The 101,133-nt window shown below is 32.0% G+C and overlaps 1 protein-coding gene across 3 annotated transcripts; it reads left to right on the forward strand.

The window, feature by feature from the left end:
• The first annotated feature begins 20,000 nt into the window (after positions 1–20,000).
• On the forward strand, positions 20,001–78,363 carry LOC143252176 (uncharacterized). 3 transcript variants are annotated; one of them, XM_076503915.1, is made up of 23 exons: positions 20,001–20,121; positions 24,951–25,243; positions 35,125–35,208; positions 36,338–36,388; positions 38,535–38,581; positions 39,424–39,496; positions 40,223–40,304; positions 45,299–45,437; positions 47,563–47,617; positions 48,734–48,863; positions 50,761–50,819; positions 52,487–52,584; positions 52,889–52,941; positions 54,420–54,494; positions 56,628–56,668; positions 61,319–61,470; positions 64,936–65,044; positions 67,891–67,972; positions 70,814–70,848; positions 72,611–73,022; positions 74,595–74,635; positions 75,196–75,376; positions 75,936–78,363. In XM_076503915.1, the coding sequence occupies exons 2-23, from the start codon at positions 24,974–24,976 to the stop codon at positions 76,073–76,075; spliced, it is 2,409 nt and encodes an 802-aa protein (XP_076360030.1). In that variant the 5' UTR covers positions 20,001–20,121; positions 24,951–24,973; the 3' UTR covers positions 76,076–78,363. The 3 variants fall into 3 exon arrangements, with proteins under 3 accessions (XP_076360030.1, XP_076360032.1, XP_076360031.1); XM_076503917.1 differs by lacking the exon at positions 20,001–20,121 and adding an exon at positions 23,278–23,364; XM_076503916.1 differs by lacking the exon at positions 20,001–20,121 and adding an exon at positions 24,537–24,605.
• The last annotated feature ends 22,770 nt before the right edge of the window (positions 78,364–101,133 follow it).

The following is a 101,133-nucleotide window of genomic DNA, read 5'->3' on the forward strand; positions in this document are numbered from 1 at the left end:
TATTTTATTTATTTAACTTTATCGTGAATTCGAAGTTCTTCTATTTTTTTTATTTTTTTTTCCTTAAAAGTGCGAATCCATGTATTTCTTTAAGCCTGAATGTGCCGCTAAAATAAGATTCAATATGCACTTTTTTTCAGCGCCATGGTGCTTAGCTGCTAACAATTAGAGCTATTATTATATGTATTTATTCATTGCAGTTTATGTTAAACGCTACACAGTAAAGCAATAATCAATACCAGTTGCATATTAACACTAACTCTTCTACAGTTTAAATGGAAGTATTTACTTCTGTCAAATAGAATTTTTGTTTCAGTAGAGATGTAGCAGTAGTAGAGACGTCGTCATCACGACAGACGTCTTCGAGTTTCGAAACTAACCAATTCATTTCTCCTATTCTTTATCAAGTATTAAATGAATAGCAAAGTTTTCAGGCAATCATAGTCGAAATTCATCACTGCTTTTATCAGTGTTTTATCAAAGATGTACAGGGCTCTGGTTTGTATTTATTCATATTCAGGGTTAGACTGTTGTTTGAAGTTATCTGCGCTCTGCCCAACACGGGTTTCGAAACCCTGATTTTAGCGTTGTAAGTCCGCAGACATTCCGCTGTGCCACTGGGAAGGAAGGATTTGACAACAGGCCATTGTACAGCTTTAATATGCATTGTTGTAGAATGTAAACATAAACGTATTGCATCGGCTTAAGTTTGTTTGTGCGTTTATTTTTCTTTTAGCAAAGCCACATCGGGCTTTGTATGCTGAGTCCACCAATGGGAATCGAACCCTGATTTCAGCGTTGTAAACCCGTACACTTACCGCTGAACCAGCGGGAGACTACATCAGCTTAACACTTGTAAAATTCTTCTCAACTGATCCAATTAGTGTTGCGAAGTAAACATTAAAAAACAGTAACATAGAAAATGAACACAATGAAACAATTTAACTTACTAAATCTATAACGTCAGAAAATGAGGGTTTTATGTTAATTATTTTCAAATAACTGATTTAATTGTACACTTCAGTTAAACTGTTACACTTCAGAGTTTGTGTTTGTGCGTGTTTTCTTATAGCAAAGCCACATCGAGCTCTCTGCTGAGCCCACCGAGGGGAATCGAACCCCTGATTTTAGCGTTGTAAATCCGTAGACATATCGCTGTACTAGGGATAAGAAATCGTAACTATAAAAAAGTATTTGAAAAATAAATTACGAGTTTTGACAAATACCAATAATTAGTGGGACAACTTCAACTACATTTCTACAACTACACCTCTGCTTTTTTAGTGTTAGTGTGAAACTCGTTTCAATAAATTTAGTTATAGTTCGTGAATAAAGAAGAACATGAATGTTTGACTGTACCCAGAGTTTGGCTCAATAAAAGTATTTTATTAACTTGAGTATTTGTCTAGTAAGTTTGGTGTTACATAATAGCTCTAAATAAATATAATATAACGATAATATTAATTTTATTTGTATAATGTCACTTCATATTTTGGTTATCAGATAACCAAAGATTTTCTCCAAATCCATTTTTCGTTGTTCGTCGTGTACGTCATTCTTTCTTATGTTGTGGAGTGACTACTACGTTTTCATTGGCTGTTCAAAAATCTGTTGACCAGTAAACTAAAGTTTCATTGTTTTTAATGAACTAATGGTTGAGCATTGGCTGCTTTGCATATAAAAACATATCTTGATTCATTCTTGACAAGATCGTTGTAGCTACGTTCTTATTTTTTTTTGAGTGATGGCTAAACTGATGCTTAGCAAAAAGTAAAAGTAAATCATTTTCTTGTGAAAACTAAATTTCATGTTTTACTTATTTTGTATGATTTGAATTTCACGTAAAGCTACACGAGGACTGTCTGCGCTAGCCATCCCTAATTTAGCAGTGTAAGACTAGAGAGAAGGCAGCTAGTTATCACGACCCGCCACCAACTCTTGGATTACTCTTTTACCGACGAATAGTGGGATTGATAGTCACATTATAATGCCCCCACGGTTGAAAGGGCGAGCATGTTAGTTGCGACGGGGATTTGAACCCGCGACCCTCAGATTACGAATCGAGTGCCTTGACCACTTGGCCATGCCAGATAGTCTCACAGATTGATGTACTCTAATTTTTCCTAAAATAATTTTAGTGCCGTGGCTATTGAGGGTTACCTCTTGTTTCTATTTATTTTCATTATGAATCCAATTTAGTGGACAAAGCTAGATAACAAATAACACTATGTAACATAAATTTTGTTTCTGGATAGTATGTGTTATTTTTTAATTGCTTATGTTGTACAAGTAATAATGGTCATTATTCTCTTCAAGGTGAATTTTACAGAAAAAGTTTGCAGTCAAAAGAACTACTCATGCTGATTAATTTTGCAGGTTCACATTTTTTATAAAAATATGTGCTAATAAATGAAACATAAAACTTGGTGCAGAAAGAGCCCTTTCCGAGCGGCAATCTAAACGTTTTAGTTTTTTACTGTGACGTAATAGTTGCCGAACAAACCGCCAACGCCAGCGCGTTGAATATAAATAAACATGGCCAATGCATACAGAAAAACAGAGGCGGAGTCTGTTTTGACTTTGTGTTCTGAACAGTGTTGAGTAGCGCCATATCAATTCGAACCTACTCTGAACGAACCTAGAACAGTTACTTTTGACACAGATCTGACAAGTTCTAGTCAGGATCAGCACCTTCATCATCACTCATATGAACATCATCAGTATCATCTGCATCTGTCACTTGTGATACAGAGGACTTCTTAGCAGCAGGTGATGATTCTGCAAAAATCAGTTTGGAAGGGTCCACCATGCAGAAGTAGCAATTACTTGAGTGGTCAGCGGGTTCACGCCAAATTCTTGGAATAGCGAACTTCACGGCTCTCTTTTCCCCTCTGTACTATCCTGCAAAAGAGCAAAATAAAATTGTTATTATGAAGAATAACTTTATTTCATCCACAACTAATGTGTATGAGGTTCATGCAAAATATTTTATATGTAATATTTTTTCTATACTATTAGAAATTAAAAAAATATTAAAAGATATTTAAATTTCAAAAGCTCTAAAATTTATATAATATAAAATCTTACTATTCAAGCAAGCAAAAATTGTCCGTCCTACTTTCTATAGTTTTTTTGCAGTGCTCACAGGTAAAATGAGATGTTCAGGGTTTGTTTTGATCCCTGACAGACATACCGAAATATACCTTGTAGGCTTCCCACATTTTAGCAGATGCTGTCACAGAGTACTTTTTCGCTTTAGTCTTGATAAATTGGCCACATACATAGCAGAATGCATCTGGAGAATGCTTGCAGCTTCTTGATGCCATCTATGATCAAATCAGATAGGTCTATGTGTTCATAGGAGGGGTGAGCTCCTGTATATATATTACTATGGAAAGTTGTAGAAAATTCTCGTCAGTTCTACGAGAATATTGATAGTGTGAATGTTTTAATTTAAAATATTTTTATATGGCTTACTGTATGAGTAATGGGTACTTTATTGGGAAACCTGAGCAACGTGACTCCTCAAGGCTTACTGTATGAGTTATGGGTACTTTATTGGGAAACCTGAGCAACATGACTCCTCAAGGCTTACTGTATGAGTAATTGGTACTTTATTGGGAAGCCTATGGAACATGACTCCTAAAAACTTACTGGGTATTTTCACTTAAAAACTTGAGTTTGTAACATACTCTTAAAATGAAATCGAACATGTAATGAAATTACATCTTGCTTAAGATTAACAATTTCAGAAAAAAGTGTATGTGTGTGTTATTATAGGAAAGCCTCATCGGGCTATCTGCTGAGTCCACTGAGGGGAATCGAGCCCTTGATTTTAGCGTTGTAATTTCGTAGACTTACCGCTGTACCAGCGGGAGGCCAGAAAAAAATATTTATATTGCAGATATGAAACTTTTCCTTTTTTTTCTCTCACACAGATATTGACAATTGTAAAGATAATTTTATCCCATCAATCAATATCTATTAAGAGAAAAACACAAATGTTTATTCGTACTATATATTTTCAAATCTAGTGACACTACTCTGGCAAAAATTAGTATATCCGTACTATATATTTTCAAATCTAGTGACACTACTCTAACAAGTTAATATATCCGTACTATATATTTTCAAATCTAGTGACACTACTCTAACAAGTTAATATATCCGTACTATATATTTTCAAATCTAGTGACACTACTCTAACAAATTAGTATATCCGTACTACATATTTTCAAATCTAGTGACACTACTCTAACAAGTTAATATATCCGTACTATATATTTTCAAATCTAGTGACACTACTCTAACAAATTAGTATATCCGTACTATATATTTTCAAATCTAGTGACACTACTCTAACAAATTAGTATATCCGTACTACATATTTTCAAATCTAGTGACACTACTCTAACAAATTAGTATATCCGTACTATATATTTTCAAATCTAGTGACACTACTCTAACAAATTGGTATATCCGTACTACATATTTTCAAATCTAGTGACACTACTCTAACAAATTAGTATATCCATACTACATATTTTCAAATCTAGTGACACTACTCTAACAAATTAGTATATCCGTACTACATATTTTCAAATCTAGTGACACTACTCTAACAAATTAGTATATCCGTACTACATATTTTCAAATCTAGTGACACTACTCTAACAAATTAGTATATCCGTACTACATATTTTCAAATCTAGTGACACTATTCTAACAAATTAGTATATCCGTACTACATATTTTCAAATCTAGTGACACTACTCTAACAAATTAGTATATCCGTACTACATATTTTCAAATCTAGTGACACTACTCTAACAAATTAGTAAATACTCATTTAAAAATTTTCTCAAACAAACTGTAAATGTTCCCGCAAATACTTAATATTCTTATTATCGTCCTCTCCATGAAACATTTGAACAAAATCAAATAAATATAAAAGAAGAACAAGTGTGACCTACTTTTTAATGTCCTACCCATTTTTTTTTGGTGGCTTAAAGGCTTATAACGCTAAAATCTGTTTTTGATATCTGGGGTTGGCAGAAGACAGATAACGCATAGCGTAGCCTTGAGAGATGTGTTGACCTTCAAAGCTTTTGCGCCTTTGTATATTTTTGAGCTGATTGAACAATTATGTGGGGTCCCAGTAAAGGATAATTTTAGCATTGCACATATATTTGGGTACAGGAAAAGCTGTTACACCTACTTATTTGCACTTTGTATCTCAGTTTTACATTACCAAGGTGGATTCGGTAATTAAAGTGAACCATTATTAAAACTTTTAGACATTACCTTTTTTTCTCTTTTTTTTTTTAATAAACAGGATTTAGAATAAATAAACTTGTTAAGAATAGTAAGTACACGAAACGTTTTTATCCTTGGCCTAATTCAAGCAACTTAGACATAACAAATGATAAATGTATTTTATTGCTCATGTAACTACAGATAATTTATTTAGTCAGTATAATTGAAACATGGATGGTTGATTTTCAGTTTCAAGAAATAATCATGTTGTGGATGCCTGCTGCAGTTGTTTTAAGGACCACGTATTATATGTCGTAGAATAAGGACAACATTGAAAAAATTTAACGTTTAGATAAACGAGTTCTTTTACACTTCGGTGCGCTTTTTATGGGTGAGCGAAAGAAAAAACAAAGGACGACTAGCTTTCTTGAACACACAAAAAAAAAAAACTCGGGGTTCCTATTATGTGCCTAATGAAATTTAATTCCACTAAGACAAGTAACAGAACTGGTGGTTTGGGTGCTCGACTCACAATCTGCGGTTTGAGAGTTTGAATCCTCGTTACTAAACATGCTCACCCTTTCAACCATGGGGCGTTATAATTTACGACCAATCCCATTATTATATGGTAAAAATAGCCTATGAATTGCCAGAGGGTGGTGTTTACTAGCTGCTTTCCACTGCTAAATTACTGACGGCTACCTGAAGAAGAGATGAGTATTACTGACTAAGTCTGAAGAAATTAGTGATAAACTTTGCAGTGAGACTAAGATTTCAGCTGTTAGTGAAGCCATATTTATAGATGTTTTTAATATCAGACATATTGATTTGGAAATGCTAGAGTCAAATCAAGAGGGTTTTGTTTGTTTTGAATTTCGCGCAAAGCTACTCGAGGGCTATCTGCGCTAGTCGTCCCTAATTTAGCAGTGTAAGACTAGAGGGAAGACAGCTAGTCATCACCACCCATCGCCAACTCTTGGACTACTCTTTTACCAAGAAATAGTGGGATTGACCGTAACATTATAACGCTTCCACGGCTGAAAGGGCGAGCATGTTTGGTGTGACCGAGATTCGAACCCGCGACCCTTGGATTACGAGTCGAACGCCTTAACACACTTGGCCATGTCGGGCCATAAATCAAGAGAGAGAAAGATTTCTTGAAACTGTTCAAGATCGATTTCTGCTCAATTAGTCAAGAAACTTATTAAAATAATGCTATTTTAGATTTATTGTTAATTTCTAATATAAAAATGGCTGATAAGGTTGAAATTGAGAAACTCCTAGGTACAAGTGACCATTTCTGTATCACGTTTGATGTTTTGCTGCATATAGAAGTCAGGAATAGTGATATTTTGATTCCAAATTTTTTTAAAAAAGCAACTTTTGAAAGGATGTGATAAGATCTATCTGTAGTGAATTTGACAGCTGAGTTACTTGGAGAAACTGAGAAAATGTTGAAAAAAATTAAAGAAACAATTGTCAATATTCAAAACAAATATATTCCTTATAAAAAGAAAATGGTAGCTGCAAGTAAAAAAACAACAACCAGGAGGCTCTCAAGGGGTATATTACAGAAGATTTAGAAGATTATAAAATATCAAGAAAGTTGGTAAAAAATTAGGACATCGAAAAGGATGTCTGAAGAACTTTGGCTGAAAACAGAAATTAAGAGTAAGCAACTTGTAAGTACATTAAGGGTAATCCAATTCTTACGATGAGAATAGGACTCTTGAAGGATGGCAAAGAAAGGCTTGTATTTGACGATTATGAAATGGCTAGGTTATTAAATTGTGCTTTACATTCAGTTTTTATTGATGAAGACTTAAGCAGTATTCACTATCTTGAGCAATTGCTAAATAAAATGAAGCTAAACAAAACAGTTGAATAAATTCTGAGCTTATCAAAATAAAATTCGGAAGTTTAAAGATTAATAATACATCTCCTTGGCTAGTTAAAGGTGGTCAATAAATGAATATGTGAGTCCTTGAATAGTTGACAAATACTGACATAATGGAAATTATTTAATGTTATTTCTATCTTTAGTGTAGTAATTCATATAAGTTATTTCACTAATTACAGGTCTATTAGTTTTAGATCAGTTGTGGGAAAAGTTTTGGAAAGTCTGGTAATGAGTATTTTGTAAAGTCATTTAACAAAGTTTAGAAATTTATCAGACAGTCAACAGAGTTTCACTAAGGGAAAATCTTGCCTTACAAATCTTTTGACATACTCTGAAAATGTTATTTCATATGTAGATTATGGTAAAGGAGGGTAGATTTGGTATACGTGGATTTTCACAAAGAATTTGACAAAGTGCCATATAAAAGGCTTGTAAAGAAACTTATCTCTCTTAACAGGCATGGTGGATAAGTTAATTAATTGGATATAATAATGGTTTGATGGAAGAAAGCAAAGGATTGTTATAAATGGAGTTCAGTCAAACTGGATTAATGTTGCAAATGGTATATTTCAGGGGGGGGGGGGGTCCGTTTTAGAACCAGTGCTTTGTTGATTTACATGAATGACTCAGACAAAGGAATGGTCAATAATGTACTTGTATTTGATGATAAATCAAGACCTTCGGTGTTGCTGGCTGGACAGAAGATTCCGCTGCTTTACAAATGATTTAGATCATTTAGTGAGTTTGGCAAATAAATAGCAGATGAGTTTTAATTATGATAAATTTAGTATATTGCATGTGGGTTATCGTAATTTGTATTATAAGTATAATCTGGATAGGAATAACCTTAAAAGAGTGTAATGAAAAATAAGGGTCTTGGTGTAATGGTTGATCAGTCTCTTAAGCCATCCAAGCAATGTGCTGTTGCTAATGGTAGAGCAAACAGGAGTTTAGTTTGTATCTATAGAAATGCTGAATACAAGTCTAAATAGGTTATAATTTCATTGGCTACTGGTTAGGCCACATTTGGAGTATTGTGTTCAGCCTAGGGATCATTACCTTAGGAAAAACATTAAATTGTTGGAAAAGGTTCAGAGAAGGGTTACTAAAATATTACGTTGGATCAGAGGCGTCGAAAAGCACGTTGCGCTCCTGGAACAATTATGTCATCGGGCCCATTTTTGAAGTCTTCATAAATTCGTGGGCGTATGAAGAATTTTTCTGGTGGGCGGAAGCCAAATGTGTTAAGAATTTACAATTTTTTTATAAAAAGATATATTTTGAGGCAAAGCTATTTCCCGCAGTACTACGATTTTTCCTTAAGCATATTATGAAAATAAGAATGCGTTATTCTTTAACCCATAATTCCCGGGGCCCCCTAATTGATCCCGGCCCGGGATTGTAGCCCCTGAACCGCCTCTCGTCAGGTCTGCGTTGGATAAAGGGGTTGTCAGTTGTGAAAGCGAGAATTATAGAACCAGATGACACAAATACAGATTTAGGCAAAAAAGAAGCCATCTTAAGCAAATATAATTTTATTTTTCAAATAGGGTGGTTGGACTGTGGAATGGATTGTCTTCGGATATTATGGATACAGTAAATTTGAGTGAGTTTAAAAGTTTGGGTGAGAGGATGGGACAGCTGAGATAGACCAGTAGGTCCCTTGATGTTCATAAACATAATGTTATGTTAGATCGAAAACGTCTGACATCTTTAGTATAATGTTCCAACATATATTAAAAGAGGACTATTTTATTCAGGAATATGAAAATTATTGTTTGCAATCTCGCAAATGGTTTTGAGTGGCCTATTTTATGACACATCTTCAGTTGGCGGCCTAAGAAATCAGTGTTTTACTCATTCAGCTTCTTCATAAAAACATGAACATATTTGTTTTATTTTCTATTAGTAATATACTTCAGCATACAAACTAGATTTTTGTCGATAGTTTGGACCTAGCTCTTTAAAAACCATAAAATTACAACTCAGTAATATTTATTTTATTCATTATATAATAGCTCCGGCAAGGCCAGATGGATGAGGTACTCGACTCATAATCTTAGGGTCGCAGATTCGAATCCCCGTCACACCAAACATGCTCACCCTTTCAGCCGTGGGGCATTATACTGTGACGGTCAATCCCACTATTCGTTGGTAAAAGAGTAGCCCAAGAGTTGGCGGTAGGTGGTGATGACTAGCTGCCTTCCCTCTAGTCTTACAATACTAATTTAGGGACGGCTAGCACAGATAGCCCTCGAGTAGTTTTGCGCGAAATTCAAACCAATTCATTATATTATTTATTTTGTTTCATCCAACATATATAGGATAGGAACTCTACATTGCCTGTAAATATTAACTTTGCGCCATGAAATCATTTTGTATATTAACAACTGAATAAAATCGTTGAAACCCGTGATTCCTATATTATAAAAAAATACTTAAAATGTGTCAAAGAACTACACTCCACATTTCAGAATAGACCTGAACGAGTTTCTTTTATTTCTGAACTTGTGTGCAATAATCTAGTTGCATTATTTTCAGTAAACAAATTCAACTGGGATATCAGTTCGTTTGTCTTTGTCAAACTTCAGAAGGTTCTTTGTGCACATGCATTGCTTCGTTCTATATTGGAGACGTGCACCAGTGCGATCACATATGATCAACTGCATCTAACCGGTTGGTACAACAGAGTTTTCTAGGATTATAGGTTATCTCACGACATTAACATTTTGCCAACCTGTCAGAAAAAGAGTCTGGGTGACTTGCTGGTACTATGAGGGCATTTTGCCAGTTACAGGCTTGATAATGTGCCATTATGATATGGAATATAAGATCACCTTTTGTTAGATATAAATTTTCAAGGCTTTACTTGGAATATCTGAATAATTCAGTATGAAGCACATGGATATAAGTTGTGTCACTTTTGGAGCTGTATAGCTTGCACACAAAAACCTCTACATTTTAAACACTTTAGGCATTCAATATGTGGTAATCCTTTCCAATGTTCTTCAGTAAGTCAGAGTCTGTACCAACACAAAATACCTCCCAAGCGGTTTTCTTCAAAATTCTAGCAAACTGCGATGTTGTGTCGTAGTCAGTAATAATATGGAATTGCGTTACGTTATTCCTTGTGTGTGTGTGTGGAATAGAACGCAACAAAACTTGTTGATTGCCTATTATAGTTTTCATTCGGACTTCTTCAAACAGATGCCGCTGGAAGAATACGAGCAACACTAAGACATCCGTGTCCTACCCTACGAGCGTAATATTATCTGTTCATGTCCACGCGTGATGCTGCACGCGTAAAAAGCAACAAGACGCAGGTAAAAGCGACGCGCATGCACAAAGAGCCTTTTTAAGTGTACCGTAACTTGTTTCTGTTCTGGTGACTGGTGGAAAACACCCACAAAAGCCAATGTACTGAGATAAGAGATACTACAAGCAGACATTCAACGTTATTATAATTACCCTTGTTTAACTCAGTCTATTGTATTATTTACGTTAAGTACATTATGATGCTATACATAGTGTTGGTGTGAACGTGCTTTGTATTCACTATGAGAAAAATCTACACACTTAATAGGTGAACAGAAGAAAATGTGTCATTGGCCACTAATCAGTCATTCACGTTCTATAGCCACACAATAGCAGGTATAACAAATAAACTTAATATAACGAAAACTGTTTAATTTCGAACTGTAAATTAATAAAAGTTTACACCAAACTGGACTTCCCTCAAACGAAAGACGAGAGAACAGAATTACTTATGGGTTTTTATATAACTCGATTTCATTTGTATTAATATTGAATGCAAAATACCCACTGCAATTTCTGCATGAGTATAATAATGAAACATAGTTTATCTTTAAATCAATTGGATTAAATTGCAATTTTGTCAACAACAAGAAAAACTGAACCTGATATCCTACCTGGATTTAATTTCTGAAAATAATACAATTAGATTATTGCACACAATTTCGGATATATAAGAAACACATATGCTGATATACACAGCATAATTTTTTGACAAATTTAAAAGTAGTTTTTTATAATACAGAAATCGCGCATACTTATGTTTCAGCAATTTTTTTCAGTTAAGATGTTTTTTTATTTGCACAAAGCTACCCTAGAGTTATCTGCGCTAGCCGTCCCTCATTTAGCGGTGTAAGACTAGATGGATGGTAGATAATCATCACCACCCACCGCCAACACTTGAGCTACTTTTTTACCAACGAATAATGGGATTGACAGCTACATTATAACGCCCCCACGGCTAAAAGGGCGAACATCTTAGGTATGACGGGGATTCGAACCCGCGACCGTCAGATTACGACTCGAACGCCTTAACTCACCTGGCCATGCCGGGCTAGTCATTGAAATACTAAAATGATTTCGTAGCACAAAGTTAATATTTGCAGAAAATGTTTAGTTCCTGTACATGTTGAATAAAACAAAACAAATAATCTAATGAATGAAATAGATATTCTTCAGCTGTTTTTTAATAGTTTAAAAGGGCTAGGCCCAAAATATCGTAAAAAATATAATTTTTTTGCAGAAATATATTAGTCGACATAATACAAAATAAAAGAAATATGTTCATATTTTTCGAAAAGAAATCGAATGAATAAAGTGTGTTTGTGTGTTTTTCTTTCAGCAAAGCCACAAAGGTTATCTGCTCAGCCCACCGAGAGGAATCGAACCCCTGATTTTAGCGTTGTAAATCCGGAGACACACCGCTGTACTAGCGTGGACCTGAATGAATAAAAGTTGAAAGAATAAAACATTGATTTCCTGGGTTAAAAAGCCCAGAAAGAGGGCAGGTTATAAAATAGGCCTCTCAGAACCATTTGTGAAATTGCTGACGATAATTTTCGAATTCATGAATAAAATAACCTTCTTTTGATTTATGCTGGAACATTGTACTAAAATGTCAGACACTTTGCATATTTCTCGGTTCTGTCTTCAAACTATACACTGATGTAATGTATCCATGTGTATCTATTACTCTGCAGTTACTAGAATCTTGATGCCATCGTAAGATTTCTTTCTAGTTATTTATTCTTCGACAACCTTTATGAACTTGGTTTATCTTTACGTCACGCGCCCTCTATCAAATATTTACTACACTAAATTAATATTGGAATGACTACATAACCTGATATGGAGAGAAAGTAAAGGTGAAACACGTAAAAATTTAATTGGATGAATGCAACTCATATGTTTTTAATTGACCCTTAGGGTTGTCAAAAGTTTACGAATAAGCCCTAAGTGTGAATGACCACATGGTCTTGTGTATTGTTAACCTACATATTCCTGTATTACTTAAAGCTAAGCTTGAAAAAAAGATGTTAGTAAAAATTTAGATTTTATCTTTAACTGTATATTTATATAAAACAGAAAGCGCTGTGGAAAATCAGTGTAAATTGGATATTAGACAAAAAGAACGTTTTAGTCCCTTTATGCATTTGAACATTTCATAAAAGAATTTGAAAGTATCTTTTCAAAAGGAAATAAAAGTTAAATCAACTTGAAATCAAAGAAGATATTTAAGTACCCAATTAAGATCGTTAATAAATAAAATATCATTGGTTAACTTTACTTATATTAATTTAGTTTAATAACACGATTACACCACCTTAGTGAATATGTTGTGCTGTGTCGATTTGTTTGTTTCTTTCTTGAATTTCTCATAAAGCTACGCTAGGGACAACTGCGCTAGCTATCCCTAATTTAATAGTGTAAGACTAGAGTTAGTCATCACCACCTACCACCAACTCTTAGGCTACTCTTTTACCAACAAGTAGTGAGATTGACCGTCACATTAGAACGTCCTTACAGCTTAAAAGGCATAAATGTTTGATATTAGGGAATTTGAATCCGCGACCTTCAGATTACGAGTCAAAAGCCCTAACCACCTGACCATGCCGAGCCTTCTATATTGACGATGTATTTTATGACTTAATGATCGTAAGGTAAAGAACATATACTAGTAGGATGAGATAGTTGAGTAGTTTCTCTTGAACTCTCGAAGCAGGACCTTCAAATCTGATATCTAAACTGTTAGATGTTGGAATCGAAAGAAAATTAATATGCAAGTTTTACTGTTTTAATGGAGAAGTAAGAGCTGGAGAGTACAACGTTAAATCTGTCTTTTGTGTTACCTTGTTGATGTCCTAGTGTTTCTCAGTTAGTGTTCTCTGAAAAGAGAATGGATAATATAATTCTAATAAATTCTCCAACCTGGAATTTAATAGTTTTCGCATGATCGTATGGTTAAAACATCATGGTCTTTAAATTTTATAAATAATTTAAAATAAACTGTTATTAGGAATTGAACAGAATAATGGAAATATACTGACGCAGTTCTAAATTTACAAGCAATGCTAGAAATAGTGTGAATGTTGTTACAATGCATAAGAAATTACAGAGGCGGATTCTGGAGTAACGTCGACACTGAAATTATTTATATAGTAACTAAGACTTAAGATCAATACACATGCGAATGAAGTGAATTCGTGACTTGTAGGAGCACATTGACAAAAAATGCACGACCTTCTTGCAAAGCGACGTTTCGACATTTTACGTCTTATTCTGAGATTAGCACTTCCCAAATCCCAGTTTAAATTGGAGTCACTGTATTACAATTTAAACAAAACAACTGACGGGCGACATAATGACTGACTTATTAAATTTATTAGCGAAGGATTGAGTGATGGTTTTATGGAATAAACAAACTTTCAACATTAACAATAACAAGAAAAAATACTAGTCAGTGAAGACGGGTAAAATTTATGTTAATCTATTGTTTTAACTTATTTCATGGACTTCAAAAAGGTTAATTATGTTGCACTCTTGGTTTCTCTGTGCTACTTATACGACACACTGTGATAAATAATTGTTAAGTATTTTATATATGTTTAATTGATTAATAACAATAATTAGTGTGATAATGTGATTATTTCCTAATAGCTTAGTGTAAAATATCTTATTTGCGAAATAAATTTTAACATCAACATTATTCATACCAGTTTGATTGCTTGTTTGTAATTTAGCACAAAGCTACACAATAGATTTATTTCTGTTTTGGCCACCACTGGTACTGAAATTCGGTTTCTCACGTTGTAAATCCACAGACATACCCTCTGTGCCACAGAGAAGATAATAATGGCGGTCCTCCTGTTATTTCAAAAGTGAAAGTTGAGTTTTTGTATGCGTACGAGCATTTTAAACATTTTATTTTGGATTTAGAGCAAAGCTACATGAGGGCTATCAGCGTTAGCCGACCCTAATTTAGCAGTAAAAGACTAGAGGAAAAACAGCTACTTATCACCACCTGCCGCCAACTCTTGGACTACTCTTTTACCAAAGGATGGTGGGATTGATCATCATCTTATAACGCCTTCACAGCTGAAAGGAGGGCAAGCATGTTTGATGAGATGGGGTACAAACCCACCGACATAAAACTGAGAGTCAATTTTCCAATTTAAGGCAGAAGCGCTCGCTGTTAATGGGAAACAGAACAATGTCCAGACAGAGCAATATATACACATCGACGATCTATAAAAATTTCTTTATAAATCAACATTTCTTAGTGAAATGATACCAAATAAACCCAGCAAAAAAGTAAGTAACCACAAAATAGTTCTTTCACCTAAGAATTTAGCTGATCATAGACATTTGACATATACGAGTATGTAGTGAAATATGCTGAAATCCTTTTCATACTAAATGATATTTTTATTTCAATATTCGTGTTACTTTTTCTTTGTTGTCTTAGATAATTTTTCGGTTTCCCTATTTTGAAAAGTGTGATAAAACAATGTACATTTTGTTATATTGAAACACACGACAATGTACTTTTTTTTAAATTTTGTTCCCCCCCCCCAAAGCACAGCAGCATGTCTGTCTGTGGACTGAAACTGCGAGAAACCGGGTTTCGATAATCGTGGTGGGTAGAGCACAGATAGGTCTTTGCGTAGCTTCGTGCTTAATTACAAACAACAACTCAAATTTTGAGCCCCTAGGTGGCACAGTAGTATGTTTTCAGATTTACAACTCTATGAACTGCGTTTCAAAACCCGAAGTGGGTATAACGTGGCATTGTGCTTAACTATAAATAAACAAACTTAAATATTGACATTAGATATTTCAATGTAAATACTGAAATGTGATAACGCTGTCCACATATGTATGACCCGTGTTGTGATGGGTTTACCATTACATATATATTTTAATATCAACGTTTCTTTAAATTAAATGTATGTTTAGAAATGTACATAACTTATACTGTTAAACGTGTATTGCAAGATTCCCACCTATTCACTAAAGCTTTAGAAGATTATCTAGTGCAATAATCAACAATATATGTGTTTACGTAAATACTAGTCTATCGTCAGTATTGTTGTGCACGCTGAAATTTCTAAACATTCTCCTCACACCTATAAATGTAACCAACAGGACGCACCAAAAGACAATATGTGTTACTGATTTGCTCTGGAGCTACACCTGTGATTAACACTTATTACTCGGCAACTTCAGACAGTTGACCAGGAAGACGTATAAATTCAGAACATTACAAACTATTTAACTTCAGCAGAATCACATCAGACACTGATATTTTTATGAAAACACCACATAACTTCATCAGTGTAAAAATTCGAAGTATGACCGGTAAAGTAAAAAACACAGAACTAGCTAGCTTCTGCTTAAGTGAACTGTATATATATTTATAGCGAACTCTATATAAGATATTATCAAGAAAGTTTAAGATTAAATATAAGACTCGTTATTATTCCTCAGCTTGTAAAACTTTTGTAGTTAGATCATTATTTGTGGTAAATGTTATTGTAAATTGTGTTATTGTTTGTATATTTAATGATATTTGTGCTAAAATCTTTTGTGTGTATCAATCTTGTTGGAAAATATCATAAATTGGATACATATCGACATTTATTTAACTTCTAAATATAAATTTAACCGAGATTTAGGCTATTTGAAATTGTAATACATAACACACTAATTTGACAAACGATTTGCGAAATTGTTGTCTTTGTTATAAAATTGTGTAGTCTTCCCTTGACTTTTATTTTCAAAGCACAGATCTTCCTATATTCTGTGGCCCAGGATGGCCAGGTGATTATGGTGTTCGACTCGTAATCTGAGGGTTGCTAGTTCGCGTTCCTGTCACACTAACCATGTTCGCCCTTTCAGCCGTTGGAGCCTTACACTGTGACGGACAATTCCGCCATTCATTGGTAAAAGAGTAGCTCAAGAGTTGGTGTTGGTTGATGATGACTAGCTGCCTTCCCTCAAGTCTTACACTGCTAAATTAGGGCTGATTAACACAGGTAGCCCTCATGTAGCTTTGTGCAAAATTTTAAAACAAATAAACAAATCGTGGGAAATATTGAATACGTCTGATAGACAGTGGTTTGGTTTGAATTTCGCGCAAAGCTACACGAGGACTATCTGCGCTAGTCATACCTAATATACCAGTGTAAGGCAGTGAAAACAATTTTTATTAAAAATAACACACACAAACAGTGTGCGTACCTGGGTAGACATGTGGACCATTGTTTCTACTGGATAAGGGAAAAGCTCGTCAGTTTTCTGTTCCACAAAATGAATCTCTTGTCAATTGGTCACGAAAAAAATCATTAAGAACTAAATCAACAAAACGTGTCTGATCCCCAAAGATAAACTCGGTTTTTTTGTACAGCATTCTCTCGAGACCTTTATTCTCTTGCATAACATTGGTAGTTTGCAGCATTCAGACATTGCTGGATGTTAATACCTTCACTCCAAATAGCATATTGTAACCTATTTACCGTTGAACATTTATTTTAGTGCCTACGTTATTTCTGTATAGTTTGTTCTATTCCCAATGACGTATATACTTAACTGTGTATTGCGCAAGTCCCGCCTGTCCTCAAATTTGCAGAACGTCTTTCAATATAAAAATTCAACCATACTTTTTTGACGAAAGTGCGTCAGAATATTGTCGAAATTTCTACAACCTAACGTGATTCTTACAAAGAGCAGCTAATCGAGAGACAGAGGAAGAAAATATTATTGACCAGATACAGTCAGTATGCGATAGGCCTAGAAAGCTATAATTGTGATTTACATCTATTAATCGGAAAACTACCGAATTTGACAAAGAACTTTATAGATTTTGAGCATTTAAAACCGTTCAACTTCAGCGAATTACTTAGGACGTTAGTATTTCTGTGAGAGCATTAAATATATTTATTGATAAGAAGTGAACTTTTAAACAGTGAGAGACTAATCTAGCCTAGCTTGCTTAAGCGAGATGCAAGAGTATCAACATGGAATTAATTTTATCGTTGTGCACCATCGATAAAATATTCAGCTCTAGTTCGGATATACAACTTAGTATTGTTTGTAAGTTTGTAAATTCTTGTATATAAACCATCATTTGTAATAATTATTAGTAATAACCGTCATATAACAGTATTGTTTTTATGTTTGTGTATTAAAATATATTTGTGCTAAAGAAAGGAAATTGCGTGTATTAATCTTGTTGGTAAGTAACAGAAATATAATACGTATTAACATTTAATTAACAACTGAGCTCAAATTAAAATTAAAATTCCGGTTATTTGAGATAGTGATACGTAACAAAACCACTCGGAAGCAATTATAATCCATATTTTAAATATCTTTAATCGCATGACTCAAATTTCAAAGTCAAAGGTAACTACTTTAAAGTTACTATGATGTTACTACGATGCTAACAATAAAATATGCCAGTGTAACTGTTGAAACAGAAAGACTGGACTTAAACATATTGAAAGTTTGTTACTCTTATTGCAAAGCAACATGGGACTATCTACTGTATCTATTCACCGCAGGAAAGAGAGCCCAGATTTTTAGCGTTGTAAGTTCCTAAAAGTACCTCTCTCCCACAGAGAGACTCTACTGTAAGTAACAGTATTTTTAACTCGAAACAAGTAAACAAAATTACTAAATTAAGTTAGTAAATTAAAAAGTAAACTAAGTTACTATGTTAACCAAAAAGTATCAGTAATATTACTTTAAATATATCGTTTAATTAACGAGAGTAATTAGGAGAAAGACTGAATTACGCCAAACACTTGTTTACATAATAGGTGTGCGTACTGGGATATGGAGAATGTCTCACCCAAATATTCTTACATAATCTTCCATTTATTTATTTTTTATTACATCTTGAAAGTTTGTTTGTTCCCAAGTGAAAATATAAATAGATAGGTAATTATAGCTTGTATTTTTAAGGATGATTGTTTGTTCTTTTTAATTTCGCGCAAAGCTACACGAGGGCTATCTGCTCTAGCCGTTCCTAATTTAGCAGTGTAAGTCTAGAGGGAAGGTAGGTAGCTAGTCATAACCAGCCACCGCCAACTCTTGGGCTACTCTTTTACCAACGAATTGTAGGATTGACCGTAACATTGTAATGCCCCTACGACTGAAAGGGCCAGTCTGTTTGGTGCGACGGGAATTCGAATCCACGACCCTAAGATTACGAATCAGGCGCCTCAACCACCTGGCCATGCCGGGCCTTTTCAAGATGAGAAATTATACATAGTTGCAAATAATTCGGCATTTTAATGCATAAAACTGGAGTCTCATTAGGTGGAAATGGTTCTATTTTAATTAAAAAATTGTCAAACCCATTTTACAATCGAATATAAGAGACGTAACCTTTTCTAAAAAAAATAATTATAAAATACAGAAAGACATATTTATACAAAAACATTCGTTTGAACACAAAACAAAAACTACGAAGATTCAATTCATGTAAAAAAGAACTTAAAGCAATTGCCCACAATTGAAAGAATGTTCAAACACTTCTTGAGTAGGCCCGGCATGCCCAAGCGTGTTAAGGCGTGCGACTCGTAATCTGAGGGTCGCGGGTTCGCATCCCGGTCGCGCAAAACATGCTCGCCCTTTCAGCCGTGGTGGCGTTATAATATGACGGTCAATCCCACTATTCGTTGGTAAAAGAGTAGCCCAAGAGTTGGCGGTGGGTGGTGATGACTAGTTGCCTTCCCTCTAGTCTTACACTGCTAAATTAGGGACAGCTAGCACAGATAGCCCTCGAGTAGCTTTGTACGAAATTCAAAAACAAACTTCTTGAGTATTTATAAACAGTAGAAAAATTTTGATGGTTGACTTCATTTGACTATCGCATTTAAGTCTTACAATTACAATTGTTCACAAAGGATGCATCTTATAATTTATCAAAGTAACGCCAAATTTTCGAAAAAATACCAAAGTTTACTGAAATCTGTATTTATGAATGGGAATGTGGTTTGTTTTAAAGCTAAGGTCGGTAATCATGGAGGTGAGAAATTATCCAGTAAGTTTTATCCTGGATCCGTGCGTTTTTGTGTCAAAAAATTTTTACTTGTGTGTAAAAACTCATTATTCTAATACAATAATAAATTGACATGCAACAATTTATAAGCGTGTAGCATGATCTCCAAAATAAAGCCACTTCATTGTGCTTATAAACCTTTGTTTATTAATTTAGTATTGGCAATGAATTGTTTCAGTTAAATGTGGAAAGTAATTTCGTAAATAATATAATATTTATTTAATTTTTGTTTGTAAACAGCTTGAAATGTTTAGTTATATCCAGCTTTCGTGACAGAATATGTTTTAGTAGATAAAGAATAACTGTAGCTCAACAATTTTATTGGAAAGACTGGAAAATATAACATTTACAAAGTTTACCAGGACTATTTTTCAGCGTGATAATACATCTTTTTCGTCAGAGGTGAATCATCAAAACTCGTTAAATCAACGAAAAATGTATATTCATAATCTTGCATCCTAAAGTGTTTTTTCGAGATTAGATGGAAATTTCAATCAAAACTAAAGGCTTTGTATGGAAGAAAGACAAGCTGTCGAAATGATATTAACTCTAACCTAAACCCTAAAAAATGGGAAGATAGAAAGAGGTAAGGTGCTGAAAATATTTTTGTACAGATCTTGTGAAATATTAAAAAAAGATTTAACTGTTTGAAATTTGAATAAGGAAAGCTGTTAAAGGATTTGCTATTTGCATGAAGACTCTCAAAATATTTCACTTTATCTCGTTTTGTATAAGTGAGCACTCAAGACTCCTATCTGTGAGGTAACTAAAAATCAACATAGAATAACCACAATTGAAGAAAAAAAACTGGTACGATAATACAGTTTTATGCAAACAGTTTAGCTTAAATTATGTAATAATTTAAAACAAACAGCCTCAGAACATGTAGAACAGTTAAAAAAAAAGAGTTATGCGTGGCCTAGTGACTTGTGTGCCTTGTCTGTGAATACGAAATTTCGCGATTCACGTCTCGTTGCCATGAAAACGTGCTATGTACTTCGGGCCTATGGATACACTAAAGGGTGAAAGTCAATCCCCACTAATCAAGAAGACCAGTATTTGGCGATAGATATTTTGGACCAACTGTCTTCACCTTATCTACATTAAACTGCAAATTGTTGTTATAACCAGATTTTCACTGGTTCCACTGGGCCCAGTGCCATGCCTTTAGGGATTACAAAAAATCTAATCGTGATTTTAATTCACATTCTTAAATGAGTGTCTTCATTTCACACTTTCACTAGAAAGGCCTTTAATTATGTCTTATAATTTAATCGAGTTTGACAATAAATATTTAAAACAGAATATAACATTTATAATTTCGCAGTTTAATAATTTTAAGAAAAATAATTTTGGCAACAATTTTAATTACACCCCTTCCACTAATGCGTTGGCTTAGTGTGATAATTTTTTTAGCCTCGGTATAGCGACTATTAGAATAAATTTGGTATTTTTTCTCTTTTTTTTCAGCACAAACTTTTAGCTCACAACTCCATAATACCTTAACCAATTTAAGATCTAATAACGGTTTTGAATCAAACCCTTTCGATTAGCCTATTCGACCACGCTCAAAATCTCATAGATTTATTTGCTCTAAACCTGCCTAAAAGAATTTCAGTTTGAGGGTAAGCAAGTAAAGATGCTGTTGATTATTGAAATCGAATCGGGTGTACTCGCACCTCAAGCTTGATATTGCTGACACACAAAAATATAGCTCATAAAAAGGGGGAATCTCATAGATTAATTTACATTAATCAGGTTCTCACGATTATTGAGGATTCCCCCATCTTTTTCTATATATATTATTTTTTGCTGCTTTTATTTAATCATTTCCATTATATTAATTCTACATACTTAAATTTTGATATAAATTATATCATTGATAAAGTTTTAATTAAAAAAATATATATATATATATATATATATATATGCATGGTAGGGTTAGGGGCCCAGTCTTTGATAATCGTGCATTGTTCTTGCCAAACAACAACAGAAAGTATCAGCATGTATTCCCGAAACATGTCGGTGATAATAACCAGCCAATTAAACATTGGAGACCCTTTACCCGTTGTTAATGAGCCTCAATTTTTCAATCAACAGATAACCGTTGTGTAGGAAAATATGAAACAAACTGAAAAGAGTAAAAATTACAAGCTTTCCAGTTTGTTTCATATTTTCGCGCACAATACACAATGATTTATCTGTGGAGGCTTAGCTATATGTGCCAATTTCGCAACGAGGGATTGCAAGTATAAAGAGCTGTCAAAAGCAGCTCGATCTGGAGGGTTATGGGGGCATGTCCCCCTGAAAATTAATATTAAAATAATATAATTTATCGTTGCTATATAATTGTACCAAAATTCCCTGTTCCGACACCTCTGCATGTAGTAAAACTATAGAATTAAAAAAAATTTCGAATATATTAGTATTTTCAAAACAACAAAAATTCTCATAGCTATTCGTTGAATCTTTTAACACCCTCACGATCAACAGGTTAAGATTACTGTTTTAAATCATTGTATAATTAGAAACCAGAATATTAAGTATAAAGTTTGTTTGTTTCGAAATTCGCATAAAAATACACGTGGGTTTATTTGTTTCGAATTTTCGTTCAAAGGTACGTGAGAACTATTTGCACTAGCCGTCCCTAATTTATTAGGTTATCCAGAAATAAATGTCATCTTTGAGCTGCGAAGTTTGGAAAAATTTGAACCAGTGTTGTAAAACATGCTTTGATTAAAGTAAGCTCCATTTACTTCAACACACTTTTGTCAACGTATAACGATGTTGTTTATGCCTCTGCTGTAGAAATCAGAGTTTCTGTGGTCAGTGAAAGCTTCTTCTGTAGCTTCCTGGGTTTTGAAAGTGTTTATTGTTCAAAATGTTGTCAAAGTGATTTAAATAATGAAAATATGTAGGAGAAAGATCTGGGGAATAAGGTGGATGAGATAGAATCTCGATTCCAAATTCATTCAATTTTTGGAGCGTCACCTTGACAGGTCTCATAACGCCGATTTTGTTTATCTTCAGTCAGCTTATGCGGAACCCACTTATCCAAGTTTTTCGTTGAATCCATTTGTGGTTCGATACAAAGAAATTATATATACTATTAGTAGCTTACATATACTTCTCTGCTACCTTTGTGTTGGTTAAAATTTTTTACGTTCGCCAAATGTAGCTTCAATTTATATATTAACTATTTCGTGTTTTCTTCATTTCTTTATACAGAAAAGTTATAAAGTTATTAGTCAGATTATAAATGTCACTAATTATTTATAAATCTAAAATATTGTTTGTTTGTTTTGAATTTTCGCGCAAAGCTACTTGAGGGTTATCTGCGCTAGCTGTCCCTAATTTTGCAGTGTAAAACAGCTAGTCATTACCAGCCACCGCCAACTCTTGGACTACTCTTTTACTAATGATTAGTGAAACTGATCGTCACATTATAACGCCCCCACGGCTGAAAGAGTGAGCATGTTTGGTGTGACATGGATTCGAACCCGCGACCCACGGATTTCGAGTGGAGTGCCTTTACCATCTGGCCATGCCAGACAAAATCAAAAAGTTCGCTTAGGTATATACTTGTTTCATTAATGTGCAATAATGTATATATATTCTGCCCCTTCTATTCACTAAATCCCTTCGTTGTTTGAAACATTGTCATGCAAATTTCCAAATCGGAATATACGTGTATTTTATTATAATGAACTACATATTTGTAAACTATTGTGCAGATTAAGAAAAAATTACATTCAAATATAATGAAAACACTGTTTAAGAAATTCAAATTCTAGAGCCACGCACGACACTTCAATTAAGCACGTGCCAAGTAAGTTTAGTCCATATGTTTGAATAGGTTATACCGGAAAAGCATTACATTGTTAAAAGACCGGTAATAAAGAAATACCGACAGAAATAGTTTTGCCCTATACAAGTTTTAAATTTTATAAAAGGAATCGTTCATACACATTGTTTCTCTTAAGGAATGTAGGTTTCACAAATTTTATTTTACCTGATTCATAGTAGTACGTGTTTCAATATAACTTACCCCTTCGTAATTTAAAATGTTGAATACATGTTGGGAAACATCTTCGAATATTTTACCTTATTTTGTTGTATAGCCGATTCGAACATAATATTTCTACTTCAGTTTATTAACAATATTTTGACAGACCAACGAAATGCATAAGTTATCAAAACGTGCTGAGGACGTATTAACCAGTACAATTAACTTAAAAGGCTTAGCACCAAGACATAATAAAGTGATTTATAAATCCCTGAAATTCAAACACGATAAATTGGTGATTTAAAAATTGCTTTCGACTGAAATGAAATGAATAAATTATTGGAATATTTAGCTAACTGTAAAGCTATTAAATTGTTGTATATTAAGGCGACCGTTTATGAACATTGTATGAGTTGTTTGATTTAAGCACTTACTAGTGATAGCCCTAGCGAAAGAAATAAATTTTGCATAAAAACTATAATATGCCAATCTGCAAAAGTGATACTTCCATTTCTTTCTTTCTTTTTTTGTTTCGCAAAGCTCGACAGGCAGCGTTTACTGTTAACTTGGTACACACAAGTCAGGTAGAGGTTGAAAGTTATTACGTCATAACATTCCCAGTTCAACGGTACCTATAACTTCTGTCTAGTTAAATTCTCATTTAAGTATTTGAACTATTAATAATTATGTTGAACAGTAGTTGTTCAAAGTCGATTTCAACTAGTTTCTACAAAAGGCATTACGTAATGTTACGATTCCGGGCCTATTATTATCTTTTTTACGTTCTGAACAACGTAAGGTAAACCAAAGCAAGAGTTACAAATCGTACATTAATTTCTAAAAAGTCTTTCATATCGATAAATTACACATATATATATATATATATACATATGTATATTTCATGTAAACTAATTAACTAACGAAAATTCAGCATGCAAATTTTTTAGGTGCGGTATCATGCAACAACGTTAAAAATAAACATTCTACTGTTTAGTTTTTGAGATAAACTGTCACAACAGTTACGTTTTGAACATCAGACCTTCGATACTTCAAACGATTTTTGGGTAAATAATAAACTAAAACTTCTGTCATTGCGGTTTTGCAAGTTAATTTATGGTATATTTAAATAAGAACGCAGTAAGTCAACAGCATGCATAAAACTATTTGTTACAATATTAAAATATTGCTAGTTTTTCATTAACTAATCAATCCTGGTTTTAAGTTTTGAAAATAAATAAACTTGCTTTTACAGTTTATGTTCATTTCGTAAGTAACCATACACAATAAACAAAATAAACTCGATGTGTTAATCATAAGTTTCTCGAACATTTAGTTAAGCCAAATTATCGAGGATTTTCAATTACCAGTGGTGCAAATTAGCATGTTTAACCATACCTTTTTTGTTTCAGGGAAGGTTACATGCAAAGTAAAGATGTTCAGTGAAGAGTTTTATATCAATATTCAATGTCAAAGCACCAATGAGAATCGAGTTAATTCGTATGGATGGGGTATGACACAATTGCTTGGAGATGAGTGCCTGTACAATCAACGGCCTAACGTTTATCGAGATATTGGTGGGTTAGATTATTTGCGTCGAAGACGGTGGAGATCAAGGATGGACGAATTTCTAGATTCTCAAGGACTATTTCGAAAACATATTGCAAGGGATGGATCCTGCTTGTTTAGAGCAGTATCTGAACAGGTAAAAATGACTGAAATACAAAATGTGATTAGAAAGAGAAAGAACGTTATTAAAGTCTGTTTAGCCTATTCTGTAGGACTAAAATAACTAAAAACAAAAATAGTGAAATAGACAAACTAGGGTGTCTAGACGCTGACGTATAAAGTATTAAGAGTTTAAAAATAAGATTAAATAACTTTGAAATATTAAATATTTTTGCAAATAATATAAAAATATATATTTGTTTACGAGAAGTTTTTGTGACTTTTTATTTAACTATAGGATCTTTGTTATTAATACGATGTACGTTGATTTCTGCTGTATTTTTAAAGTAGTGCCATAAAGACGATCTATACTGTTAACAATAGTACTACTACTATTAATAATATACATAAAGAGATTTTCATTGTTGTGTATAAATTTATAAGTTTCGTATGATGAACTTACATTGGTCATATGCAACAAAATAGTGATCGCACGCAGCACATTTATGTTTTTATTTACAAGTATTTTGATAACTTATCGGAGAGGACAGTATTTTTATCGAAGCAAATTATTCATACTTTAAAATATATACACATTCTGACTAGTGTAATATTGTTGACATGTCGAACTGTATTATATAGATTTTGGTTTTTCAATTTTTTAAAAAATAAACAATTCTATTGTTAACAGATACAGAAAATTAATGCCACAAAACAAAAACACTATGGACCAATAAATATTTTTCAGGCTCACAAAATAATTATAAATATGAGAGATAAAAATGTATTGGTATAGTAACTCAGAATCGATTTTATCTTATTAATAAATTGCATTGTTCCCTTAACAAATAGTGTTCGAAGGTGTCACAAAATCAGTAGTGCAATCTCAGACAAGATAATAAAAAAGAGAGTAGAACGGTGAAATTCAAGGTAGATCTTAACCCTTTTTTATTCCTGTTGATATTTCGCCCTGTCGGTTTTGTTGTGCAATACTATGAAATAAAAGTTTACTTTTTGAATTTTTGAAAATTATATTTTGAGTAGGGCTGTGTTTAGAAAGTAAATTGTTTAAATTCACACTCGCAACAAACGAAAATAGTTATATTACTATGGTATTAACAATATTTAGTGTAAAGACGGAGAATGAACAGTCAACACTTACCTGATGTTGTGCTAAAGAATGATCAAACTGAGTATTGATTGGGCTTTTAAATGTTTCCTTTGTCGATAAGTTCTTCAATAGGCTTAAATTATAACAATTTTATAATAACGACATTTTTGTAATGCTGAAAGAAAATAAAGGAAAACGCCTAAAAACAACAACCAAAAGTTTTTGGTTTCGGTTTTATTTCTCAGATTTTGATTGTTATCTATATTATAGATTCCAGATAACTGTGGCTGTTTGATTGAAAGTGGATATATTATGTGTAATAAGTATTATTTAAAATAGTAAACTATGTAGAAAGAAATGTATAAATATTCAAAGCAAAGCAATATTTCACACAGAATAGTAGGATCTTCGGCATAAACGTTACTTTCAGTAATTGAAATTATAAATTTACCAGTGTATTCTGTTCTTAGGCGTTTTCCCTTTTTATTTCCCTTTCTTCTTGACCTTGTTTTAAAAAGTTCATTATGTGAACTAACACTTTGATTATCTACTCGATCTAGTGGTCGTCATTTTAAAAGAGCTGAAGTTTTATATCAAAGTATATATAAAGTTTTAGTACATTCCTGCAAAACCAATTCTATTCCTGACACCAGTGTTGCAACGTTTTTTTGTTGCGCGGGTAATTTTAAATTATTAGGTGAAAATAAAGTCCAGTTCAGCCTACGTAATTATAATAAACTAGTTTATTTCTTCCTTGACGTCTTTTGCAAACTGCCTTCACTTGTGCACTGTTGTAATCTACAAATTGTAAGCCTAAGTAAACTTTAAAACTGACACTCAAAAGGATATGACACGACTGTCATAAAAGATAGTTGTTTTTACAATCTCGCGGTTAAATGGCCGTGCACCTGTAAACACACAATAATAATACTAATCCCAATACTTCATTAAAACTAAATACTTCGCAGGATTAAACTAACACTACTATCACACATTAATCATTCGCTAATTCTCCGCTTGCTACACCAACTTAAAAAACTTTTTGCTCCATAAAAAATGTCAAAGCTTTAGAACTTTCTTGGCCTACATTATTAAACCTTTAAATAGCAAAACAACCGTTGCGACCCAAAGACTCTTCTGGATAACAAAAAAGTTACAATATTAAAACACATTAAAACAATATATATAAGAGTAACACTTAACTAAAACGTAAAATGTTTCTTTTTATTAAGTGAGGGAGCGAAGAGGGTCTCAAAATGCAACAACAGAAAAACGTTGCAACACTGGTGTCAGGAGTAGAATTGTTTTGTAGGAATGTATTAAAACTTTAAATATACTTGAAATAAAACTTCAGCTGTTTTAAAATGACGACCACTAGAGTAGATAATCAAAGTGTTAGTTCACATAATGAACTTTTTAAAACAAGGTCAAGAAGAAAGGGAAATAAAATTAAAAAAAACTTAGAAGGAAAGATAAAAAACAGTTAAAAGAAAACCAAGAGGAAAGAGACAGAAAAATAAAAGAAAGAGAGAAATTTAAGAAACAAATCTAAGAATAAATTTACAGAAAATTAAAAGAAGATTGTGAAGAAATGGGAAAATAAAGTATCCAAAGGTAAGAGGCAGGAATAGAAGAGAGGAGATAAAAAAGACATTATCAAAAATAATTAAAATATGATTGGAACTATTAGAAAACCAATTTAGAAAAGAAGTTTGGAAGCAGCATAAATCATCTGGTAAACGAATTAATAAATGCAAACAGTAACCCATCCACACTTCTTTCTGTATTGGTTCAGGAGTTGCAACCAAAAATAAAGTCTACTACTAAATATATAACTTAATTGGCTTATTTCAGCAAGACTGTAATGATAAAATTAATTGAACCAAAAGTAAAATAAAAGGAAGATATTAACCAGGTAAAAAGACTTTCCTTGAGAGAATAAATCATCTGGAAAACGAATTAATGCAAAGAGTAACCTAGCCATACCTCTTTCTGCATTGGTTCAAGATTGTAAGTGAAAATACCATCTACTATTAAATGTGTAAATAAAACTTGTTTGGTTTACTCCTATTACCATTACTGATGCGTCATTTTGAGGGCTGTAATGGATTACTCCAACAATTACACAATCCAGAGAAACTAATGTAATATGATGGTAAGGTACCACAGGAAATATAAGAAGCTGGGTTTGAAATCATTTCCAAAATAAGTAGTTAGAATAGTGAACAATAGTGAACAGTCCATTTTTTGTGCCTGTTTTAAAGGATCAACTTTGTTAATGTTAAATAAATTATAGCTTAGAGCTTTAACAACTGTCAGTAACTAGTAGCCATCTTATCCAACATGTTTGGAGTGTCACAAAAGACAGAAGTATCCAGAGTAAAATTGTGGAATAGGGTGTGGTGGAAAGACGGAGTCCTTAGTCAGACGTACAGGAAAGTTTGAAGGTGCATTCCTGTTGTGTCAACAAGATACTACTAGTGAAATGATATATTTGTTGGCACAAGACCACTTTATATATGCTATAACAGGTTAAGGTATTAGAATTAGACGGTAGCAAAGTAGTGGTGTATCTTTAAAGGAGGCATTGCAATAGGTGAAATAATTTGATTTCATTAAGATCGAGATAAACTACTGGAAAATAAGGGAATATCAGTTTCTATGGTATTGACACATCAACTCCCCTAACAGTGATTTAGAAAAAGAAATGGAATTAATCAGACACATAGTTACATAATGGAAGGAACAAATCGCAATAAATGGGTGTTTGAAGTGTAACTTGAAAATATGTACCTCAAGGAAGTGTTAATTAAAGTCAGTATGGAAAAATAGCTCTTCCCAGAGATTATTAAAATAGAAAAGTTTTATAAGGGTGGAAAACATGGCCATTAAAGCTGAAACTGTAAGGAACCAAACAGTTTTTACTAATCGAAGGAAACTATCCTGAGATATTGGTAACTGGCAGAATTTCCGTGGATGTGAAGAATAAAGATGCTCAGTATGATTTTACCCAGGGACGATGTAGGTCGGAAAGATCACTCTGATATTAGTGCTAATAAAGATGTATTTCATCATAGTTACATTGTATGACAGAACATTTCTCATCGAAAGAATGGACAAATTCTAAAATTATGTAAGTGTTTGAAAGGTCCGTACGTTATATTGAAAAAATAATCGATGTTTAATAAAGAAACCAGAAGGTTAGACTATTCAAGCCATACGTCATCCACCACGGTAATCTTTGAAAGTACGATGGTGAGAGAAAGGCCAACTAAGTAACTCCAGAGAATAACTTGTTAACGGAAATTCAACCTGCTGAGGAGCCTGGATAGATATTACTTCCAGACTGTTATCAAGGATGGAACTGCCAATAGATTCATACAAACACCAACTTATGACAAACTTACCCCAATGAAAGGACAGCCAGTGACAAAGACAAATGAACTACGTCATCCGTATACAGTTGGTTTCAGGGGAGAAACGCCAAAAAAAAAAAAAAAGTGAAGGAGTTTAAAAAGTGTCTTATTTTTGTATTGTGTTTGTTCAAGGGTCTTCACAATCCATGAAAGGGAGGTTTTGTAAGCTATAACCTTAATATTGTAATTTGTTAAAGGGGCTTCGTATTGAAATGATGACGTTACGATTGAAAGATTTAATAATATAGGCCTAGAAAGTTTAAAGATTTGACGTCAAGTTTTCTAGTAAATTTGAAGTTGGATTACAAATATGAGAGATGGAGAAAATATATAAGTAAATCGATAACTGATTCTGCGAGAAGTGAATAGTGAATTAACGTTCATTATAATTTAAGTTTGTGTAGCGAGTGAGTATTACTTAGTGAACTATTACTGAACCGACGGATGAAGGTAATTTGTAGAAATGCGAATTCTTTGTGTGCTTGTTAAGCACAAAGCTACACAATGTAAGAAATTCTAAGGAAGAAGTGACACTTATAATTTTGTTATTGTTAAAGAAACTAGACTTTCCCTTGTTTTAACACAATTTAAAATAACTCGCACAACAAAATAACGTTATAACAATAGTGGTAGTTGCCTACCAGGCTTAATTATGGATTTGTTTTAGGGCAAGACATTAAGTTCTATTTATTTGTTTGATAACAATCATATTTTGAATTTCCATGATCCTGCTGTAATTTAACTTATGAAAAATCACAATGTAGTAAAATTCCAAGTTAATACTATGAGCTTCATCCTAAAGAGCACACCGTATGCACATAATTGTATAATAAAAAGTGTAGCGTCTTTTGGCCTTGTTATCTGTAGTATTTATAGCTTGTATTCTACTGGAAACATTTACTTGGTTTATCTTATTTGTTTTGTATGGTTTGTATGTTTTTTATTGTAAACAAACCTTTCAGTAATAAAAACATACAAATTGGAAAGACGTGGGTGACAATTCATCTGCGTGCCACACTGATCTCCAACTGCTATATCGTTTATGTTTTTGTGGTTAGCCATTTCTTCATATTACGTTTAAATGTAATTAAATTTAAATGTGTATGTTTATTAATCAACTTTTTACAGTTAACACCAATATTACTTCTTGTAATGTGTTAAATATACTTTTGTAATATAGAATGTCTCAAAGTGAATTTAAAATAAGTTGTTTACTCCAATATTATTGATTCGGAACTTTCTAATCTTGCCTAAAATCATTTTAATTTGAGGGTAGGCTGGTAGAGGTCCTGATGAGTAATAAAATTCAATCGGGTTTAAGTGAGTCCCACGCTTTGTATTGCTGGCTCACAAAAATACAGCCATTAAAAAACAACAAAAAACTCGTAGATCAACTTGCTCTAATCCTGTCTAATAAAAGTACTTCAGGTGCTGTGGCTTTTCAGTATTTCCTTTCGTTGAGTTAAATATAATTTGGTATTTTAGCAATAAACAAGTTTTTAAAAGTTAGTAATTGCCTTTTGATATAGAATATTGTAAATAAAGGTGGTATAAATATTTGTAAAAATGTAGCTGAAAAATAGAATCCTTTAAAACGTGTATAATTAATATTATTTTTTTAAATCTAAACTACATTCTCAGTGATGTTTCAATGAATTATTTAAAATTAAATTTTACCTCAAGCAGCTTTCGATAACAGTTTAAAAGATGGCGAAACGTTAGAAATCAGTAACTCTAAAATTGGTGATAAAAACAGGTTAATTGTAGATTTTTTAAAAATCCATTCGTTCCTCCTAATTTGTACATTGCGGATTCAGTTGTTTATATCCTACAATCACTACGAAAGACGTCTTTCGTCAGTACCAGAACACAGTGTAGTGTTTCCTTATGGGCTAGAGGGGGCTCAACCCCAAGGCCTATAGTCTAAATGGGTTTCATTGATAATTTAATAATATGTAAAATTACGTGGGATGTAGAGGCCGCACAACCTTAACTCCGCCATTGCAAGAACACGTTAGTTGAACTGGAAGATAATATAAAAATTATTCGAAATGCTGTTTATATATGCAGTACAATACTTTAAAATTTACCGGTTAACACCGGAAGGTGGCGCAACATTCGAAACCCAATTAGAAGTAATTGGAAAAACCTATGCAGTTGATGTAATTTTAGCCTATTATTATTATTTTTTTAAATTTCATTATTAAATTTCGGTGTTTAAATCATAACTTTTAATATTTTGTCTCTGATTGCTCAGCGCAACTGACAACATTAGGTGTTGACGAAAGGAAGTTTAGGCAGTGACTTGTATGAGACGAAAAATCCGGAATGTCGTTTTTACATACCTGTGATTTTGAATTTTTAATGTACACTTCAAATAAAAGTTGCAGTTAACGTAGATCACAAATTATAGGCATGATGTTAGATCATTGAGCAACAATAATAATAATTCCACTAGGCCTAACGTGTGTATACATACCATGTAAGAGTGCAATTTATTATTGTTTTTTTTATATTCCCTTTTCTCTCCGGCCCGGCATGGCCAAGCGTTTTAAGGCGTTTGCCTCGTTATCCGGGGGTCACGAGTTCGAATCCCGGTCGCAACAAACATGCTCACCCCCCCAGCCGTGGGGGCGTTATAATATGACGGTCAATCCCACTATTCGTTGGTAAAAGAGTAGCCCAAGAGTTGGCGGTGGGTGGTGATGACTAGTTGCCTTCCCTCTAGTCTTACACTGCTAAATTAGGGACAGCTAACACAGATAGCCCTTGTGTAGCTTTGCGCGAAATTCAAAAACAAACAAACAAACTCTTCTCCTTAGTGGCACAAAGATGTCTTCGAATTTACAACACTATAAACCGGGTTTCGATACCCGTGAAAGGCATAACACAGATAGACAATTGTGCAATTTTGTGCTTAATTAGAAACAAACATTATTTTTAATTAATTATTTATGGATATCAAATCGTGTCATTCATTCAATAGTGAAATCTCTTACTTGATGTTACTATAGCAGAAATGGTTTCAATTTCCACAAAATCTCTGGAATAAGGGCATTCCATGAATAGACGAGATTTTGCAGTGCATTGAGATTCTACCGATTTTTATGTGTTACACTCTTTATGGAATAATTGCAGTTTGTAACATAAAATTACAATTGTTTGTCCGAAATAACTTAAATCTTAAAACAATATACATTTGCACCTCACATTACGGTGTCGAATAACGTGAGGCACAAACTACTTATGAGCATACTTCATAAAAATGATAATATTCATTTTACTCAATCTAATTTTAAAATTTTCAATTTTTACATTTTATTTATTTTTATAATAAAATGCAGATGAAAAACAAGAAATAAGGTACTTTTTTCATTTGAAGAAGGAAACAATGTTGCGTTGTCATCACAGTTTTTCAGGCTTTCTAACTGTACGGAAAAAACCATTAAAAGTTCAACTAAATTCGTTGAAGATAAAACTGGAAGGAAAATAGACAACTCTCTGTACAGACAACAAAACAAAAATATAACGTATTATTTTATACAGAAAAACTTTGGCTTTCTGTTGGTTGTAAATAATGTAGTCTTAAATGTCAGAACTATAGGCAAATTCCAAAAGAGAGGTTGTGGGCGTGGCAAGAGGGGATGATTTTCGGTTTTATTGCTGTGTAAGTAAAGGTTGAAGACTATAAAAAAATGCTTTGCCTGAGCGATAAGAATGTTATAATGAGTAATTTACATTAAATTTTGTACTTCTCTAATTTCTACAACCTCTTTGAGAAGAGGAAAGGCATAGATTAATGTTGCAGTTCTCATTCTATATTGAGAATTTAAAAAAAATATTTCCTTATGAAACTAAAGCTGACAGAAATAATACTAATCTTTGATTTTTTTTATCTATGTCCTGATGCAGAGTTTATTCATATATAGGAAAGCTAAGGAATAATCTGTGTTTAAAATCTGAATTTTCTTGTGTGTGAAAAGTAAAAATATTGTATAAATTTGAAAAAAATAAATGTACGTAATCCTTATTAAAGTAAAATAAAAATTGAAAATTTAACTTGTATACTTGTCCCAACAAATGGACAATCACTTCTACATAATCATTCAGTAGATTGTCAGCATTCCATCTTTCGAAGGGCCAGCATGGCCAGGTGGATAAGGCACTCCACTTGTAATCCGAGGGTTGCAAGTTCGAATCACTGTCACGCCAAACATGCTCACCCTTTCAACTTTGAGGGTGTTACAACATGATGGTCAATCCCACTATTCATTGGTAAAAGAGTAGCCCAAGAGTTGGTGGTGGGTGGTGATGACTAGTTGCCTTCCCTCTAGTATTACACTGTAAAATTAGGGATGGCTAGTGCAGATATCCCTTGTGTAGTGTAGCTTTGTGCAAAATTCAAAACAAACCAAACCATCTTTTGAGATGAATCTGTGGCAAAATAATTTCAGTGAAAAACAAGGTAGAACTAAAAACAGGTAATTACTTTGATTTTAGAAGAAAACTTGCATTATTATTCTTCATGAAAGCACCACCACATCACTTTTGTCCTCTCACAACTTCCAGTAACTATAAATCACACACTTCATTCACTCAATCAGAAAATAACATTGCAGTCATTGACCTTTTTGTCACTTTAGCAAAATATACTGCAACATCACCTTAAACATAAGTGGTGCTATCTGCTATAAAGAAGTAATGAAGCAACTAGAACAAAGCAAAAATTCAGTGTTTTTTTTTGAGCCATGTATTGATACTAACACTGCAGAGAACTAGATATAATAAAAAATTTAAATTTCTGAATTATTAAAACTAGGTAGAAAATATATCTCTGTGCTGTAAAAGTTAAAAGGATTTTCTTTGGTAATGCATGTGAATGTAATTTCAGATTCCACATATCCAAACCAGCAAATGAGTTCTGCTACAACATGCAGTATGGGTCCCTTGAGCATTTGTTTGTCACATAAAAGAATATAGACTTTAAATGCTTTACATAATCTCATCTGATTCATCTGATGATGCTAAGTAGCATGCCTAATGTGTGTATTTTGTTTACAGGATGCTTCTTTTGCTGTAGTTTTGTTTTCAGTTGAATCTTCATATCTCTATGGACATACCTGTACTATAAATTCATAAAAGAAATTCAGATTTTACAAAGTTGTTGTACTATTCCTTTTATCTTTTTTTTAGAAAACAACAAGTGTTAAATCTCTGTCAATAAAAATTAAATCAAGGTTAATACAATTTAACAAACACGTAACTGACTTTGAATTATTTAAAAAAAATTGGAATGTGTAAGTGAAATCATTCTCTTTCAAAATTTCTTGGGTATTTAGCCTGGTTAGGGTTATAGTTGATGAGTAAAATGTGATGCTATTTTCTTTGCAGATTTTTTACACACAAGTTCATCACCTTGCTGTGAGATTAGCATGTGTTCGATTCTTGGAAAGGAACAGATCAGTTTTTGTTGAGGTTTGTACTTTTAACATTATCTTCTACATAAAAAGTACTTTGTATGAAACTTGTTTTTTAAGTTGTAAAAAAATGTTTTGTTAGAATCCTCTTTTTGCTGTATATTCAGTTTGGCCAGATTTTATAACCCATTTGGCAGCTGAATAGTTATAAATTAGTATGCCATTTACTGTAAATCCTGCTTATAAATATTATTTTATAACCCATTTGGCAGCTGAATAGTTATAAATTAGTATGCCATTTACTGTAAATCCTGCTTATAAATATTAGGAAGTAGGAAGCTGCAAATAACAGGCTAAAATACGGGCCAGTTATTTTATAATGTTAGTAATTAATGCACATTAGTAAGATAATAAATTTTGCTTGTTTTACAAAATTCCAAAAATTATTAAACAAACATGGTTATCAGTAAATAATACGTTTTATGTTTATGTGCATATTATTAAAAACATAAAGGCAAATAGTTTTAGTACAGTTTTTTATGGGAACCAAACGTCATTTAAATTATTAATATAAGACAGTTTTCTTATCAATGAACATTTAATAGACAGTTGCCAGTGAGATTTTTAGTTGGTCTAGGTTTTGTGCTTGTACGGTAACTATGGTTACTCTTTGTGATAACACTAAGAAGTTTCACTACACTACCTCGTTAGGAGTTTTTAACATGCAGTATAAGTGTACTGCATTAATTTAACTTGAGATCATCATTTACATTTTTGGACAACATTGTTAACATTTTATTTTGTTACAAACTTAATCCTAACTAGTTTGGGATCATGGTATTTTTGTAAACCAAGAATGTTTATTTCCAAATGGCTGGCTAACCCAATAAGCAACAATATGAGATGAGCATGTTTGGTGATGGGTATTTGAACTCAAAACCCTCAGATTGTCAGTTTAGTGCCCTAATTATAGACCATGGCAGGTCTATTATTGTTAACTACCAAGTATAAAATTGTACACTCTTATTAGAAAAATAGTTTACAAACCTAATAGTATTTTGTTTTTCTGCTGTTTTCTTTAGTAGACTATAGAAATCTTTCAGTAATTATGAAATAATGTGTGTTGGATGATAAAGAACTACCACATTCATTTAATTTGTAAATACTTTGTTTCTGTCACCATTTAGTTTGTTGAAAGTGAGTTTGATGAATATTTGGAAAACATGAGAAATCCAAATGTAAGTAATGATAAGTTCTTCCTGTCTGCCTTGTTTAAGTAAACCTATTTAAAAGTTTTTGGTAAGAAGGTAATACTTCTGAAGTATGTTTACATAATATTTTTATACTTTCCTGTTCAAAAGGTTTAAGAAAAATTTGTTATACCATAGCAAAAAACAACATCCTACAAATATAACCTGCTGTTTGTATCCTCCTTGAATAAACTAATACTGAAAACTTGTGTCAGTAAGCAAACTAGAGCAATGAAAACAATTGGACACAATCTCATCTGTCTTAAGAGTGAAAAAAACAAAATCAATTTTTTTTGCACAGTAAAAGGTAGTCTTTATTCTTAGTTACAGCTTAGTAGTTTCAAGAAAGCATTTCTTGTCAGAACTGATGATATAAAATTAGTTGTAACTGGTAATAAAGATTTTACCTTTTACTGTGCCAAAAAATGTTGGATTTTGTTTTTTTACTATTGACATAGTAGCACAGTGTGCCTAAAAAGAAATTGCAACTTCATCTAGCTGCTTCTAAAATAGGGAGAATAAAGAATATTTAATCTAAGTTACAGGTCCTTTATCACCATAATCTATAAATGTATTTACTTGTAAATATTTTGTAGTTCATTGTTGGTATCAATAGTGTGAGCCTTCAGCATGTGATGAGATGCATGCAAAGAAGGCTTTCATTCAATTTGATATCATATTTTATGTTTAACTTTATAAATATTAACAGTTAGACCAGATAATTTTAACAATGTTTGGGAGAAACATTGGACCTATTATTCTATCTTGGCTGTTCTATCCTCAAAACTAAACTAAAACTATTAATATATAAATATAAGAAAACGTTTTATCATTCATGTACTTGTTAAACTTTCCTTTGAACTTGCATAAGTTTAATGTTTCCACAACATCCAAAGGGGAATCAATTCCAAAGACCAACCACCCTATTAGAACAATAAACTGTCTTAGCTGAAGATGACTCTTACCCTGTAAAAAATATATGTGTGTTCCCTAGTCCTACTATTTTTACTGCTAAGTTTGAAAAACAGATGATGCATCAACACTGTTAATTTACTTTAAAAGCTTAACTCTCTCAGTTAATCCCCTCAACTTTTCTTTTTTTGAAGAATACAATTTGAGAGATTTCAACCTCTCCTCATATGACAATCCCTCAATTCCAGGCACCATTCTAGTGACCCTTCTCTGAACCTTTTCTAACAATTCAATGTCTTTTTTAAGGTAAAGAGCCAAAAACTGAACATATTATTCCAAATGTGGCCTAACCAGTCACCAATGCAATGAAATTATAACCTTGTTAGTCTTTTTAATCAGTATTTCCATAGATAAAACCTAAAATCCAGTTTGATCTACCACTAGCAATAGCACACCGCTTGGATGATTTTAGAGACTTGTCAATAATTATATCAAGGTCCCTTTCTTATATAACTCTGTTAAAGTTATTCCCATCCAAATTATATTTATAATTCAAGTTAAGATAACTCGCATGCATTAATTTGTACTTATTATATTTATTTGACCAATGAAATATTTTTATGTTTTGTAATTGTATTATGTTGAAGAATGGTTTATAATTATTGTTTTGATTGTTACTACATGCAAAAAGTACTGAGCTATGCAGTTTAATATACTTAAAGCAGTTATTTTGGGGGTTTCGATTTTCATAATTGGCTTCGTTAAGAATATTCAACTATTTCACTGCTACATTTACAGACAAATAACTTTTCAAGTGGTAGGTGTATATTTAGGTTCTCAGACAACAAAAAGATGCATTTTGTTATTTCTTTATACTTAAACTAAAACTTGAAATGGGGAAACTTTGGTAAATTTGGAATAAATAACCTTTATACATAACTGTAAATGATTCCAAATTCATTTGATCGTGTTTTAGAGGAGGAATGATATATTTGGATCTATGGCAGTGGATGAGTTAAAATTAAATAGCAAGTCATTTTCTGAGGTGGATAACTGAAATTCAGATGTCAATTTACTTGCATTAAGTATCATACTCACGTGTGACAATATAACTTGAAATGGTATATTAGTTTTTCATAAATATATTTACTAAATAGCTTTAATTACTTTCTAGTAATGCAAAGAGTAAATATTGGACTTTTTTCTCTCCTTTCTTTCTTAGGAGTGGGCAGGTCATATTGAAATGGGTGCTATGGCTATTATGTACAGGTTTGTATTATGTTTCTAATAATAAAAATAAAGTTTGATAAAATGAATCTTCCAATAACTTTAATTTTGTTGTCTTTTTAGGTATCTCATTAAATATTTCTGCAGAAGAGTGTGTGTGTGTGTGTTAAATTGTAAATCCTTGAGTTTTACATTGGTGTTAACTAGATTACACTGTTTCAGTTGTTAATACCCAAACAGCCCTTGAATTAACAGATGTTTGCAAGTCAATGTTACTTTTCGTGTATGAATTTTTTTATTATATGAAAACTGCACTTTCATGCTACTTTTAAAATTGAATTTTTTTAGTTTATGTATTTACCAGTTTATTTTTGAAATTTAAGATATGTGTAATTGCACATTCAGTTTAGAACTTACCAAAATATCTTTAGGTAAAATATACCAAAGCTATCAAGCATAAGAGTTTTATAATGTATTATTATATTACTTTGGGTTTATTGTCCATTATGTATTTCAAAGAATAGTCCAGATATAAATGGTTTGGCATATTTTTTTTTAAATTTACCATTTAGTAGAGAAACTTTGTAATAGACAAAATAGGATTTCTCTCCCCTCTACGTCCAAATGACTCAATGGTAAGTCTGAAGGCCTATGCTAGTAAAAATTGGGTTCTGATACTTCTAGTAGGTACAGCACAGGCAGAGCATTGTATAGCTTTATGTGTAACAACAAACACAGAAAAATAAGTATGAATAGCTAATTCATAGCTATTTAAATATAGTTAATTAAAAGCTATTAAAACAAATACCTAATTAAAATGTAATTTTGTTCGAAATTTTCTGTTCAGCTGACTTATAAAAAAAAAAAAATGTTTACTGAAACAGGCGAGACTTCATTGTGTTTCAAGATGTTGGATGTTCTCCATTTAAGGTGACAAACTACGATTTTGAGAAGAAGGTAACGTAAAAATATATTATATAACTTATGAAGTCAGTAGTGCAGTATAATTGATATATATTAAACTACGATTTTGAGAAGAAGGTAATGTAAAAATATATTATATAACTTATGAAGTCAGTAGTGCAGTATAATTGATATCTATTAAACTACGATTTTGAGAAGAAGGTAATGTAAAAATATATTATATAACTTATGAAGTCAGTAGTGCAGTATAATTGATATCTATTAAACTTGTGGATTTCTCCAGACAACATTAAAATACAAAGTACTGGCTAAGGTGAAGAAAACTACTAGGTAGTAAAGAATAACATAAAGTGTATCAAGTTGTAGTTAGTGCAAAATGAAATGTATATAAAGTTGTTGCTAAGGTGAAGCAGAACACATCATGTTGGTGTGAAGAAAAGTAGAAAGTAATAGTTTGGGAAAAGAAGTGTAGGAAGGGGTAATGGAATGAATAATATAAAACTTCATTTAAGTGGTAAAGCATAAACATTTTTCCTGTTTTTTCTTAAGAATAGGGAATATATTATGATATTGAGTGTTATAAAACTAAAGAAACCATGTCTTGCATTGCTACTGATGTCTTGGATAGGAGGAATTTCAAATGTTAAGAAAAAACAATGTTTGAAGATAATTTGACAATTAACACAGATGTTGTGAGTGATAAACCTGAAACTTCTGAATACTCTTATTAGATGTTATACTTTTATTTTCATATTGTAGGTCATGCTTTGTTACACTCAAGGAAATCATTATGACAGTGTCTACCCCAAGTCTTTCCTAGTATCTATAGCTATAAACCAGTGTGAGTATTAAACTGATATACAAAAACATTCTCTTAATCCCATGCAGTACTATGATGTAGTCTACTAGAAAACATCCTAACAGTGCTCAGGTTGTAATGAATATGTAAAATTTTAGCAGTAAGGACATGATGAAATAAATAGAACAATCTTTGTTTTGTCACAAATACAGTTATTAATTCTTACAAAATATCGGCTTGTTGAATACAATTAAGGATAATGTGATAAGCTGTAGATGTTAGTTAAACTTTGCTAAACAGAATTAAGTTTGTTTAATAGGATATGCAAAGATAGGCATCGACAGGTAGGGAAGCATAAAAACTATCATATGGATTAATTCTGTTAACACTAAAAACACCGAAAAAATATTAAGAAGAGTCGCACATGCATGTCATTAAAGATGTGTTTCAAAGTCCTTATTTTAGCGTGTTTACTGTATAATATAACAGTGGAAGTTTCTCAGGCAGTGATAATTTCAGCAAAATGTTATTCTATTGGTTAGTGGTATTTTTATTGTTTGATACACAACTGTTTTATTGAAATTGTGTGAAAGTGAAACTTGTTGTGGTAGTAACAGGTTTGAAAATACAGTATAATAAAATGTGTCTTTGTTTTGTGATATTTGATGATTTATCAATGTTCAAGCTGTATGATATCTTGTGTGGTGAGCTAATTGATTGTAGATATCTAGCAGACTGTGCAAGAAGTCTTGTAACTTGACTTGATAACATGTAAGAAATCTTACAGCTTTTTTCATTTTTCTTACACTGAAGTCTAATATACAAAGAAATCAATGTACATTTTACCTAATATAATGATTTCTGAATCTAAGTGAAAATAAGTCAGATATATATTTCTAAAAATTAAAGCTATATTTATACATAACTAAAATGTTAAGCTTACAGCTCTGTCATAATTAGTGGGTCTGTATTTCTCCTATTGTTGATTTAACATCAAATACTAGAACATTGTTTTCATCAGTACGTAGATGTGGATAATTCTTTTCTTTTTTAAATGTATTGAATTTTTTTGTGTTTCTTGCTTATTATTATTATTGTTTGTCTTGATAATTTGACTTGGAATAATTAAAAAGAAAAAATATTTTAACTTGTATTTTTCATGATATATTTATTGTTGTAATGTTTTCTTTGTAGCTTTTCCATGGTTATTGGGAAAGCAAAATAATGTCCAATTTGTATGATTGTGTGATATTTTTCATACTCTGTGGAAGAGAAGATTGCTTGTATGACTTGTTCGTTGGTCATGCATAAATCATACGTGAAGAAATATACATTCAAAAATATGATGTTGTTTTCTTTCTGAATCTACTATACAAGTGTGTGACATTGCATTTTATTATTAACAAACTGTGTTGCTTGCCTATTTTAATGTGTGGATTAAAATGACTTTGTTACAAAAATACAGAAAGATTCACAGTTGTAATTGTAGTTATAAAGTGTTGTAGTATTAGTGTTACACCACTTTTCAGTATGTTCAAGAATGATTTTATGAACCTATTGGTTTTCTATGACACAGTAACATTTTACCAGAAACATATAATTTAAAAGGACAACAAGGGACTTTTTATTGCATCTGTGGTATTTTGTATGCTGACTTAAAACACTAAAAATCAAGAGATCCAAAGCCATTGCATGTCATTCAAATATATATCAATATTTTCCTTAAATTAACTGTATCTACCACATCTTTAGGCAACTTGTTCTAAATGTTAACCCACTTATTGAAAAATATGATGCTATCTTAACTGAAGAGTAACTCCTACTTTGCCAAAATTTATACTTGCATTTTTAGTCTTACCAACCTCACTATTAAATATGAAAAAAATATGGTGCATCAACATTAGCAATTCTATTATCATTCTTAAATACCCACTCATATCCACTATAACTCTTTTTAAAGTTAAACAAGCTCGGAGGTTTAACCCTATCCTCTTATGATAGCCTTTCAATCCCAGGTATAAACTTAGTAGCATCTCTCTAAGCCTTTTAGGACAATTTATCCTTTTTGGAGTGAGGTCTGAATACTATACTTCAAATACGTCCTATCCTGTAATTTATACAATGTAACCTCTTTAGACTTGTATTCAGCATTACTGTAAATTCAAGCTAAGATCCTGCTTTCCTTGCCACTAAAATAGCGCATTATGTATATGGATTGATAGACTGTTCAACCAGAACAAACACACACACACACACACACATTTATTTCCAGAACACTATTAAGGTTATTCATATCAAAATTGTAGTCATAATTTGAAATTGTGATATTCTACATGAATTACCTTGCATTTATCATAACTCAAAGATATCTTCTATTTATTTGTCCAATTAACCAACTAATCCAAATCTTAAGTAGCATTTAACATCTAGCAACAACCAAACATCAATGTCATGAGAAAAATTAAAAAATCTGTTGACCATTCTTTTAACTGTCATGATACCAAGTTCTGAAGAACTCTACTCCTGAAATTAATCCAGTTTGTTTGAAATCTGTTTATGACAGTTCTTTGTTTTCTTTCATTTAAACTGTTTTCTTGTTCAATGAGCCAACCAATTCCCCCACACCTAGAAAGGTAACTTTTATAGCAAGCCTTTTATGTAACACTTTGTCAGATGCTTTCTGAAAAGGTAAAAATCCAGATACACCATATCTACATCTGTACTTTCATTTAAAGCAGTAACCTCTTCAAAGTGTGTCAAAAGATTAATAAAGCAATATTTCCCCTAGTGAAACCATGCTAACTGTCCAAAGAAATTTTAACCTTTGTTAATTGATCTTGCAATTGATCCAGTAATGATGTAAAACTAACAGTTCTGTAATTATTGGAATAATTTTACCATCTTCTTTAACAAAATGTTGTATCATTAAACAGTTTCTAATCTCATGGCATCTCCCCCCATTAAGGAAAAAAATGATAGCAAATGGCTTGCATATCTAATCCTTAACTTCTTTCAGAACCATTATATTTGTGCTTTTCTTTAAATTTATTCTGTGTTTTTTATCTTGGTGTTTACTTCCAGCCACATTTTTTTTTCTTTTGTCTATAAAGAACCATACCTATCTTGGATATTTAATAATTTATTTTTATCATTTTTCACGTGATCAACATCTCCAACTAATTCAGTTACCCAATTCACAGTATGTAATTCATGTCTCATCTTTTTCAAAATTTGTTTTTCACGAAACTTTGAAACAAAACCTCATTACTTGTTCTCTTCATATGCAGCAAAATATCTAATTGACCAGTGACCATTTGCACCAAGATATTTTCCAGTTTCTACCCTATTATTTTGTTTTTATTAGAAGTTAACAATAAATCTAAAATAGCATTGATTGAACTGAGTTTCTTGAGCAATTGTTTAAGAAAATCATTTTGAGTACTTACTATAAACCTGTTTCCCTTATGATTTGATTCTAATATTTTCCAACCTATGTGCCTAAAATTAAAACTTCCAATAATTATAACTTCATTAAATGCTGAATTTTGTATATCAGTGTAAAGTTTCTCATCAGTTTCATCTGGTGGTCTGTAACAAATTCAAACTTAAGCCTTCTTCATTATAACCAAACTCAAATAGGCTCAGTCTTATTATTATTATTAACTTTGATATCTACAGGGTGGTCTGTAAGTCCCTACCCATCCATATGTTATTATATACAATGTTATAATACTAATGATGAGTTGAAGGCAGCTGTTACTGCAGCATTTGGAACAATTACCCCTGCTATGTTGAGGAAAATGTCTCGCTTAACATGGCATTGCATAATATTATGCAGCGAGAATGAGGGACAGCACACAGATACACTGGATACATAAGATATATGGATGGGTAGGGACTTATGGGCTACCCTGTACAGTTAGAACTGGCTGTATCTCACGTTATACATATAAAGCCACTCATCCCCATCTTTATAGTACTCTAACCCTATTAAATACCCTATAACCCTGTGTCTTAAAGAACTTTTTATCATCATCATTATCCATGTTTAACCAAATGTAATTTCTTCCAGTTATATCAAATCTTTTATTCTTACCAGAGATCTGAATTCATTCATTTTATTTCTTATGGTATTTAAATAATAAAAGTTTAGCCTACCATTAAAACTATTTTTGTACATTATTCCCACACTATACCTCTCTCTATGACCTATTTTACTTTATTATATAGGCCCTCTCTACTGTCTAATTCTGGTTTAGAGGTGCCTTCCAGTTGAGATAATAGTCTTTTCAAACAAGCCAGTCTCTACCCTATTTAAATGAAATAATCAATTCCTATTGAATTGATTCTATGAATACTACCAGCTAACCAACTTTTTATATTAATTAAAGTTAATTACTTGATGAATTCATCCCCACAATTTAATCTCTTTTGTGTCCCTGATACAATTAAGTTATTATTACTCCATTTCTTTGAATGCATTGTATTTAACAGTTAGCTTCTCTGATCTGTCCTTCCTTATATCATTAGCCTCTATATGTACTATAAAGATTATCACCACTGGTATTAGCACCCTTTACAGTGTCATTTGTCTGTCAGTTATATCCTTCACTCCTGCTCATGAAGAGCATAACCTAATTTTTTCTGCCTATTACTTACTCCAAAGCTGTCTTATCCACATCTTGTACTAAAGAATATCCCATAACAATAAGCTCGTAATGTTTTTCATTCCAATTCCTATCTTCCTATTTTGTTTTGTTTTTTCTCTTGAAGTTCAGAATCAAAAACAAGCTAAAGTCTGAAATCTCTTCCTTCTTAGTCTGCTGTTTATAATAAGTCTACAACAACTAACCCTATTATTACCATTTCTAATTTCCTGAAAGTCATCATTAGTCTGTATATCCTTCACATGAAAAAACTTAATTTCCTCTTTAAATAAGGCTGAAATTTCCTGCAGTTTGCTTTCTGTAGATAATATTTTTTTTATAAAATTGTATTAATATTTGGAAACTTTTAGTTTTTCTTTCTTTGAATAGCATTAGCATATGAGCTTTTGTATAAACGTGTTTTTCGAATGGGAGAGGAAGTGGATACAGCTGTTCAGAAGATGCTTCATGACAAAAATTATTCCAAACAAAGAAAAAATAATATAGCACATGGAATAACCAGAGAAAAGTAAGAATATACTTTAAATATGAATACATCATTTGTATAGAACGCTTTTGAGATGTTTGCATATGCAAAAATGTTATTAAGCTATTTATCTGACCGCTCTTTTGTTTACATGGACACAAGTCAACGTTTTAAGAGCTATATCTACCGGATGTTACAAAAAGCTAATTTATCTGTTAATTAAACCTAAAAAGTTTATAAAAATCCATAATTTTCCAAGGAAATTGTTTTGTAGGATCTAAATTTGTAAGTTTTTTAGAATTTACGTGAAATGTTGATGCATATTCAGCCATTTATGTAATCAAATTAACAATTTCAGTAATTTATCCATCGAATTAAAGAAATAAAATTATGGAAATTGTATCATGTACGTTTTATAAAATTAAATTTGGCTGAGCATGGCCTGGCAAATAGTGAACACATTGCTTGAATCCAAGAATTCATGGTTCTTGTGTCATTGCTGCAAATATACACACCCATACTTCAGGATCTTTTGTATAATAAAGAGTGATGGTTAAGGTTAGGTGGCAAGTGCTGTTGATAAGCCAGTTAGCTGACTTCCATTTGTCTATAAGTTCAAGATGGTTATGTACAGGTATCTCTTGTGTAGCAGCGTTTTGTGAAAATCCTAAAATGCTAAACATCCTCATGTAACATTTTAATGTTCAGCAAGCATAAAAATATTAAGTGATTAAGAGTTTACTGAGGAAACAAGTCTACTCAAATTATATGCTGTGAAATTTAAGATGCTCATAAACTTTGGCATGATAACCTAGTAACATTTTTGTTGTTTTAATATTTGGTAAGTGGTACAAAAACTGTACTGACAATTTAAATTCTTGGTTTGCATATCCTTTTATATATGAAGTAGAATAAACGAAAAGTGGAAAAATGGATTCGGAATTTTCACATACTTTATGTATGGAAAAGAAGAGTGACATACAGCATTCAAAGATATTTTTTTTTATATCCATCCATCTTCAGATTGAATATTTTTCGTTGAGGAAGAGAATAGTTTACGTGTAAAATTATAATTTCTTTAGCTTAATAAATTGAAATATCATTAAATGAAGCATGTTTGTTTTTTTTCTACTTTTAAATACTCTTATAAATATTTCAGAGATGTGAAAATATAATTTACCTAAATGTTTAAACTAGTAATTACATGCATATTTTTTATTTAGCCCTTTGCTCTATATTGTTAGTGTCTCTCGTATATTATATCACATTGTGAACTATTATCTTCGCTTGTCATCAGTTCTTTTTGATAATAACTAACCAAAAATCTTGGGTAAAATCACCCTTTTTATGTATACAATCACCTAGGAATATGAACAGTAATAAGTGGAATTAATTGAAGCACTCATGGTAATTTCAGATACATATTTTTGTGTATCTCATTTTGTTACAAACTTACTTGTAAATAGTCATAGATTTGGAAACAGTTTGATGCATAAGCTGTTGTTGAGAGAGAAGTCTAAGAATTGTTGGGATCCACCAGTAAGTTTAGGATAAGTATTTACACAGATAGAATTTCACAATTAAATCTTGTATTTTCACCAGCCACATAATTCAGTTTTGTTTCCATAATGTTCTTTGTTTTGAAGTACTTAGATAACATTTATAACAGTTTTTCTTCAGCATTGTTTACAGTGAGTGTAAGTTCTAATATCATCTTGGAAGCTCATGTTTTCTGCAAGTAGGTATTTAAATGAAAAAAAAGGTAAAAATTCAAATTTAAAAAAGCTAATTTAAGTTTAAATATTTTTTATCTTTGTGAAGAAGTCTTTCATGAAAACCTCATTTCATGTTTTGTTTTTTTCTTTTTAACACATTCATATGAAAAAGAAAATAAACTTGTTAAAATTGTCATTAGTTCTTAATTGTAGCATTATGCAACAGCATACTGTTTGTATTTGTAACAGTTTCATCATTCTGTGATTGTGAATGCTTATAGATGCTGTAACTACATGTAAATGTTAAAAATAATATTAAATAAACGTTAATAAATGTTTAATACTATTATAAGAGATTTGGTTTGATAAACAATGAAGCTGATATGTTTGTGTGTGTGTATACAAGTGACATACTAAAAAATAACTACAAAATATAAAACATTTTTATAAAGTGCAATGCTGACAAACTTCAACAGTGGAAATGGACATAACATGGATAATGAAGAGGTAAGATTTTGGTAATTAAAAGTGAAATAGATCATTGTTATTATATTCAGCTGACTCGAGTTTGCCTTTGGTCTATGCTCTATAACGATAAAGCATTTCTTAGATTATAGTATGTATTAATGATCAATTTGTATTTGTTAACTCTATATGTTACTTTTGTGGGGGGAATCAAACGATTATTATTCTAATGTGTAAGGTTAGATTTTGAAAAGTAATGGGTTTGATTAAAATGTGTAGAATTAGGTGAGCTGTTTATAAACATTCAGGGTGATTCAGAAGTCTCATGACAGGTAAATAATGCAGAAACATTAAGAAACGTTGTATACATTATTTGCAGGAGGCATAATAATAATATCCTATTTTCTATATATTCTTAGTTTTGTCAATTATACTTGTTAAATGATTGTATTAAGTTCATTATTTTTGATTGCATATTGTTGTAAAGATTATTTTGCATTGTTGATTTAGCAATTGGTTTGAAGATTTGCCTAAGTTTCTCAAGCTATCTGAGCCTAGTGAGAAATTTGGATTATGGTTTAAATTATCAGTAACAGTGAGTGTGGCTAGCTGTTGAATTGGTGTATTCTCATATTTTTAAGTTCTTATTTTTGGACATTATTTAGCCTTAGTTAGGTAAGTATAGTAATTGAACTACATTATTTACTGGGTTAGCTTTGTAGTTCTTATCTATGTAGGTATAACTTGCTTTGTGTAGAAGCTACTAATACTAGAACTGAATGAAGAATGTTTGTTAAAGACCCTGAATATAGGTTTGTATGTGTATGGCAGAGAATTTACTATGTTAGCTCAAACAATTGATATAAACTTTCAAGACCACCAAATGTCGTGGTTTGTGTTAGATGTTTCATTGATTGCAAATTCCTTACTATTTTTATTCAGTCTTACTGTGCAAAAGTTAAAAAGGAACTACTATGGCAACAGACTGTTGAAAGATCTGATAATACAATATAGAACTGAGCTATTATTGTTGTAATAAAATTTTGTTACCAACAATAATTTTTATAGAAACAGTTATACTTTGTAAGATTTTGTGACAGAAAATATTTTCAGTTTACTATGATACTTTTTATCTTTTCTCTTTGTTTCCTTTACCAGAATGCTACTGAAGAGATAAGGAAAGCTCTGGCTCAGGGTTTGCCTCCATTTCCTTACAAAGTGGCTAAAGCATTAGATCCTGAGATATATAGAAATGTTGAGTTTGATTTGTGGAATGAAGCTAGAAAAGGTAAACGTTTTTATCTCATGTGTCCTGTTTGTAAAATATTAATGTTCTTTTACTAACTTATGAAATGAAAATGAAAGGTTAATGTTATTAAGGTTAAACTGATCAAAACTTAGTCATGATCAATGTTCCCTCTAATTTTTTTCTTTCCATGTGCTGAATGGAGTTTTTCATGTGCACCAGTATTAAGGTAATGTGTGGATGTGTGTTTCCAGTTTTTCCTTTGTGTGTGTGTATTTTTAGGCCATTGACCCTGTTGGATGATTAGATCACTTTGCAGTGCTACCAGTTGATTATTTGGGCTTTAAGCCTATTGACTGCCAAAATCATTAAAGCTGTCAACATGTCAAGACTCCTCACCAGTGCTTAGGTTGTATGTGGCTGGAACAATGAAGTATGTGACACTTGATTGGTTGTAATGCAGCCACACAGCTTAGAGGGAACACTATTATGACTTAAAGCTTTACAAGCTGTAGTATCTTAGTTTAAAAAACACATGCCACTTTCAACAAAAAGAAAACAACCTGAAATTTAGTGAAATCTGTCAAAGTTTGCATCATCTGTTTTTAGTTTAAAAAGATGAAAACTGAATTTTTTTCTTATATTATGTAATAAGTAACAGTTATTAACTTTTCATTGTTAAACTTTCATATTATGCAGTGTCAATTAAAAAATATGCCATAAAAGTACTGATAGTAAGGTGGAGTGATAGGCTATCAGTTGTTGTCATGGTTAGTAAATAGTCTATTGAATAATCTAAATGCAATTATTAATTAATTAGTTTTTGTATTACTAGATGATAATGATTAACTATAGTTTTACATCCTGTATTTCTTCTACTTTTTTTAAGGAACATTCTTTACTTGGAACACTTTTAAGGTAATGTAATCAAATTAGTCATTCTTAAGTTTTAGAATGTGGCTAAGATGTATTTGAAATAAAGTTGTTTTGTGTACAAACACTAAGGACAAGATTCCTGAATAGACAACATTCCCAGCATGATTTACAATTCCAATATTAGAAAACAAAGTTCCATTTCTAGACATGATGGTTAATGTATTATGTATCTCATATAAGTTGGAAGTTTACATAAAACCCCACAGATATGGGTAAATAGCGCTGGGTGGTAAGTGAAATTTGTTAATCAATTAACATGGTTAACATAGTTTAAATAATTGAAAATAATATCAAACATAAATACTAATTGTGGTTATTTTTCTGAACCATTATATTAATTAATTTGAATTCCAAATTATAAGAAATTATAGTGACAATAATCCAATAGATGGGATATTAGAAAACAGTAATATTTGGAAAAGATTTTGATTATTTGATCATTTTCATAACATGGATTGATTTGATTGTAATTTCAAGTAATTGGTTATTTTATGTGACTTATGTAATCACTCAAATTTAAGTATCTTAACGATGAAGTAAACCATTTAGTCAGAATAGAGACAGGTGTAATAGAATGTCTAGCTACCAGAATGAATAAGATGAATAATTCATAAAATACTAAGAAAGAAGCAAAATAATATTACTATAATCTCTCTATTTGTAGTAGGCCATTATGCCATAAAAGAAGAGACCATACACTTTTGAATTTTATAATGTATGAGTATTGAGGTGGAAAAATTCAAATTTGAACTATAATGCATAGTTAATTATATCTCTACTGAAAATAAAACACCTGTGTCTTCTACTGGGGATGGTGTATAAAAGTTGAATTTTGAAAACAAATTTTGTAAGTTGTAATTTCATCAATATGGATTGCTTTGTGTGTGTGTGTGTGTGTTGTATATATACATATATATATATATATAATATACACGTATGTACTTGCACACGCATACGCACACAATGTATAAATACATTAAAAATACATATTTTTAAATTTCAGAACAACTCCGTAACGAACAAATGATTGTTCCAGATCTTGCTCCGGGTGTGAAATGTGTGGTAGGTTTTGGTTTTTTTAAATACAACAAGAACTTAAATATGAACTACCTTTTACTTGTTAGCTTTATGTAGTTAGACACTACTGATCCTATAACTTTTAAGATTTAAGTCTGCCATTTATAAATTAAGCATCTAAATTAATTTTGTTCCTTTAACCTATATTTATGCATTATAAAGTTTTCATGATTTGATGTTGCATATCTTCATTATATAAAAAAGGCTTTCTCTTATTCTGTACATTCTTAAGTAACATTTTAAGTTATCAAAGTTAGAGGTAACGGATGTAATTATGATCTTAGTTAAACCTCAATGTTTGTGTAAAATGTGATACTTAAGGTTCTTGTATTACCATATAACTGATTTTTCCTGAAGGAGCTCTAAAAGCAATATTATTTTCCCACACATGAACACTACCAGAAAATCTCTGTAGCTGTGATTTAAAATAAAAACACAAATAATGCTGAATTATTATAATAAAATATGACATACATACATACTTATGTCACATGTGATAAAAGGAAAGTTCTATTAAAAAGTGGATGAACTATAATCATATCTACATGCATAATAGCAAGTTATATAGCAGTGTCAGCTAGATCCTGATAAGTTACTTAACATTTTTCGTGACAGTTAAATAGAGTCAGTGATACTTCCTTCATTAGTTGGTTTGTTGCTGCCATTCTTTCTAGCTGATTATAATTTCTATCCTTGTTAGTTCTGACCTGTTGGAAGTAAAAGCTGTGTATTTTGTTTTGGAAATTATTCAGCTTTGAGAGAGGTTTGATGTTTGACAGAAATTTTAAGAATATGGTAGTTACTGATGATTAACAAGTGTGAATATTAGTCATAATTCTCATAAATTGGGTCTATGGGAGCTTTTGTACTTTTTGTGTAATATAAACATTCAAGAACTTTAAGATTTTTCATAATTTTTACAAACTTTTACTCAGCACACCAAAATAATGTTTACATATTTATTTTTCATTAGTTGAGCTGTATGAATATATACAGTAGTACAGTAGATCCACACCAGGATGATATTTCTAAGCCTTAAACACATTCATATTACAATTATAAAATATATCATTTTCCTTTGTTACAATATTTGTTTTTGTTTAATAACCGTGTAATGACATGTGATGTAATCCTGTTGAGTGAGGATTTTTCAAAGCTCTGATCCTGTGTTATTACACTTTTGTTTCTTTTGAGGAAACATCGCACATGTAAACAATCTGTAAGATTTGAAACAAATAATCAGTCATAACACATACTGAAAATACTGCAGAAGGTGAGCCCCAACCTGAGTGAAAGATTGACACTGTGTTATATATGATATGAGTAGTTCACATTTCAAAGAGTTCACCTTCAAAAATTCATGTAGTAGCTCATGAATTTTGCATCACCGTATATAAAGAATGTCTAACAATGTCTAATCAGTCCAGCACCATAATCAGATTGTTTAAAAAACAGAGCAAAAGTGTTGAATGTCACAAACATTTTGTAAAATAGCTTAGTATTAAGACCAGTGAAACTGTTTGAAGTATTTTTGACAATATGATTGAAACCAAGTAACCCTTTTTGTGACCTACTCAGTATTTTTTTTTCATAAATTTGACATTATTATATTTAGTGTGTATTTTTTCGTTATTGCTCACTCATTAATGCAGGTGAACTTAGATGAAGACCAGAACTATGCTGGACACATTCAGGAAATGTCTCCAGACCAAGGACCAGTAACAGTATTCATTGAAAAGTTAGGAGAAAAGTTAGTATTTAGAATGAATAAATATATAGGCATTTGACCTATAGGTTTGTTGTGTGCTAATTAAAACATTGGTGGTGATTTATAATTGTGTATTGCGTACGTGTATTTTCAGAAATAATATGGTTTACTACTGCTATAAACAAAACCATGACCTAATTTAAATGCAGATTTAAATTTAATATTTTTATCTGAACAAGTTCAAACTACTGTATCTTGTAAAATTAAGTATTGATATGTTTTGTTATAATTACAATGTTTATTTAAAATGTTACTCTATGACATGTTTTCTGAATGTTACATGTAGGCGTGTTGTTCCCTATGAGAATCTTCAGCCTCTTCCTGTTCCTGTTTTTAAAGGTAAGTTTAGTAGAATATAACTCACTTTTGATGTCACTGATAGCTTAATTTAAGTGTGTTCAAGACAGTTCAAGTTGTGTCTGAGAACGTTATTGAAAGATCTTTAATAATTCTCATGAAGTATGTAACAAAGTGCTGATTTGATGAGGTGAGATTTTAAAAGTAAATTATATAAATTGAGTTGCATTTTCCTGTAACTAGGGAGATTTGAAAAATGTGTTTTTTATCACCATGGAAGTTAATGGAGTAAACTCAGTTACATAATCTCATTGAATAAGAAAAGCAGAAACTGCTTAATTTTAGTTGTTGAAAGAATGGCAGATATGCAAAGAAAAATTGTCCAAATTATAATCTTTTATAGACGGGCTCTTGTGAATTGTGCTCTTTACAGACCTGTGAATTCCTATCATATCTGTGAAAGGACTCTTATTTCATATACAAAACATTGATTGTTTGGCTTTGATATTTTGTATTTGAAGGCACAAAATTAATAAAATGTAACAGCATCCTGTGTATTTCCCATAATTAAACCATTCAAGTGACCAGTCTAGATTACTTATGTATGAGATTTAGGTATGTAAAGTTTTGAACAAATCTGATGGCTGTGTTGGGTGTTTCAGTACGTGCAAGGTTAAACTTATTCCACAGTATGTGACACCTACCAAACACCTCTAGTACAAAAGACTGTTTGAGCAAAGTGGTATGATAAATATGACGTATAGATTATCTTGTTGAATAAGATGCGCTAAATCTTGCAAGACATTCAGATTTTATATATAGAAAATTACGAAAAATACACAGAAAAAATATTAACACATAAACACGGCTATCTCAGATGGGGTTCTCAGGAATGACAGATCCATCCTCAAATACTCTGCAAGGCTTAGCATTGTACACCCAATCATTCCTTATATATGTAATGATATTGTTCAATTTTCCCTACTCCTAATTTCCCTTTTGTGTAGTTAAGTAAATTTTAAAAAAGCTTCCCATGGATGTAACATTTATGATCCTTTAGATTAATTTTTCTATTGTGTGCAACAAGGACTTTCACACAGTTTTCTGTTTTTCTTTCCATTTTGCTTCCACACAAAGATGAATTTATTTCAGAAACAAATATGCAAAATCTATGAAATGTATGACTTCTTAATTTTCTGAAAATTAATATATTCATTATATATATTTTTACTCATTAAATTTTAATCAGTATATTCCTAGTTGGTCTCTAATGTTTTCTTTTGTATTTGAAACTTTTTAAATGTTTTCTTTGTTCCTGAATGAAAGTCTTCTGGTGGGACAGCAAAAGTTTTTGGATTTACAATGCTAAAATAAGGTGTTTGACTTCCATAGGCATAAACACAGCAAATAGCCTAATATGGCTTTGCTATAATAAGATACATGCACACATCTTTAAAGAAAAATGTAAACCAGAACTTTTTGAACACATCTTTATCTAATATGCATTTTTTAATTTGCAGCATTTGGATGGCAAGGTACTTCAAAATCATTCAGACTTTTTGGTGCTGCTTTTCAAGGAACTTTTGAAGTTGTTGGTAGGTAGATAATTTTGTTAACAAATATAACACGAATCAAATACACAGAATACTAAGAATAGCCATTAAACGTAATATTTTTATATAGAGCTCATCTTCCCATAAATGTGTAGACCACTAACTAGATGTAGGAATATGTAATAAAAATATATTGTTAACAGCTACAGACAAGGTGCCCTGTTAGTACCAGAGTTATCAGACTGAATAAGTTAAAACCATACATGTCCTAGTAAAAATGTTTATATTGTTTATTGAAAAAGCTTTGAATTTTGTGTTTTCTTATAACCTATCATCATATATGATGGTGAAGAAGTAGAAACGTTATAAATCCAAGTATAGTATAATTTTCTTAGTTTTGAGAAGATTAGTTTGATTTAAAGTCAATAACTATAATATGTCATTTTTGGAGTAAGTTTGTAGAATTCTTTAGTTATATCTTGCTTAATCTTTTAATTTCTAAATAATATTGACATTTAAATACACAATTCATGTATTTTATGGTGTGTTTATATATTTAACCAGTAAAAAAAATGCTTTACAGATTTAATCTTTCCTACAAACAATTATTCTTTCACTTAAATAATTTTTCATTGATATTTTTCTTTTCATTTTCCTTTTTTAAGGTTGTTTTAAAATAGCTAGTGTTGGTAAACCTCTTTAATCTATTCTAGTAAACATTTATATTATTATAGATTCTCTGTAAGATTCTTTATACTTGAAATTCTTCTATTATATAATAATAATAATAATTTCTATTCTTGAAATAGAATCTCAAAAATATAATACCCATGTTATATGTAACATAACTAACAATGTATTTATCGTTTTTGAAGATATGTACCTGTCTGAATGTATTTTGTCTTTCATTATAACAAACCTTCCTCCTTTAGTCAGTATGTGACCCATGAGTCATATTGCATTCTATGCTTTAGATTGGAAAGTCTGACATTTGACCATAATGGCTTTCTAAACATTTTCCACACTTTCAGCTACAGTTATCCAACACACTTATGTCATTGTTTTTAAAAGTTTCCAGAAATTGCTTTAACAAGTTTAGTGAGAAATACATTTCCATTCCATAAAATTGTTAAATGGCAGTTGCTGTTAACTTGTTGCCTTTACTTTTAAACTACAAGTTTTATACCTGAACCTTGGGATTTCTGAATTGTTTGCTTATCTAATTGTATGAAAGGTGCTTGTTCAGTTTGAAAATATTTACTTTCTTTGTGTGCAATTATTCAGGAAATTTTCAATCTTAAAATACTACTTTCATTAGAGCACATGTACTGTTTCAGTAAATTTACTTTTAGAATTAAATAGTTCTGTAGCTTGAGAAAGTTTATTTCTAAACTACAGTGGAACCCCTCTAAGTGGCCACCCCCTCAGATTTGGTCACCCCTTAAAGGTGGTCATTCAGTCACAGTTCCTTTTTTATTTACATAATCCCTAATTATGTACAGTGGAACCCCTCTAATCAGGCCAGTTTGTCTCAGTCCTGAAGGTGGCTGTTTTAGAGGGGTTCCATTGTATTATTAATAATCTTACAATTTGAAACTGGGATCTAACAGTGTAGTAATTAAAGATGCAGAGAATAAAACAAACACTTAAGTAAAGAAAGTAGAGGTTTAATTGTTTTATTCAACTTTATTTGATGAAGAATCTTAAAACTAACTTTTGATATACTAGTTAGTTTGTTCTAGCACTGCTTTTATAGAAAATTTGTACTAATAGTGTAATTTATTGAAGTTTTATTTTCAGTTGATCCAAGTTCTTTTTTTGAGCGTTCATAAATGTTCATTTTGTCAATCATTAAAATTCAGTGCATTACTGTTCTTGAAAACTTCATTCTCAGTTGCTTCTTGTCTGAATATTTTCGTCATCATCGTTGAAAGTTTTAAAGTAATTTATCATAACATATAGTTTACAATAATTCTTTGGTTTGGGAAAGTTGATCACTTAATTAAAAAGTTGCATTTCACTTCTCTTCTTCCTTCTTATCATGATTAAAAATGCCTTTGGTTTTGTGTATTTGATTTTCAATTAAATTTAATTTCTTTTTTATCACTTGTATATTATTGTTATGTATAGTTCTGTTTAATAAGCATTTAGATCAACAGTTTTCATTTTATGTAGAAAAGGGAAAAAGGAAGTTTTCAAAAAAAGGTAAAATGAAGGTAAGAAGAAACATTTGTACTGCTCAGCATTAAAAATGTAGGAATTGTATTATATTAATTTATACCAATATAAACTAATTATGAAACTTAATTGCACATGTATATATATTGCACTGTATTGCATATGTGTGCAATCAAAAAGAATGGTTCTTTGTGGAATGGGTTAAAGTTTGTATATTGATAGTATTAGACATTTATTTCTAATAGCTTCTTATTATTTATGTAGTTTCTACATTGAACACTTACCTAAACAAAATATGTATTTGTGAGTTAGATAATTTAAAACAATTATTTTTACATTTATTTAAAGCTCTTATTGTGAATTCATTTAATTATAACATTTATTTGTGGAGTATTTATGTGGAACCGGTTGCATACGTATATCTGCATTATGTGAATTACAGTTTTAAAATTAATTAATTTTAATTCTACTGAGCAGATATTATTCACTTTCTTTTGTTTACTCTTAGCAGCTTTATTGCACTGGATGTTTTGAGTCATCTTGTCAGATTCATACTTGTTAATATGAAAATGTAACACAAGTGATTTATTAGTTTTCATTAATTATTTTAAAGATAAACACTAAATGTTTAATTTGAATGTAGCTTACATAATGACAAATTAGATTTTAGCTTGTAGAACTGAAGTAAAATCTAAAAAAATTGACCATGTGAGCTGATTCTCAGACTTAAGTCTTTAAAAATAAAATATTTACCAAAAGTCCTAGCACCAAGCCATTTTAACTTCTTATGTTTTCATTGATGGAGATACTAGTATGATGTACAGTGTAAAATAGTTAGTCCTAATATATAACATGGCCTAAAGATAGTGTGTACAGCACACATTCCAGTAGACAGTATATGTAGGTTCGTGATATGATGTAATAAAATGAGTAGTTCTAAGTTCAGTTATTGATTACTTATTTGGATGAAAATCACACACTTGAAGTGTAAAATTAGTATTTATTTTTTTTCATTATCAAAAGCTGTGACTTAAACTTCCTGTTAAATAAATTTGATGTTTCAAATCTATCCTCATGGTTTCATCCCCTGTGGGACAGTGGTAAGTCTTTGGATTTATAATACTAAAATCAGGGGTGGACACAACAGACAGCTCAATGTGGTTTTGTAAGAGTTGAAATTTGTTTACATTTTTATATTTGTTCCAGCTACAAACAAAGTTAAAATATTTCACTAGGTTAAATGGCATTATTTTAAAGAACTAAATTAATTTTTAATTTTCACAAAGTGCAACATATTTAGTATTTGTATTTTCTAAAAGATAGAAATTTCATCTTACTTTACTGTTCAATGTTGTTATTATAATGTATATCTATATTTTATAATTGCCATAATACAAAATTGCTCAATTATTAAAAAAACAACAACAACATACAATTTGTTTATTAATAGAATGTTTCTCTATCAAATATTTGTCTTGAATTTAATTGAATATCAGAATTTATAATTTTGGAAATAAAAATTGTTATATTCCCCTACTCAGAAAATTCTTATAAATTATCAATAAACTTTTAACATCATTTTACCCTACCATCAGTTATACAGAAAAAAAACAAAATTAAAACATACCTTCACCCTCAAACTATTTTCACCCACATGTTCCTCATTCTAGAAAAGATGTTCATGTTAGCAATGTTCATTTAAAAGTGTGGTCATAGTTAATGCTGTACATATGTTAAAATAGTCATAATAATGAGATTACATTGTTTTTGAAAGTTTTCAGAAATTGCTTTGACTTTTTAAGGACTTTAATGATTCTGGCATTTAGTGAGAAGTAAATTTCCAAATCATGAAAATTAGTTTTAAAACAATTTTAAGTTTTTCTGTTTTATTTTTGCAATTATAAAGCACAAAGCTGGGTATTATAACTCTGCAAACACCCAATAATTTTTATAAACTGATACAACCTGTGCTGTAATATCTCTCAGAACTTTTATTTCAATACGTGCATCAAACGATAAAATGCAGATTTTGTTCACATGTATGGCTTTATTTGCTGCTGAAAACTAATTAATTAAATAATGTTGATGAAATAGTTTTGTAAATGTAAGGTTTCAGAATGATATAAAATATTTTATGAAAGTAAATAGTTTGTCAGCAAAGCTGTAATTGTTGTATACCAACAGTATTTAGTGCACAATTTATTTGAATTAAATGTTTGAATGCAACTGATTTCTTATCTGTAGAAATAAGTTGATGTGAGTGTAATTTCACTGATGAAGGGTGATTAAATATACCATTTGTAATAAAACATAATTTTATAAAATTAAGGTAAAATTACCTTTGTGTGAAAACGGAACAATATAATAAGCGTTATAATACTTGCATAAAACTGTCCTGTTACCATAAATTTTTTGAACACTTATTTATTACCATCATTTTAATGAAAATTAAATGTCTCTATATTGAACATTACATAAAAGGCGTGAAACTTTGTAGTATTCTAGTAATTCTTTATAAATGTTATGCTATAAAGAGAATAAATTGAAAACTTTATGAAGAAATAAATTATAGATATACAGTGTAAATAATAAGTTTAGTAAGACTATACAGTATTAATATATATTTTAGAGACTTGATGTTTATTTATGTAAGAAGTAGATATGTACTATTATAAAAATAAAAAAGTGCATACATTATTACCATAGTATAACTATGCAAACATAAAACTGCTGTATATATTGTCTTATTCTGTACAAAACGTAAAACTGAACTTGTTGTATTTGGTAACAAAACTACATCATAGAATACTTGTCTTGAAGTGTGCAGTAAGAAACTGGTATACATCAGGTGTTCCCAAACATTTTAGTTTGATGGCCTTTAAGTTCTTAGACAATGGTTGAGGACACATTACCTACTTACTTAATAGAAATTTAAAATATGATCACTGAGATATGTGTAATTGTTCATTGAAAGAAAAATATTTCAAGTATAAATAATGCTGTGGAATCTACTTTTTACAGTAAATAAAATTCTCGCTTGAAATATCTTGTCCAGTCTTGTGTATATTTTTTAAAGAGAATATATCTAGATGTACTGAGGTCCTCTTCTGAGACTGTCTTGTGACCACAGTTTGGGAAATACATTTATTATAGTGCTTGCAGTATATAAAGGATGATATAATTCACCATGGCACATGAAACGTTGCTATAATGGTAGACATTACTCTTGTATATTCAGTGATAGAAATATGATTGTACATTACTCTCTGAGGTTTGTGTAATGCTAAGAATATGCTTTGCTCATGATTTTCACAGTATTAAAATTGATAAACATCACTCTTCAAGGTGCTAATGATAAATCATGATATATTTCATTCATCATGGTGTAAGCACCATTAAAATACAAAGTATATTACTCATAGTGATGTATGCGACATTTAAATTATGTTATGTTTATAAAGATATGTAAATTATATCCGCTTGGTGTCGCTAGGTTTGCACAGATCAGCTGATTACGACGCCATTTCCCGATTGCAGATATCTTCATTTGTGTATTAGCTACGCGGTTTTAGGTGAAGTGCGATTTTTTCGTTTGGCGGATTTCAGAATGAATGACCTGAAGGAGCAACGACTTGCTGTGAAATTTTGTGTTAAACTTGGAAAATCTGCGACTGAAACTTTTGCTATGCTTAACACGGCTTACGGTGATGTTGCTATGAAGCGTACGGCATGTTTCAAATGGCATGAACGTTTTAAGGATGGTCGACAGTCCATTGAAGATGATGAGCGCCCTGGACGTCCTTCCACGTCAACTGACGACCCACACGTCGACAAAATCAACACCCTGGTGCGGGCAAATCGACGTCTGACTGTTAGGGAGCTTGCTGAAGAGTTTGGGATATCAGTTGGATCTTGTTACGAGATTTTGACCGAAAAATTGAAGATGCACCGTGTTGCTGCGAAAATTGTGCCTCAGAACTCGTGCGTTTTTGGCCAAACACTCGATCACTGTTCTTCCCCACCCTCCCTACTCACCTGACCTTGCTCCTTGCGATGTTTTCTTGTTCCCCAAACTCAATATACCCTTGAAAGGAAGAAGATTTGAGACGATTCCCGAGATTAAGGCAAATGCGACGAAGGAGCTGGAGGACATTACAAAAGAAGCATACCAGGACTGTTTCAACAAGTGGAAACACCGTTGGGATAAGTGTGTGCGTTGGGGAGGAGAGTACCTTGAAGGGGTCCCAGACCTGTAACTTCTAAATAAAGTACATTTTGTTTTATGACGTCAGTCCTCGTATTTTTTGAACAGCCTTCGTATAGCATAAATAGTGATAGTATACATGTAACATGCAAGAATTTTTAATGTTTGTACAACTGTTATCTAATAATTTACTGAGTCAAATCCAAAGTATATGTATTTTTGTTCATAATTTAGTGTAATTACCAACCATTTTTTATAGTATTTATTAATATTTTTATAATGATGAACTTGCATAAATTAATGATTTATGAATGGAAGTGTCTTTGCTAGAACAGAAACCATTATGTAGAGACTACACTTTATTTTGTTATTTTTATACTGTTCTTTTTGAATAATTCACGTCTTTACCAGTTAGGCTTGATGTTTGAAACAAGTAAGCTTTCTTGTACAGACAGTAAACAAATCCTATTGCTTTTTTATTCAGGAATTCCCCTTGCTGTTTCCATTTATGCAAGGTGGAACTTTACCCTTTAGCATGGGATTCAGTCAACAGCAGCTTCATCGACCTCCAACAGTAGGAGCAACACCAGCACTAAACACAGTTGAACCTCTGCCTGGTACAGTTTCAAATGTCAGGTAGTTATTATTTAGACTCTGTTTCTGTTTCTACCCAATTTTGTGATTAAAATTAGCAGAAACTATTAATGAAGGGGTAACAAAAAAGTTCTTTAATTTTTTTAAAATAGTATATTATAGGAAAGGGATTATGGTTAATATGAGGAAATGTGCATAGCAAGACTAGTTAGGTCAAACTTGTTCTGTTTTAGCCAAAGCTACTTCATGGGCTATCTATGCTTTGTCTGTCATGCAAATGTTAACATGTATTTTAGTTACAAGTACATAAATTTGGTGACAATATGTTCAAAATGTGTCTAGTCAATATAGTTGTGTTCATGATGTTGTGATCCTTTTTTGTCACCTGATTGTTACTAATACTGTAGCTTATTTATGGTACCCAACTGCAGAATGCTGATATGATAGTAAACTATTCCTATAATTGAACTTGTTTACTGTATGCTGATGTTGTAGTTTGAGTTGTTAAAAGGTTATTTACTAGCAACCACTGGTGAGTTAACCATTTAGCTCATGTGACAGGTTTCTCTTTCAACTTTGTGATGAGGAAATATATTACAAAAAATAAATTACAGCATTAATATAACGTTTTAAAAATTCTGAAGTTTGTTTGTATGTTATGTTCAAAAAACGTGTATACACATATACGTAAACATGTAATTTGTAATGACAGCCATGTTTAGTGAACATTGTTATATATCAGAGAACTGTAGGTATTCAGGGGAAATCAATACCAGTATGTTGTTACCTTATGAGTATCGACAAAGATAAATAGATAATATTTGAATTACCGTCATGGTTATATCACGTACCCATGTTTCTTAAAATTTTGGGGTCTGTGTGCTTTGATTAGTTTGTAAAAGTATTAAAGAATTTCTTATATCTAAAATTCAGTCATCAAACACAAGTTGTTCAAGTGATTAAAATATATATAGTTAGAAACAAAATGTTCATCTGTTGGTTTACATGTCTGATGTCTTAGTAATCAGATTAAGTAAGTGTCTTGTTTAATACTGCTAGGGAGCATACGCTTCAAAATGTCTTGTGAGGGTATCATGTGCTTGCATATTTGAATAAAAATTAACTAAAACTATTTAGTTTTTGTGACAGCGTAGTTATGTATAACTGTGATAATAGGCTTCATCTCATCTACTATGTAAGTGATATTTGGCAACCATAGCTACACATATTCACTCATATCAAGGAATTTCAGTACATACAAGTGAAAATGAAAAGAGAAGAGATTCAGTATAAAACATTTATTCAATATCAGGTAAACATGTTGTGTATAGAACATGTCATTAACTTGTTTATTATTGCTTCACACTAGCATGCTGTTACTACGTGCGTTTCAGGCTAGTGTTTTGAGATATCACTAAAGTAAAGCACAATTGTTACACTGTTATTGTTGATGACTATGTGATATGTGCCACTAGAATATCTGATTTGACCTAAACGTGATGTGGTTTTCTGTAACTTCACCATTCCATGTTTATCAGTGTTCATAAAATGTATGTAAAAGATTCTTAGCAGAAAACATGCTTGTTGTTTCACAAGTATTGTAGGAGGTGTTAGATTTGACACCATATGGCATCCTCAGTAGAAACTGTGGCTTCAGTTGTATTGTTTGATAATACAACTATTTGTGTAAAGATTAGTATGAATGTGCTTTTCTTGAAACCTACAATTATATGCTTTAATTATATTGGTTGGAAATGGCAGTTCCAGGAAATGGTTTTGTATTTCACCCAAGAGATCTGGAAGAAAATTTACTTATTCATTGAACAAAATATAGCTTTACTGTGCATGTATTGTATGATTTTTTGTTATGGTTTAACTAAGAATAGATGCTGATACCCAATTATTATAATAATAGTTATAATTTAGAATTGTACTTTCTCTTTCCTCTCTAAAATTTGTAATATTATAGTATTTAAAACAAAGTTTTACTTCCTGTATTTTTCCTGTTATGCATTAATTTTATTGTGAATTACATATATTTTCTTAACCATTACTTACATAAAACTTCATCAAACTTAATATTCAGTCACTCAGTTCATTAACTCTTGGATGGTATTAGTAATTATTTTTCTTTTATTGTTCATTTTGTAGGATAAAAATTACTTTTCATGATAGAATAAATATAGCTTTTTAGTGAAGGGTTGATTGGATAAGATTTGAACTTCATATCTAATTTATCTTTGAATGATCCAGTAAAGTTTTGCCAAATAATCAACAGCAAATTTAATTATTCACATATTATAACTAGAGCTTTCTATAACATATGCTGAGATCCATAATAATTCCTTCACATAGTAGGTTTGAGAAGCTATATGGACTGTAACTAAGGCTTTTTCAGGTCCTCAGTATAGAAGTCAAAACATTATCCCTTTCTCATTCAACATGCAGTTGTAAGCTATTAAGGTTCTCAAACCTATTATGTTTACTTTGTCTAAAGTCCCACTGAAATATTACCCTAGCATTTTTCAGTCCTATGTAACACTAACAACTATATTCGTTTTTATAATTTAAAACATTGATGCCACTTTTTAGTTTCACAGTGTCAGATACTTATTATTAAAACTGTTTATATTAATATTTAATTTGTTTTCACTGTCGCATAATATTTTCTGAAGTTTAAAAGTACAATTTCTGAATTTCCTTAAGTTTTTATCAATTATTTTTACTGTAGTTTATACAGTGATAAAATATCTATGAAGTGGTTTTATACTTGTGTATTTTACTGTTCATCCAATCAGTTTTTGAGAATCCACACAAGAAATTGCAACCTCTGGCCTTTTTTTCTAGAATCTGTTATAATCTTTCAGTTTGAAGAATCACTTTTAATATCTAGTTAATGCTCCATAGCTTATTTCTGTACTTCAAATATACCTACATGGTCTGTATGGAATCTGAACCTTATTTTTAACATTTTCTTTATCGTATTTTTACAAGCTGTGGTCCAGTTTTATCAATAAAATGTCAATATTCTTTTTTAAGTACTAATTTACTTTTGTTTTACTCATAAAATAATACTCTAATGGTTTAAAGTGTAACAAATCCTTTATTTTACTCTAAGAATAATTTATATTTTTCTCTCATTTCTTGTAGCTTTAACAGCCTTGATTTTATTACAATGCATATTACTTCTTACATGTCTTGAATGTACTGGCATGTATCTGTTTTCTTCTCATTTACTGTTCCTACTTCTTTGTCTAGTGCTTTAAATTCCTGCTTAGACATTTGAAATCTTTGTGCTTACGTTCAGGAACTCTGCTGTACAAATATATTAGCTCTGGTATATTTGTAGCTTTTTTGTTTAAGAATGTAAAGTTTTGAGGGTATATGAAATACTGATTGCTGCATTTTAATACATTACCATTGTATTAAATTGTTTGTTTTATAAGAATGCTGAATCCTGCTTTTGTATCTAATTATTTGTTTTTAAAATAAGTATTCTGTTTACAGTGGAAAACTTCATCAAGGGAATTCTGAGGTTCAAGCAGTTTCATCAGTGAATAATACTAATCAACACATCACTAATCAGTCTGGAGGTGCAAACATCCCGGCCTCTCAGGTTTGTCCAGTTTGATGAGGCTAATGAGGAAATATCCTTCAAAATTTTAGATTAAAGGATATTAATTAGTATTCTGTATATCACTGTAAGCCATATATTCAGTATAGTGGTTTTTGTTAAGGGAATGGGACATGTATTAGCAGTGATTAATCTTCTAAAAATAAATAACAAGAATCAGAAAGTTGTACAGTAATCAACAGAAATATTTAGTTATGTAAGTGACTAACTAAATTTATGCTTCATGCAAGTCGCCTAGAAATATTGTAACTTTATTGCATATACTAATGATATTTAAAAAAAAATTGGTAACTGAGAAGTTTAAAAACAATAAATGAATGTAACTGTTGTGTGGATAAAAATGTATCATTTTATATGTCTTTAATTAATGTTAATACTAAAGTTAGGTATTATTGATCAAAGAATATTGTTATCATTACTTAATGACCTGTAATCATCTTGTCTTATTAGTTAACTACATTACTATTATTATTCTAATCTTGCAACTAATCTACCTAACTAATTCCAATTAAATAATACCATCTTTTAGCTGCTAATATGCTATTACTATCTGAATTATAGTTGTACTTGGTATTTTCCCGTTAATGGAGACTACTAGTGTTGTCTTTACATTTTTCAGTAGTGGTTATCATGTTTTATTTATTTTAATACTTGATTTGTGCAAGGATTCTTAGCAAGGGGAATGTGGGATGTTTCTTAGTTTTCAGAGGTTCTGTGTGTATCAATTGAGATCTTAGGGTATTATTAGTGTTAAAAATTCCTGAATAGGTGGATTAAGCAAATTATCTGAATATGTTGTGATAGTTAGATCTTTCACATAAGTGGGTAAGTATCTGTGTGATTATGAAAGTTGTTTTCTGTTTATTTACTATTTTATTCATCTTCAAAGCATAAAGATGAACATATGTGATTTTTTAAAATCTGTTTTGAGTACTTGTACATCGTAGAATTTCTGTTTTTTTTTCATGTAAAGTTTATACTCTTACCATGGTTTCATGTAAAGTTGATACTCTTACCATGGTTTCATGTAAAGTTGATACTCTTACCATGGTTTCATGTAAAGTTGATACTCTTACCATGGTTTCATGTAAAGTTGATACTCTTACCATGGTTTCATGTAAAGTTGATACTCTTACCATGGTTTCATGTAAAGTTGATACTCTTACCATGGTTTCATGTAAAGTTGATACTCTTACCATGGTTTCATGTAAAGTTGATACTCTTACCATGGTTTCATGTAAAGTTGATACTCTTACCATGGTTTCATGTAAAGTTGATACTCTTACCATGGTTTCATGTAAAGTTGATACCTTACCATGGTTTCATGTAAAGTTGATACTCTTACCATGGTTTCATGTAAAGTTGATACTCTTACCATGGTTTCATGTAAAGTTGATACTCTTACCATGGTTTCATGTAAAGTTGATACTCTTACCATGGTTTCATGTAAAGTTGATACTCTTACCATGGTTTCATGTAAAGTTGATACTCTTACCATGGTTTCATGTAAAGTTGATACTCTTACCATGGTTTCATGTAAAGTTGAGAAGTGCACTAGTTTAACTTATCTTCCTGCTCACTCCAGTGATGAGGTTTCCCAAGATTTTGTGACTATTTTATATAGGAAAGAATTTTATTATGTAATTCTCTTCCATGACCATGTAATTGGTTGGTTGTTGAGTAACTGGACTAGAAAGACGTGGATTGCACAGACATGCCAAATTGCAAAGATGTGATCAATGTTTCTGAATCACCTTTTGCCTTAAGTTTCATTGCAGTCCTTTGAAAAAAATGGATTGCAGAGTGCAGGTGATAGGAGTGATCCTATTATCAGTTTATCTTTCTGTTAATAGAATGCAGAACCATGTTGAAAGTGAGTTTTTGGCTGTTGATTTTAATTCTGGTTTTTAAAATAATGTCACTAGGTTAGCTCTGTTGAAACTAACAAGGTTATCTAGTGGCTCAGTGTACTGTTGTTGATTGTATTATGTTAATTAAATGTTTATAATTCTGATCTTATGAAAATGTCCTACCATTTAGATATTATGCTATGTGTTATAGGTGAGGGACAGTAAGGTGAGTTCCTGCAACTTAAAATGAACCAAATAATTTTATTCTTCAGTAGTTTTGGCATTATATATTGTCAAAATGTAGTATTTTTGTGTTTGTATTTGACTTTAATGTGATGTTTAGTTTTTCTTTTCCTGTGGTCGTTTTACAGTTATTAAGAATTCGTCTTGTTTCTCTAAACTTTGAGATGCAGTTTTAAAATATTTTCTTGGAATAGAACTTGTTAATGTATGGTGTCTGTAACTAACAGCTGTTTTGGATTGTATGCTTGAGACATTTTTATTTGTATCTGATCTCATGAAATATTTTTTATTTCCTTTTGTGTATACACAGGCACCTAATCAATGAAGCAGAAGGGTAGACATGGATATCTAATAATTAATTGATTCTGAATTATAAGTTTAGTTGCTAAGGTTCAGATTCATGATTGAAATTAACAGGTATTCCTCTCAAAATGGCAGCATATTAACAGTCAACATAATGTTAGCATTCATATAAAAGCTACTTTAATTATAGATTATTAAAGTAATAATAATTTAATTAAATAACAAAGCATCAATAATGTAAGCCTTCACTAAATATTCTTGTCCTTTTTGGGATTATAGCTCTGTTTTATGATTTAAGTGGTTTAAATTTTTATGTTTAAAGTTGTGTGATATGTAATGGATTTCAATCGAGGTGTCTTATGAAAAATAAGAACAGGACTTGTTTTTCTTTAATCAGAGTAAAATTTATGTTTATTTTGTCAATATTTACAGGGAATTGGTTCTCCTGGACAGAACTTGTTCCATACTTCATTTAATATGGTGACTCAGAACATACAGTATTGTCCAGCAGATGGTATGAAACTATTTTAAAGTATTCTAATACAAAACCAAATTAAATGATGACTGTCTGTATAGAAGTAGAATATCTAAGTACTTTTTCTGTCTTTTCTTTTTGAGAAAATCTTTTTTTTTTTTCACTTTAAAATCTGCTGTTTAGGGCTAATTTTTAATAAAGTCCAGTAAATGCACTTTCATAGAAAATTCTTTAAAAGCTTCTAGGGTTATATTTTTTGTGAGTATTGTTTTTGTTTGTGTCATAAGTAGCTGATAGATATTTTTTTAAAATTTATTATTTCATTATAAAGTGGTTCAACTGTATGTCTGCAGACTTAACAATGCAAGAAAACAGGTTTTGATACCATGGTGGGCAGAGTACAGATAGCCCATTGAGAGCTTTGTGCTTAATTCAAAACAACAACAATTTCTTTATAAAATAAACATATTTAAATGTATTTGTATATCTTTTTACAAATGGTAAATTTATTTTAAATTTTATTTGCTAGTTGAAGCACTTGAAAGTTTATGACAATTTTGTAGTGTTTGCTCACTGTATTTTAATAATGCTTGGTGTAAAAAAAGTCTTAAAAACCATGATTAATAAATGAAGTTTAAGAGAATTTTAATTATAAAATAATAAAACCTTAGAAAATATTAACCATTTATAAATCAAGAAACCATGAATAAGTTTATAACATAAAAGCAAATTCATTTAAAACAAAATATTTATTTAAAGAACAGTACATGAAGATATATTTAAAAACTAAATATATCTTTATGTTTCTGCTTTCATATTTTTTTGTCACAGAATTAACTTAGAAAAACCTGATTAATTATTTTATTATCTGGCTTTGGAAATGAACTTTAAAATACATTTAAATGATGTTAATGCTATTCACAAAAATTATATTTGAGTGCAAATAAATTCAGGAAACAGTATTTGAAGACTTTTTCATCACAGGTTGTGTGTGTGTGTGTGTGTGTGTGTGTGTGTGTGTGTGTGTGTGTATTTACAGGTTCTATACATTTTAACACTTGTCACATGTCAGCCCAGCACTTTCTAGTACTGAGTTTAGCATGGCAAACAGATTGTCATTTCAGAAACCAGTAATTTAGGATTATTTTCATAGATATGATGAAATTTGTATGGATTATATTGTGGAGGTACCATACTTGGCATTTTGCCATCCTTTTTAATTTTTCTCTTCATGCATTACAAAAATGGCATATTTAATATGAGAATTGTAAAATAAATCATCTGTATTGTATTGTGCTTTTGATTCAACTTAAACATTGCATCTTTGGGCTTTATCATATTGTATCATAGTGTCACATAATATTGACACTAGTGAATCTTTTATATAAGATTCCAGAATCACCTTTTTGAAGATAATGATACTATTGTGCCCATTTTTCAGTGTTTCTCTGTCAAAGAAGTAATTAGTTGATAAATCTCCAGTTCAGCTGATCTGTTAAACTGATTAGGATATCTTTGAATAAGTTTGTTTCCTTCACCTGACCTGGACCCAGGGTTTAGCTTAATTGCTATCCATAAACCATCACATTCACAACTACATCCAGAGCATCTCAAGAATGCATCATTGCTACATCATTTTATTTTGCATTTAAATGTTAGCTTCTCGATATTGACTATCATGGTCTCTGGTCAGATCATGGGTCTGGTTCAGTGACCTAGACCTTGCAGATAGTACCAAGTGTCTTTTTTTTCTGTAATAAAATAGCCTAAACCTTTTGGGAATGATTCTTGTATTTGATATGCATCAAGATGCCAGGCAGGCTAGTGTGGCAGATGTTAAATCATTTCAGTTTTATAATTGTGATTAAAATCTTAAACAGAACAGAGGAAAAATATTTTTTCCTCATTTGTGGGACAGATGAGATGGTCGCATATTAGTTTGCATAACTTAGAACTACGTGTTACATTGATAGAGTTATTCAAAAAGTGATTGGGTTTAATGAAAGGATGTGAAATGCTCAGGTAAAGCAGGTTATAAGCTGAGGTTTATGATTTTATTTTAATTTATAATCACAATTTGTCAGTTTTCCTTGCCTTTACACACACCTATGTGTTTCATCTGGGGAAATGTGTAAGTAGTTATTCACCACCACTTTAGTTTTACCTTTGTTTGCAAGGGGTATTTCTATATTCTTCATTGACTACATTGAGCTGGTTGGTTTACTTTTCAGGTACGATTTAAGGCTAATGTGCAAAATAATTCAGTAGTTACTAAAATTTCACACACGTGACACTTCTGCATCTTGACTCACATTTAACTTCATGAAGTTTTTATTTCTTATACTAGTGTTGTAGAAAAAGAAAAAAAAAGTACATTGTATTTGCTGTATCCCATGTTGTATCATTCAATATTATTTTATAATGAAAAACTTATCTGGAGGTTAAGAACAGAAAAACAAATTGTAAGTTTCTGCATTTTTAACTGATAAATTGGTATTTGTTCTGTGTTTATTATAGTCTTTTTTTTAATTTATCTGTGTTCATGTTTTATTGGAAATGAGATTCATTAGAACTTTTTTCAGCAGCAGTGCAGTGTTACTTCTGTCTACTGATAGTATTTTTATATTTGTGCTTGACTTTACTGGTTACTATATCGAATTCATCACAGTATTTTGTGATGAAGGAAAGTTATGATATGATGCAGTTAGAGTTTTTAATAAAATATTTTTGGAATCATATAGGAAAACATTCTGATTTTATGTATGTAGAATTACTACACATGTTTGATAAATTTCAGCATCTAGATAAGATCTCAGTATGCATAAATATATTAATAGCAAATTTTCAACTTCCTAACTTTTGTTTTATTGCTTTTGTTAGGAGATAATCAGTATTGTGTCAGAGAACAACACCAGGTGAGCTGTATTTTGTTGTTGTTGTTGAGCTTGTATTGTGAATTAACATTTACAAAAACAAGAAGTTTAATGTCTTGTATGTGTTTGTAAATAATGTTTGTGTGAAATAATAATTCAGTTAAACATGTTTGTGTATTGTTAATTATATTTCTATAATTTTGTATCATTTAAACAACGGGAACACTTCTATTATTCTTTAAAGATCAGGAAGTCATTTAAACCTAAGATAACCAAAAAAGTCTAAATATTATAAGGCTTACAGTAAGCATCTCATTGTTGGCTCTTTTACTGTTAAATTTATAGATAAAAAAAAAACTCCTTTGAGTGCCAGAATAGATACACAAGAAAAACATAAAATTTGTTTTAATATTTCATTACTTGTATGATATAGCTAGTTGAAGCACCTGAAATTTTATGATAATTTTGCAAAGTTGTTCACTGTATATTAATAAGAATGTTTGGTAGCAAGAAAAGCCATAAAAATATGATTAATAAATGAAGTTTCGGAGAATTGTAATTGTACTTAGATACACAAGAAAAACCAAAAGACTTGTTTTAATATTTCATTACTTGTCTGAAACTGGGAAAAGTCCTAAATATGATAATACTGCAAACTACAGCAAAGGTTGTGAATATAAATTTGAATAAAGCTTAGTTGTAGATATAATTTCAGTTGTGTTATTAAAGCCATTGATTACACAGGCCTGCAATGGTTTTATCATCTTGAAATCTTTACATGTTCTGTGGTAATTCCTGTATACTGAATCAAAAAATGACACATTTTTTCTCTACCAGTAGAGATTGTTTTCAAAATATATGTACTTCTACATAAATTAATCATTTTTATTGGAATTGGGTCACATTATTCTTAAAATGTTGACAACCACTAGCTGTAGACTTCGGTAGACCAATCATAACGTGAGAGTTTTATCAGTTGTTCTACAACCCAGACATATGTTTATTCTGGTAAATGAAATAATAACTTGATCTAAATAAGAGAATTTTTCTTCCAAATTTGTAAAAAAAACACAAACAAATCTTATACAAAAAATATATTGTTTACAAGAAGTGTAGCTGAATTATGGAAAATCCATTATTGAAACCAAAATACCCTTTATCACTGATCAAACTAAAAGATTATATCTTGGTGGTTTTGTTACCTTTGGTTTAGCTCTGTGTAGAACTCAGTTTGCAAATGTGATTTTTTACATACCTTTCGTGCTTCTATTCAACTGTATCTTCATTAAGTTTGTAGAGTTTGACTTTTGAACAATCTTGCATCATTTCAGTGGCACACCTTATTATTTTAACTGATTTTAACTGGTAGCTTCTAGGGTCAAACTACAAAGAATTAGCTATAACACGTGTACTCCATATCAATCTAAAGCAAATTCATGTAATCCTTTTGATGGGGCTGCAGTAGGTCATGTTTGTCATTTTTCATATTTTTTAACAAGTCAAGTTGTACTGAAGAAATGGATGTTAATGATATGGTATTGTAATTATTCGTGTTGATTTGTACAGATGATATTCAATGTTATCAGGGTATAGCACATCTTTTATGTATGTGTTTCTACATTTAGTAGAGCTTGAAAATATATGCTACTATGCTAAGTATAATGTTAATTTTTTTCTATGTAACAGGAAGTTGCACTGATATAATAGAAAGGGATATTTTTCATACATTTATTAGTAGCTTGAATTTTAACATATTTTTTGGTTAGTCTCTACTTACACCTGAAAAATGAAAACTTTTTAACAGGATGTGTCAGAACAATGCACTTCCACTGCTTCAGAAAGTCATCCTTATTCTTATTCAGAAGGTGGTTGTCCATTTTCGTACCCTGTTTTGACCACTACCTGTTTTATTCCTGACATTAATGTCTGTTACATGCCCACTAATAATTATACAGAAACAGAACAGTCTTTACCCAATTCACACTCAGAACCTCTCCAACCTACTACACCTAATCCTTGCCTCTTGCAGGCCCTAAATCCTGTCTCTTTTCCAACCACCCAGCCTCTTGTCAGTCCCAGTGGACAACCTGTTAGTTATGTACCATATCAGATTTACCCAGCAGTTGGGCCTGGAATTGGAGAAAATACCTCTTTTCCAGTGAACTTAAATTCTGCTAAATCCCAGGACCCTTCAGGGAATGACTTGCCATTAAGTGGTAAGGACATATACAGTGTTATGAATTGCATGGTGTTTTTTTAAAATATACATAAGAATTGATTTCTGCAACTTAACCTTGTTATAAATTATCATTTCCTTTAATTATGTTGCACACCTCTAATCAGTATGAATACTGTCTTAGTGGTTATGGGTGCTGTGGTTTTTATTCAAAATTTTGGCAACTAAAACTACTGCACATTTGGGGTGCATCAACGTTTTTATTTGTACTTAAGTCATCATACAGAATCAAATTTATTATTGTGCTTCCACTATAAACCCAAAATAATGTATTAAATGTTCAGTGTTTTTAAGTAAAACTTATAAATAACTCATGCACAATTCTTGAAAACATAAATTATTGTATGGGCATCAGATCAGATTTTTTTCATTTGAGACCTTACAGTTAATGAAATAAATGAATTTGATATAAAATTAGAACTATATAAATTTTTGAAGTCAGCTTTAATTGTGAGTACTGAACACTTCTTTAACACATTAAGTTTTGATAAGAAAACATCATTTAGTTTTACATATTAAAATAGTAGCTCTATTTTCAGGAGGAAGTATGTGGTAAAATCTTAAACTGGAACATTAGTTTAATCCTTATGTAGAATCATTAACTGACCTGATGTTATCTTTAAAGTTCTTTTCTTGATGGATGCACTTTTAACATGTTCATTTGCCCTAAAATGGTTAAAAAAAATTTCAAATGAAGATAAATTTTAAAAATGCAATGAAACAAAACTGTAGATATTACAGCTGAACCCAGTTGTTTAAAAATGTTCATTTTAACATTATTGTAATGTTTGAAATTCATACTGTAAGGGCTTGCTGTAGAAATTAGATATTTAAGAAAACTATTTTGAACTAAAATTTACACACTTCAGGAAAGTTAAGAACAAAATGTGAAGGTTCTGTAAATAAATGTTTGTTGAAGGATGAACAAAATGTCATTGCATTCTGTATTACTTGCACTAAACATTCAATTGTGCATTTTCCATGTTAAATTTTTAAAAACATTAAATTTCTATGTATAATATAGGACACCAAAACAGCTCTGTTTTAGATTTATTAAAACGTTTTTATTATAAACTTGTTTGTTATTTTAAACATTAGAATAAGATATGGCTAAGTGGTTGGACTGTACCTGACTCTTGAGGATCCATGGTTTGCAACTTTGTTTTGCAAACACATTCTGTATTTTGAGACCATTAGTGCAATATAAGAGAAATTAAAAGTACATTTAAAATTCACAGGTTACATGAAACTGTATCTAAGTAAAACTACCATTAGCTGAAGCATAGCTAATGCTTCAAAGTGTAACTTTGTATGAATAATTTTAAGAAATCACTTGGAAAACTTTGATTTTTTTTATTTTTTAGTTAGAGGAAAGTGGTTATCAGACCAATGTAATTTAGAAATAAGCTGGTTAATGATACTGTTCACAGTACACTATTTACAGTACAGTAAATTAAACCTAGTAAGAGTTTTTAAAATAATGAACGAGTTTATGATGATATAGTGCATACATACATACATCAGACACTAAATATCTACTGTTTTCTTTCAGACCTTCCTACTGTCAGGTTCTTCTACAATTTAGGATGTGATGTAAGTACTTAGCTCTATATTTTGAAAATATTTATTTTTATTTTGAAATCACAACATTTTTTTGTTTTTTTATTAATTGTTGCACAACTTGAATAACAACAGAAATTAAGAATTAAAAGATTTAATTGTAATTAAAGTTGAATTCATCTGATGTAAAGTTTAGTTTTCCTTAACTGTAGTAAATGTTCTCAGGATGCATTGTCAGTTCTCTCTTAAGTTTCATAGCTGTTCAATAAAACAAAATGTAAATTTAATAATTTTACTTTATCCATTTGAAATTTAACTGGATTGTAAATTAACTATTTTCAAATCGTAACTAATTTTGTTTTATTAATAATATTATTACTCAAAGTAAACCTATCATTAGCTGAAACATAGCTAATGCTTCAAACTCTGATATTTAGAAAAAGGATGGAATAAACATTGAACAATAATAATAATCCACCACAATACCAGCTATCTTATGGATTGTTGTATAGATGAGGCTAATTAAAACTAAAAGAAGACATAAATAGCAGTTGTGTTCTTTTTCTTTTTTATTTTACTTTATTTTTTTACAGTATTATCGACAATCTGCAGGAGCACCATCTGGTGGCCAGTTGCCAATCTACCCCATGTGGACATGCAATGGTATTACTTACTATACTTTTGGTGTACCTCTTCCAACTGCTCCAATGACTGGGACAGAGAACTTTGGGTATTCAGTAGAAGGAACAAACATCAACCCTGTTGGAGTTAATGGTATATCTTGGAATTTCTAAATAAACAATTATGTATGCCAATTTTTTGTGGGACTGTATTATATAATGCATTTGGGAAACAGGCAGAGTTATCCTTTTTAAAGTTTCTGGTTTTATAGTGAAACTTTGAACAAAAATCAATATGAAAACAAATTTATTGGATAACTCAACTCTTATGGTTCTTGTATACAATGTTATAAGATCATTTCCTTAGTTTAACGTGGAGAAACAGTCAAGTCTGATTTAATTCTCTTTTTACTTCAAAGACATTTGAAAAATATTCTGTTGACAATATTAAACAGCTTAAGTTTCATTTGAATCATGTGGCGTGACTGAGGTGACATTGCAGATGAACAACAGTATGATCTGTGATAATTTATGAATTTCAATCTGCTCTGAAACAAAGTTCAACAAATATTTTTGCTGAATTACTTTTTCCCTTGTATTAAAATTTGTAGTCCATGCTTGTGAATATGACAAGAATTAATTTAAAAAAAAACGTTTTGAAAAGTGCAATAGGTTTATGTAATTCAATAAATATACATTTGTTTTCCCTACAGGTATGTATAGTAGTATTGTGCAACCAGTGCCTTCTGGGTTTGCTGGCCAATCAGTGATCTTTAGCAACCAAACACCATCCTTGCAAGCTGGGTATTTTTATCCTTTTCAGCCTCTTCCCTGTACCACCACCGCTGGATAGATAGACTATGTCCAAACATTCTTTAAAACATAATGTTTGGGAAGGGTAAAAATTCACTGTATACAGGGACTTAATTGTGTATAACTTATATTGCATTTGGCTCTGTTACTCATTTTCATCTCAATGATATGTTTCATCATTTATTTACAAGTTTATTAAAAGGCACCAAAATGTCCAGCCTTTCCAATGTGGCTGATCAAGCTGCTTTTTGTATACAGTTTACCTTATCAGAAGTAAATGGAAATCAGAATTTTAAATTTTTATATTGCAAACTGTCAGCACTCAACCACACAATTTATCATCAATCAAATGCCAACATCATTTATAGTCATGATTATTAAACAGATTTCAGTAACAGTATTGTTTCTTTTTATAGGCAGGAAAAAGTCATGTTACCTTGGTTTATTAACAGCAAAATATGATATATTTGTGACATTAGTAAAGAAATAATTTAACATTATTATTTTTTGGCTGTTTTTTGCAGTCTAATGATGTTGCTTTGGGACATCTCGGATATTTGTGGACGGTTTATGAAGACAAAACGAAAGGGGGGGAATCCCTGTTTAATACCTAATAAATAAACACATTCTACAAAAATAGGATAGCAGATAAATTTGAAATTGCAACAATAAACACAGTAAGTTCTTTAATTATGGTATTAATTCCTTTTGCATTAATCTTTATAATGTTTTTGGGTGGATGTCATTTGAAATAGTTTCAAAATAGTCTTGTATCTTGATGTCATATTGTTTTGACATTTAAATTTTTTATTCCAAATTTTAAAGGTGGGATCAGTGTAGAGAAAAAAATAAAATTACCAAATAAGCATTTTTATTCCTTGTTGCAATAGCTTACTGTTTTAAAAAAAACCATTTAAATCATAATAAACATTTGTATCTGACAAACTTGCTAAATAGACACTAGTTTTAAAGAACAGGAATAAAAGTTCTGTTGATTAAAGGTATTAGCTGCTGAAATTTAGAACTCTGGCTTTGTGACCAAATACTGAAGCAGATTAGTTGTATTAGAATTGATAATATATATATTAGCTTATAATCAATGAAAATAAGGATATATTTTTAAGATAACATTTTTAGGTATGTATTAATATTTATTTTGTTTTGTACTTCAGATTGCTTGTTAATAGTAAGTTCTGAATGACATAATAACTTCTCTATAAAGTATGTTGTGATGTAGAATAATCTTTGGCAAATCATATTGAATAAAGGTTTTGAAAAACTATTTGACACCATTCCATTGATTAGGGGTTGATTTTGCAAACTGATTGGAAGTTTTTACTTTCTTCACAACTTTACAAGTTATTGGTCATTGTTTTTATCTTTTAATGTCACATATTTTGAGTATGAGTTATGAAAATGTCACAGCTTTGGTAAAAACTATATGCTTCTAAACAAACAGCAGTATGAAAATAGAAGGAAGAATTTAATAAGGCAAAACTGTAGGTGACTAAGAAACCACATTTAAAAAGTGTAGTGTAATATAACTTAGATTTTGTGAAATGTGCAGTGATGTATATTTTGCTTTCTAAAGTTATTGTAGACTGTTTATGTATAGTTTTTATTATGTCTATTTGTTGTCATTTTATTGTTAGTTGTTTTAATAATGTCCAAAAATTATAATTTCTTAAGTTGTATATATTATTATAGTAAGCAAGTTAAATAGAGGTGAAGGAGACATACTTTGAAATATTTAAATGATAAATGTTTTTCAAAATGTAAACTATGGGTTTTAGTACCGTAAGTTTTGTAAGTTGAGTTCTATAGGTAAAGACACCTGTATGATTTTTTGTTCTACATTATTTCGGCTAAACGAAGCTATGTTATTGTGCAATTTTCTTATATATTTACTGGTAGAGATTGTTTTCAGTGCTTTATCTTATGTTGATGCAAGAGAGTTAAGTTGACAAATTCATCTGCTGTCACTTAATTGAATAATAAATTGTTGTTGTTAAAAAAAACAAAACTAAATAAGTAAAAGAAATGATGGAAATAAATTATCAAGACTTGGGTGATAAAATCATGTTTGTTTACTCAAGTTAATATTCAAAATGAAAATGAGACGTTTAGTTTTCAAGCCTTTTAAAAGGAGTTGAATTATTAGCAATTAAACTTTTATATGCATCTTACAACCACTGTTTATCAACTTGCAACATTTGGAGGAAGTATTGAAAACAATATTATGGCGTAACGAAGAATATAAATTATTTATTTAGACAAAAGACTGTCAAATGTTATATTTTTGTAATAAAAGAAATAAATTATTTAAGTGTATAAGATTTTCTTGTCTGTTTTTTTTTTTGCTAATAATTTTTAGAAATTTATACTGGTTAGTTAGAAATTAAAATTCCTTTTACGTATTTATTTATGAAGCGCTCAAAATAATAAAAAAACAAACAGAAGTGAGTGAATAAATAGATTCAATTGGTTTATTAAACGTACTTTAAAATCCAAATTTTGTATTAAAAACTTATTACACCTGATGAACAAAAATTAAACATGTACTCATGGGTTTGGGGGAATGTCTAAAATTTTAATGTAAATTGACGAAATACATTCGTTGACGAATCTCCATTAAGGTTTTACCCGTTTTGTAATTTTTCATTTGGAAGATAAGACTTGGGCCTGGCATGGCCTAGTGTGTTAAGGGTCGATTCGAGGGTCGCGGGTTCAAATCCCGGTCGCGCCAAACATGCTCGCCCTTTCAGCCGTGGGGGCGTTATAATGTGACAGTCAATCCCACTATTCGTTGGTAAAAGAGTAGCCCAAGAGTCGGCGGTGGGTGGTAATGACTAGCTGCCTTCCCTCTAGTCTTACACTGCTGAATTAGGGACGGCTAGCGCAGATAACCCTCGAGTAGCTTTGCGCAAAATTAAAAAATCAATCAATCAATCAGGTAAGACTTTTATCATCTCGATTGGCATCCATTGGCTCCACAGTAAGTGTATGCTTGCCGACCCCAAAAGTAGGGTTTCGATAGCGATGGTGGGAATGGCATAGTTAACTCATTGTGTAACTTTGCGCCTAACAAGAACCGAACCAACGTTATGTTCTCCGTAAGATACTTTTAGAATGAACATTCCACCAAAATTATATCACCGACTAATGTAATGTAACAATAACTTTATCAAATTAGACAAACATAGCTAACAGTTGTGAATCAAGTTAGTGCCGAGTAAACCTACCGCCGAGTCTTGTTTAATTCTTCGAGTGCAATAATAAATAATATAACTACCTATAGAAGATCACGTTTTCCTCACTCGACTCGTCAGCTTTGAAATCACGTTTTATAATGAACGACGGCAGTAACAACGTGTGTGTACAGTAACAAACATTTAGTTCATGACCTTTTGGAAATGAACATATTGTAACTTAGCAAACTGCCGTCGTTCTACTTGTTTATTATTAAACTTCTGTTTCCGTCGAATGAATCTGTTCCAGAGTTGTATCATGGAGCCAAACTGCGCCTCTTGTGGCGTTTACGAATGTAAACTTATCTGATCCAAACCCTTCATGATTTAAAGAGTGGCTGTTTTGAGAACATTGGTCTCCGAAATGTTCCAGTGTTTAATGCTAGTGATAGGAGTGAGCTCGTCACTAGGGTTTTATGTTGGTAGCAGGCATTTTGCCAAGGTAGAAAACTTGGAAGTGCAGTGCTGCTACAGTAAAACCTTCATGTAAAATCTGTTGTTGCATTGATTTATGTACCATGCGCTTAGTATTACTTGGCTGAGTTACCTTGTTACTGCAATATCAATTACACAATCGTTAAAGACACATTTAAGTTTCAAAGTTTACTTTCACGAGTACAAACGTATATTATCCAAAGACTGAAGTTCATATTGGTGCACAAGTGATGCATATGCTGTGAAGCTACAAAGTTAGGTTATTAACATGATAATAACAAAATGAATTAAAACTCTTTCCTCAAATTCTTTTAAAACTGTTTTCGTAATAACAAGATTTGCATACTAGTGTTCCTTTTGAAAAAAAAGTGGTTACGAAGTTTTGTACCATCTAATAAGTAAAATAGTAATCGCCTGGCCTTAATGTTACAGAATCATCATACAATAATGGAACTCTTGCTTATATGTATGATACTGGAAAACCTTTTTTATTATGCGGTGTGCAACCCCCAACTTCGCGAAATTTTATCCTGTGTGCATGTAGATTTGCAATAGGGGTCACGATTTTCCCGTTTCCCGTCACGAAGAACTTTATTTTTCACCACTTGAAAGAACATTGGCTGAATTTGCTGCGCGTAGTAGAGCAAGACAAAGTTGAAGAGGTCGCACGCAGATTCAACGTTTACGGAGTTATAAAGCGATGAATAGCTTCAAAAACAGCTTTGTATTATCAGTATATCAAGTATCTATCGGATATTCAAGTGAAAAACTGTCATTTGTGGCCAGAAATCTAGAAAAACTTGGAAAATGTTTTCGAAGTGGTGCTATTTGTTTACAAACACGCAGGGTGCAGATATGGTTCATGAATACTTCACACGCGTATCTAATGCACTGGTGCTCCAGGTAATCGGCTAAATTAGTGTAAATCTCTCTATAATTAATGATTTACAGAAGTCCGTTTCAAAATAAAGTGGAAATAGGTTTGTCAATCTTACCCGTAGGTATTCTTGACTTTTAGCAGGATGTCATTCAAGTAACTGAAGGAAATAATTCTCAGCTTTTTTTTTCACACGGTGATCAATATATAACATAAGTTTTTCATCGAATAAAAAAATGCGTAAGTGAATAACATCAGAAACTTCAGTGATGATATTTTACCTAGGAACACCGTGTCTTCCACTTAATTAACACACTGTTTCTAGTAGATTTGGGGCTTTGCCAACAGACATGATAGGGTATAGCAAGGTCAAATGGTTATGGCGCTCAACTCTCAATGTGAGAGTCGTGAATTCAGATCTGCATCACATCAAACATGCTCGCCATTTTAGCAGTTGCAGCGTTATAATGTTACGGCAAATCCCACTATTCGTTGGTAAAAGAGAAGCTCAAGAGTTGGCGGTGGGTGATGATGACTAGCTGCCTTCCCTGTAATCTTTCAGTGCTAAATTAAGGACGATTAACGCAGATAGTCCTCCATATAGCTTTGCGCGAAATTAAAAAAAGACAGATTGTAGAATGCGCATTTTATTTGCATAATGCTTTTCATGTATGTGTTCCTTTTACTGTTACTATAATCAACCTGCTTACAACATATTTTTGTTGAGAACATGAGTGTGAGAGAATTTGCTATATATATATTCTTTATTACATTTTCTCCACTTCACTTGTTTTTATTAGGGAAGACTTTCCTGACCCATAGTTATAAGAGACTTTCTTGGGATGTGTAAAAAATAGTATTTCACCATCAGTCTTTTATATCTCCCACAAAGTAGTGCTTGAAATCCGTAAATAATCGACACATTAAAACGTATGTCAAACAAACTTTCTGTTCAAGTTATTTTTACCACAGTGAATATCAGACCTTTGTATTGCAATGCTTCACCACCTTTGGCGTTTAAAACCGTAACATGTTGGTCATTCATAATAATCGTTGGGAAAAGTGAAACACAAAATAGATTAAGAACAAAAGCTTTTTTAACTGACAAAATGCAAGCCTTTCAAAACTGGTAGATCATACTTACGTAGAAAATCTATAAGAAATACATAAAAGTTACTAACAAAACAGCACTAAAGCTGTTAAAGTATCACGAGAAAGAAATTTGCTTCTAATTATCGTTACATGTGTTAGCTTTAATTTTACTTAGGATTTGGGTCCGGCATGGCCAGGTGGTTTGGGGGGTCGACTATTCGTTGGTAAAAGAGTAGCCCAAGAGCTTGTTTTGATTTTTTTTTCGCACAAAGCTACTCGAGGGTTATCTGTGCTAGCCGTCCCTAATTTTGCAGTGTAAAACTAGAGGGAAGGCAGCTAGTCATCACCACCCACCGCCAACTCGTGGGCTACTCTTTTACCAACGAAAAGTGGGATTGACCGTCACATTATAACGCCCCCATGGCTGGGAGGGCGAGCATGTTTAGCGCGACTCGGATGCGAAACCGCGACCCTCAGATTACGAGCGCATGCCTTAACGCGCTCGGTCATCCCGGGCCGGCCCAAGAGCTGCTTTTCCTCTAGTCTTACTTACTCTGCTAAATTAGGGACCGCTAACGCAGATAGCCCTCGTGTAGCTTTGCGCGAAATAAAGAAAAATAACAAACTTTCTTGGGATTTATAGAACAAGAGGGCAAATGAAAATGCATTTTCAGCATGAAAATTATCGGAAAGGTGGCGTTTTCAAGTACGTTTTTCATTTGTTAAAATATGGGTTGTTAAATAGCATGTTGTCTTAAAATTATTTCATGTTTTGTGATTATTTTATGTTTCTGAAACTAAATATTTTCCCCCTCGTAAATTATATTTTACATTACTTCCGAAATGCATCTATTAATAATTTAGTAACAATCTTTAGAAAAATATATTTAAGTCTAATCATACCAATTATATTATTTCCTTGATCAATTAAACAGCTACTTTAAAAAACCTGTAAAGCTTATGGCCACTGGCTTTGTTTGTTTGTTTGTTTTGGAATTTCGCACAAAGCTACTCGAGGGCTATCTGTGCTAGCCGTCCCTAATTTAGCAGTGTAAGACTAGAGGGAAGGCAGCTAGTCATCACCACCCACCGCCAACTCTTGGGCTACTCTTTTACCAACGAATAGTGGGATTGACCGTCACATTATACACCCCCACGGCTGGGAGGGCGAGCATGTTTAGCGCGACGCGGGCGCGAACCCGCGACCCTCGGATTACGAGTCGCACGCCTTACGCGCTTGGCCATGCCAGGCCGAATTGGCAATCTTTTAACATGTGTAATTTTATTTTAAAACGTGAAAACCGCGTAGACAAATGTGTTACCACGTTTAAAACAGGTAGCGACACAAGAAAAAAAAAAGTTTCAACTATGTCTTTTTTTCTTATATCGATAGATGGCACGGACTCGTAGAATATATATTTAACACCAGAGCGAAAACGCTTGTCTCAGCCAACGAAAAATACAATAATGACATGGGAGATTAAAATTTCAGTTCAATTGGACAACGAATCGAGAAACGTAATTAAACACATGTACATAACAGTACTGTAAACTTCTTGTAAACCTCTACCTGAATTTCACCGTCAAACATTTACTCACAAAGGATGTTTACAAAACTTTTCAAAATACCCGAGGCCATGTTCATTTCTCTCCAAAGCAAACAGCTTATTTTCAAAGTCGACGTATTTTCTTGAAAGTTCACTTTGAGCAAGTCCAGCTGTTCTTGATTTATCTTCTTTAAAACTGTATTTTGCATTTTCGCTTCTGATCGACTCTTTTCAGTTTTTTACGTACATTTCGAAGTTTCTGCTTTGAAACTTCCAATCTTCTTACAAGACGAGCACTGGTGATTCAGGAATTGTGATGCAGACGATCTTTGTTAGAGTCGCAAGCATAATAACATCGTTTAGCCTTTGTCAGACCCTTGAACTGACGTGTTTTTTAAGCAGTTCATCCAGGAGGTGCGAGTAAATCAGTGGACATAGCAGAATAATAAAGATCCTGTGATGTATACCTGAAACCGCAGTAGCATTTAGTTTGCAACTGAAATGTTTAAATTAAAGTGAGGCATTCATAACTATCGGCTCCCTAGTGGCACAGCGGTATATCGACGGACTCTCACTGCTACCAATTGTGTTTCGATACCCGTGGTGGGCAGAGCCCAGGTGGCCCATTTGTACTTAATTTCAAACGACGATAATAATAAACTATAGTGGTTATACACATGCAATATACGGTAAACTTACCTCTGGCATAACCCTCCTTGAAGAAGTCGTTGCTGCTCATGCTGTGGTTTATAGTAAGTTTGAAATACTCTCTTCAGACATTCGCCAACTATTTCGTAAGAAGATCATAATTGTTTAAAGGAAAGCTGATAACAAATAAATGTTCTCGGTTGACGCGCTATTTTAACAACCATGGCAATGATATTTCACTAATAACTAAGATAATTTAATAAGCCATAAATGCACGATAAGGAGTTATTTGTGAAGGAACAGCACGAAATAGAAGGAGTTGTACGAATAAATCTTTATTTTTTTAATACCAGGACCATTCAGTTAAGGCCTATCCGACAGTATAGGAATTTCTTCCTCAGTCAATAGTTAGGCCAGATGACTTTCATATGTTCAACATTTTCTTTCTCACAAGCAATCTGTTAAAAATTACAATTAAATGTATACATTCTCTGTTTTTCATCGTCTAGTCATCAACGTTGCATATCTAATTACAGTAGCATAATTACGGTCACTTACAAATTATAAAAGTATATTTCACTGCGATCTTCAGGGCTACTCTAGAACTAGATCAACTATTACACAGGCATTTGTCCTCAGCCTATAAAAATCGCAGTAACCAGGCTTGTAAAATGTCTCCTAAACTTGAATGATAGCTGAGAAGTAGGTAATCACTTTTTCTAAGTTAAATTACACAAGTTAATTCCTACCAATGTTGTTATCAACAAATTGGAAGTTAACATTTGAGAAAAAGTGCACCTCAACCAATAAAGCCATTGTAACCATGTCAGTCATATCTCCTGAAACATGATCAGAATATTAAGAAAGAATTTGAAGTTGGAGAGAAACTTACAAGCCAAAACTTCACATTTTTAGCCATTGTAAAACGTATTTTCATGAGAAAATTGCCATCAAATTAAAATCACGCAGTTTCATTCAATCATATACTTTTAAAATTCACCTACGTATCTTCAGGAGACATTTACGACCATGTTCTGTTTAAGCATAAGCTTGAAAGCTGTAGTTTTAAGACATTATCTACAGAAAGCTGCTCAAGAAGAGGCGGGAAAATATTGGGAGATAGAATGTTCACTGAAGAAACTAGCCACGTAAAAACACTGCTGCAAAATCAGTAGTAAGAAGTACTAATATGTATTTGTTTGTTGTTAAGTGCAAAGCTACACAATGGGCTGTGCCCACCAGGGGTATCGTAATCTAGTTTTTAGCGATATAATCCGTCAGTATTACTGCTAAGCCATTGGGTATAGGTTATATAGGAAACAGTTAAAACATTCTTTTACTTCTGGTATGCTAAAAAGTTTAAATGACCTTCTGTATTATTTTTCCAGATTTGCTCTTTTCTGATGTCTTTCTGAATGCTTACAACTATAAAATTACCCTAGAATATGGTGAGAAATTTTACGATTTCTTTGCATTAATTTGAGACAAATTTTACAATAAATATCGCATTCTTACTCGCGCGACTTTAGTACCTTAGACTTTTGATTCTCCTAAACTTCTGGTTTAATTGCTGAAAGATATATCCCTTTGACCAACACATTGCGATTTTTTTCCCATGGCTCAAGGTAATGGTGAAACTCGATCTATAATGTTCACCATTTATTCGACAGTTTCATACAGTTGGAGTGGTAGTGTGACCGTCAGCTTTCCTGAGCTGATGTTAATCTATAAACATTTAGTATTTTAGTAGCTTCTGTACATGATTTTGAATACTTCTTGCTTTGATCTCCATCGTTAAATTATTTTATGTAGTGTTTGCTTATTCAGCAGACCAATATGTATATTTTGTTTGCAGTTCATCAAGTCTTAAGTTATTTTATTTCAGTTTAAATTCCATTATGAAGCGTTTATTTCAGTTTAATACCAAGTTATCTTCATTTACTCATTCATTATTATTCTGATATGCGTATGTTTTAACTTATATTTCAAATTTATAATATGTACTTGTGTTTTTCTGTTCTTTCAAGTTTCGTTTCTTCAGCTCGTCATTTAAGTATTTAAATCGTTCTTACCATGAAAATTCACAACCATCCAATTATTAGCTGATTCTTTGAATACCTGTCAGTTATTTAGTATTATTTAAGGCTATCACACGAGATTTATTAAACGTGTCCACAACACTGAGGTAATTTATAAACATACTTTCAGTTTATTTCCCAAACGAAATCAATAACAGAGCTACGTTTATTTTCAGTTTAACTTTAATAATCCAATTTACATAAACGCCATTGTATATCACGTTACGTCACAGTTGATTTTGCGAAATAGGAAGAGTCATAAAAGCCAAAATACATTTATTCAAATGGTAATCAAACTGTCTGCCCATTACGATTTTACTGACGAGTTTGATAGGAGTCATGAGGGGGGGCGCTGTGAAAAACTTATAAGTGTAGTGATGTTGGCATAACAAATTTAAGGTAAAGATGTAGTGGGGTATCACATAGCCTCGAACCATGTGCACATTATTTATCAAGAATATCAATTCAATTTTAAATTTAAATCGTTTCTGAATTAAGTTATTTTGTATTATATCGCCAACGTTTTTGATAAAAATCAAACCTCTTTAATAAACAAAAACTCTAAACTAAAAAACTGATAAATATTTTCTCAGTTTCATTGTCTGTATATTTCATTTTACGCTTCCAGTTTTTACACTAACACCAATATTAGATTTATTTTTTTGGCTAAGCAACAAGACATAAAAGCCATTCTTGGAACGTATTGTTATAAAAACGCACTACTTTTCTAGATATATTAATTGTTAATCTAATTTATTTTTGCCAATAATTATTCAATTAATAAGCCACGAATTCATCTCAGTAAGATTTTAATTTCACTTTTCTGTTTCTTTGTTGGTGAAGCTTGGTTTTGCAAAATTTATTTATATCAGTTAGCTACAAAACGTGAGGTTAGGGTATAGTATGGGGTGAGGTGGGGATGGTAGTATTTGCCCTGCCAATTTTGACGGGCTACACGCTACTACCCAAATAAATTACACAAAGTGCACAATGAACGGCAATTACGAAAATGTTTACCGAATTAATATTGCATTAAGGTATTCATACCATTTAAAAATACAGCTATGAATGACATATATCATAATAATGTAAATAATAGGTTAGTACAAAAATAGTTTAGTAGATATTTTGTGCAACAATATATTGAAAACTTATCAATTTTTTTTTAATGTCTAAAATTAAATCTAGGATAATATTACACGTTTATTTATTGATAGCAAGGTAAGTGTGCTCCCAACTAAATTAAAGTAAAATAGATACACAAGTTACAGTGTTAATTTGTCTTTTTATTGAATATAGGCCGTACCTAATATAGGCTTAGTTATTTGTGACGACGAGAAACCCACTTTTAATTAAAGTTTTAATACCCATACCAGCCGTATTGAGAATACAAAGGCTTAGTTAATGTTAGGCCCAGGACAAGTCATCTTACAAACTTCGGTGTCTTTGGTTATAATTTTTTTTGTATTATTCTAGAGCAGGGGTGTGCAACAGGCGGCCCGCGGGCCACAACCCGGCCCGCCAAGCCATTTAGTGTGGCCCTAGTTGTTGTAATCTAACCATGTGGCCTGATCTGTAATCCAACGCAAATGGAATATTTTTAAAAGCATCGATCCTACGGGATTCCCAGGCTTCGACTCGACAAACTTCTAAAATTATCTTTGCTAGAGAGGAGCAGGCCGAATTCGATTGGTCGGCCTCCTTAGGGCATGAATAGGTGACGTGCACTAGCACTATTGTCTACGACTCAACGTCATGTCCTGAACCTCGCCTTCGCCCGCTGGCGACAATTTTCCCTAACCTCTGCTGTCCGTCATTCATTATTGGTGAAAATTTTATTACCTTTTACAGTTACTACAAGAGATTGAAGGTAAATTGATTATTATTTAGCATATTGTTGTGACTTTACTGAATTTATTAAAATTTTTGCTTTCAGATGCATCTGATTCTATGTACAGTGTGACCTCGTTATTCGCGGGGTTACGTTCTTTACCCTCCGCGAATAGCGAAAACCGCGAATATTGGATGCAGTTTTAAAACGTATATGTATGCGATTATATACTATATGAAATGCTTCCCAAACACTAATGATACTTATACTCATTGATGCAGTAATAATGTAGCAATATTGCATACTGTTATGTATTTCACTAAATTGTACCGTGCGTTACCGGGCTGTGCTTTGCCGTTTGCGTTGTTGGGGAAGCTGAGGCAGTCAGCCAATAGCAGTCAATCTTGTTTGGTGAAGACGACAATTGATAAAACGGCTTGATTGAGTAAATACAACAGAAATCTCCTCGAAAAGCCCTTTCAGTCTCTGTGACCTACAAAACGCAGTTCGCGCATAACCCGCGAATATGTGGGGCCGCGAATGGCGAACCGCGAATAGGCGAGGTCACACTGTATTTTGCTATTCTCAATTAATTTAAGTACCGGAAGGCTATGATCGGGATGCCAATTTAGAAACATGTGTTTCTGTCCATAAGAGGTTCCATGTGTAAATAAATTCTATGTTTTTTCTACTTTGCTATTTTCGTGAGAATAATTTTTGTTTTGATTTCAAAGCTAGTAAAATGTCAGCAGTTAAGAAACGAAAAATTGATGATGAGGGAAGGTTATTCAACAGTGAATGGTGCACAAAATATCTTGTTGTCCCACATAATCAAGGTGTTGTCTGCCTCGTCTGTCAAACTACAATTGCAGTCATGAAAGAGTACAATATTAAGCGACATTACGCAACTAAGCACTCCTCCCAGTTTGATGAAATTGTTGGTCAGGCACGAAAGGACAAAATTGAACATTTAAAACATCCATTGAAAAGCAACAAGGTGTTTTACCACTTTCAAGAAAAATTCAGAACTGGTGACAAAACTGAGTTTTAAGCTTTTGAATGTATGGCAGAAAAGGAAAGCCTTTCAGTGATGGAGAATTTATTAAAATTGTTTAACAATATTCACAGAATATGCATGTCCAGAGAAAAATATTTGGTGGAGCAAACTAGCCTTTCCCGCTTTACTGTCTCACGCAGGACAAAAGATCTTTCAGAGGACATCAAAGAAACTTTGAAAGAGAGATTGAATTCGTGTGAAGCTTTCAGTCTGGCTTTGGATGAAAGCACTGATATCAATGACACATCCCAACTTGTTATTTTCATCAGAGCTGTTACTGCAGGCTTTGATGTTTTCGAAGAGTTATTAGATATGGCAAGCCTTTCCTCCACAACCACAGGACAGGATATTTGTGAACAAGTGCTTAAGGTTGTAGAAAAGTTTGAACTGAATCCTTATAAATTATGTGGTGTTACAACAGATGGTGCTCCTTCCATGACAGGTAGGACAAATGGATTCACCAAGAAATTTCTAACTGCAATTGGAGCACAAGACGTAGTTGTAAGCCATTGCATTATTCACCAAGAGAGCTTGTGCACCAAAGTTCTGGATTTTGCAGAAGTCATGAAAATGTCGTCCGATGCGTAAATTATATTCGAACACGAGGATTAAATCATCGACAATTTAAAACTTTTTAGATGAGCTGGACAGTGAGTATTCAGATGTTTTGTACTTCTCTGCTGTACGTTGGCTTAGTAGAGCTGCTACTTTGAAGAGATTCTGGAATCTGCGAGAGGAGATTAAGTTCTTCATGGAGAGCAAACGTCAGAATGTGGACTTCTTGAGCAATGAGAACTGGCTGAATGACTTAGCATTCCTCACAGACATTACACAGCATCTGTCTGATTTAAACTTAAAACTACAAGGGAAAAGTCAACTTGTGAATAAGTTGTTTGAGCATATTTGTGCTTTTGAGAAGAAATTGGAACTTTTCAGGTTCAGTTGAGAAGAGCCATATTGACCCATTTTACATGTCTTGCAACCAGGAAACTGGAATTTCCTAATCTGGATTGCACCAAATATGGAACCAGTGTACAAAAGCTGCGTGATGAGTTTGCAAACAGATTTCCAGATTTCAGACAAACTGAAATTAGATTGAAATTGTTCGCTCAACCTTTTGATTTGGCAGTGGAAGACAGTCCTGATGATTGCCAAATGGAACTCATTGAACTGCAGGCTGACATGGACACTAAAAGGAAATTCTCTGAAAACAGTTTGCTAGACTTTTACAAACTCTGTGTACGTGAAAAGTTTCCCAATTTGTCCCGTCATGCACAAAGAATTGCCTCCCTTTTTGGTAGCACCTACTGCTGTGAGCAATTTTTCTCCAAAATGAAGCTCATCAAAACCAAATGTAGAAGTCAGCTGACTGATGAACATTTGACCAGTCAGTTAAGAGTGGCAACCACTTCTGTCAAAGCTGATATTGACAAGCTCTGCAAGGACTCTAAATTTCAAGTGTCGCACTAAAATGATCACTCATGCAAAAATATAAAATATTATTGCTTGCATTTTGAGAATTTTTTTTAATTTATTGTGCATGTACACGAATAAGCTTGTTTTTTAAGTGGCCCCGCTTGATTGATGAAGTTGGTTATATGGCCCACCGACGAAAAATGTTGCACACACCCCTGTTCTAGAGTTTCTGCATTTGACTAAATAACTGGTGCAATAAAGACAATAATTTAACTATAATGTTTTATGAATCTCTGCTTGTTGAACTAGATCCAGACGCTGAACATAAAGTTTTGTTTAGAAACTTTAATTTATTGAACATTTATTTATTTATCAAAATATCTCCCAATTCCCAATGTTTTTGTATTTCTTATAATAGGTGATATAAGCCCGGCATGGTGAAATAGTTATGGCACTCGACTCGTAATCTGAGGGTCGCGTGCTTGAATCCCCTTCACAACAAACATGCCCGCCCTTTCAGCCATGGAGGCGTTAAAATGTGACGGTCAATCCCTCTATTCGTTGGTAAAAGAGTATCCTAAGGGTTGACAGTGGGTGATGATGACTAGCTGTTTTCCCTATAGTCTTAAACTCCTAAATTAGGGACGGCTAGCGCAGATAGCCCTGGTGTATCTTAGCGCGAAATTCAAAACAAACCAAACCAATTCATTGGTGACCAAATTGAAGTCATTTATTTCGCTGCTTATTCATTTAAACTCTATCTTTTTCTCTTTTTTTTTTTGGCATTTGTGTGTGTGGAGGGAAAGGGGTACATTTTTCGACTTCCAAGAACTGCACTTTCCTAATGCATCATGATATCTCCCAGGTGTATAAAAGTAATAATACTTTCTAAAGTACTCTCATAGCCAAAAATCAGCAGCGGTGAGATCAAGAGGTCCTGTTGGTCACGAGTTTGAAAAATGTCGACTGATTATTTCACCACTATAAGCTCGTTCTAGCAACGTCTTGACAGTCCACGCAATATGGGTTGGAACTCCATTGTGCGTGAAGAATGATGCACTCAAAACGTTAAAGTTTATTGAAGTACAATAAGGATAACATGTTCCGAATTACGTCAACAACCGATAAACTTTGTTCAGATTTGTTTATAAGCTTTCCATGAGTCTCATGACTGCGTGGTACCTTTCATTTTTCGATTTCAGGCTGATTTTACCTTAATGTTGCACTATTCTAATGTTTAGAGATAAAATATTGGGGGTTATTTCAAATAGCACATTAAATTCTTACACGTTAAACGCCATTTCTATACACTCATCGCTATGCAAAATTCCAATACAGCGCCTTCTGGTGTGTATTAATTCTGACACTGGAATCGCCTTTTCTATCATTTTGTTACATCGTTAACTGAATGAAATAGTTCTTGGATGATAAAGTTTTCAAGAAATGGACTACCTGTAGAATAAGTCATTACTATATGAAATAATAATATTATATCACACAAAATGGTGATAAATGCACTATGACCTCAGCTGTATGCCGATGATTTACAGCTCCATAAAATACATGATTTTAGTTTGTTCAAAGATAAAACCTAAAAAAATAGTTAGCACCTTACACTAATAGAACAGACGAGAATCACACGAACAAAGAAGTTACGAGATGTGGACTGAATGTTTGCAACACAAATAAAATATTGTAAGGTATACTGAACTTTCAAACTATGTTGACGTAAATATATACAATATCCGGTATATAAGTCACAATAAGTCCAAATTTGATAACATTATTATTTCGAGTGTTTAAATCAAATCTCACTTTCATAGATACGAAAGCACACAAACAACAAAGATAGCAATCGAGTTTTCTGATTGGTTGTTTTATCAGAAACTCAGGTTTTCTCTGTAACAAGTACTCTTTGTGTGTAATTGAAAATAAATTATTGTTGTCAACGGTTTTATTGCACCAATATACAGGTATAGGTTTTTATATTGTACTGTCTTGCGTTCTGAAAGATTGGTATGTCATAATAGTTTAAGTGTTTGTATTAAATATGATATTTGACAGCTTAAATCATATTTATAAAGCGATCTTCTGTGATAACCTGTACAGTAAAAAGAAGAACAAATCCACTACATAACAAAATATGGATGATCGTTGTAATATCCAGCACGATAGCCAGAGCAACAGAACATTATTCTTGAAACATCAGAAAACGACCATCCTCCACGAAATAATAATAATGAAAGATTATTGTAAAAGCTTAACCTTGACATAAATGAACAGTATTCCATGGAGATGGAAAAAGAAGCATAACTTTGCACCGATATGAACTCGAACGTAAGAGTTCTCCTCCATGTGAATTCACCCTAATTATACCACTCCCCAGAATCTCTAATACAGATTCTGTGACAAGAATGAGATGTAATCTCGCAGACCAGGATTGCTGATTCCATCCAAACAACGTTCACGGTCTTTTGTGTCCTATATATGGAAAAGGACGGCACTACAAAGTATTAAACTTCACGAACAGTTTGACAGCGCTATGCGTGGTTCTAGAATAAACCAGCGTCCTTTCTGAATTGAGTGCCTATTTTTTTATGTTGAGTTTTTATAGAATCGAAAAAAAAAATTAACGGGGTAATCAAAGTTTCAGGCTGTGCGCTGTAAATAAAACGTGTACTTAAGTTGAATGGATGAACATTCTCACGAGTTTATAAGATGCATTTAAACCATGAGCTAAAAATATCGTGCCAACACATTATATATATATATATGTATATCTACACACATATATATTTATGCTAATAAAACAGCTTGTATCTTGGTATGTCTGTCAGTCAGCGCCATAGCTCCAAGAAGAAAAATTTAGTTTGTTTGTTTTTTTGAATTTCGCACAAAGCTACTCGAGGGCTATCTGTGCTAGCCGTCCCTAATTTAGCAGTGTAAGACTAGAGGGAAGGCAGCTGGTCATCATCACCCACCGCCAACTCTTGGGCTACTGTTTTACCAACGAACAGTGAGATTGATCGTCACATTATAACGCCCCCACGGCTGAAAGGGCGAGCATGTTTGGTGTGACGGGGATGCGAACTCGCGACCCTCAGATTACGAGTCGCACGCCTTAATACGCTTGGCCATGCCGGCCGGAAAGAACTTAGACACTTGAAACTTTATATACTTACTACAGAAATTCGAGGGTGTGCATCTGGGTATTATGTTTTTCTCTAAAAGTAATTTGGCTAATTATTTTGACTTATAATTTTTGCCGTTAAGCCATAAAAAGAAAGATGTATGTGCTACCACCTGTCTCTTGGTACAATAAATTAACGGGGAATAAATGTTTAGTAACATTAACGGTTTGGTACAACAAATTAATGGGGAATAAATGTTTAGTAACATTAACGGTTTGGTACAACAAATTAATGGGGAATAAATGTTTGGTAATATTAACAGTTTGGTAACACTTTTTCACCGGGGAATAAATGTGTGGTAATATTAACGGTTTGGTACAACAAATTAATGGGGAATGCCAGTGGCACAGCATCAAGTTTGCAGACTTACAATGCTAGAAACAGAGTTTAGATATTCGTTGTGGGAAAAGTACGTATAACACATTGTGTAGCTTTGTGCTTAATTCTAAACAATCAGTTGTTTCAATAAGTTAGTGCCATAGTTACGAGAGGAACAAACCTAGAGACCTGAAAGTTTGCACTTATATTAAGGGAATTCTGAGGGTGTGCACCGGGGTATTGTGTTTTTCTCAAAAAGGATTTTTTATCCATTTTTGGCCCATAATTTTGCCGTTAAGGCATAAAAGACAAAACTCCACACACTCTAGGCGATAAATTTTGAAATATTTCATAATTTCAAATCACAAGCGAATATGATGTTATCAGTCACTTGGTACAACAACTTGTTATGAAATCAATATTTAGTAATAATAATAGGTTTGTAACAACAGGTTTAAAAACCTAGTCACAAAACACCACACACTCTAGGCGCTTTTGTTTTTTCGCTGCATTGGTAATAATGACTTTTAATAAAATATATTTTCAAGAAAAATTGAAGGAGGTATGAAAGACATCAATACTAGAAATAAACGACCTTATAACACCAAAATATTGTTTTTTATGTGCAAAAGTGTTAGGACAAAATAATATTTTGTAATTTTATGGTACTTAATACTTCCATGCCATTACAGAATGATGATACATATCCAATTTATGATACTCGCCAATAAGGTTGATACACACAATTCCATTTTAATGCAAATATATTTTAACATACAAATTATAATATAATTTACAATAACGGTTATTGCAAATCATTAACTACGTATAAAAGTTTTACAAACTTACAAACAATATTGAATCTTCTTTTTGGTCTGGAACTTTATTGATGTCTTATCGAGTGTTCACATGAGTAACTTAATTTCAAGTTGATATAGGTACAATTCACTTAACAGGGAGCTAGCTAACTCTGTATTTTTCTTCCATCTCTAAAGTTATATAATGGTTTCTTAAAAGCAGTGATGTCCGATGTGAATTGACTGGAGTTAAATGGTTTGTATTGTTCGAAATTTATAAAAGTTTCTGGTCAAATATCTGAAGTTCCTGAATTATAAGTGTTAATCACAGTTAGAACTTCCGAGGTTTACAGTATACCAACTGTAGCAAAGCTATAATATATACTGTCCTTTGGCTCGTTGCGATGGTTATATTTATAGGCGTGAGGAATTCTAGAAATTTCAGCCTACACAACAATACTGATGATGCACTAGTGTTTATATAAACACACGCGCTGTTGATTCTTATACTTGAGAATATTTTATAAGTTCAGTGAATAGGCGGAAATTACACAATACAGATTTTACATTTCCAAATATAAATTTAACTTAAACAAACATCTATATTAAAATAGGTATGTGATAGTAAATTCGTCACAAGTTGAAAGGTCTTTTGATTCTGATGCTAAAAATGTAACATGTTTTACATATGTTCTATTTGTGGAAAATTGTATGTTGAATTTGTTAATAATTTAAGACTAAGAGCTAATTGACTTAGGTTTTATATTACAAATCCACAAAATGATTTCACCTGGTAAATAAACATTTTCTTCTGTAATTCTAATTTTTTAACGGATCGAGTGAACCATTTCTCAGAAAAGTATTTTTTTTTCTTTTGGTATTATAATGAAAAGAAAATTAATATTTGAAAAATACTTTATCGATAGTTTTAACGTTTCTTTAAATTTTAATGGAAAACTGCTAGAAGGCGAATTCTTTAATAAAATAGGCTTATAGAGGTTTTGGCGCGTATATTAGTCATACCTTAACTATACAGTGACTAACTGCAATGGAAGACGAAGTCCGACTGAACCTGATCTTCCTAGGTCTCGCACAAAGACCAAACGCTGATACAGCAACGACGATAACTCCAAAAGACTTAAAAGTTATTCAAAATAGTAAGTAAAGCATTTTTAAAAGTAATATCTGCACTGTATTAAATCTATGTATTGTACTATAGTAATTTTATCGTTAACGTTAAAAATATTTAAATGTTGATGTTAATTTAGAGACTTAATTAAGTTTTGATTTGAGCCGATAGAGGTAAGATAATTTACTTTATAAGCTGAGTTTAAATTTATATTTTATGTTAAGTAAACAAAATCAAAAGAAAGGACTGCGTTAAAAACAGCAAATTCAAACCTGGCCAATTATATTAGTTTGTTATAACCGAAAAACAAGCCGAAATAAAAATAAATTAAGAAAATTTAAAAATAATAAAAAACGCTGCACTAATTGAAAAGATCCTAGGGTACAAGCTACAATGTAAGATATAAAATGTATCCTAGGTTTTAGAGGTGACTGCGGAACTGGGACTCACACTGCGGTAGGGATACACCGTCTATCAGCCTTAACCTACATTCGCTAGTCACACACAAAGAAATTAAGGCGTAGCAATAGATATACGATTAGAAATTATGTGACCGAGATGTGGGTGCTCAAGCTCACAACGTCCCATATCTCTATTACCCTTTACTGTCTGCAGACAGTTGTGGGAAGTATAGAAGAAGAAAAACTAATTGAAAAATAAGAATAATAAGGTACTACCATTTGGGGGTAAGTAAGTTAAAAACTTACCTATTGAAGTTAGCATTCCAGCCACCATTATGGCAGAAAGGCACAGATTTGTAGCCCAGTAGACGAATAATATTAGTATGAAGAGTCTCGTCCAGTTATCTAAGTACACTAGTATAGCTCCCATTTATTGAGTCTTATTTGACTATCATGCTTTAAACAAGTCTTTATATGCGACAAGATGTACATCCGCATAAAATAGTGCCAAGTTTTTAAATGACCTCATTCGTAACTGAAAATAGTTGTTAGAAAATTTAAGTAAAATTTATCTAATTATTATTTATTTATATTTATAAATGCATTATTATATGTGTTACAGAATAGCTTAATAATTTTATTAAAAGCGCCTTTATTAAATCCATTAACTATTAATTTTTGTTTCAGTTTATTATTTTTTAAGTTCATTTTTGTTTCAGCTTGTTTTTTTTCGGTTATAACAAACTAATAGATATATATAATTAAAAAATACTTTAAATAATAAAAGCATAATTTATATGTATTTTAATAAATCATAAACTTCAGTTTATTAGTTTTCAAAAATTGTTTAGCTGTTTTTTATTAGTAAACAGGAATTAAATAAAATTAAAAATGAAAGAAATTGAGTTTCCTGATGCATATTTATTTTGAAGTCAAAAGACTTTGAATTACAATATATATATATATATCTTATTACTTTTATTTATTTATTATATGCCTATTTACTTCAAAGATTATCATGAACCTCTATTTAAAACAAACTGCTTATACAATAATACATGTCAGAACTAAAATTAGCCCAGTAATGAGTACATGTAAGTTAATGAACCGTTCTAACTTGTAATATATTAATTTTTCTGTTTGGTACTCTTGTTAGCAACGCTTTCAGCTATAATTCCAATAATACCTCATAGGTTTGACTAGCTTAGAATAATTAGGTTAGTCGTAAATATATTGTTGGTATTTAACAATTTAAACAATGCCATTAATGAAACTAGCAACGAAGCAAGTAAGTAATAAAGAAACTAACCTTAAAGAAACAATAGAATATCTTTTAGCTTAGTATTTGGATTTAGGGTTAAACTTGATATTCTGAGCCTGGCTATATTTCGTCAGATATTGTTACAGTTATATAAGTTTTTGAAAATATGAATAACAACAAATGTACCTAACTAATAAATCTATTGCTTGCACCTTTTAGATATATATTTATTTAGCTACATTATTTATTAGATTTATTTCCAATTTTACTTCTGATCTATGGAGTTAGTTTACTATGATTAGATGTTATTGATAAGTATCTAGAGTACACCTCATCTGGAAGTTATGTAAATTCATGATTAAGGAAAGGTTATTTTAGGACATAGAAGTTGTTTCCCTTATATGTAATTCTAAAGAAACGGCAAAATGCAAAGCTGAAAGTTTGTATCCATTCCTCGCATAGACCTAATTAATTTGTAAAGATCCATCAATACTCTGCGAAGCAGTTACATGGAAGTACAAGACAACAAACAGTACTATTATATTTATATAGATTCTAGAAACGGTTACTTTCTATTCCAATACTATCCCATGCAAGAACGATTGTCTTTTGATGTGTATAATTTATCTTATTAAAAATTGAATTTTGGTGATGAGTTTGACTTTAGGTAGTTGTTATACTTCATTAATAAGGTGTTATTATTCATCTATCATAAAAAGATTATGGAGCCTTTTCCATGGTATAACTTGTTTGCAAAAAAGTCGACTTATTTTGTACAACTCGAAAGAACAGTGAGAAGTTAAAGAACAACACATGGACGAGAATGAAGAAAAACAGTCTGAAACGAAAACTTAAGTAAACAGTTTTATTCAAGTAGAGTCTCTTATAAAATTATACATGTCTAATCGTTTCTAGTACGATTTGGGGTTTATTACATTTTAGATGTGTGGCTGAAGAAAGCTTTGGACTTCTGGCTTGTGAGACTTCACCAACCTGAAATCTTTGTTTATTACTTTGTTAATGACAGCCGAAATTAGATCCAGCTTCAGAGTAATGGCCATTTTGACTGAAGACTTCTTTTTGGTAATCAAAGCCGATACTTTGTGGATGAAGGGACCGATTGAGATCAGGATAGGGTGTAGTTTCGAGACCTGTGGTTGTCCTAAACACTACATAATCGAGACGGGGTGTAGTTTTGATTTGAAAATTACGAGTCGATTCCATAAACATTAGTTCACCTATGGTCCATTAAGGAAAAAATAAAAAAAAATATTTTCATCAAAACGACAGTTAGTATAACGTCTTGTCACATACACTGTTGGCCAAAATCTTAAGGCCAATGAACATAAAGAAAAAATATGCATTTTGCGTTGTTAGACTCAACCACTTATTTGAGTAGAGCTTCGAAAGATGACAATAAGAAAAGGAAAAATAAAAAAAAAAACTTTTTTAGCATTTAATAGAAAAAATGTGAACACTATGAAATTAGCCTAAATACTAGCTGATCAGAAGTTTAAGACCATACCAAAAAGAATTCCTAAACAGGGAAGGAAATGCCCAACAAAAGATCTCACTAGTGAGTTGTACGGCCGTCATTGCGAATAACTTTAAACATTCGCTTTGGCATGGTCAATATAAGCGTTTGCAGAAGTCTGGCTGGAATGTTATTCCAAGTGGTGAAGATGACTTCACGAAGATCATGCACTGTTTGGAATTGACGTTCATTTCTATAGACTTCACTTGCCATCCACCATCAAACATTTTCAATGGGGTTCAGTTCGGGCGAACACGCTGGATGGTCCAAAAGAATCACATTATTCGCCATGAAAAAGTCCTTTGTCCTGCGGGCATTGTGGATTGCAGCGTTTTCCTGCTGAAAGATCCAGTCATTTCTACACAAGCGAGGGCCTTCAGTCAATAAAGATGCTCTCTCAAACATACTAATGTAGCCAGCTGCTGTTTGACGCCCCTGTATAACCTGCAGCTCCATTGTTCCATGGAAAGAGAAAGCACCCCTGATCATGATGGAACCTTTTCTGTGTCGTGAAGAAAATGTCTCCGGTGGGATATCCTTATCGTGCCAGTAACGTTGGAAGCTATCTGGACCATCCAGGTTAAATTTTTTCTCATCAAAGAACAAAACCTTCGTCCACTTTTCTACGTCCCATGTTTGGTTCTTCTCAGTAAAGTTTAACCGAGCTGTTTTGTGGTGTGGAAGGAGGAGTGGCTTTTAAAGACTTTTACGGTTTTTAAAGCCTTTCTCTCGTAGATGCCGTTCTCGTATATGTTCTTGAGCTGCATCCTGCGTCCGTAAGGGCCATAATCTGGTTCGACGATCGGCTGGTATCTTGCCGGACAACCCGTCGAATCCTCCTGCTCAACGCCGACCACTTGAAATTTTCGTTTCGTATCTCTCAGGGTCTTTTAAGAAATCTGTAACAGCAGTTTTACTACGCCCAATCTCACCAGCAATGGCACGTTGAGAGAGACCTCGCTTTTGCATTTCGACAATTCAGCCACGTTCAAACTCTGTCAACTTTTTAGCCTTTGCCATGTTTGTACCCAATGTAACACAGGAGATGTCAGTGGGAGCTGTTGACGACGCTAATTCTTGAACACAAATGACTAAATTTCGCTTCGTGTTTACCGATTAACGCTTCGTTTCAGTATGGTCTTAAACCTTTGATCAGCTAGTATTTAGGCTAATTTCATAGTATTGACATTTTTCTTATTAAATGCTAATTTTTTTTATATTTTTTCTTTTCTTATTTTCATCCTTCGAAGCTCTACTCAAATAAGTGGTTGATTCTAACAACGTAAAATGCATATATTTTCTTCATGTTCATTGGCCTTAAGATTTTGGCCAGCAGTGTATTACGAGTTCCTTGACATGATCGCACGTGAGACTTTTACATCTGACATTCTGCCTATACATGCTACTCATTGTCAGTTACATATGTGATCTCTGTCGCATTTCGTTGGTAAATTCAAATAAAGAGTTATATTTTTCTATAACCGAACCAGTATTTCTAGATAGTTTTTAATCTCTTTTTATCTACTTACTGCTGACTCTACAGCTACAGAGTAATATGCGTCAACAACAACGTAACTTTAATGTTACTGTAATTGCAGCTACACAATTCGGTCAAGAAATGAGCAATGAAATAAACATTTAGTCTGTTTTTGTAAATTCCATTGTCCCCCCCCCCAGTGGCTCAACAGTATGTCTGCGGACTTACAACGCTAAAACCGGGTTTCGATACCCGTGTTGGGCAGAGCACAGATAGCCCATTGTGTAGCTTTGTGCTTAATTCAAAACAACAACAATTTCCATTGCTTTTGCTAATAAATATTTAAATTATTATTTGACAAAAGTCTGTGTCTGTCCACTTAATAGTGATGTACTGCTGGACCGATTGTCACCAAACCTTTATTTTCCCACGGTAATGATACAAGGGGTCCGTATTTGTATCTGAATCACTTATGTCATCAAGGAGTTCCCTAAGCCTTTTCTCTGTGTTGAACGGGTAAGTCGGCTAATATATTCAAATTTCTTGCGTCGGTAGGTTGTGTGGAACTTATCTTCTACCAACGTATGTTTTGTATGTTTATTAAGTAATGAATTTTGAGCAAAGCTACACGAGGGCTATCTGCGCTAGCCGTCCATAATTTAACAGTGTAAGACCAGAGAGAAGGTAGTCAGCCATTACGATCCATCACCAGCTTTTGGGCTACTCTTTTACAAACAAAAAGTGGGACTAGCCGATTAATT

This window comes from Tachypleus tridentatus, chromosome 6 (assembly GCF_004210375.1).
Source record: "Tachypleus tridentatus isolate NWPU-2018 chromosome 6, ASM421037v1, whole genome shotgun sequence".
NCBI classification, from domain to species: Eukaryota; Metazoa; Arthropoda; class Merostomata; order Xiphosura; family Limulidae; genus Tachypleus; species Tachypleus tridentatus.

Bases quoted from the DNA above. Each gene is read 5' to 3' on its own strand.
- LOC143252176 (XM_076503915.1), top strand. From the start codon at position 24,974: ATGTTCAGTGAAGAGTTTTATATCAATATTCAATGTCAAAGCACCAAT. The intron at 48,864-50,760 runs GTAAACGTTTTT...TTTAAATTTCAG, and splicing joins GTGGAATGAAGCTAGAAAAG to AACAACTCCGTAACGAACAA. The intron at 70,849-72,610 runs GTGAGCTGTATT...ACTTTTTAACAG, and splicing joins GTGTCAGAGAACAACACCAG to GATGTGTCAGAACAATGCAC.